Here is a 143351-nt window from a genome sequence, read left to right on the forward strand (position 1 = left end):
GGTAGTCAAATGATGGCTCTAGTGATCAATTCTAGAACTGTGGGCGCCATTGACTCAGATACTCTTGGACCTGCTTGAGAATTTATTGTAGCAAAACCATGGCAGCCTATTTAGAATATAATGATCACCCATGGGGTCAGATTGATGGAGCATCTTTCTGGTCTAACAACCTGTGATGGGCACAAGGGGACTATGGTTACTCCGCTAGAATCCAAACAGTGACAGCTACCATTTTGAAGTGCTTACTGTGCATCCGGAAGTGTGCGCATCACGCTACATCTCATTTAATCCACAGAACTCTGTAATTTCATCCCCGTTTTACAGATGAAGAAAGTGAACTTTGAGAAAAGTTACATACCTGACCGGCCATATACTTTTATAAACGTTGGAGATGGAATTCACCACATGGCCCAAAAGCCCAGGTTCCTTTTAATGTTGCTATATTTACCAATGCCTTGATAGAAAGATCTTTGAAACCTATTTCTATTTTTTCAGACCCTCTTAAAGTAAGTTTGAAAGCTGCACTCTCCACATTGACTTAGCACTAGTGGCTGCTCAAAACTTGCTGTATTCTTTTTTTAGGAGACCCTCCCTTCTAACTGCTGACAAGGAGGGTCACGGTCTATCCCCCCCGACAATAGTCTTAGCTCCCCCACTCCGTGACTTAGCTCTGGAATGCACACACCTGGTCCTCGGTTGCACCCCTCCCCTTCCCATTCCTCTTGCTCCATCCTAGGCCCCGGCTGTATGCTCCAGGGGGCGTCCCCTCCTCCAGGACCCAGCCCGCGAGCACACCCACAGCATCAGAGCAGGGACCACATCGCCCCCTACGTCATCCTGTCTTCCAGGTACCGTCTTGGTGCTGCGTCTCTCCCTTTCGCTCTATCCGATCTCAGAGATCTCCCGGCTCCGCTTTCTCCCGCCTCCCTAATCTACCACCAGTGCCGTTCCTAGGACCCTCCTGTACCTCTCCTCCTTTTATTTTAATGTATAAAATAAGCGGTCTGCCATTCCCGGAGCATTTTCTTAACCTGCTGAGATTTTTGCTTCCCAGCAATTATTGTCAGTTTGGCTCAAATAAACTCAGAAAAGTTCTCCACAGGTTCGGACTTTTAAAAAAAAATTTTTTTTTAAAATATATTTCTTTATTGATTTAAGAGAGGAAGGGAGAGGGAGGAAGAGATAGAAACACCAATGATGAGAATCATTGATTGGCTGCCTTCTGCACACCCCCCACTGGGGACCAAGCCCGCAGCCCGGACATGTGCCCTTGGCCGGAATGGAACCCGGGACCCTTTAGTCCGCAGGCCGACGCTCTATCCACTGCGCCAAACTGGCTAGGGCGCGGACGCTTTTTACTCCACAAAACCAACCCACACCTCCTGCTCCGAGCAGACAGGGAGAGGTAGGACGGTCAGATGCACCAGATAAAACTGCGGGGCATCCGTCTTCTGTGCATCTCGGTGTGCGTCTCACAGTGAAAATATACTGGCTGTTTCCCTTAGACGCCAACGTAGGGGGGCATCCTGCATTCACCCACCACCCTGGGCAGGTGACGGGCTAGGGCGGGGGCTCGGGGCCCTGCATCTGGAAGGAGAAGGCACTGCCCCGTGCAGGGTGTGCAGCCCGCAGCCAGGCGCCCCCGCGCCGGGGGAGAAAGAGGGCCACGGCCTCTGCGGGAACCCCGCCCAGAATGCGGGGGTCAGGGAAGTTCAAGGCAACCTGACACATCTGGGCCTTGGCTCCTGAAGACACCCTGAAACCACCGCGCAGGCAGCCAGCCAGAGGCAAGCCGCCCGGCACCAAGATGGCGCCCGCGGCGGCTGCCCGCTTCCAAGATGGCGCCGCGCCGCGCCTGCGCTCCCGGCCTGCCCGCCCGCGGCTTCCCTCCGGCGGGGAGCACAACTCCCGTAGCCGAGCGCCGGTTGCCCCTCGGCCTGGGTGGTGGTCCGGGCCGCCGCCCCGCGCCATGTGGCTCCTCGGCTGGTGGCAGGTTCTGCTGTGGGTGCTGGGGCCTCCCGCCTGCTGCCAGGAAGGTGAGTGCGGGCCGGGGCCAGGGCCGGGGCGGGGGCGGGAGGCTGCGGCCGCCGGGCGACGGTCTCACCTGCGCGAAGGCGCGCCTCTCCCGGCCTCTTGCCCGCTCTGCTCCCCGCGATGTCCCGCCCCCCGCCCCTCCGTGATCCCGGCTCGGGGTCCGCGGTGGGAGGGACGGCGGAGCGGGAGCCCGGGCGTGACCGGCCACGGCCAGCGCCCTCAGCGGAGGCTGTGGTAGGGAGTGGTCGTGTCCCGGCGTCTACCACGCCCTCGGTTACTGGGGTGGGCACTTCGTTGTCACCGCTAAGGATGACGACGAGCAGCCGGCATTCATGCTGCCCTGATAGGCGCCGGGGGTGTGCGAAGCCCTTCCCCCCCGCATCTCCCCCGACCCTGTGGGGTGGGTTTCGTTCGCACCTTCATTTTACAGACGGAGACGCTGAGCTCGAGCGGCCAGGCCCTCCGCTTGCGTGTGCACCCGGGGGAAATGGCAGGGCCCGTCTGACTCGCGCAGCCCTCGCTTCGTGGGGCGCCCAGTCTCGCCCAGGTGCCTGCATGAGGGCGGGTGACGGGAACACGGGGACCCCGGGGCACCCGCTGCCTGCAGGGCTGCTCGAGGCTCCCCGGGGGAGGCAGCCACTCCGAGGAGGGCTGGTCCGGGTGGAGGCCTTCCTCTCAGTGCCCCCCGCCCCCCGCCCCCCGCTCCTTTACGCGGCTTTGCCTGCTCGTTCCCATCAGGAGCAGGCAGGTCTCTCCTTTCCCTGGGCATCGAGGTCCAGGCAGGGCAGCCGCCAGTCCGATCGGGGAGGAGGCTGAGCAATAGAGAACCCCCGTAATGAAAGCGCCTACTGTGTGCCAGGTGCTGTGCTTAGGGCCCCGTGAGCATCATCTCACTTCACCTTTAAATGCGTGTGGAGTAGATGTTACCGTCACTGTGTTATAGGCGAGTAAGCCGAGACTCGGCTTCAATAAGACTTTTTCTTTTTTTTTTAAAAAAAATATATTTTATTGATTTTCTACAGAGAGGAAGGGAGAGAGATAGAGAGTTAGAAACATCGATGAGAGAGAAACATCGATCAGCTGCCTCCTGCACATCTTCCACCGGGGATATGCCCGCAACCCAGGTACATGCCCTTGACCGGAATCGAACCTGGGACCCTTGAGTCCGCAGGCTGACGCTCTATCCACTGAGCCAAACCGGTTTCGGCTCAATAAGACTTTTTCGAAAGGCGGTCGGAGCCGAGGAGCCAGGACTGAAGCCCGGGTCGGCCTGACGTCACCGTCACATGCCGGTGCCACCCTCCGATCCTGCACTTGCCCGCCGGCCTCCAGGGGGACAGCATGTGCCGGGTACCCCGCGGTCTCTCTCTGATCGCCCTCAGGCCTTCTCCATCCTGCCCTGCGCCTTGAGTACCTGCCCCGTATGGAGTGACAATGGTCTCTCCGCCTTCTGGTTCCTTTGGTTAGAATGAGGGGAGAGAGAGGTGGGTTATTGATTCTCGTAGCTCCCTTCTGCAGTGGCTGTCACAGGTTGGCCGTGTCCCTCCACTGGACACAGCTTTTTAAAAAAATATATTTTATTGATTTCTTTTTATAGAGAAGAAGGGAGAGGGATAGAGAGTTAGAAACATCAGTGAGAGAGATCGATCAGCTGCCTCCTGCACGCCCCCCACTGGGGATGTGCCCGCAACCAAGGTACATGCCTTTGACTGGAATCAAACCTGGGGACCCTTCAGTCCGCAGGCCGATGCTCTATCCACTGAGCCAAACCGGTTCGGCTAGGTTCTGTGACCGATTCGCCTCTGGCCTGTTTTGTTGTTGTTAATCCTCACCTGAGGATATTTTCCCATTGATTTTTAGAGGGAATGAAAGGGATGGGGAGAGACAGAGAGAAACATAGATGAGATGGGCCAGGGATCAAACCTGCCACCGAGTGCATGCCCTTGAGGGGAACTGAACCCTGGACCCTTCAGCCTGCAGGCTGAGGCTCTAGCTAGAGCCAGCGGTTCTCAACCTGTGGGTCGCGACCCCTGAAAATACATCCTGCATATCAGGTATTTACATTACGATTCATAAGTCACAAAATTACAGTTATGAAGTAGCAACGAAAATAATTTTATGGTTGGGGGTCACCACAACATGAGGAACTGTATTAAAGGGTGGCCGCATTAGGAAGGTTGAGAACCACTGCCTTAGAAGCTCCCAGACCCCGCCCAGCTCCGTAGCTAATTGGTCGTTCATAACCTGGTGGCATGCTGGTGGCTTGGCAGAGTTCATTACCCAGCTGGTGACTCCCCAGCTACACGGTGAGCTGGTGCGAGTGCAGCTAGGCTCATTTGTTTCCCCTAGTCCGTGCCTAGCACAGAGTCTGGCAGCTGTTGTTGAGGTAATGAAAGTTGGAGAGCAGAAGTCTTGTTACAGAGGTGCGTGCAGATTGCTAAATGGACATATAAGACTGCCCAGGACTCTTTCCGTATCTGAGTATTTTGCTCAAGCCCTACCTAGTGGCTCCAAAGTGGGAGGAGAGTTCTCCTTTTCTCCCTGCTGCTGCTCCTGCGCTTGTGGGTGCTCTGAGACCTGGTTCCACTGCTTGCTAGCTATGAGCCCTTGGGCATTATGCTGAACCACTCTGTGCCTCAGTTGGTCATCTGTTAAGTGGGGGTAATAACCCTTGTCCTTCCTATCTCACATAACTGTCATAATGTGTGCAAAGATGCTTTACCATAGTAGCATCTTCTGTAAATCCATTATTAAAGTTTTTTGCTTATAATTCACATGGCAAGCAGCCATTTTTGCTTGAAGCTATGTATTTATCTACTTATTTGTTTGGCATTCATTAATCTAGTACCTTCTTGAGACCTTCTTCATGACCTGGAAAATGGTGGGGCCCTCTGATAGTTTAATGGGAAGGATAGCTTTTTTTCTCTGTAGGGGAACATTTCATATTTGAGGAGAACCGTAATTCTTTGGGGTTCATTTTTTTGGAAGTCACATGTGACTGTGAACATGCTGGCATGTTTTAGTTGCAGAGGAAAGTGGTCACATGTGGTCGAGGGAGGAGCAGCCTGCCCCTGCTCTCCAGATGGGGACTGTGTACATGAGTGAAGAGGAGCCTTCACATGGCCCAGTGGTCCTGGACACGTCAGCAGAAGAAGCCGATGCAGTGCTGGGGCTGGACACCGAGAGCAACCACATGGTGATGCTGTCTGTGATTCCTGGGGAAGCCGAAGACAAACTGAGCTCAGAGCCCAGCAGTGGCACCTGTAGGGCTGGAAGGAAGGAAGACTCACCATGCCACCTCCCAGAGAGCCTCTTTTCTCTGGACAGCGCTGGAGCCAACATACCGGATAGAGAAGAGGAGGATTACACGGAGCCAGAAGCAGCGGAAGCTGACCCAGCCCCCACTGAGGACTCCAATCACACTGATAGCCAGAAATCCCCTAAGGTCAACTGTGAGGAGAGAAACGTCACTGGACTAGAAAATTTCACCCTGAAAATTTTAAATATGTCACAGGTAAGAAACAATGACTTAGTACTTTTCTCCTTTTTGGCACATCTATTTTTATTTTATTTTTTGCACATCAATTTTTTGATTCAAGACTTTATCAACTTTCAGATGGTAATCTTGATCATATTGTAAGTAGGATAGTGTGCAGTGGCAGCATCAGTGAGAATGGATATAACTAGTGTCTATTATGCTTTTGGGCAATATCAACTTAATCATCCTTGGAGTAGTCTCACCACCAATCACCATGATAAAAATCCCAGTAGACATCAGAATCATAACAGAAGCTGCTTAAAAAGTCTGAATTATAGCCTGGCCAGTGTGGCTCAGTGGTTGAGCATCAACCATGAGCCAGGAGGTCAGGGTTCGATTCCCAGCCAGGGCACATGCCTGGGTTGTCGGCTTGATCCCCAGGAGGTATCTAGCTGATCAGTGTTTCTCTCTCATCGATATTTTTATCTTTCTCTCCCTCTCCCCTCTCTCTCTTTCTCTCTCTCTCTCTCTCTCTCTCTCAAAAAAAAAAAACACCTGAATTATAAATAATACTCTGAATTGTTAAAATTGTAATTTAGCATTGTTTAGATTAGTGATGCCCCTGGGAAATGTGTTATATTGAGGAAAGTTTTTTCCTCCAAAGAGTATGAATCCAGTGTTTACTCTTGAGTGACTGCTGAAACAATTGTCCCAAACCCAGCCATGTTTTTCCAGCTAGTTAGATAAATAGTGATTCCAAAGAAAATACTTGAATAAAGCCTGATAACTTTTTATGGGATAGTTTCTGTAGGATGGCTTTATGTCAGATGGCAGCATGAATGCAGAGATTTCTGAGCTCTGAAAGCTGTGATTACTTCTTTTTTTTTTTTTTTAATCCTCACCTAAGGATATTTTTCCCATTGATTTTTAGAGTGAATGGAAGGGATGGGGAAGAGACAGAGCATCGATACGATAGTGATACATCAACTGGTTGCCTCTTGCATGCGCCCCAACCTGGGCCAGGGATCAAGCCTGCAACTAGAGTACATGCCCTTGACCAGAATCAAACCCACAACCCTTTCGTCTGCAGGCCAATGCTCTAACCAGTGAGCCAAACAGCTAGGGCTGTTATTGCCTCTTTTAAATGAGGGCACGTATGATATGTTGAACACACGTAGCCCCTCCCTGTGCAGGCTCAGTGCTGGCCTCACACCCGCCCCTCAGTGCCGGAGCTCTGTGGGACTTCTCGCATAGGTGTCACACACACGACCAGGGGAGAGCAGTTTTAAACAGAGTTAGGGTGGTGGCAGAGATGGTGCACTTTTGACTTGAACTAACCTTTGGCCAAATACATTGATACAACTGCTCAGTACAGACTGGGATCTGCTGGGATGATAGTTTGGGTCTGAGATCACAATGCCATTAGAGTGTGTGAGATGCCCAATCAAAGGTTGGGACAGTGGCCTATACCCTGTGAGTACCTAGTATTTAAATGGCTAAATTATGAAAATTGCTCTAGAGTAAGGTTGAGAAAGCTTAAAGGAAAGTGTATAACTTGTTATTTGATAGTACTTTTCTGCTGATTGATGAATGCTTATGATTCAAAATCCAAAAGGTTTTAAGGGGATATACTACAGTTTTCCTCCTCCCCCTCCCCCTACCTTCTTTTCCTGCTTCTTGGGTATCCTTCCAGAAAAATGTACATTTACTGCTGACTTTAACACTTGTTTCTTTTACCGTAGGACCTTATGGATTTTCTAAACCCCAATGGTAGTGACTGCACGCTAGTCCTGTTTTATACCCCTTGGTGCCGATTTTCTGCCAGCTTGGCCCCTCATTTTAATTCTCTGCCCCGGGCATTTCCAGCTCTTCATTTTTTGGCCCTGGATGCATCTCAGCATAGCAGGTATCTTCCCTTCGTTGGGTTTCCATGTTTCTGTCTCATCCCAATGAGACAATCCCTTTGGCAGTTGTTTGGAGGTGATAATTAAGTGAAATGCAGAGGAGGCAGGCATGAGCTTTTTAGAGGGATTGAAGGAAAGGCAAGGCAAGTGTGAGTGCGGAGTGAGGAATGTCGACTGGCTGAGGAAATTGATGGCCCACTGTATGGAGGTCCCTTTTGAGAAAGGACAGCTCGCTGTGTGGTGGCAGTGCAGGGGCCGGAGGACTTCCTAGGATCCTGGCCAGAACGAATTAGCAAAATTAAGTCACAAGTAAGATCTTCCTTTGTGACTTTCATCTGCAGTTTAGGTCCCCACCCTGACAGCCTAACTCTCGGCACCCCCATTTTGTGTCTACTTAGAGTTTCTTTTCCTTTTCTCCCTTTCCCGCTTACATTTATTTTTGCCTGAATATGCCTTAGTAGACATTCAATAAATTAATTCAGTAATTAGTTTAGTCTTTTAAAATGATATTTAACATTGTTTTATTTTATTTTTTAATATTGTTCAGTGGGTGTCTTTTTTAAATGTTCAATAAGTTACTTAGAACATTGTTCAGGTAGTATATATACCCCCTAAGTGCTATGACTATGCTTGGGTTATAAACTGCATGCTCCTCATCCTCTAAATCAGATGTTCCTTAGCAGGTCACAAGAAAGTGTTGTGTGTGAAAGAATTTGGAAAGGTTGGATGATGTAAAATTGAAGTTGAGTAAAACTTAATTTGTGCTCCATTGAGTTTTGGTGTAGGTAAGGTAACTGCCAGTGTTTCCCTGAAACTGTTTATGAAGAAAGAAATTGCCCAACAAATTAGTAATTCTCACAAGGGCTTCGGGGAAATATCGAAGTGGCCTAGCCTAAGAGAACAGATGGATGGGAAGGACCGTCCAGGTCAATGTCCAGCTTTGATCGGGCCCTCCACTGCCTCCAGGCTGGCAGGGCTGGCTCTAGCACCTGCTCAGTACTCTTTGGTTTTAGGTCTGGTACCATGATCCCTATCCCCCTGCAGGCTTTTGTCATCTGCTTTGTTCCTTCATTTCCATGCATCCTTCTCAGTGTCTGATATGGTGTCTTAATTATGAAGAATAAAGGATACTTGTTTTTAGTATATGGCAGTGTGGGACATGAGTTTGTCTCATATATTAATATTTAAGTTAAAGCATGTTTACAAAAGAAAAAATCCTGATTATCCAATATTACTAATGGGGGAAACTGAAGTTTAAAGAGGTTTAGTAGTCTGCAGGTTACACAGATTACTTGGTTCACTGACAGAACTGAGCCTTGAACCCAGAACGTTTTGATTCGGAGCTCCTACCATTGTTCTGTATTGTGTAAAGGTGAAACAAAACCACGCAGGTCATGTTACTTCCCAAGCACCCTGCCCTAGTTGTGAACTTCCTGGTGTGTTTGTTAGATCATAGATTCCTTTGTGCCAACTTTCCCAAAGTAATTGCTTACCATAAGTTGGATCCTTATGAGAGGTGGAGGTGGGCATTTTGGAGAGTGTGAAATGTCTTCTGTCAAGTAAATTGACACAGTGTGTTTTTGTCCGTGAGTTAGAATTTTTTGATCTGGCAGTTAGGAACTCACATAGTGGAGTGATTGTGTCACGTGTAGTTCCATATTGTAATAGCAAGCACCTCAGCACAACAGAAATGCCCCCAACTGTGACCCATAAGGAAGGTGGTCAGAAACAACTACAAGTCTGGAGTTTGAATATCAGAAACCTCCACACAAGACCGATCCTATCTCATTTATTGCTGTCCATTCTCACATGGTAACTGTGTGAGAAAGCCCACTATTAATTCAGGTTTCTGTCTTTTTCTTGTAGCCTTTCCACCAGGTTTGGCACTGTAGCTGTTCCTAACATCTTGTTATTTCAAGGAGCTAAACCAATGGCTAGATTTAATCATACAGACCGAACATTGGAAACACTCAAAATCTTCATTTTTAACCAGACAGGTATGTAAAAGTAATAAGCTGTAGAAGACATTTTATAGCTGGGGGTATGTGCCTTCTGTGGGTTCCGATCTGCTACCATCCTTAAGTGAAGGATTCAAGATTGCTTTGAGATGTAAAACTTCTAATAAACTTGTATGTGCCTGTTTAATATCTCTCAATCAGTAACAAGCATAACATGAATAGGTAATTTTAATATGATTAAATATGTCTTTCATTTTTTTAAAAGGATAGCCCTAGCCGGTTTGGCTCAGTGGATAGAGCGTTGGCCTGTGGACGGAAGAGTCCCGGGTTTGATTCCGGTCAAGGGCATATGCCCTGGTTGCAGGCTCGATCCCCAGTAGGGGGCGTGCAGGAAGCAGCTGATCATTGATTCTCTTTCATTGATATTTCTCTTTCTCCCTCTCCCTTCTTTTCTGAAATCAATAAAAATAGGACAGCTTTATTGAGATAGAATTCACATATCATACACCTGTAGATTCCTTTTTAAATTCATTTTTCATTTGAGTGTAATATTTACACAAAAATATGCATCAGTCAGTAGTAAACTGGGCGATGAATTTTCACAAAGTGAACACCTTGGGTACCAGTCCTCAGATCCAGAAAGAGAGCATCACCAGCCCCGCGTCCGCACCACCGCTCCTGCCCTCCCTGTGGATAACCACCATCTTGACTCTGAACACCACAGGCTGCTATTACCTGTTGTTGAATTTTATATTAATGGAGACAGAGTCTAGATTGTTTGTATCTGGCTTATTTCACTCACTTTTTACTAGTAAAAATATTTTTTTTATTGATTTCAGAGAGGAAGGGAGATTGAAATATCATTGATGAGAATCACTGATTAGCTGCCTCCTGTATGCCCCCAACTGGGGATCGAGCCTGCAACCCGGGCATGTGCCCTTGACCAGAATCCAACCCGGGACCCTTCAGTCTGCGCAGGCTGACGCTCCATCCACTGAGCCAAACCGGCTAGGGCTTCACTCACTTTTATATCTGTGGGATTCATCTGCACTGTTGTGTATGGTTATGTTTTTTGTTGCTGTGTAGTATTCCATTTATTAATCCATTTGCGGATGCTATTTTAATTCCTTAATATTTGCCAAACCAGATGGCCTTGTATATTGAAGAAATTTCCTTCGTTGGAAAAATCTATTCCTCAAAAGCTTTAACATCTCAATAATGAGCATCCATCTTCTTCTTGAAGTATATTCCCTGAAAATAAATACAAATTATAACATACCTCCCATATATATTAAGTTGTATGTAATTACTTATATCTCACACCAAATAACAAAGAGCCGAGTGACCTCATAGGAGAAGAAGGCCTGTTACCAGATGGTTAGCTATTTCAAGTCTTGTCATTCAGATTGATATGGAGAAAGGGAGCTATTTTATTCAGTGCTCCTAGAAAACCGAGGATACCAATGAAATCGGTAATCACCGATCCCAGTTGTTATTTGTGCTAACAATTCTTTTAGTAAATTTATTAGGAAGCATTTTGAATTTTGCATTACTTAACCTGTGAAAACCTTCTTTAGACTCCTGAGAGTAGCTTTACTAGTTACTTGTTGGACTTTGGTTTCAAAAGCCCTGATGAGCTCACAGAAATTCTAGTGTTTTAGCTTGGAACAGCGGCATGGATTCCTGTTCCTATGATGTGGTAGGGAGAAAGGCAAGTTACAAATTATACCGACAGATGAAACCCATCCCAGACATATTACCAGTGGTGTTTAAGGCTGCATGTCATTTGCATACCATGCAAAATACTTCAGAAAGATCTGTAGCGGGTATGTTTTCTATCTAATTTGAAATAATTATTTTCTCTTGCAGGTATAGAAGCCAAGAAAAATGTGGTGGTAACTCAAGCTGACCAAATAGGCCCTCTTCCCAGCACTTCGATAAAAAGCGTGGACTGGTTGCTTGTATTTTCCTTATTCTTTTTAATTAGTTTTATTATGTATGCTACTATTCGAACTGAGAGCATTCGGTGGCTAATTCCAGGACAAGAGCAGGAACATGTGGAGTAGAGATGGACTGAAGGAAGTCGGAAAGAGGAATTTCAATCCTTCATTTCAGAAATTAATGCTGCAATTTCATACATCTTCTCCACTGAAGAGTTGATTTACAACTTCAAAGAATCATGCATTTGTTGAACTGTTAAATGTGTAAAAAATTGATAAACTGGTGTTTTAACTAGTATTGCGATAAGCAAATATAAAAATACTCAGTAGGATTCACCATTCTTGTTTTTACTATTTGAACATAATTCAGTATTTTAAGGAAATAATCCAGTTTGAAATGTGAAGATGTATTTTGGTGGAATAATGAGTAGAATGACAGTGTGCTTACTATATGGAAGGCAGAAATAGGACTTTCAGATTAGAAAACTCTTGATTTCTTATATGTCTAAGAGGTTGGTTTTCTGTTCATTTGCAGTTTCTCTCTCAGACTTTAAGCAGGAAAGTATTGTTACAGAAAGAATAAACTAGAGTTGATAAGTATGACCTTATAAGTAGCAACTAATGGGAAAATACGAGTTAAATATCCTGTTGTTTGTGACCTCTAATTTCACTAAAAGAATTTTAAGTGGTTTAAGAAGTTTTTTCTGGGTAAGGCAGCTATTAGGAAAAAGTCAATGTTATTATCATAACTGAAGCTTTTTTAGTAACAGTTCTGTGCTAAAGCATAACTTAATTTTAGTCATAGTTATCTAACCAGCATGCATTAATTGAACCTTAAAATGTTAGCACTGTGCTAGGTTTAATGAGAGCCAAAAGAAATATAAAACACTATTCTTGCACATAAGTTCATTCTAGTCTAGTTTTAGGACACATATAGAAAACAGATAACATGTCATTTATACAAACTTTTTGAAAAGCTGTTTTTAAAAGGTCCCTTAAATTCAGATATGACAACTGATCACATGATGATACATTACTTTTATACTGATGGTTTGTATTTTATTTACTTAATAAAAAATATTTTTATTGATTTTAGAGAGGAAGGGAGAGGCAGAGAGAGAGATAGAAACATCAGTGATGAGAGGGAATCATCAATTGGCTGCCTCCTGTACACCCCACACTGGGGATCGAGCTAGCAACCCGGGCATGTGCCCTGACTGGGAATTGAACCCTGACCTCCTGGTTCATAGGTTGATGATCAACCACCTAGCTACACTGGCCTGGTGATTATTTGTGTTTTAGAGAGTTCATTTCATAAGGCACCCTAAATTTTATGGAAATAGAACCTTTTAGATGAATCTTCTCAGCATTATATAGGATATTTTAAAACTTGTATGTCATGTTGTGGACATCTATGGCTGGGTTAGTCACTGGCAGGAGGGAACTGTGGCTCAGAACAGTACCATTATTATTTCCACTTTACAAATGAGCAAACCCAGACACAGCGAGGTTTAACAACTCATCCAGGTTACACAAATAGTAAGTTGATGAAGCTGGGATTTGAATTTTCATATGTATGTTTCTACACTTAAAATATAGGGGATAAACCTCTAGGAATTCCATTTCTCGTAATAACCAACACTTGAATATTACTGTGTGTGTGCCAGGTACTGTTTTACATATAGTTTCATTTACCTGTACAATAGCCTTATGAGATTGGCACTACTATTTAGTATCCTCATTTTACAGAAGAGAAAATGAGGCCCCAAGTAACTTGGCTCTTGGTCATGTAGCTCCCAGCTACAGACTTAATTATATGTGGGATGCAGCTTCAGACTTAATCATATGTGGGATGGTACCCTGCCCCACCTCTATGCCATGGCCTAAGTGATCATGGTATGTATTCCCTCTAGTCTTCCTGTTATGTATTTAAACAGCTAGTCATAATATGGCTAAAATTTAGTACTTTGTGGGTTCTTTTTCCCCCTTAACAAATGGTAAGTATTTCACTGTTGCTAATAGTTTTCCTAACCATGGCTCTATAGTAGGCCTTTCAGTAGATTTGAAGGTGGTTTCCCAACCTGTTGCTGGATTTATGATTGTATATGGTCTCATTTCCTCAGATTCCCAGAGTGGAATTCTACTAAAGATACAGGAATTTTCATGTTTTTGATATGTAATGAGGCCCTGCTCTACCTAGTCTGGGGCTGTGAAAGACTCCCAGGATGACCAATAGATCCCTGGCTTTGCTTCTATCACTTAGTTGAGACAAACTACATGGGGTTCCCCTGGAGGAAAATGTGGAACAGGCTGTTCCTTGGAGGGGAGGTTCAAGAGTAGAGTTAAAAGGAATAGAGTATTAGCCAGGGAGCACTGGTATTAAGGGGAAGCACAGGAGGGAACAAAATCTATAATAATAAAAGCATAATATGCTAATTAGACTGGATGACTTTAGGGAAGCCGGTGCCGGCAGCTGGGGAAAGGAAGGCCTACTCTTGCACAAATTTCATGCATCGGGCCTCTAGTTTTTATATAAAAAGAGGCAGAGCAAGACCAGCTCCAATAGTGCCAGTCCCTCATGGCTAGCTGGTGCTTCCAGTAGCCAACTGCCTACCCTGTAAGTGCCCCAACAGGACCCCTCTCCCTTGGAGTCTGAAATACTGAAAGCCGGGGTACGTCTCAGGCTATTGACATCCATGCTTAAGCAGAATAAAGGAGTACACAGGAGTCTGAAATGGAAGGCTGTTCCTACACACGGTGGTAAGCCCGGCACAGACTGTGCAGGGTCTTTATTGGTAAGGAAGTGTTGCAGGCCCAAGCCCATCCTTATGCAGCCTAGCAGGGGTTGAAAGACAGGAGGCTGCCTTTCTCCACATGTCTGCTACAGGGGATCTGCCCAGTAAATCTTTACTAAGGGACGTAAATCCTATTATTTGGAGAGCTACATGTGAGAAAAGAGCACTTACAGCCCCTACAGGTGGACATCAGTTCTCCTGGGCCTTACTAGTAACCTGCTGCTGCTGCTGCTTTCATGACTAGAACTGAAATGCCGCAGTCACAGTGGTGTTAGCCACGGAAAATGGTGAAAATAAACTTACTGAAAATGATGAGGGGACTTTAAGGGGGTTCCAGGACCCAATTTCCAATGTAGCGGTGGTAGGGTTTCCCTCACCAACAATTCTTGGACACTAGCAGGATGTTCAAGAATTCAACTCCATTCTGACATTCAACCCAGATACAGTGTCAGGTTCCATAGGTTAAGGGTTCAGTCCCAGAGGCTGTCTCTACCCTTCACCCTACAGAAGCCAGCTGTAAGCAGGGGTTGTACTTCTAATGGATTGTCTATAAATCAGAGGTTCCCACAACCCACTCCTTGGGTTTGATTAATTTGCTGGAAGGGATTACAGAACTCAGGAAAAACCCATTTACTCACCAGACCAGTTCATTAAAAATTATATTAAAACATGCGAGAGATGAAGCCAAATGAAGAGATAACCTAGGGGTAGTCCTGAACAAAGGAGCTTCTGTCCTCATGGAGCCTGGAGCCCCCACAAGGGGGCTCACCTCCCCAGAGGCCAGGACTAAAAGTTCTAAACACAAGGTTGGCTCCATAGGCCAACAGCCCTCATCCTTTGGAGCTTTCCACACATGCACTCATTGACATTTTAACAAAAGACACCTTTATCATGCTCAGCACTTAGGGAAGACCAAATATAATTCACAACATCATAGGCTCTAACTTGTTCACACTTACCAGTTCATTTCTTTTTTTTTTTTTTAAATATATTTTATTGATTTTTTACAGAGAGAAAGAGAGAGAGATAGAGAGTGAGGAACATTGATGAGAGAGAAACATCGACCAGCCGCCTCCTGGTCGCAACCAGGTACATGCCCTTGACCGGAATCGAACCTGGGACCTTTCAGTCCGCAGGCCAACGCTCTATCCACTGAGCCAAACCGGTTTCGGCACATTTCCCTTTTTTTTAAAAAAAATATTTTATTGATTTTTTACAGAGAGGAAGGGAGTGGGACAGAGAGAAACATCAATGAGAGAAAAACATGGATCAGCTGCCTCCTGCACACCCCACACTGAGGATGCGCCCACAACCAAGGTACATGCCCTTGACCGGAATCGAACCTGGGACCCTTCAGTCCGCTGAGCCAAACCAGTCAGGGCTCCCCCTTTCTTTTGAGAGTACATTTATTAAAGCTAGGGACAGTGAAACAAGGAAAGGCCTAAGATAGAAGCAACAGGAGAGAGACTAGGTGGGGCTGCTTTGGCTCTAAAAAAGTTACGGTAAAGAAGTGAGCCAAGCTGGGGACTTGTGTCAGCTCACTGGAGAGTTCGAGAAAAGGGGCCATGGGGACAGATTCAGGGGGTTGGCCTGGGACAGCTGCTGCTGCCCATTGCTCCCCTGGTTGCAAGTCTTGTGGCTGCACGTCCCTTAGAGTTGAGGAGAAGCTTGCCAGTGGAGGAAGAAAAGGGGAAAGGTGTGGGCATGCGCCTGGAAGAGAGCACACCTCATTTTTCAATTCTTTAATGAGCAAGTTTGTACAGCATTTTTCATGATGTAAACACTCAAGGTAAATATTGGAAATACAACATTTAATTCCACCCCTAGTCTCTGTCCACCCGAGGCAGAGAAACTAGAATGTCTTAGATAAATGCCTTGAGACCAGTAGCATTTGATTAGGGCCTGCAGTGAGGTTCTCCCTGAGTTTTCATGAAGTGGGCAAAAGTGAAGAAGGTGGTTTGGGCCATAAGTTTCAGGCTATTTTGAGGCCAAAAAAGCTTTAGTTTTCCAAGTCCATAGGGGAAATAAAAACTAACACTAAAATAAGGCAGTCGGAGAAAGATAAATACCACATGATCTCACTCATTTATGGAACATAGTGAACAACATAAACTGATGAACAAAAATAGATCCAGAGACAGAGAAGCATGAACTGTCAAATCTCAGAGGGAAGGCGGGGGTTGGGGGTTGGGGGGAGTGGGTGGGGGTGGGTGGGTGGGGTGGTGGGTATGGGAAGAACAAAAGGACTTGTATGCATGCATATAAGCATTACCAATGGACACAGACCCTAGGGGGTGAGGATATATGCTGGGGGGGGGGGGGGGAGTGGCAGAGGAGAGGTCAATGGGGGAAAAATAATATTGTAATAGCTATGTATGCGCTAAGGGCGGTACTTGAAATCATCAGGGGGGACTATTCTGTAAAGTATATATGATTGTCTAACCACTATGTTGTACACCTGAAACTAATACAGAATAATATTGAATGTGAAAAAATAAAATAAAAACATCCCCATTTTGCAAAAGAAAAAAAAAAAAGAAAGTAATGACAGGCCCTTTGGCTCAGAGGATAGAGCGTCTGCCTGCAGACTGAAGGTCCCAGGTTCAATTCCAGTCAAAGGCACATGCCCAGGTTGCAGGCTCAATCCCCAGTGGGGGGGCCTGCAGGCGGTGCAGGAGGCAACTGATCAATGATTGTCTCTCATCATTGATGTTTCTATCTCTCTCTCCCTCTGTAAAAATCAATAAAAATGTATTAAATAAACTCCACAAACTAACGCTAGTAACTGCGAAGCTGAACTTAAATGGACTCACCCTTTAAAAAAATTTCTTGAGTATTTTGTTATATCCTCTGCATATGATTAATTTGCCTGAGCTAGTTAAAAAAGATACAAGTGACTATACTAAGAATCGCTGGACTACACATTTTAAGGGTGAATTTTACGTTATATGTGAATGACCTCTCAGAAAGACAAAAGGCAAAAAATAATGAGAATAAAATATTAATGAATACACACACATGTAAAAATGCCCCTCTTCAAAACGATACAGAAAATTTGTCTAAATCGTCAGCATGTGTTGAGGCGCCTACTGCGTGCCGCGCGGGCGTTGCTCTTTCGACAACACTGAGCAGGTTTCCCAGATCGTTAGGCAGACAGAGGGGCCCGTCCCGGCGGCTGCGGAAGCACCGGCAGATCCGGACCGCCGGGGCGCCGACCTGCCAGTCGCGGGCCCGAATCACCACGGCTCTCCCCCCACCCCCGCCCGCAGCTCCTCTGCTCCGGCCCAGACACCCTCCCGCCGGCGCACTGTTCGCCCAGGTGGAGCCCAGCTCCGTCAGAGCGGCTGCGAGTGTGCGGCGACCGTGCCGGCCGGGGAGCCGAACCCGAGGTGAAACCTGAGCGCCGAGGGCAGCCCAGCGCCCGCACAGAGGAGGCAGCCCGGAGGCGGGCCGCGGCGCTGCGGAAGGAGTGCCGAGCGCGCCGCGGGGCCTGCAGAGTGGGTCGCAGCTGTCGGGGGCCTTCCGGGGCGGGCCGCGCCGGGGCCTGCCCGGCGGGGCCGGTGTGCGGGGCGTCGGGGCGGGGGACGGCGGGCAGGCAGTGCGCCGGGCAGCTCTCGGCCGGCGGCCATGGCGGCGGCGGCTCTGGGGGCGCGGGGGGCGACGCGGCGCTGGGCGGCGCTGCGGGGTTGGAGCCCCGGCCTCGCGGCCATGGTGAGTGGGTGCGGAGGGCGCGCGGTGCGGGAGGGGGCGCGGCTCCGTGGCGCGGGCGGAGGGGCGGGAGGGACCGCGCAGGCCCGAGGTGGGCCCGGCTTCGGGGCACGGGCTTGGGTGGCCGCGCTGCGTGGCCGCGGCACCTCCGTTTCCCCTCGGCCTCGAAACCCCGTGCAGCCCGCGGAATGCCGGGAACCTCTGTCCTTCCAGAACCGTCAGGGCGGCCGGACGGTGTCTGGCGGTTAGGCCGCTGCGGTGACCGGCAGTGCTGCTCGGTCCTCGAGGCTGCGCGCTCCGAGGAGCAGGCACCGTCTCCCGCAGGGCGCGCTCGCTCCACACGGGGGGCCCGAATGTTGAATGAACGGGTTTGTTTTGGTGTTATTCTTTGTGAGGAATTATTAATAAATTATCTCTTTGGTGACACAACGATTCTTTCTTCTTATGAGTGGCGTCCGTCAGTTTTCCTGCTTTAGAAATGGCTATATTGGAGATAAATGAACTTGAGAGAAAGCTTTAACGTGCAGCACCACCTAGTGGGGAAAATGTTGCATTTAAACTCATTTCAAGTTGCTTATATTAGAGCCCATTTGGCCGTTTGCAATTTATTTATTTATTTTTAATTTTTATTTATTTTTATTTTTTAAAATATATTTTATTGATTTTTTACAGAGAGGAAGGGAGAGAGATAGAGAGTTAGAGACATCGATGAGAGAGAAACATCGATCAGCTGCCTCCTGCACATCTCCTACTGGGGATGTGCCCACAACCCAGGTACATGCCCTTGGCTGGAATTGAACCTGAGACCTTTCAGTCTGCAGGCCGACGCTCTATCCACTGAGCCAAACCGGTTTTGGCTGGCCGTTTGCAGTTAAAAAGAATTTTTTTTTTTTATTCAGAGAGAGAGAGAGAGAGAGAGAGAGAGAGAAACATCGACGTGGGAGCAGAACATCCATTGGCTGCCTTCCTCACGCCCTCCGCCGGGTCGGAGCCCCAGCCCCAGGCATGTGCCCTGACCAGGAATCACACTGGCAGCCCTTTCTCTCTTGTTGTGGGTAAGGGTAGCTGACCCGGCACTCCGCCACACCCAGCCAGCTGAGCCACACTGGCCAGAGCAGTTTGCAGTATTTTGATAGAAGAAATTAAAAATACCTCGGGGATGGAGGAAGCTAGGCACCTTGCTTCCTGACCTTAAGGTGAGCACACAGGCTGAGTGCTGACTGCCGCCGAGGCATGTCTCCAAGGCATAAGTGATCCAGGTCCTGGCGATGAAGTCAAAGTAGGGTGTTCTGGGAGGAATGGTTTGAGTGACTGCCATGTGCCAGGCTGGGTGCCTTCAGATTAAAAACCTCTTTAGTTGAAGCCTTTGAAAAATCTCATCAGGTTGGTATTGTAATGTCCCCATTGTAGGCTCCGCACAGGGACAGTGGCCACTGTCCCCTCAGCCCTAGCCCTGAAGCCACACCACTCAGTTTCTTCCTGTCCCTGGTGCTTCGGAGCCACTGTCCATCCGTCCGAGCGCAGAGTGAGTGCCTGCAAGAGATAGAGTCTGAGCATCGCCCTTTCAGAGGATGCCTGGCCTTCCACCTCGCCCAGATGGGTGCAATCCCCACAGATTTTCACAGCCATGTGTTGTGGGGTTCCTCTTTCTGGCAGAGGAGGCAGGGTGGGGAGGCCAGGGAGGGGCTGGGGCCCCTGGCTCCTCAGGGGGAACCGCTTGCTGTGAAATCCCTCCCAATTCTCACCTGCCACACTTGGCCACGGGGTCAGCCCCTTTCATGTCTCCGCCTCCTACTGGTTGCTAGTGGCTTTTTAATGTCCTTAGTTATAGGACTTATGTTCAGCGAGTCTTCACATAGTTCTCTAGGTTGGTTGTTCTGTAATTTGTAATTTTGATGTGGTCATGGGAAGAGGAGAGCACAGTGTTCACTACTCCGCCATCTTGACCCAAACCTCTCGAGCAGCGGTTCTCAACCTTCTGGCCCTTTAAATACAGTTCCTCATGTTGTGACCCAACCATAAAATTATTTTCGTGGCTACTTCATAACTGTCATGTTGCTACTGTTATGAATCGTAATGTAAATATCTGATATGCAGGATGGTCTTAGGCGACCCCTGTGAAAGGGTCATTCGACCGCCAAAGGGGTCGCGACCCACAGGTTGAGAACCGCTGCTCTAGAATAAGTTGTCTTAAATGAGTTTACTGGCTTTGCTCTCTTACATTAATGTCAGTAATAAAAGGTTTTAGGATTTTTGAAGTGGGAATGAGTTGCAGTTTCCTAGTGGAGAATCCAGCTCAGCCGCAATTGCCCTTTGATGAGAACTCTCACATTAGCTCACTCTTTCTGGATGATAGTCCCTCTCTCACTGAAGCCTACAGTAACCCTACAAATAGGTAAGGCAAGAGTTTTTGATTGGCATGTATGCCAGAATGAGAATGAAACTCTTCTGACTTCTAGTAGAGCCCTTCTCTCCTCTCTCTGGCCATGATGCTTCCATTACAGTTCTTTCAGTTAAAAAACAAATAGTATGGAGCCCAGCTGGCTTGGCTCAGTGGTTGAGTGTCGACCAAGAGGTCACAGTTCGATTCCCGGTCAGGGCATATGCCCGGGTTGTAGGTTTGATCCCCAGTGTGGGACATGTAGGAGGCAACCGATCAATGATTCTCTCTCATCATTGATGTTTCTATCTCTCTCTCCCTCTCCTTTTCTCTCTGAAATCAACAAAAGTATATTTAAAACACACACACCAAATAGTATGGAAAGTGTGGGCCTGTTAACCAACAGAACTCTTGGGCTGTGAATTTCATCACTAGGGTGAGTAGGAACAAGGTGGACGATGCACACAAGTGCTTTGGACTGGGCAATGCTCTGGCCAGACTGTGGAGGGAGTTTGTCTTACTGGTCCTCTGAGAAAACTCACTTCACTAGGGCAAAAGGCTTTTTACCTGTAGTCCAGAGGGTCTGTGGGTCTCAGAAGTTATCAAAATCCTATGTAAAACCGGGTGGAGTGGAGCTATGGGGGGAAAAAAGAGGAACAACTGTAATCTGAACAATAAAGATTTTTAAAAAAATCCTATGTAAATGTGCATTTGTCCTCCCCACCCCCCCACCCCGCCCCCAGGGGATTAGTTTTTATCATATCTGAAAGGGAATAGTGAACCAAGACAGTTAAGTCCCATGTCAATAACCAGTGAAGGCTACTAAGGTGGTGTGGGACCATCCCAAGAGCATGAGACCAGAGTTTATAGCTGAGTTCTAATTCTGGTCCTGCCAGTATACTTGCAGGATTTCCTTGGGTGAGTATGTTGAACTCAGTTTCCTAAGTTCTGGAATGCTGGCCATTATTAATGGTCATTAGTAAGATGGACGGTGGTAATGGTCAGTCTCAACTGTATCTGTAATAAACCAGAGAAGCTGAATTGTGACGTTTCAGACAGTGGTAAGGGGTAATGATATACCTATCATACCATGGAAGCAGCTTATGTTTTACAGAGCTAGCTTTAGTTTTGTCTATATTTGAGAACTTTGTATTTTGAGAACAAAGGAACCAAAGGTGGTTAGAAATTATTGTCCTTAAGACTTTTTTCTACATATAAAGAAAAGAGTTTTAAGTTTGAGTTTAACTAAACCTCTACATTACAGATATTAAATGTGCTTTTTTCATAGTCAGCAGATGCTCACTTGTTGACAACAGAGGAGAGGAACCAAGTTATACTCGACCTTAAAGCAGCAGGATGGTCAGAATTAAGAGAGAGAAATGCCATCTACAAAGAGTTCTCCTTCAAAAATTTTAATCAGGTAATTACTACATTTTCTTGCTAGTACCCTGGTTTGTTTTTGTCACCTTAGGCTGTTACTTCTTCTAATACTACTAGTTGTCTGATCCCAAGTGGATCCAGGATCCAAATCCTCTTCTTTAAGAATTCACTGATACCACCCAACTGATTGGATGATTCATATTTAACTCTAGGTTAAAGAGGGTGGTTAGTGTCATTTGGAAAATCAAATTCTGAAACCACTATTGCTTTGATTTGGTGTTAAATAGGAGGTTTAGTTTCCTTTCAAATTTTAAATAACATGATAAAAGAATGTGAGTTTTTTAAAATGTTTATCCAAAGGGGACATTAGTAACAGCAGTTGAGAAACACACACCAGCTTGATTCCTCCTAATTTTCTTGATTGTCCAGTTTTCTTTCTCCCTCTAGTTGTATTTCTGTCTGAATCATCTCCCAAGCTGCACCCTCTTCTCTGATTGGCTCCTTTCCCCCAAGCCCAGTAGGCAGCCCTTGAAGCGTTTCTTAAAAGCTGATCGCCAGGTAGACGCTCAGCCTTAACAGGTACCTGTCCCATCAGGGCGCCACCCTGTTTAGAGAGTCATCTCCCATGACTTACCTTCAGTTCTTACTCCATTGCATTTACTATATACAGTCATTACTTTTGACTGTTTCATGTTTGTTCAGTTAGTTTGGTAATCCTCTGGATAGATTTATTGTTTTTATTTATATTAGATGTCAGCATCTAGAAGGCAGAGACCACGTTTGCTTAAACAACTCTCTTTTGTACCTAACACAGTTCTGTGTACAAACAGGCATTGGATAAATGCACATATTGATTACAGTGTTTGCTCATTTCTGGAAGGGTGTGTGAGGACCAGATTTCTACTAAAGAAAGCTCCGACATGTTTTCTTAGTAAATGCCATTGGCTCCACCGAGCTGAATGCCCTGTTCTGCTTTCCATCCATCTGGCTGCCAGCCTTCTGCTGTAAGTCTCCAACTCCTGAGGAAACCTGGACCAAGCTGACTCCCTGTCACTGCTGCCCCATGTGCTCAAAAGCTCTTGTCAGGGGCTTAGCACTCTGTGGCTGGTGGCAGGGAATCCCATTGGTACAGTAAGCTTGTGCATAAGCTCTAGGTAGCATTTTCCAAGCTTATTAAAATTCTTACATGTGTACAGCCTGACTTCTTTAAGCCGGGGTTAATTTATTGGGCTTGAACATGTGGCTTGAAGTACTTGAGTAGTGTTGCCTCAGGCTCTGCCCATGAGTCAGTCGTCCAGCCCTACTCTAACCTTGTGCTGGGGTGACTTTTGGTAATGGGAGGGAAGGTAAGCTGCCCAGAGCATCCTTGATTAATTGTAACATTATTCATCAGGACATCTAATTAACTAGACTTTCTCCCTTCATCCAGCTTTTAGGAAAAAGAGGCAGATGACAAGAAAATCATCTGGTCAGGGAATGTATTCAGAGAACCAGCACAGATATTATATTCTAGAATCATTTTCCCAGCCAGGCTCCTATGATTTCTGCATGTATAGTGGCCTATCATGGCAACTGATGTCCTGACAACTATCAGTGCCCACCAGCCAAAGACTACCAGAACATACCATTGGTTGAACTGGCCGAGTTTATCTGCTTGTTGAAACGAGGGAGAACACACAACATAGGGAATTGTGGACCATCTCAGGAAGATGGTGATAGACATATTACAGGATTTGGGCTTGTGTTAGTGAGTTGGGAGAGTTTTTAAGGAATTAGGGCTTTGCTCTGGAGTGGATGCCGTCAGAAAATGGTAATTTTAAAATTCAATATTTATTTTTTAAATAGAAGAAATCCTTTTATAAAATTTTTAAATTTTAAATATAGTTGGTATGCAATATTATCTTAGTTATATTAGTTTTAGGTGTACATATAATTTAGCATTTTAATAAATTTTCCCTATAGGGAGAAGAGACTAAAGTGGAAATTGATAAAAAGCAATAGTCACTCATTAGCTGGGGGGAGGGAGTGTTTGGTATTTTGTTCATGGTTTCTCTGTATTCAGAAATCACTACAGAATGTCTTTTGTTGTGTCTGAGTTTCCTAGAGGCAACCTAGTCAGCACAGGAGTTGATCAGATAGAGGTAAAGGTTGGTAATGACATGTAGGGCAAGGCCCCCATCCAGACTCCTGCAGCTTTCTCAGGGGGGTGGTCTTCTGGGTCCTGGTGGACTCTGATAGAGGTGGGTGCATGCTCCAGAGTGGCATTGTCAGACATTGATGTTTATGTTCAATACCAAAGCCTAGGTGTGACTTCCAGGCCCGCTCCTAGCAACACCAAGGCCATGTTGACAGTCCCTGGCCAATTCCCAGATGTCAGGGCCCACTGTACTTCATGTGTTCCTGGCAGCTACAATACCCTTTCTGGCTTAAACTCTATAAACTGGAGGGAGCCACTGTCAGAACTAGTCCCCTGTCCCTTAAGAGATTTCAGCCCACATTTGGTGGTGTTACCATCCTATCTAATAAAAGAGAAACATGGTAATTAGCGTACATCCGCTACCCTTCCCATTGGCTAATCAGGGCGATATGCAAATTAACTGCCAGCCAAGATGGTGGCCGGCAGCCAGGCAGCTTGAAACAGCCCCACATGAGGCTTGCTTGCTTCAGTGACGGAGGAAACCAACGTTCCCTGCCTGCCTTGCCGGCCTCTGAGCTTGCAGTTTGAAACATTGTAACAAATATAGAAGCTAAACAAAACCCCAGAAACCTGCTTTCAGTGAGCAGGGATCTCAGAGCTGGAGTTGATACAGTGTTTCGATTATAGAACACAAACAAACCAGATACCTGCTTTCAGCAGCAGAGGCCTCAGAGCTGGAGTCAGAGCTAAAGCTGGCCCAAAAGAAAAAAAGAAAAAGAAAAAAAGGAGTAGTTGGGAGCTTCAGTCACCTGCCAGCCTGAAAACAGCCCGCAGCCCCTCACCCAGACTGGCCAGGCACCCCAGTGGGGACCCCCACCCTGAAGGGGGTGTGACCAGCTGCAAACAGCCATCATCCCCTCATCCAGGCTGGCCAGGCGCCCCAGTGGGGACTCCCACCCTGATCCAGGACACCCTTCAGGGCAAACCAGCCGGCCCCCACCCATGCACCAGGCCTCTATCCTATATAGTAAAGGGTAATATGCCTCCCAGCACCGGGATCAGCGGAGCCGCGAGACCTCCTGGCACCGGGATCAGCATGACGGGGCAGCGCCCAAACCCCCTGATCGCCCTGCGGCTCTGTGTGTGACAGAGGGTGAGGCCACAACCTCTCTATCCGCCCTGCTCTGTTCATGACAGGGGAAGGTGCCCCAACCCCCTGATCAGCCCTGCTCTGTGCCTGATGGGGGGAGCTCCCCAACTCCCTGATTGCCCTGCGGCTCTGTGTGTGACAGCGTGCGGCGCCCCAACCCCCCCCTCCCCCCCACGGGCCCTGCTCTGTGTGTGACGGGGTAGAGTCATAACCTCCCCATCGGCCCTGCCCTGAGTGTGAGAGTGGCGGCGCCCCAACCCCCTGTTCGGCCCTGATCTGTGTGTGACAGGGTGCGGCTCCCCAACTCCCCTATCGGCCCTACTCTGTGAGTGACAGGGGGGAACTCCCCAATCCCCTGATTGACCCTGCTCTGTGCGTGACAGGGTATGGAGCCCCTACTCCCCTGATGGGCCCTGCTCTGTGCGTGACAGGGGGCAGTGCCCCAACCCCCTGATTGGCCCTGCTTTGTGTGTGACAGGGGGTGGTGCTGCAACTTCCCCATCGACCCTGCCTTGAGTGTGACGGGGCGGTGCCCCAACCCCCCAATTGGCCCTGCCCTGAGTGTGACTGAGGGTGGCATCACAACCTCCCAATCCGCCCTGCTCTGTGCATGACAGGGGGCGGCGCCCCAACTCCCCAATCGGCCCTGCTCTGAGCCCGACCAGGGGCTGCACATAGGGATTGGGCCTGCCCTCTGCCGCCCGGGAGCAGGACTAAGCCAGCAGGTCGTTATCTCCTGAGGGGTCCCAGACTGTGAGAGGGCACAGGCCGGGCTGAGGGATCCCCCCTCCCCCCCCGAGTGCACAAATTTTTGTGCACCAGGCCTCTAGTCCTACATAATAAAAGGCTAATATGTAAATCACCTGAACAGTGGAACAACCGGTCGCTATGATGCTCACTGACCACCAGGGGGCAGATGCTCAACTCAGAAGCTGCCCCCTGGTGGTCAGTGTGCTCCCACAGGGGGAGTGCTGCTCAGTCAGAAGCCAGGCTCCCACACTGGGAGTGGGCCTAAGACATTAGTCGGACATCCCCCAAGGGCTCCTAGACTGCAAGAGGGCACAGGCCGGGCTGAGGACCTCCCCCAAATGCACGAATTTTGTGCACCAGGCCTCTAGTATATATATATATTTTTAATCCTCATCTGAGAATATGTTTAGAGAGAGGAAGGGAGAGAGAAACATCAATTGGTTGCCTCCCATACACGCTTTACCAGGGATCAAATCCAAAAACTAGATATGTGCCCTGACTGGGAATTGAACCTGTAACCTTTTGCTGTATGGGATGATGCTCCAACCAACTGAGCCACACACCCAGGTCAGCATATATGTTTTTAAATCTTTGCTGAACATACAGGTAAAAAATATGTTCTGTTTTGTTTGTTCAATAAGTTATGATCATTTTTCTTTACATAATATTTTCATTTACCTTCAGGAGTAAGATTTACACTTGCCTGGGTATTACAATTTTTAAGTGGTTTGCTTATGTAGTGTGTGTAAAATGGTATCACAAACCCTGACCAGGTAGCTCAGTTGGTTAGAGCGCTGTGCCGCTGTGCCAGGCTGTGGGCTCGATCCCAGGTTAGGGTATATACAAGAATCAACCAGTGAATGTATAAATAAGTGGAACAACAAATCAATGTTTCTTTCTCTTACTACCTCTCTCTCTAAAAAAAATAAAAATTGTATCATACGTTTGCTTTAGAATTCATTTTATTTTATTACTGTGGAAAATGAGCCATACATTTTAGAAACATTTTCAATCTGGATAGAAAACCTATTTCTCAAAGCTTTGGTTTATTTTAGGTTTTACTATAAAAAAGTAAATGGTCAGCAAAGTATATTTGGACTTTTTTCTCTTTGAGGTTTTATTGTAGGATATAATTGGTTCCAAATAGTCCACATGCATTTGATAGCTCAGGTGGGTGCATATACTTAGAGAATATAAATGTGAAAATTCCCCAGGGATTCTCATAGTGTAGGTGGGTGAAGTGGCCATAGGTTTCAGTGGCTGTTTGCCCACTGTCTCTCCTTGGTGGTGGTGCACCTGCAGTATGTCGTGGGGTGGAATGGTGTGGTGAGACTCTGAGCAGTCAGAGCATGGCAGTGCCAGGACTCGAGGCAGGAAGTTTCCTTACTTGGAGTGCTTGGACTCAGGGTGGGGTTGGCATTTGTAAAGGAGTTTTGCTTTTTTTCTTTTCATGTGGATATAAGAAGGGAGAGGTTTCTAAGTGACATAAAAACTTACAAGTTTGGTGCCTGTATTGAAAGAAAATGTTAGAAATGTGAGTGTGAGTGTTCCATAAAGATAAATGTTGTTATGCATTGTCATGTATGCATAAGCGGGAAGCTTAAAGCAGAGGAAATTTTAAGCTATTTAAGTGGGTGCCAAAGGGGAGGCTTAGGAACCCAGGAAACAGCTAGTGCAGATGCCAGCAGGTGGAGCCCTCTAGGGCACGAGTCCAGCCTGGCCAGGCAACAACTTTCCTTGGAAGGCTGTCCCCATTCCCTCACTCTTGGATACAGGGTCCACCATTGTTTAGCATGGAAATAAACTTAGTGTCAGGAATAGCAGCGGTGTTGGTGCACCTGGCCTGGCTTGGTACCTTTTGGGTGAATGAAGAATTCTGTGGATGGAGGATGTGAGGAGTTTCCATTTGGTAATGGAGAACACTTGTGATTCAGGAGAAAGGGACTGAGTTTTATGAGACAGAATTATGATTCCATGCTTCCCTGGAGGAGCTCCTGTACCTTGTCTGTACCTTTGTTGGTGGGCCTGCCTGCAGAGCATTTGGTTTTGCTAGATTGAATCATATGAACTGGCTCATCTTCAGCAAGTTTTGACCTAGAAAAATGGCTTATCAAAGTGTAGTATCTGTTGCAGAGCAAAGTCCAAGCTTTACTTATTCCATATCTTGTTCATCACATTTTGGTTATTGTAACTGCTGTGATAAAGATTTCTGGAGCTGGAGTGGGGAGGGGACTTCTGAATGACAACGCCATGGTGGTGATGGTGCTTCTAGCAGCAGTAGCATCATAGGTGAGTTTGGGGTTTGAAAAATGTTTTTCTTCCTGTGCCCAGAGCCTCTGCTGTAGAGCAGTTGAAAGTTACTATTACTGACTTTCTTTATGAAAGTGAGGAGTTTGATAATAGGCTTATGGTTAACATTTTGAAGCACTTAGTAAAGTTAAAGTTTGATGATATCAGATAGAGGATCTACCTAAAACGTAGTCACAAACCCAAACAGACAACCAAAATGAGGAAACAAAGAACTAGCGAATTCTCCAGAAGAAGAGATAAATGAAGTAGAGATAAGAAATTTATCTGAAACAGAGTTCAGAGTAATGATGTTAAAAATGCTCAACAGTATGAAAAATGATATAGTAACTATGAAAAAAGAACAGCCTGAGATAAAGAATGACAACACAAATAAAGAACACATTGGAAGGAACACAGCAGATTAGGGGAAGCTGACGATTGAATCAGTGAATTAGAAGATAGAGTTGAAAATATCACTCAATTAGAGAACCAAAAAAAACCCAACAAAAAACAGGAGGACAGCTTAAGGGAGCTGTGGGACAATGTGAAACATAACAATATTAGAATAGTAGGTGTGCCAGAGGAGGCAGAGAGGGAGAAAGGAATAGAGGTGTTTGAAGAAATAATGGTAGAAAACTTCCCTAACCTGATAAAGGAAAAACTCATACAAGTTCAGGAGGCACAGAGAACCCCAAACAAGAAGAACCCAAACAGACCCACGCCCAGACACATCATAATTAAAATGCCAAAAATTAAAGACAAAGAGAGAATCTTAAAGGCAGCAGGAGAAAATTAAACTGTTACCTACAAAGGAGTTCCCATAAGGCTGACACTTGATTTCTCATCAGAAGCTCTATAGGCATGAAGTACTCAAGGTAATGGAAATCTGAGACCAAGATTACTATATCCAGCAAGGCTATCATTTAGAATAGATGGTCAAATAAAGAGCTTCCCAGACAAAAAAAGGCTAAAGGAGTTCATTACCACCAAGCCAGCGTTACAAGAAATGCTAAAGGGATTGCTGTAAGGGATTGCTGAGAAGAAAGAGAGAAACCTAGCCATACAGAATTAAAATGGCTATAAATAAGTACCTCTCAATAATAGCCCTTAATGTAAATGGATTAAATGCTCCAATCAAAAGGTGTAGGGTAGCTGAATGGATAAAAAAAAACATGATCCAACTACAAGTATATGCCATCTACAAGAGACCCACCTCAAAACAAAAGACACACACAGGATGAAAGTGAAGGGATGGAAAAAAAATTTCCATGCAAATAGAAAAGAAAAAAAAAAGTTGGAGTAGCAATACTCACATCTGACAAAATAGACTTTAAAAGCATCATGCTAAGCTAAATAACCCAGTCAGAGAAAGATAAATATCCTATGATCTCACTCATTTGTGGAATATAATGAACAACATAAACTGATGAACAAAAATAGAGCCAGAGGGAAAAAGTATATACTAGAATATAATAGAAGTAATCCTGTTACTTGCAGATTTTTAATATTTCCTACAACTTTTGTGATATCATCCTATGTTAGTACAGTTTTGGTAATATTATGATACTTAAAATCCTTTCATTCTTGAAATATTAATGTTTATTTCTTGTAATATATGTAAGATCATTTGCTTGAATAATTGGTGTTTATTGCATGTAACATCATATATAAAATAGTTTTTCTTGAGATATTAAGGTTTATTGCATGTAACATTATTGTCTTTCTTGAAATAAAATTGCCTTTCTTGAAATAAAAAAGAAACTGAAAAAAAAAAAAAGTTTGATGATACCAGAAGAAAGACAGCGTCAATGAAAACTTCAGTTCTCTGCAGATGTGGTGGAGTTTCCACAGCTCTTTTTGGGAATGAATTACTTTGGATTTTATTGTTTATTGTTGTGCACCAAAGCTTGATGCACATCAGAGTTATGCAATAATATAAATGTCACATTTGAACACTCTTGAAAGCACGAACTCAGCCTGGTGAGGGTAGGGAAGCAGTACTAGAGAGGATGATCCCAAGGTTTAGGCATTGTATAGATTAGGAGTGTCGTTTTGCTTTTATTTAAATTTCTTTAAAATATATTTTTTTATTGATTTCAGAGAGAGAGAGAGGGAGAAGAAGAGAGAGAGAGAAACATTGATGAGAGAGAAACAGTGATCTGCTGCCTCCTGTACACCCCCCACCTGGGATCGAGCTTGCAACCCAGAATGTGCCGGTATGTGCCCTGATCAGGAATTGAACCGACTGCCTCCTGGTGCACAGGACTGATGCTCAACCAACTAAACCACATCAGCCAGGCTCATTTTGCTTTGAAAATATCGGCTGATGTCTGTGTATCTGGGAGCCAGGAAAAGTGAAAACTAGCATTGTTATCACATACAGTAGCTTGTGCTTAGCATGTGTCCACTGTAATCACAGCCACCTAGAAAGCTGAGAAAATGTCCTTGGTTGTCATGTTAATGGAGAGTAGAGACACTCACACTAGCAAACTTAAGATTTGAGAAGCTATTAAAAATACCTGGGTGGTGTATTCATGTTGGTGTTCACTTTGGAGTTATTCTGTTTTTTTTTTTTAAATATATTTTATTGATTTTTTACAGAGAGGAAGGGAGAGAGATAGAGAGTCAGAAACATCGATGAGAGAGAAACATCGATCAGCTGCCTCCTGCACATCTCCTACTGGGGATGTGCCCGCAACCCAGGTACATGCCCTTGACCGGAATCGAACCTGGGACCCCTCAGTCCACAAGCTGATGCTCTATCCACTGAGCCAAACCGGTTTCGGCTGGAGTTATTCTAGAGTCCCAGGGAGCCCTGGCCGGGCCCAGGCTGACCTTGCCAGGTGATAGCAGGGACCTCAATGTTGGTATTCACCCGGGTAGAGAAATTAGAGTCCAAAATGCTATCATTTGGAGTCTTGCTTCTGCTGTTTAGGTTATAGAACAGGTTTAGACCTGATGTGTATTTGTAAAAACACATGCAATAGATAGATGAGGGGAAATGTAAAACAGGTGTCAAAAATGCAAATATGACACCACACAGCAGTGTGAAAATGCTGTGGTCATTACACCGTCCTTTAATAAAAATGGATTTTTAACTGCATCATTTTTTTCTTAGTTGTGTAGTAAATCTTCTGTTTACAGAACTTAGCCCAAGTATTTTGTAAAAGTCCAACAGCCAAGAAATATAATTTCCTCAACAGTTTTTGTCTTACCCTTTTACAGATGGTGTAAAATCAGGTGTGTAAAAAAATAAAAAGCAGTTTGAGCTGACGTGAAAGGTATTTCAGATTTATGCTTTGCAGATGATATTGGTATGATTAATGCAGTCATTGCTTTTTTTATTGCTTTTCACAGATAATGTACATGATGCATGGAAAATGTTGTGGGTTTAAATCTTTGCCAGGTTTAGAGTATGAATATCAACAGATGTTATCATATAAGTACTATAATCATTATAAAATAAAAAATTTGTCATGAAATGCATTGACATAAATTTCATTTATGTAAATTGCCTTTATTAGTGTAAAACCTTAGTGTAGCTGTTAGGGTTTGTGAAGCACTTTAGATGAGATTAACTTGGTATAATGTGGTCACAAATGGGTTGCTTTAAATTTAACTGACAAGAAAATAACACTCAAAAGTTAGGAAATTACTGAGGCATTTGTTTTCAGCCTGAATTGCTGGTACCGCTTAAATAGGTTGAATATGAATTAATAACAGTGGACTGCTAGCTCAATAATTACAGAGAGTAATTTAAAGGAGACCTTAAATAATAACTTAAAAGTATTTTAGTCTTGCTTTTTTCTGTTCTGTTTCTGTTTTTCTTTGGTATGCCAGCCCATTGCTTCAGTACAGCCATTATCAATAGTGTTCAGGTTTGCACAGCAAGTTTTGTCAGTAGAGTTTTGGTGCATTATGGCTGTGACATAAAGCTTGTGTTCAGCTGTTTTAAAATATTGGATGCTGGGTCCTGATGGAGTGGTCTTAGCAGCTGGCCAGCTCTTCCTAGCAGCAAATACAATGCTGTCCTACACTTGTGTGGCGAGATCTTGACCAGTTGCCCTCCGTCCTCAGGAAGGATTCAGCCTACCAGTGTGGACAAGGGGGTGAGGGTCTTCTTCCCTGCTTCTGAGCTCTCTGTGTTCTGCTCTTTTTCTACATCCTTTTACACAAAACAAAGCAGTCCATCCTCTCCCCTGTTTTGCAGATAATTTACCATCACATTGCCCTTCTGATCCAGGCTGGAACGGGCCATTCTAACTAATTCACTGAATTTTACCGGAGGACACTGAACCAGACTGAGATCATGGACTTGCTTGTGGTCACACTGGTCATGGCACAGTTAGTAAGTGCCAGACTCGCATCCAGTTTTGCTGGGGAGGTGGCCCATCTGAATTGTACAGGATAGTTGATTTTTAAAATTGCCATGTTAATCAGGCACTAACGTGAAGTAGTAATAAGCTGAAGGAGGTGTACTTCCTTCAAGATGGCTGTCTGGAGAAAGGGGAGTTTTGAATTGGTCCTCAAAGATCTGATAAGTTGTTTTTTTTGAGGACAGGAACTAAGGGAGAAAGAGGGCACCCTGGATTTGTATATGCTGGTGAGTGAGGGCCCTCAGACTGGTTCAGTGACTAGGCTGAAGACTGGCAGTGCGGGTCCCTGTGCTCTCCCTGGGTTTAGTGTTGCCTCAGGTTTAGACTGTTTGAGGGCCAACTCTTGTTTTTCTGTTTTTCCTCCAACTTGCTTGTTTCTCTCAGCAGCGCCACCGTCCTCTTAAGCACCCAGACCTGAAATTGAACACTTACCTTGGTCCCTAGTCATCAAGAACTGATCAGTCTTCACTTAGTGTCCTTCTCCAAGACTGTGCTTCTGTCGGTGTGCACCTCCCCTCCCCAGAGTAGCTGTAGGAGCTTCCAGACAGCCTTTCACCTCCAGGTCTTGTCTGCCTCCAGAGGCCTGCAAGCTGCTTTATGGTGCCAAGTGGGTCTCTGCTCAGAAAATCCCAGTTCTTTTATTTTATCTTACAAAAATCCTCTTTTCAGAGGTTTTCAAAACTGCCCACAGTCTGGCCCTCATCCTACCTCTCATTACTTCTCTACAAGAGGTCTCTTTACTGTGTGAGAGATTAAACTGTACAATACCCAAAAGGTCACTCAGTCCTTCCCCTTACTGAAGAAGTGGGGAAACCAAGGCTCAGACAGGGCTAGCACAAAGCATTAGTCGCCATGTTGGAACTGCAGCCAAGGCCCCCAGCGCTTCAGTTCACTTCATCTTCCTATGCTCCATCCCCCATCTTTCCACGTTCCACCCACTTCTAGCAAGTTTTTCCTGACTCTTATGCACTTTGCACACTTACTGTGGGCTTGGCGCTCTGCTAGACACTGGGGGTGCAGTGGTGAGCAAAGCAGATATTGCCCCCATTTTCATGGTGTTCACAGCATAGTAGGGGAGGGAGAGCTTAAACAAAGAAAACAGTTCTATATAATAAAAGCCTAATATGCACATTGATCGAATGGCAGAACGATGGGTTGCTATGGTGTGCACTGACCACCGGGGGAAGGTGCTCAACGCAGGAGCTACCCCCAACCCACAGGCCCCAGGCCAGCCAAGGCGGGTGCCAGCGGGGGCCCCTCAATCGCCCCGCCAGTCACCCTGGAGAGGGAGGCAACCGGTGGGGGCGGGCCCAATGAGTGGGCAGTGCCAGGCTGACCAAGGTGGGTGCCAGCGGGGGGCCCCCCCGATTGCTCTGCTGGTCTCCCCACAGGTTGGCCCTGATCGCTGTCCAGGCCTAGGGATCCTACCTGCACACTAATTTTGTGGACTAGGCCTCTAGTGAATATATAATTGCAGTGTGGTAAGTGTCATGAAGGAAAATCCTAATAGCTAACATTTAAAGAACATTTATGACCCTAGCTGGTTTAGCTCAGTGGATAGAGCTAGTAGACTGAAGGGTTCCAGGTTCTATTCTGGTCAAGGGCACATGCTTGGGTTGCGGGCTCTATCCCCAGTGGGGGGCGTGCAGGAGGCAGCCAGTCAATGATTCTCTGTCATCTTCGATGTTTCTATCTCCCTCGCCCTTCCTCTCTGAAATCAATAAAAATATATTTTAAAAAAAAGAACATTATGGACCAGGCCTATTGTAAGGATTTTACATGTATTTATTAATTTAATCCTCACAAAATCCTGTCAAGTAGGTAATATTTCCCTCATTTTACAGATGAGGAAACTGAGTTTTAGATGTAGTGACTTGCCCATGGCCTCACTGCTAATGAGCAGTGGAGTTGGGATTTGACCCCAGGCAATCCCTCTCATTTGCCTGCATGTGTATGGCCTCTCCAACTAAGAACAGGAGGGGAATAATGGGAAGACCAAATTCAGTTTGAGGAGAGCAGTCAGGGAAGGCCTCTCTAAGGAAGCAGTAAGCTGATGCTTTTTGTTTCCCTCCGTTGAGGCATTTTATTTGCACGTATGTATTACATCCTAAGAAGAGAATCCCAGGATTTTATGTCCTGGTGTTTTTTTGCCTTGCTTCTTCCTGGTCCAGGATGCCAGCTGAGGTTGTCAGTAAAATGGGTGGGAGCAGGTTTTTCTGCATTTTTTTCTAGATCTTTGAGTTGCACATCAAATCTGGAGCTGATCACTCTATATTTGTTTAACCTGCCCATGAGGTTCACAACAATGTTCCCAGCTCTGTGATCATCAGTTATTTCAAATTTACCGATGTAACCAGGCTTCATCATCAGAATTAGAAACCGGATCTGGTGACATTGGAACATGGTCTCATAGGAACCTGGTGTGTGCCTGTCCTTTCAGCATTGTTGATGCTCTGAGAGCATCAGTCAGGACATTCATGCACCATCATGGCGGCACAGAAGGGTGGAGGAAAGAGGACAGGAGGGGCAAGCATGCAGTGATATGGGAAGTGGGCAGGCTGGTGCCAGACTTTCAAAGGATCAGTGCCTCCAAAAAAAGACTGCCTAGTGCAGTGATGGCGAACCTATGACACACGTGTCAGAGGTGACACGCGAACTCATTTATTTGGTTGATTTTTCTTTGTTAAATGACATTTAAATATATAAAATAAATATCAAAAATATAAATCTTTGTTTTACTATGGTTGCAAAGATAAAAAAATTTCTATATGTGACACGGCACTAGAGTTAAGTTAGGGTTTTCAAAATGCTGACACGCCGAGCTCAAAAGGTTCGCCATCACTGGCCTAGTGGAAGAAGGCAGAGGAAGGATGATGCATTTTCTTAAAAAGACCAATCAGAGGGCAGAGTGGAAGTGGAGGGGGCAAAAGTCAGATGTGGAGAATGAACAGTGAGGAGCTTGTTGTATTCATTCAGGTGAGATGTCATCACTAGGAGGTTGTAGACTGGGACAGTGACAGAAGGGAAGCAAAGAAATGTACTAGTATAGGTTGGAGCTATATTTTGGGGTTTCAACTAGTGGAACTATAGAAAATGCAATTATTAAGAGAAAATTCATTTCTCTAGGGAGGAGTGATGATGGGTTGTGAGGAAGAAGAGCAGGGGTTTGTTACCAATGACTCCCAGATTTAGGACCTGGGGGAACGGGTGGTCGGAAGTGACATTTACTGAACTGGGGAATTGTGGGAGAGGCACAGGATTGGTAGGCAAGGATCAAGATTTCTGGTTTGGACATTGCTAAGTGTGATTTGCTGTGAGGTATCTAAATGTGAACTTCAAGAAGGTAGTTTTATGTGTGAGTTAGGAACTCAGAGTAGAGATGTGGGTGTAGATAATTGGGGAGTCATAGATGTGTATGGAAAATAGCCAACATAATAGATGAGATCACTCAGGCATAAATTGTCCTCTGAGAAGAGAGGAGGACTCAGAATTCAGTTTATTTAGGGGTTGGATATAAAAGGAGTTACTGGCAGAAGACTGAGAAAAACTTGTTAGTGAAATGGGAAGAAAATCAGGCCAGTGTTGTATCACAGAAAATTCAAAAGAAGATGGTATTTTAGAAAGGGAGGAAACAATTCTGAGACTTCAACTAAGTTTAATACGAAAAGATGACCACTGGATTAAGCAGCATGGAGGCCATCAGTGAACAGAGCAAGGGTGGTTTGGGTGGTGGAGGTGCAGGCCAACCTGGAGGAGAAGTGGAGCTCATGTCCTTCTACAGATCCTTATAGCCACAGACATTAGTCTGTTGTCAGCCGGTGCATTATCTTACTTGTTTATGGTGTTCTTTCAGCCTTGTTTTGATAATGATCCTGTGAACATTAGAGCTGGAAGGGATGAGGCAGCCGAGGTCTAGGGGTGAAGTGGTTTGCTTAAGGTGACAACCAGTGGCAGAATTAGTATGTGACTAAGTGCAGCTTCGAGCATGCAATAGAGAAATGTGATTACTCACCTGTATTTCTCTAAGATATAAGCTTTTTGAGAGCAGAGATTTGGCTTGCGTTTGTGTATGTCTCCCAAGTACCCAGCGCAGTGTTACCTAGGTGCATTTTTAGTATATGAGGTCCCTTGATTGTGTTCTATTCGGTGATACTATTTGATGTCCTTAGCCCTGGGGAACATAGTGGTTTTCATCGTTTTGTCTCCTACTGGTTACTACCCAAACCCCTTTTTCAGCAGGGACTTTTCCTCTCATTTCCTTGCTCTTAGACACAGATGGTTCCTAATGGTGACCAACGTATTTGGCCGCTAAGTTGTGTGTGATGGGAGGATCTGTAGTGCAAGGGCAGTGCAATGGCACACTTCCCAGAAGAGCAGCACTGATTGTGCTTTTGTTCTGCAGGCAGTTTTGAAGTATCAGAGAAATGAGCCACTTGTGGCATCTCTAGTAAATTGTCTCCAATGATGAGAGCCTGAGATTGGCACTTACTCAGTATTTTGCCTTCACAGCTTCAGCTACCCACAAGCAGTTTTTTTTTTTTTTTTTTTAAAGAATCTTGGTGTCCTGAGGGCCCACAGCAGAGTCTTCCAAGACTTCACAAAATATCACACTGGGAGACTGCTACAGGCCTTGTCGATTAGGCACTTGTTTGTTTTAAGACAATTTTTTCCATCTCAGATCCTTTTTTCTCCTCCCTTTTCTGTGACAACTGGTCCAGAACTCTTTGATGATTTTGTTTTTAAATCATAACTCAGTTCATTCTAGGTAGCAAGTCTACATTTGGATACATTTTTAAAAATTACTTTTAGAAATTTTGATTTGAAAATGTTGCTTTAAGGTCATTCTGCGTACAAGTAACAAGTAACTTTTAAAAAATTCTTTATTGTTTAAAGTATTATATATGTCTCCTTTTTCCCTCACTAACCTCTCCCCAGCTGTTCCCACCCCCAGCACATGCTCTCACCCCGCTACTGTCTGTGTCCATGGGTTATGCTTATATGCATGCATACGAGTCCTTTGGTTGATCTCTTACTGTCCTCCCCCCACCCCTCCCGCCTTCCCTCTGAGGTTGGACAGTCTGTTTGATGCTTCTTTGTCTCTAGATCTATTTTTGTTCATCAGTTTATGTTCATTACAAATGAGTGAGATCATGTGATATTTATCTTTCTCCGAATGGCTTATTTCGCTTAGCATAATGCTCTCCAGGTCCATCCATGCTGTTGCAAATGATAAGAGTTCCTTTTTACAGCAGCATAGTATTCCATTGTGTAGATGTACCAGTTTTTTAATCCACTTATCTGCTGATGGACACTTAGGCTGTTTCCAGATCTTAGCTATTGTAAATTGTGCTGCTATGAACATAGGGGTGCACATATCCTTTCTGATTGGTGTTTCTGATTTCTTGGGGTATATTCCTAGAAGTGGGATTACTGGGTCAAATGGCAGTTCCATTTTTAAATTTTTGAGGAAACTTCATACTGTTTTCCACAGTGGCTGCACCATTCTGCATTCCCAACAGCAATGCACACGGGGGTTCTTTTTTCTCCGCATCCTCACCAGCACTTGTTGTTTGTTGATTTGTTGATGATAGCCATTCTGACAGGTGTGAGATGGTACCTAATTGTTGTTTTGATTTGCATCTCTCAAATGATTAGTGACTTTGAGCATGTTTTCATATGTCTCTTGGCCTTCTGTATGTCCTCTTTCGAAAAGTGTTTATTAGGTCTTTTGCCCATTTTTTGATTGGGTTGTTTATCTTCTTTTGGTTAAGTTTTATGAGTTCCCTATAAATTTTGGAGTTTAAAACCCTTATTGGATATAACATTGGCAAATGTGTTCTCCCATGCAGTGGGCTTTCTTGTTGTTTTGTTGATGTGGTTTTTTTTTTGTTTTTTTTTTTTTTTTGCTGTGCAGAAGCATTTTATTTTGATGTAGTCCCAATTTTTTTTTCTCTCCTTAGTTTCCATTGTCCTAGAAGCTGTATTGGTAAAGATATTGCTTCGACATATGTCTGATATTTTGCTGCCTATGGATTCTTCTAAGATTTTTATGGTTTCCCATCTTATGTTTAAGTACTTTACCCATTTTGAGGGTTTTTTGTGTGTGGTCTAAGTTGGTGATCTAGTTTCATTTTTTTTTTTTTTGGCATGTATCTGTCCAATTTTCTCAACACCATTTATTGAAGAGACTGTCTTGACTCCATTGTATGCTCTTGCCTCCTTTGTTAAATATTAATTGAGCATAATGGCTTGGGTCAATTTCTGGGTTCTCTGTTCTGTTCCATTGGTCTATATGTCTCTTCTGTGCCAGTACCAGGCAGTTTTGAGAACAGTGGCTTTGTAATATAGTTTGATATCTGGTATTGTGATCCCTCCAACTTTGTTCTGTACAAGTAACTCTTAATGTTGTAGCCAAATCAGTTTACTTCATGAGTGTTTGGAGAGTCACAAAATATTTTTTGAATTGATGAGTGAGTGTCTAGTAGGCATTAATAGCTTTTTGTTAGCTGACCTATGAAACAACAGAAGCCTTGCAAGGTTAGGGGTTAGTAACCCCATTTTGCTGATGGTGGAAACAGAGGGAGGTTCAGGAACCTTCTCAAACTTACAGAGGAAGCAGGCAGTGGCCATCCTTCCAAGGCCAGGCTTCCTATCCAAAGACCACAACTCCTCTTCTCTAACCCAAATCTGTATTTTAAAAGGCTGTGAATACTTAAGGATGTGGATTGCAGTTGTTTTTGCAATGTCCTGACCCTTTGAATGAATAACTCTGTGTTCAAAATTAAGTCTGTTTGTTTGTTATGTTTAGAAAAAAATGTTTATTTTGGAGGTCTTAAAGGGGGCTATGTGTTCCTTGCATATTTTGAAGGAAAGGGTAGCCAGCTACTGATAGGAATTTGACTTGTAAATTGCTACGTCTTTTCTTCCCCATGCCCTGCCTTGAAAGCATTAGCTTATACTACTTGGTTGATCAATTATTTGTCCTACATTGATTACAGATTGGAGTTCAGCCTCTATCTAGAATGGAAAGTCACTACCAGATAGGTCTGCCGAGACCAGCTGGAAACTTTACTCTGTGAGTCAGAACTCTACAGAGAGAAGATAAACTTGTCCTATATTGAGAGACCCCAGCTTTCTGAGCTACTGACCATACAGCTGGGGATACAGATGTGTGAAAGAGAGGGCCATTGTAATTCTGAGTGTCTTAAAGTATGATTTTGGTATGTGAGCTTGAAAATGAGTCTTCTCCATCCTTCTAGTTGTTTAAAACTGCAAGCTTTAAATAGAAGGGTTTTAACATTTATGGATTACTCATGCAGCACAGAGATCAGCCAGGCCTCTCAGTCTTACAGGAATGACATCACTGTGTTACATTTATATGGTATGTTTAGCTTGTTAATAAATACAACTTTTTTTTTCTGATTGCATTATATGTTTTATAATATGGAAAACAGAAAAGTCCAAAAAAGAAAAATATACCTGTAATCTTTCTGCTTACTTAAAAATAATGTGTGAATATGTATTTTGTGAATATACATATAATTATATATTTGGGGTCATATCATAGATGTCTTTTGCTCAGTTACTTTTTCACATAATGTATGGTGAACATTTTCCCGTCAGTAAAATATTTTACTTCATGGTTTTTAATGGTGGGATATAGAAGGTGTCCCCCCAAAAATGTATACACATTTTAACAGCTGATAGCTCAGTTTTGAAAAGGAAATGTATTTTAATAAACACTGCTTTTAAATTATTCAAAGTGTGTGTATACATTTTTTGGACACCCTATATTCCATTTGGACACCCTGTATTCTAGTTAATGGAAAGGTCATATTTAATTTAGCCAATACCCTTCCACAGTAACTAACCATCTTCATAGATGAAGCTTTATGAACCCACCTTTTTAAAAAATATGTGTATTGATTTCAGAGAGGAAGGGAGAGGGAGAGGGAGAGAGAGTTAGAAACATCAGTGATGAGAGAGAATCATTGATTGGCTGCCTCCTGCACGCCCCACACTGGGGATCGAGCCTGCAACCCGGGCATGTGCCTGACCAAGAATCCAACGTTGAAGTCCTGGTTCACAAATCAATGCTCAACCACTGAGCCACACCAGCTGTGCAAGTCCACCTTTTCTAAATGCTCCGGGTAAATGCTGTTGGTTATCACAGAGGGAGTCACACCAGCTTCTTCTTGCTAAAGACACTCAGGATCTTGATGCCCATTGAAATCAGGCATAGATTCAGTTACTTGTTTAAAAACAATGTAAATAGAAATTGCTGCCTAGATTGATTTGTTGAAGTTAAAAAAATCAAGCCCTTCAGTTATTTGAGGTCAGAAGGAAAATGGTACGTTATAAGGCTTTGTAGCTACTATTCTTACAGCTTATTACGGTAGTGTAGGGAATAGTTTCATAGAAATGTTTCTCTTTTAGAGATTTTTTTTTTTCAGATAAAGAAATCTGGTTTAATTTGGGAAGAGTTACTTCATAGGAAATTAAATCTTTGTAAATCCTTGATCACATTTCCACACTTGCCAGTTCTCTGGCAAATGATGGCTTACGAATGGTTCAGGAAGGGTTTCTTAAAGGGAAACACTTTTGTGTTTTATACATATTTTTATCTTTTTATTTTTGAATTGGATAGGTAAAAGAAAGTTGTATTTTCTTTTTGTATTTGTCTCTGTGTGATATTGCTTGTTCTAAAACTCTGAATGCTAATTACTTGTAGTGATTTTTAAAAATTTCACTCTGTGAGACTGTTGTCTTGGATGTGATGAATGACTCCAAAGAACTTTAAAAACAGAGCTAGTGAGTGGCCTGGTGCTGGAGAGTTGCTGCTGCTTGGAGACCAGTAATTGTTACATCTTGGTTTGGTATGCTTGATGGTGTCTAATCTTGTCGTGTGCTTGGGAACCATGAAAGAATTTTCTTTTCAAGTCTTAGTGCATCATTTTTTCCAACTTGATCAAAGGTCGGAAAACTAGTATTATATATATACCCAGGGTATTCGTAACTGTCTTACATTCTTAATCTTTTGGATAGTTGTTTGAAATATATCTATGCCTCTTAAATATTGAAAGCATAATATCCTTTAATCTACAACTGCAGAGTTAAAATAAATTTTATATGAAATATTTAGTTGTGGACCACATCTTCAGCTCTTTATTTGCCACAGTGGTCTTGTTTCGCCCCCCTCTTCCATTGTCTGATATTGAGGTCATTTTCAGTCCTCTGAGAAATTCTATTCCCAGCCAGATGCGGCTCATATATTAAAAGTAGCACCTGTGGCTAATATCACAGCAGCTTACCATAAATTTACATGGTAACTAGGATTATATCTGTCAAGACTGTTAAAAAACATCTAGATTTAATTTGATTTCCAGTATTGTAGAAGCTATCCAACATTTTGCTTCATAACTATATTTTAAAAGTTAAAAACCACTCCATTGTTAAGTTTTATGGCACTCCTAGTGCCCATTAAGTTGATTTGTTCAATGGAGGTCAGAGTAAAGCAACTTGGCTACATTAAGATCGGAAACCAACCCATTTGTGACAAATTTAGTCCTTTTGTGTGAATCTTCTCAACGTCTCTGCACTGATTGGATTCAGGTGTAGCTTATGTCAGTAGCATTTAACCTCAAAAGAATGAGCAATGTGATTGGGTTGTTGTAAATTATGGAGCATTTTGCCTTTGCTTGTTTAAGCCTAACTGTTGACTGTGCTGCCCATGCCTGACTGTTCCACTGCATCTGCATATAAAAGAGTAGTTGGTATTAAAGACGTCTTAGAAAATTGGGGTACGTGCCCTCGTCCCTTCTCTCCTTTATGTGACCCTTCCTAAACTGTTTTATTCTCCATTATCCTTGGAGTCATCTCCCACATGTTATGATTTGCACACCTGCAGTTATAAACTTATTTCAGGGTGTCGTTATATCATGTTGTTCACCAACTTTCCAGCATTTATGAATATAATAATGATTCATCGTAAATCAAGATAATTTATAAGTTACAAGGAATCTGCTCCTACAAATAAGAATTGAATGATGAATTTCTTTGGTGTCCTCCCATTTGAACATCGGTCCTTAAAAAGAAACTGGTAACATATTTGTGAAAAGTAACTTACAGTCCAGAACTGAATTAAAGTATAAGTTCAACCTTCAGGACATTTAGTATTTTAAGACATGTAAACAAATATAAGCCAACTAAAAAGTAAGCAACATCTTTTTCATAATCAGTCCTTGTAACTGCCTTAGCAATAATCTTACTCGTGAGAGAGAAAATCATGTGTTGGCACTGAGGGTAGGACAGCATGCAGTGTCTTAGCGTGGGGCCGTGACCCTGAGTGGGCATATCTGCTTTAAGGTGGAACTCAGTGTGGAGGCACTTTCCTCTGTTGACCATCTTTTTGGAGTTAAGTTCATAAGCTTCTTTGAGCCCGAGGCTCACCAAGGAAGTGGAACGGTAGCCAAGAATTACTATGTTGAAAGGGTTGTGGTGACGGAAAAAACGATTAGGAGTGAGGCCAAAATTAGTAGTTATATGTACTTAGTGTGTTACCAGGTGTAATTAATCACTTAACTGTATAAGAAAATACCTATTAATGACCAATTTGGAGCCTTGTGAAATATTTTTTTGGTGAATTATGACATCTCTTTTGCATTTGTGTACATAGGATAAATTCAGCTCCTGGGGAACATAGGTGTCCTACTGTGAATCTATTGCAGTTTCTACTCTATGGATGTGCCCAGCACCAGCCTCTCAGAACCTTTCTCTCTTTTTTTAAAAAAAATTATTTTTATTGTTGAAAGTATTATAGATGTCTCCCCCTCTCCCTTTTTTTTTGGTTAACCCTCACCCTAGGATATTTTTTCTATTGATTTTTAGAGAGAGTGAAAGGAAGGGGGAGAGACAGAGAGAGAGAAACATCAATTGGTTGCGTCCTGCACATGCCTCAACCAGGGCTGAGGACTGAGTCTGCAACTGAGGTACATGCCCTTGACTGGAATGGAACCCGCCAACCTTCAGTCTGCTGCCCGAAGCTCTAATCACTGAGCCAAACCGGCTAGGGCCAGATGTCCCCTTTCTGGTTGATCTCTTACCTCCCCTGCTCCCACACCCCCCCACACACCCTGCTTCCCTATGAGGATCCTCAGTCTGTTCCATGCTTCTATGTCTCTGGATCTATTTTGTTTGCCAGTTTATTTTGTTCATTAGATTCCACATATAAGTGAGAACATGTGATACTTGTCTTTCTCTGACTGACTTATTTCACTTAGTATAATACTCATCAAAGGGTAAGAGATCCTTTTTTATAGCTGCATAGTATTCCATAGTGTAAATGTACCACATTTTTTTTTTTAAACCATTCATCTACTGATTGGCACTTGGGCTATTTCTAGCCTTTCTTGATTGCTTCATCCTCTACCTCCTTTACTTCTTTTTTTTTTAAAAAATATATTTTATTGATTTTTTTACAGAGAGGAAGGGAAAGGGATAGAGGGCCAGAAACATCGATGAGAGAGAAACATCAATCAGCTGCCTCCTGCACACCCCCCACTGGGGATGTGCCTGCAACCAAGGTACATGCCCTTGATCGGAATCGAACCCGGGACCCTTTAGTCCACAGTTTGACACTATCCACTGAGCCAAACCGGTCAGGGCCCTCCTTTACGTCTTACCTGGTCTTCATGGATGACCTTTCTGCCCTCTCCCACTACATTATAAGCTCCTTGAGCAGCAGGGATTGTGTGCCAGGGCCTGGAGCCCAGGAAGAGCAGCAGATTGGTAAATGAATCCCATACTTTCAAAAACAGACAATTAGGAAGATTCTGAATCTTCCAAATACATTAAAGGTTTCAGATCCTTTATAGTATGGAAAACAGAAACATAAGAAATTGGTAATTTGTTTTGCTGACCAGATTCTTCTCAGTCTTTCATTCCATTTGTTAGCTCATGTGTGATTTTGTTTCTAAGGGTGTCAGTTGACATTCTGAAGGGAATAGGAATCATGAGTTTGCTGGTGATGAGGCTATCCTTGCCATGTAAGCATCTTCATGATCCCTGGATTTAGCCTCCACAGGGCCAAGGAGTTGCATCTGTCCAATGGCCAAAGACACAACCTTAGAAGGATGAGTTTGAGAACAGAAATAAGACTTTAGAAGACCTACTCATTTCCAGAGAAATATTATTTCTCCTCAACTCAGAAATGTGTTAACCCGAAAATAATCATTGACTTGAAGTACCTAGTACCAGCTTTTATTACTCATTAATACCATATTACCTTAACTGGTTTAGATATAGGGTAAATTGTTACTTTAAAGCCAAATGAACCAATTTTATAGCACTAAATATGTATAAAGTATTTTTATATTCATTTGCTTATAAGATAATATTTAGCTTGGTTCTTTCATAAGTAACATCTTGCTGAAAAATGGAAACTAATATTAACTGCATTTTTATTTAGATTTTGTATTAAGCCATGTAACATAGTATTATGTAATTGGTTTTTCAGATTATGGTATTTGAGTAAAGTATGTATTTCTTCTAATGAAATCCTCATTTGGCTATTATAGTTGCTATTGGATAAACATACATTAATTTTACATGAAAAACATTCATTATATCAATACATTTATTTTTTAAATACATGCAACTTTTCCTTCATTCAATTATTAAAACAAGTTCTGAAAAAGGAGACATATGTAATACTTTCAACAATAAAGAATTTAAATTAAAAAAACTTAAGTTTTATTTAAAAAATAAGAAACTTATAGTGAGACCATGTCATAACTCTAAGACTGCATTTATTCTGGACTGTAATTAAGAATGGGTTCTGTTGGTAAATGTTGGGAAGAGGCAGAGAAGAAAGTTACAATACATTGCCTATTTACAAATTAACCATTACCTGCCAAAAGCACATCAGACCCAACAACGGACATCCGCTAATCCAGTGGTTAGCCGTTCCGGGCTCTAATGCACACTGTTTTACACGTTAACGGTTTTGAAGTTCTAGCCAAAGCTGACCTTTCACATGTGCTCCTTTCACAGTAGGAATCTCCACTCACTGCTTCCTGTCAGAATGGATTATGGTGACACAGCCCAGGGCTCACTTTGGCTGCAATTAAGTTTTTGATCAGAATTATTTTGTTCACAAACAATCACATTTGTTAAAATGTTACATCTGCCCTGAAAGCCACTGGCAGCCTCTCAGTTTATCAGTGTGATGTGAGTTTAATTCTTCATTTGTTTTTCATAAAATGGTAAACCATCTTATATATGTTATTTAATATTTTTCTTTTGCTGGTTTCTGCCTTTCATTTCTTTGGGTTTGGAAGGAAACTATGTCTCAAAAGTAGTACGAATCTGAGTACGAATCTACTCGTGGACTTTGGGAATTTGAATGGAATGGTTTTCAGTACAGAAACAAAATTATCCAGTTGAGCCAAGACTCAAATATTTTCAAAAATTGTTAGTGGTGGTTCTGTTTCTCACACGAGGAAACGTTTTAGCTTTGTGAGTATGGGGGTTCGAAGTTTGGTTTTTGGTCTGCAGTTCCTGTAGTCTACATGCCTACGATGCTGCTGTTTTCAGTATTTATCGTAATGCACATCTCAGGATCCATTGCTATTGCCATTGACTTTGGGTACCAGAACTGAAACCAGCAGGGCTTTATTAGCCTTGCCTTTCATGGTTCTTTGACTAGCTTTTAAAAGTCATTTTCTCACTAAGAAATGGCAGCAGAAATATACTGAAATAGCTTTGTGGCTGACTAACCATTTTGTCTATAATATGGTGTGGGGATCAGTGGGACTTTGGAGTTTTGTAACTGATTTCCACTACCTGTCGAGTGCCATCACACTTTTGTGAACCCTCTGACTTTGGAGAAGAAGAGACTGTTGACATGGTCGTGTTGTGTGTTGGGGGATACTTTGGGAGCATAAGGTTAGAGTTTGACAAAATAGAAATGAACCTTTGGCTTAATTTTGTGTGAGAGTAGAGGCTGGGAGGCTGGTGCTGAGGTAGTGCTAGGGTGTAGGAGGGAAGGAGTACAGTGAGGAGGTTGTGAAGTTAGGAATGCTTGAATGCTGTCTGAAATTCAAGCATTAAGTATAGAAATTTTAATATCTATCTATCTATCTATCTATCTATCTGTCTATCTATCTATCTATCTATCTATCTATCTATATAGACTGCTATTAAATTTATGACCACCTTTTAAAAAATTACATTAAAACCCAAACCATTTCCCATTTATTTTGAAGTAATCAAAATCAGTTATTGCTAACTCACAGAATTACAAGTGACAAAAGAAAGATGCCACACCAAAAAAATCTCTTTGTTTAGCTATAATTTTTTAAGCTTTTTTAGTAAAGTAGGGCTTACCTGTACTTCTAAAATCCAAAGGCTTTCCTTAAATGAATAATATAAATACTGTCTATATTAATTTAACCTCCATTTTCTCTATTGTCAGATTTGTGAGCAGATTTAAAAATAATTAAATCCATTTCTGTAACTTTTTAGCCTTTAAAAATATTATATTTGGAATATACCTAACCATATTTACCACTTAAAGGAAATATATTTAAAGAAAATACTGAATAGTATTGAATTTTGAGAGAAAACACCAATCTGAAACCTTCTAAAGGTGGGTATGTATGCGTTTCTTGTAGCTGTCATTATTCAGTACTACCCTGCCTTGTTAGAAAGTGATACACACACAGAACGTGGCTGGACAGAATTTGTATCTTTATTACAAGTTTATGTTAATGTAGATGTTGATTTTCTTATATTCAGATTTTATTGTTTTTGTTGTTTTTTTGAGATTTTTGAAAATTTTAGAACTTTGTACTCGTAACCTGTTATGCTCATGTAATATGTATGGGACATCTCCTGGGTTATAGGAGCCTCCAGCATTGTTGAAGCAAGTTTTACTGAAATCTGAGGCAGTCAGAAGAAAGAGTGACTCAGAATGCCCCAGTCTGTGCAAAAAATCAGAGACCACTAAAATCCTGTGCAGCACCTACCATGTGTGGACACAATCTCCAGGCCTAAAACCGTCAATGTGTCTAAGGAAAGCAACAGATGAAACACATATGAAGGTTCAAAGGTGCTTTCCGAAAGGCTGAGACTGACATTTGTGACTTGGGGTCTGCTCTTAACAATATGTGAAACTGAAAGATAAATCGGACACTTAACTACCTTAAAGTTTTACTGAGCTTGTAAAAACACTTCTGAGGTCCTAAATAGGTCATTGATGCCAGACAGGGCTCTAGATTCTTCCCTAACTACCAGGAAAATCAAAACCCTCACTTTTTAAACAGTCTGATTGCTGGCTAAGGGAGACCCGTCTGGCTATGAGAATAATCTTCTTCTTTTTCAATCACCAGGGAATACAGCACTTATCTCTGTGCTGGCCATCAAGTCACACAGTGGGAGGAACCCTGCTGTCATTGAGGAAGCCCAGGCTGAAAGAAGAGTAACTGTGCAGGGTAGGAGTGCGAGGTCTGCACATCAAATACACTCTCCCTTCTCAGTCTTTCTGTATCACAGGACTATTTGACACTTTTCTGTTATATTCTTCATGGCCCCAGAGAGATTTAATGTCAAGGCAGAACAGCTCTTTTGTACAGAAAATTAAGACTAAAAATTATAAGCCAGGGTTTTTTCTGAGCCAGATAATTTGGGCCAGGTAACTGCTGCAACCCCTGCCAGTCCCAGCCCTGTTGGTCTCAGGAAGCATGGCTGTCTAGACCAGCAGTCGCCAACCTTTTGGACCTCACAGACCACTAGTGGTCTGCAGACCACCGGTTGGCGACTGCTGCTCCAAAGGTTTCCTTAAACCAGCAGTTGCCAACCTTTCGGACCTCTTGGACCACCAGTGGTCCGCAGACCACCAGTTGGCGACTGCTGGTCTAGACCATGCTTTCAAAGACACCCCCAATTTATTTCTGACCTCATGCCACTCCCTGTATTCACAGCTTGGCTTATTTTTTGTTTTTAGATTTGCAACTGGTCATAATTCTCAAGGTTGCAATGAAGAATGCATCTCAGACACCAGGGTAGGCATGGCCCCCAATTTGCACTGGGTACTTGAGGAAGAGATTAGGCAGGCTAAAGGGTAATGGGACTTTGGCCTCATTATGAAACTCTACCAATATCATAATTTGGAGAAATTAAAGTGAAGATCACTTCAAAGTACAGTTGTCCCTTGGTTTTGTAGGGGATTGCTTTCAGGATGCCTACTGGGTACTAAAATGGTGGCTGCTGAAGTTCCTTATATAAAACCAGAGGCCCGGTGCACGGATTCATGCACTCGTGGGGTCCCTCAGCGTAGCCTGCAGGGATTGGGCCAAAACCAGCAGTCCATTGCCGCCTGCCGCTCCTGCCTGCCGCTCCTGCTCATCCCAGCCCTGCTGCGCCTGCCACCACCACCACTTGGTAGGCTTGCTGCCGCTCTGCTGTGGTCTGCGGCCAACTGTGAGCCCTGTCTGGCACACATTGGTCAGCTGAGTGGCGCTCCCGCTGTGGGAGTGTACTGATCACCAGGGGGCAACTCCTGCATTGAGCACCTGCCCCCTGGTGGTCAGTGCGCATCATTGCAACTAGTCGACCGGTCGTTCAGTTGCTTAAGCTTTTATATATATAGATGGCCTATGAACAAGATGTGAGGTGAACAATACTCAAATGAGTGCTGGAGATAATGGAGGATATGTGAAATGTCAGGAGGCTATAGCAGAGTACGTCTATACATCATTCATGTGGGTTCAGGGTAGTGCTTGGTGAGTGCAAATTCAAATGTTGCCTTTTGAAACTTTCTGATTTACTTTATTTTATTTTTTAAATATATTTTTATTGATTTCAGAGAGGAAGGGAGAGGGAGAGATAGAAACATTAATGATGAGAGAGAATCATTGATTGGCTGCCTCCTACATGCCCCCCACTGGGATTGAGCCTGCAATCCAGGCATGTGCCCTCACTGGGAACCGAACCATGACCTCCTGGTTCATAGGTCGATGCTCAACCACTGAGCCACACCAGCTGGGCATGAAGTTGTTTTTACTTTTTAAATTATTAAATGTATTGGGGTGACAGTAATTAATAAGATTATATAGGTTTCAAGTGTATAATTCTATAATGCATCATCTGTATATTGCATTGTGTGTTCACTACCCAAAGTTAAATCCCCTTCCAGTCACCATTGACTCCTTTTACCCTCTTCTACTTTCTCCTACCCCTCTTTTTCTCTGGTAACCACCATACTGTTGTCTTGTGTCTATGAGGTGGTTTTTGTGTGTGTGTGTGTGTGTGTTTTGTTATTGTTAATCCTCACTTGAGAATATTTTTCCATTGATCTTTAGAGACACTAGAAGGGAGAGAAGATGGGGGAGGGAGGGAAGAAGTGGGGTGGAGAGAGAGTGAGAGAAAGAGAGATCAATGTGAGAGAGACATATCGATTGGTTGCCTCCTGCACGTGCCTTGAGTGGAGCCAGGGGTCAAACTAGCAACCCAGGTACATTCCCTTGACCCAGAATCGAACCCACAACTCTTTGGTGCTCAGGCCGATGCTCTTGCCACTGAGAAACACTGATAAGGACATGTCTATGAGTTTTAATTTGTCGATTTCTGTTTAATATTCCACATATGAGTGAAATCATATGGTTCTTATCTTTTTCCATCTGACTTATTTTGTTTAACATATCAAGATTCATCCATGTTGTCACAAATGGCAGAATTTTTTTTTAATGGCTGAGTAGGATTCCATTTTCTTTATGCAGTCATCTATCTATCAACACTTCTGTTGTTTCCATGTTTTGGCCACTGTGAATAATGCTGCAGGGAACATATATCTTTATGAATAAATGTTTTGAGATTTTTTGGGTAGATACCCAGAAGAGAGATTGCTTGGTTATATGGTATTTCTATTTTTAATTTTTGGAGGTAGCTCCATACTGTTTAGTACAGTGGCTGTACCGATTCATGTTCCCACCAGCAGTGAATGAGGTAGCTTATTCTGGCTCCTTGACGTGTTCTCATGGTCCTTCATTGGTCCTCTCCTGGTCAAATGGAGTAGGTGAGTGTGACAGTGGGGTGGCATGCCCACAGTCGCACGTGTGGCTGGGAGGAGTATTTGAGGGTAAGAACTTGGGTCTCAGAGAAGTCTACTCTGGGGATCTTTCCACAGGGCATGCTGCCTGCACGTGGGATAATTTTATGGCAGTGTCCCTGTTGTTTCAAGTTTGGTGGATGGAGTTTCTAACAGGCTAATTGTTATGGTTTTGTCACAGCAGATTGTTAATACCTGAACTAATTGGTTGCTTTAATAGGTACTGAGTTAAAGAGGATTTTATCATGTTGTCTAATGTTTTCACTGGACATTTAAAAAGTCTTATCATTTATTTCATACACCCCCAATTATACTGTTGTTTTCCTAATTTTGTCCCTGAAACTCGGCAATGTGTATTGGTAGAGAATTCAAAGAATGTTTGTTTAGAAGGCCTGATTTAAAAAGATATATTTGGATCCATGGGTTATGTATATACGCTTTTAAGTTCTTTGTTAATCTCTTCCTACCCCCCTCCCTCCTTCCCTCTAAGCTTTGTCAGTCTGTTCCATGCTTCTGAAGGAGGAGGGCGGTGCAGGATGGAAGGAATCAATGGGGAAAAGGGAGCATCTGTAATATTTTCAGCAATAAAGATAAAGAAAATATTTTATTAAAATGTCATGGGAAAATTTTTAAAAAGGTATGTTTGGTATACATGTCTCCTCTATATGATTAAACTATTTACATGAAATAATTTCTAAAAGAGAAAATTACCCATTCTGTGTGAGACTGTGCAGTTTCTAAAAATAAGTAAAGAAGACCAGGAGTCTCACGGAAAATGAGTAGGATGTTTCCATGTTATAAGAAAGGTTCAGGATACACAATAAATAAATATCATGACAATGGAAAAAAGGACACAGGGAAAAAATAAAAACAAAATATATAGTAGTTTTTTTCTAAACCTCTATAATGCTTTATATTTCTCTTGAAATCAAATTTTTGAAATTAAAATGACAGGAAACTTATTTTTGCTATAATTAACATTTAGGTAAATAAATAAAAAAAGTGTATTCTGACATCAGGGATTTGTCCTGAATCTACACATGGGGACTTGGGAGTTGGACATACTTGGATTCGAATTCCAGCCTCACTTTTTTTTTTTTTAAATATATTTTATTGATTTTTCACAGAGAGGAAGGGAGAGAGATAGAGAGTTAGAAACATCGATGAGAGAGAAACATCGATCAGCTGCCTCCTGCACATCTCCCACTGGGGATGTGCCCGCAACCCAGGTACATGCCCTTGACCGGAATCGAACCTGGGACCTTTCAGTCCGCAGGCCGACGCTCTATCCACTGAGCCAAACCGGTTTCGGCTCCAGCCTCACTTTTTATGAGGTGTGTGACTCTGGGCACGTGACTTACCCTGCCAGAGCATCAGTTCTCTCCTCTGTGAAACAGGCACGATCAACCTGCTCCTGGGGTGGTGCGAGTGCCTGCCCTGGACTTGTGATTTTACAAATGCCCATCATGTTTTCTCTTTCCTCCTTTGTCCACACAACTGAACAGTGAGAATCAGTGTATCTCAGGCCTTAGATACACTATGATCCATAGTCATCAAGAATCAATTATGTTTCTACTTGATCAGAAAAGAGTCTATTCAGGTGTCTCCATGTAAATGATAAAATCATTTATGGTTAATGCTGAAATAATCAGAGGTATTCGGTTCCTTGTGCTTACTAGATCCTACTGCAGCTATTATTAGCTAATATTGTCTTTCCTTGAACGTTACTGTGTGTGTGAGGGCACTGTGCTGTGCGATTGCTACACATCATCTCCTTGTACCAGATGGGAATCTCAGCCGGGCCAAGTCATGGAACTTGCTCAAGGTCTGCGTGTAGACCTTGGATTCCTAACTAGATAGTCTTTCCATCTCATTGCACTGCTTCTGGTACAGTAGGTGTGTTTTTAAAATGTTCTAGTTCTCTGTAAATCAAGTAAAAATTTAAATGTTAACCACAGTTTAGCCATTGCCCTGTTGATGGACATTTAGATTCTTTAAGATGTTCATTATTACATCAGTTCTATAATAAGCATCCTTGGGTCTCCTTGAGTATAGATGTGAGAGTTTCCTTAGAGTATAGATCCAAAGATGGGATTGTGGGATAACCCTCTGGTATACAGATTAATAAGAAATGAAGGTTCAGGATTATGAGAAGGTCAGAGATTCAGGACAGTCACATTTTGTAACCCAGTTATGACAAGGCTCATTCATTGTCATCAGAGAATCCTTACCAATGCATGAGGCCAGTGTAACGCAAGGTGACTAAGGCCTCGTGAATTCAGAGCAGCATGAGTTGATTTTTCAGTGATTCTAGACCAGGGGTGGGCAAACTTTTTGACTCTAGGGCCACAATGGTTTCTTAAACTGGACCGGAGGGCCGGAACAAAAGCATGGATGGAGTGTTTGTGTGAACTAATATAAATTCAAAGTAAACATCATTACATAAAAGGGTACGGTCTCTTTCTTTTTAGTTTTATTCATTTCAAATGGGCCGGATCCGGCCCGCGGGCCGTAGTTTGCCCACGGCTGTTCTAGACATTTGGGAAGATTCACATATAGTACAAAGATCATGGAAACAGTAGGGACTCAGTCCAGATTGTAGGTGCTTTAGGGCAAAAAAGACCCTTTTATACACTTTTTACCAAAATTCACTGTTTTAAAAAAATATATGTATTTATTGATTTCAGAGAGGAAAGGGGAGGGAGAGAAAGATAGAAACATCAATGATGAGAGAGAATCACTGATTGGCTGCCTCCTGCACACCCCCTACTGGGGATCAAGCCCAAAACCTGGTATGTGCCCTTGACCAGAATCGAACCGGGGACCCTTCAGTCCGCAGGCCAGTGCTTTAGCCACTGAGCCAAACTGGCTAGGACCCAAAATTCACTGTTGATAGCACTAACTTGGAACGTCACCAGTAATACTTCAGATTTGTAATCTAGTACCTTAAAATTTTAAAATTGTGTATAGTGTTATGTTAAAACCCAAGTTACTGAATGTCTGTTGTCTGAAAAAAATATTTCAAAATGTTATTTCCCCTTTAATTTCCCAAATGAAAAGGCTCCACGTTGTGACAGAAATGTAATACTTGCTATCTCCCTTCCTGAACTGATAGATACCTGGGAGACTGAAAATGGTGCTGGTCTAGTTGGCTTAGGTTTTGCACATTCTGAGGCTGGTAGACTTGAATTAGGATGTTGCAGTGGGACTTCAGTGGAGCTGGAGGTGGGATGCAAATGCCTCGTATCTGCTAGTCCTGTCTCTTTTCATTGTATTTGAGTAATCTCATTGCTTTCAATGGAGGAATCCTGTTTCACACTGGTCTTTATGGGCAAAGATAATTACATATATTTGTCTGGGTAAGCAGATCGATAAACTTGTAATAAAGTGTATCAGACCATTTCTTTGGCAGGACTGACCAGAAGAACTTGGTGAAGCAGAGCGGCTTCCAATGGAGCATGAAGAGCTTTGAAAATTCTCCATAATAGCAGAAACAGTATTTGAAACCACCCTTAAACAATTGTTTGTTTTTCTCTTGCCCAACCAAGTTTATAGAAATTTGGTCAGACAGGCATTTTGTTGTGATTTAAAATATTTTCAGTGAATTGTTATCTGCCGAATGCACATGTGTTTCTGCACTTTTTCTTTCACAATTGAAACTTTAAACCCTTCCCTTAAGTCTCCCTAAAAACCTCCTTGGCCAGTAAGGTTTGCATATATGAGGAGGGAGAAGGGATTTGGACCCTGGAGAAACCTCGCAGTTTGAAATGTGCCTATGCAGTGGTGTCCCAGAAATGACCATGGTTATTGCCATATGGACTCTTTGTCTTTCTCTTCTACCAGAATTCCTTTCCCCCAAAGACGTTGGTTAATTTGGGCGTCTCAGCTTGGTTAATCAGATCGTGAGTGCCTGTGACCACGGCAAGAGGCATGATTGAAGCATTTATAAAAATTTGGCTCATAGTAAGCCCCATAATTTGTTTTAAAGAATTACCATTTCAGTGACATTTTAAAATATCTCCAAAAGATTGTGGTTTATAACACCACACCTGGTCCAGATTGTGCTGGATGAATCCATATTTGCTTCATTGTAAATGATTTTGAGGGTGGAATTCTTGGATTGTTTTCTGTCTTGTAAGCCCTTGACATTGTACTGGTACCTGTGTGCACACAAACCTCCTGACATGGGAAAGGCCAGCTCAGCCTCCCACTGAAATGCAGGTTGGCTGCATTTATTCTGCATGTTCCTAGAATGAGGAAATGATATGACAATAAACAGAAATGCCCTTGCTGAAGAGAGAAGGGAAGCTGGTGTTTATCTGGTCAGGTGGTTTAGATTAGCCGTGATGCGGCTCTGTATTATGTTACTTTAAATCATTGTGTCCCAACAGGACATAAATTACGAAGATTGTTACAGTATGTTTCATCCTATGTAAGATCAACAAATTGGAATAATTTTTTTTATAGAAAAATCACAGTGCTTTTGGCAAGGCTATTGAAGCCTTTAATTTGACTTGAGTATTTCTCAGATATTATTGCCTAATAGATAAAGTATGATTTGCATAGGGTATGAAATAATAAACTTTTAAAAACAAAGGGGAAGAATTTCTCTTTAGTAACTGCATCAAATGGCCTCGCACTCCCACTCCATCAATACCTGTGTTCTTTCTTTCTCTCAGTGTTGTAGAGCCAGTTGTGTGTGTTCTCCTGATGGGATCGTGGAGGGGTTGTGCAGGTCATGGTGCGGAGATGGAGCTTTGCTGTGTGCTGCCTGCCCGTCAGCCCTCACCTGCACAGAGAAGGCGACTGCTCTGTGGGGGGAACTGAATGGGAGCCTTCTCTAAGGAGGAGAAAAACAAATGATCCCATTTATGGCCATTCAGGAAAACCATTTGTTTTTCTCTCAGGATTTTGTAAATTATTTTAAAAAAGACAAAACTCCAAACCCCCAATACCTTACCTGATCAACAGCTCAAGATAAGGTAATTTATATTGGACTATTACGAAAAGAATTGACTTAAGTAAGCATTTATTCTTTTAAATGTTTCCTCTATTCATTATGATTTTCTGAGTTATTGGCCTTATTTGTGAATTTTTAACACAGAGACTTATTCATTTGTATACAGGATGCAACTAAGTTCATTTGGCCACACAGAGTAAATTTTCTAGATTAAAACAAGGGCATAAAATTACTTTGTGTAAGATTTAGGCAAATTGGAACCCCGAGTGTTCCACAGTAGCACGTTTTCTGTACAGAGCACCCTGCATGTTTTTATGAGACCTTCTCATACTCACAATGAAGTTAAGAGCCTCCAATTTCCAGAGACTAGGAGTGATGAGAGAGGTTTAGGATTTGCTCAAGGTCATAGAATGAGACAGAGATGGGAGTAGAACTTTCCTGGTGGGTGATGATACCACCCACTAATCTTTGTGAGTCTTTTGATACCAAGCAGGGGAAGTGCTAAGCTTATTTTATTCTAAAAGCCTTAAGCCCTGAGACTTTTCTCTTTTTTTTCTTTCATAATAATGTTTAAAACACAAAAACAAAAAAGTACCTTGTTTCAATCTGTAAGGGTGGTAATAGCTCTTTCCTTAAGCCTCATCATAGCAGGTTGGGGACAAATTCTGAATATATTATGGTTTGCTTCAGCTCAGTGTCTGAAGACTGACAGGTTTCAGGGGCCTTTCCAAGTTCACAACCTGGATGTGCACTTTGAAACAAGTAAATACAGATGCCTATGAGATGGTCTCTTTCCTCACCAGGCTTCTTCTGAATCGGCACCATTTTCTGAGAAGTGGGTCTGGCAGGCTGTTTTCTCCTAGAGACGCATTGCAACTATCACTGGAGGTCCTCTGATCGGGCTCGAATATTAGAGTGATGTATTTTTCTTACAGGAAATATCAGCAGTATTGCCAAAACTGTACTTAAAAACTCTTAAAAGTAGAACTGATTCCATTTTAAAAATAAGTAAGAGAAAGGATAAGTATGAATTTGTTGATATTGTGCAGACCTTTTTATACCATCATATATTTTGTGCAGAAGGATGAGACTGTTTTAAAAAATGTACACTGCTTGTAGAAGGTGTATTTACTCTAGCATCGAGCCAAATTAGGTATGGCTTTTTTCTTTAAAATATTTTTGAGTGCCCCCCAGCTCCCCTGAGCCCTCGTTTCTGCCCCGAGCCTTCATTCTCTCCTTCTACCCTTTTGGTTATTGTTGCTGGGGTTTGACTTTCAGTTTAATTTAATGTGTCCTAATTTGAATAGAAGCCTTTTTGCCTTTTCTTTCTTTCTCTTTTTAAAATTAGGTGCATATAGATATTTTTATTATGATAATAAGGCAAGACAGTTTCATATCAGATATAAACTGGAATTATATAGTGTAAGTAGTAGTTGCATCTCTTAAAAGGAGCCAGTTGATTATAAGAAGAAAAGGTAAGGAGTAGATGGCCATTTTGCATACCAGTTTTTAAAAATGTATTTGTCCATATACTCCATATGTCTTAATGGTTTGGATACATGAAGTTGAAACATAAAGATATTTTTTTTCTATATAAGTTGAAATTTTATAATGATAAAACCAAGCAGTATAAATTCTAATTCATAAAAGGTTGTTAAAACAAAACAAAGGACTTTGCAATACCTCTTACCTCATCAGACTCCTGAAAGGCAACAACTATGGATTATCAAACGATCGGGAATGAAAACCTCCAGCAGTGGTTTTCTGAAGCAACTGATAGGCATGAATGAATAGTCCTAATGAACAGTGAGGCCTCGGGAGTTATTTAGATGTTAGGGAACTCTGGGTAAATGATTTCTCTTGACATGATTTTGAAACCAGTGTTTCAGTCTGCTTTAGGGGAAAGGATGGATAGAAAACTGGAAAATGTGCTGATCAAGAGAGCAAAACTGGATTGTGAGAAATTCTAGAAGGAGCTAATCAGACTGAGCTGTTGGTCTGCTCATAGTAGCTGATGATGATGATATGGGGAACTGAAATTTAAACTTATGGGCAGAGGAATTTGGAAATGGGTAGTGTCTTCCCAGGGAAAAGGTATTCTCATCTTGGCCAGAATGCCTTTTTGGCACCCATCAGCTGTGTGAAATCTGTCTCGAGAACTTTCACTGAAATGGAACAGAAACAAAGAGCTCTTAGGTAAAGTTGTGTGTAGAGGTGTTTATGTTGGTTAAGCTGCTGCCTGGAGAAGAGTAGACCTCTCTCAAAGGGTAGTCTTCCCAGCCTAGGAATTCAGGAGGAATTTACTAATGTAATTAGAAATCCTAAATCTGTAAAGGAAAACTGATTTGCACCTTGCCTTTTCACTTAACAGCATATCTTGAAGGTGCTCTGTGTAATTAGCTAAAAGAGCTGCCTTATTTTCCCAAATGGCTTTTTAGGGTAATTTCTAGAAATGTTGACTTAAGAACTTTTTAAAAAAGGCTCTAAAATGTTACAGGTCTGTGAGTATAGCTTTTGAAGGTCATGTTTAGAGGTGAGCGTGCTCTCATAGGTGGTGTACTTAGCAGTAGCTGAAGCACTAATTCAGCTGAGGGCACAGTAGAGCATGCTGCTCTCTCAGGAGCCTGTGGACATTGTCTCAAGTGCCTGGGGAAGCCAGTTTTAATTCAGAGTTGGATATTCTTGGCCTGAGTTATTGGAAATGTTGAATTCTGTAATGGATTGAATAGAAGGCAGGTAGACCAGTGGCTCAGGGTCAGTGGGGTCGTGTCTGCCCCGCACATACTGGACTGCCTAAGTAAAGGTCATCAAGTGAGGCCTTTAGTCTGGCTTCTCAGGGAGACATGTCACCTGCTTGGCTAAGATGCTCACTTGACAGATTGCCAGTTCCACCAGAAATCTTCTATGTGGACACCCACTTAGAGAAATAGTTTTAAATATGTTTCTGGGTTTCTCAGCCCTGCAAAGGTGAATTTTTTTGGCCTTTCAATTGTTCTTGTACTAGGTTTGCAAAGGAATTTTCCTCTCCAGGTTATAGACACTGTGTGTGTGTGTGTGTGTGTGTGTGTGTGTGTGTTAAAGTGTTAGTGATGATTATAAATCACTAGCATTGACTAAGTGCCTACTAGAAGGACAGGCATCCTGTAAAATATGTTACATGAATTAGCCCCTTTTTACATCCGAGGAAACTGAGGCTCATTTAAAAGGTTAATTCCTCTGTGAGATCACATAGCTAGTGAATAGCAGAGCTAGGATATGAGCCTACATCTTTGACTCTGAAGTCTTTGCAATTGACTGTAGTGTTCAAAATAAGGGTAATAGTTTAGAGGAAAAAAGCATGGATCAAAAGCATCTTTGGTTAGGCCTGTTCTTCACAATTCTCATGTTGCTAGTTGAGAATATTCTGTTGCCCACAAATTAAGATCTGATGTTCTATTTGCAGTGGCTAGAACAGTTAACAATGTTTTCCATGAAAAAGTCATGCTGATACACGTAATCATATTCTGGGGCAAAGAAGGCCTTTCCTTGGTGGACCAAGCACTGTTTATGTGATTGATCAGTCACCAACACCCAGGGAAGGTCCTGTCCTATGACATGTGCGTGCTTGGCAATGATCTTGCCATGCATTTTGCTTAATAATTTTCATTATTTTTAATTAAAGTTGAAGAAGTGCAGACTCTAGCTGAAATTAAGGTAGGTTGTGTTGCCGGAATCTGGTAATTACTTTAATTGATCACAAGATAGTTTCCTTGATCACCAATTAGACTAAATTGCCGATCATGTTTCAAGACGTGAAGAAATGCCCAAACTGATTTATGTAATAGTGTTTTCATTTCTAATCAGACATAAATATCATTTCCTTCCATGGCAATTGTGTTTTATAAAAGAAGGGTTATGGGCCTACAAACATAAAGGTGATTCGTAAACAATAGAGTTCTAATTCATTGAATTAGTAAAGGAAGTATTTAGAAGCTTAATGGAGATTGTACTGGGGAAATTACTTTGGAGTCGCTGGTGCTCATTTTCTTAGTGGGAGATATGTTCTTTTTTAGTGCATAATTAAAATAGTCTACAATCAAAATATAAAAGGCAGCTGATTTAAAGAACATTTCAAAGAGAACTGCTCTGAGTAATGAAAGATTTGTATTGTAAATATGTGCTAGAAGTTAAGTCTTAGAACTTTAATAAATTATACATGTTATTTGACTGAAGCTGCATTTTAAACTCAGGGTGCTGTTAAACATTTCACAGATTGATACAGGATTTTTGTTTTGGTTTTGTGCATCTGATAGTCTTTCATATTTTCATGGAATAAAATGAAACAAAAGGAACTTTAAGAAAAATTAAAGTTCCCAAAGAATACTTGATTTGGGGTTCATGGAAAAATCTTTTAATTGCTGATGGTTTGGAGATTTCCAAATGACAAACTTCATTGGCCCAATTTACTGTGATTGTAATGCTTACATTCCTTAAAATGGCAGAGTGACTTAAAAAGTCATACTTCATCATGCATTCATTGACTTGTTCATAAAATGTTTGTAATTTGCAATAGAGGAAAGACTGAAACTATTATCAGCCATTATATGTTATTTGTTGGCCATATGTTTGTTTGAAATGGCCGTGGCTCAACAGAACATGGCTCATAGACAAACTATGCTGTAAATTGGCACTAAAAACCCACCTAAACAGGTAGGCATATGTTAAGAAGTTAACATGAGCCAAAATATTTTAATATGAACCAGGTTACATATAGGATCCCAGCTGCTTTAACAGTGAGATCTTCATTTGCATGACTTCTTCATTTTATCCCCAAACTAATTTTTAAACATAGATCATGTATATATGTGGTACAAAATTCAAAAGGTACCAAAGAGTATAGAAGTCTCTTCCTGTTCCTGATTCTCAATCACCCAGTTCCCTCCTCCATGCCCCCCATTATTTACATTATAACTAGCTCTAGAGATGTTAATGCATATATTTTATTCTTTCATTTTTATAAAATTCATAAACTATTTTTACACCTTTTTTTCATTTAGTAACTTATCTAGGAGGTATCCATGCTAGAGGATAAATAGTTTCTTGATTCTTTGTAATGACTGCGTAGTACTCCAGTGTATAAATGTACCATAATATGTTTAATCAGGCCCCTGTTGAGGGACATTTGGCTCTCTCAAGACCACGGCTGTAACCATCTGTGCTGCAGGGACCATTCTTTAATTTATGTTTGCGTATGTCTGCAGACAAATTCCTAGAAGTTGACTTGTTTGGTCGAAAGGCATGGACATTTTTTACCTAAGGGCATGGGTATTTAAAATTTTGATATTGTCATATTCTCTTCTGTAGTGATTATTATCAGTTTATATTCACCAGCAATGCATGAGAGTGCCTCTTCTCTTCTATCTTCACCAACAGAATATTATCGAAATCTTTGATCTTTACCAAACAGGTTTAACTTAGTTCCCCCCTCAGCTTTATTGAGATATAATGGACATAAAGCGTAGTTTAAATTTATGCTTCCTTTATCATGTATGAAATTGAGCAGTTTTTATGTTTAAAAGCAATTCTTTTCTGTTATGTCTATTATGTCCTTTGTCCATTTAAAAAAATCATGTGGTTGGTCTTTTTCTTATTAATTTGTAGGAGCGCTTTATATGTTAAGGCAATAAGTACCGCAGATACAATTTGTTGTGTGTCTTTTAATTTGTTTGTTGTTTGGTTTTTATTCCCATACAGGAAAAAAATTTTAATGTAAGATTTGTCTATGTTTTAGTAGTGGTTTAAAGTTTTCTTTAAACCACTTTGGAACTTATACATTTCTTATTAAGTTTACTCCTAGATAAATTTTGGTTCCATTGTAAATGGGTTGTTTTCTTCCAATATTTTTTCTAATTAGTTAATTATATAAAACTTCTGTTGACTTATTTTGACTTCTTTGTTTTATTCTTTTTTTTTAAAATATATTTTATTGATTTTTTACAGAGAGGAAGGGAGAGAGATAGAGAGTTAGAAACATCGATGAGAGAGAAACATCGATCAGCTGCCTCCTGCACATCTCCCACTGGGGACATGCCTGCAACCCAGATACATGCCCTTGACCGGAATCGAACCTGGGACCCTTCAGTCCGCAGGCCGACGCTCTATCCACTGAGCCAAACCGGTTTCGGCTTCTTTGTTTTATTCTTGACTTTAATGTGAATTCTAGTGTTTTCTTATTAAGAATGATATTAAGAATATATTCTAATCATTTAAAGAGGGGTTCATATATTCTTATTTCATTAAGAATTTTAATATAGGGCTTGGCTGGGTTGGTTAGAGTGTTGTCCTGATATACCAAGGTTGTGGGTTCAATTTCTGATCAGGTCACATACAAGAAGAAACCAATGATGTATAAATAACTGGAACAACAAAGTGATGTTTCTCCCCCCACCCCCCCCACCCCCACTTCTCTCTCTCTAAAACAAAAATTTTTTTTAAAGAATTTTAATATATAATAAATATTGAATTTATTAAGTATCTTTTCAGAAGTCATATGAATTTTTGATTAATATGATAAATTATGTCAATATATTACCTAATATTGAACCATCCTTGCATTCTCAGAATAAATCCTATTTGTTCATGGTATTTTGTTCTTTCAGTGTTTTGCTAGGTTTTGTTTATTAAGATTTTTTTTTTTTTAAATATATTTTATTGATTTCTTACAGAGAGGAAGGGAGAGAGATAGAGAGTTAGAAACATTGACCAGCTGCCTCCTGCACATCTCCCACTGGGGATGTGCCCGCAACCCAGGTACATGCCCTTGACCGGAATCGAACCCGGGACCCTTGAGTCCGCAGGCCGACGCTCTATCCACTGAGCCAAACCGGTTTCGGCTTGTTTATTAAGATTTTAATAAATATGAGATCAATCTACATTTTCATTATTATATGCTATCTCTGTGGGAACTTGGAGACAGTGTTATGATAGTGTATAAAAATAACTTGGAGCCGAAACCGGTTTGGCTCAGTGGATAGAGCGTCGGCTTGCGGACTGAAAGGTCCCAGGTTCGATTCCGGTCGAGGGCATGTACCTGGGTTGCGGGCACATCCCCGGTAGGAGATGTGCAGGAGGCAGCTGATCGATGTTTCTCTCTCATCGATGTTTCTAACTCTCTATCTCTCTCCCTTCCTCTCTGTAAAAAATCAATAAAATATATTAAAAAAAATAACTTGGAAATGTTCTTTTTCTATGCTCTGGAACAGTTTAGTATTAGAATTTAAGGTTTTTTAGAATTCCTCTGTGAAATGATTGGGAACTAACTTTTTGGTGTTACTCTTAGACACATTTCTCTTTTATAGTTGTTTAATTGTTTAGATATTGTTCTCTTCTGGGGTCAGTTTTGATAATTTTTATTTCTCAGAGAACTATTTTACCTATGTTATAAAATTTGACTTAACTTTGTATTTGCCTAAAAACTTTTTGTATGTTTTAAAATCTCTTTTATCCGTAGTTACTTCCCTGTTGTCATTTCCTCTTTTGTTTACCTGTGCTCTCATTGTCTTTGTTTTTATTTTGTTTTAGATGGAGTAACCTATTTTCTATTGTATAATTTTTTCAGATACAGCATTTTGATTTATTAGTTTTATTGTTTTTCTCATTTCTAATTCATTTATATCTACTTTTCTTTTTATTTATATTCTTTCCTGTTCTCCTTAAATTTATTTTGTTGTTATTTTTTTACCTTCTTGATTGGGTGCTTAGTATATTTATTTATATATTTTAAAAAGTATGTTTTTATTGATTTTAGAGAGAGAGGAAGGGAGAGGGAGAGATAGAAACATCAGTGATGAGTGAGAATCATCAATCAGCCATCTCCTGCCCACCACCCACTGGGAACTGAGGCCTAGCCAGAAACCCAGGCATGTCCTCTGACCAGGAATTGAACCAATGACCTCTTGATTCATGGGTAGACATTCAACCACTGACTTATACTGGTGGGGCAATATATTTATTTTTATTCAATTGTGTTCATTAAGGTATTTAAGTATTTAAAATATTTACTCTGATTATTGCTTTAGATGTATCCCTATATGTAGTACTTATTACATTCATTTTTATTTTAGTTTTAATGTCTTCTTTGACTTAAGATTTTTGGTTTTTTTGACTCAAGATTTTTAAAAGAAGGATTTAAAAAAATTTTCATGTAATACTTTTGTAACTTTTGGGTTGTAGTTTGTTTGTTTGTTCATCCTCACCTGAGGATATATTTTTCATTAATTTTAGAGAGAGAGGAAGGGTGAGGGAGGGAGGGAGAGAGAGAGAGAGAGAGAGAGAGAGAGAGGAGAGAGAAAGAAGCATCGATCAGTTGCCTACTGTACATGCCCTGAGGAAGGGGGGGAGAGAGAGAGAGAAAAAGAGAGAGAGAGAGGGCGAGAAAAGAAAGAGAAAGAGACATCGATCAGTTGCCTCCTTTACATGCCCTGACTGGGGATTAAACCTGCAACCTGGGTATGTGTCCTGACTATGAATTGAACCTATGATCTTTTGGTTCAGGGGATGATGCTCTAACCCAGTGGTCGGCAAACCGTGGCTTGCGAGCCACATGTGGCTCTTTGGCCCCTTGAGTGTGGCTCTTCTACAAAATACCACGTGCAGGCGCGCATGTACAGTGCGATTGAAACTTCGTGGCCCATGTGCAGAAGTCGGTTTTCGGCCTGGGAGAGTCTATTTTGAAGAAGTGGCATTAGAGGAAGTGGGGGGTGTCGGTCGGTCAGTCCATGGGATACGCAGTGCGGGGAGGTACATTGTTTTGAGGTACGTTCACTGAGGTCGACCCCTTCCAACTCTCCCATCCACACTCGTCTATCTGAAACAAGTATACAAGACAAGTGTGGATGGGAGAGTTGGAAGGGGTTGACCTCAGGGAACGTACCTCAATCAGATTGAGGAAGTTTTTAGCAAAGGCCAGCTTAGGAGTACCCTAATTAAATTAATAACAATGTACCTACCTATATAGTTAAGTTTAAAAAATTTGGCTCTCAAAAGAAATTTCAATCGTTGTACTGTTGATATTTGGCTCTGTTGTCTAATGAGTTTGCCGACCACTGCTCTAACCAACTGAGTCACACTGGCCAGGACTGTTAATATTTTTATTATTGAACTAGAAGCCCATTGTACGAAGATTCGCGCAATAGGCCTTCCTTCCCCTGGCTGCTGGCACCGGTTTTCCTCCAGCACCAGGGACCCAGGCCTTTGGTCTGGCTGCAGTGAGGCTTGGCTTCTCCACTGTGGCCTCAGCAAGGTTTGGCTTCTCCGCTGTGGCCGCAACGAGGCTTGGCTTCTCGGCTGTGGCTGCAGTGGAGAAGCCAAGCCTCTTCAGTCTTCAGTCTTCAGTCTTCCCTCTGGCCGGAGCCTTCAGTCTTCGCTCCATGCCTGCGTATGCAAATTAACTGCCATCTTTGTTGGGTTAATTTGCATAGTTGCTCTGATTGGCTGGTGGGCGTAGAGGAGTGACACCAGTTTGCATGTTTCCCTTTTATTAGTGTAGCTGTTGACAGTACTATTTCTACTTTTTGGAATTTATTGCGATTTTTTTTGTGTGGGCTAATATATGTTCACGTTCTATAGATGGATATTATCCATCATATGGATATTTGATGGATATTTTAAAAGCTATATTCTTTCTTTCTGTCAGGTGGGGATATAACAAGAAGTTGGCTGTATGCAATCTGGAAGAGGGTTCTCACCAGCACCTACCCATGATCATATACCCTTTTCTTAGACTTTCAGTTTTCAGTACTCTGAATCCTTCAAGGAATTTGCTAATTACTCAATGAAGTGGAAAAGGAAAGGATGATGATGGTGCACAATGCTAGTGACTTGCTGATCAAACCGCTGGCAAATTTTTGGAAGGAGCAATTAGGCTTCACCAAATTAGATATAGGCCTGTTTTGTGAGCTCCAATAAGTATGTACCATGTAACTAAGATAATCTACCAGAACTAAATGTAGTCACTCGACCAAATATCTAACCCTTTTAGGACTAAGAACACACCATTCAGTGGTTATTTTATCTGGAATGTCATAACAAACAGTTTGAATCCAGGATATGAAAGTAGCAAGTTATGAGAAGAAAGAGCAGACTAGTAGAAGTGCTCCCATTGTCTGGTATCATCAATCAAGTTGACATGGGCATTTTTTGAGTGATTGGAATTCAAGCAAAGTCAGTTCTCTGGCTATTCTGGATTCCATTTTGTTCATCTGAAGTCTCATTAACAAAAATACTTAATTGGAAAAGTATATAGCCCTGGCTGGTTGGCTCGGTTGGAACATCGTCCTGTACTCTGAAAGGTTGTGGGTTTGATACCCGGTTGGGGCACATGCTGGAGGCAACTGATCAATGTTTGTCTCTCACATTGATGTTTCGCTCCCCCTTTCTCTCTTTCTAAAATCAATAAGCATGTCCTCAGGTGAGGATTAAAAATAAGAGCGAGAGAGAGTATATAATGGAGAGAAAAATCTTTAAAATCAGTATGAAAATAATTACTTGTTAAGTATGAAAGTATAGTATGAAAATAATTACTTGTTAAGTAACATGAAAATTATTACATAATCCTATCTAATAATAGAGAAACATGGTAATTAACCGTAACTTTGCTACCCTTCCCATTGGCTAATCAACGAGATATGCAAATTAACTGCCAACCAAGATGGCGGCCAGCAGCCAGGCAGCTGAAGCAAACAGGAGGTTTGCTTGCTCCAGTGATGGAGGTAGCCAAGGTTCCCCGCCTGCCGCTGCCAGCCTCTGAGCTGCACTCTAAGAAACAATGTTGCAATTATAGAAGCTAAAAAACCCCCAGAAACATGCTTTCAGCCAGCTGGGCCTCAGAGCTGGAGTTGCAACAGTGTTTCAATTATAGAAGGTAAATAAATCCCAGATATCTGCTTTCAGCAGCCGAGGTCTCAGAGCTGGAGCCGAGCCTCAGAGCTAAAGCTGGCTCTCAGTTCCAGTGACAGCCATAGAAGGTAAATAAATCCCAGAATAAAAAAAAAGAAAAAAAGGAGAGGTTGGGAGCTTTCAGTCACCCGCCAGCCTGAAAACAGCCCTCAGTTCCTCACCCAGACTGGCCAGGCACCCCAGTGGGGTCCCCCACCCTGAAGGGGGTGTGACAAGCTGCAAACAGCCATCATCCCCTCACCCAGGCTGGCCAGGCACCCAAGCGGACCCCCACCCTGATCTGGGACACCCTTCAGGGCAAACCAGCCGGCCCCCACCCGTGCACCAGGCCTCCATCCTATATAGTAAAAGGGTAATATGCAAACTGACCCTAACAGCAGAAGGACTGGGAATGACTAGTCACCATGACACACACTGACCACCAGGGGGCAGACGCTCAATGCAGGAGCTGCCCTCTGGTGGTCAGGGCGCTCTCACATGGGAGGAGCTCTGCTCAGCCACAAGCCAGGCTGATGGCTGCCAGTACAGCGGTGGTGGTGGGAGCCTCTTCTGCCTCCTCAGTGGCGCTAAGGATGTCCGACTGCAGTTTAGGCCTGCTTCCCGCTGGCAAGTGGACATCCCCTGAGGGCTGCTAGGCTGCCAGAGGGATGTCTGATTGCCATCTTAGGCCCAATCCCCTGGGGAGCGGGCCTAAGCCAGCAGGTGGTCATCCCCTGAGGGGTCCCAGACTGCGAGAGGGCACAGGCCAGGCTGAGGGCTCCCCCGAGTGCACAAATTTTTGTGCACCGGGCCTCTAGTTCTATATAATAAAAGCATAATATGCAAATTGACCCTAATGATGGAACGACCAGGAACGACCAGTCGCTATGATGTGCACTGACCACCAGGGGGAAGACACTCAATGCAGGAGCTGCCCCCTGGTGGTTAGTGTGCTTTCACAGGGGGAGCTTTGCTCAGCCACAAGCCAGGCTGACAGATGCAAGCGCAGTGGCAGTAGCGGGAGCCTCTCCTGCCTCCTCAGCAGCGCTAAGGATGTCCAACTACAGCTTAGGCCTGCTCCCCGGGGACTGGGCCTAAGCTGGCAGGCGGACATCCCCCGAGGGCTCCCAGGCTGCCAGAGGGATGTCTGACTGCCAGCTTAGGCCTGATCCCCTGGGGAGTGGGCCTAAGCTGGCAGGTGGACATCTCCCCAAGGGCTCCTGGGCTGCCAGAGGGATGTCTCACTGCCAGCTTAGTCCTGGTCCCCTGGGGAGCAGGTGGACATCCCCTGAGGGGTACCAGGCTGTGAGAGGGCACAGGCTGGGCTGAGAGACCCTCCCCCCAGCACCCGAGTGCATGCATTTTGTGCACTGGGCCTCTAGTACTGAATAAAGTTTCCTAAAATCTTGATAAGCTTTGCTCATCTGACTTCTATTTTGAAGTTACTGTGTGGAAGGATGATGGACAGATGATGTAAAAATAAAAAGCTATAAAGTTTTAGAGTTTAAAATATATCAATTAGTTCTATCTTTTAAACTATGTGTTTTTAAGTAGTCCATATCCATACTTTTGTTTGCTTAATCTGCCATGGATTAAGAGATGTGAATTAAAGTATCTAACTACACATGTTTCTATTTATCCTATATTTCTGTAATTTCTGCCTCATTGATTTTTTAAAGAAAAAGAACTGCTGTACTTTATTTTTATTTGTTATTATTATTATTTTATTGATCTCAGAGAGAGGAAGCATCTATCAGTTGCCTTTCACATGTGCCTGGACCAAGGATAGAACCTGTAACCTGGGTATGTGCCCTGCCTAGGAATTGAATCCTTCACCTTTTGCTGTACAGGAGGATGCTCCAAACAACTGAACCATATTGACCAGGGCCTGCCTCTTGATTTTTGATGCTATTTGTAGTATAGATATTCACAATTGTTCAGTCTTCATTGTAGATATACTTTATAACTATAAATTACCCTTATGATTTCTTAAAACATTTTTTTACACTTTTTCCCGTGTCCTTTTATTTTTAGTGGTTGAGGTTTGCTTTGAGATGCATTGTAAAGTTTTCTTTTAATTGGTTGGGTTTAGGTTTTTTAGTTTATTGATTAGAAAGATGTTTGGTCTTATAAAACCAATAAACTTTTTCCTCCCATAATTTAAATCTTAATATGAATTGTGTTTTCTTTGCTTCATTTTAACTATGTTTTTCTTTACTTAATTGTGAATGTTTTTATTTTTGTTTTGGTTCTTGGATACTATTATACCTATAATTTTACATGGCAAATTTAATCCTCTATTTCTTTAGATGGCATTTAGATAACATTTCTTTATATAGTGGTCTCCCACTAAGCAATATCAGAATTATACTTCTAGTTTCCCTTCACCAGATCATTTTAGTTCATATTATTTTTAGTACTTATATTTCATACCTTTAAATATACATACGTCTGTAACAATTGATCTCAGCTTTCAAGATTTTTAAAACTTTCATCTACCTTATTTCTTTCCCTTTTTCCTTCAACGCTTTTAATAGTTTATTAACTTGCATTTCATTCTGTGTCTATAACCCCCACAATTGTTTTAAATATATTTCTAGAGCTGAGTGAATTTAGTGCCCACTGCCAATACCTTTGGTATGGTTTCTCTATTCATCTCTTAGTTACTTATATTTCACCCTTTTTAAATAAAAGTTTCCTCAAGAAGGATGAATGGGAATTATTCCCTGAATTACTGCATTAAAAATTTTTTTAAAAATATATTTTATTAATTTTTTTACAGAGAGGAAGGGAGAGGGATAGAGAGAGTTAGAAACATCGATGAGCGAGAAACATCGATCAGCTGCCTCCTGCACACCCCCCACTGGGGATGTGCCCGCAGCCAAGGTACATGCCCTTGTCCGGAATCGAACCTGGGACGCTTCAGTTCGCAGGCCAACGCTCTATCCACTGAGCCAAACCGGTTACAGCTGCATTAAAAATTTTATGTCTCTTGCATTAATTTTGAACACTTCAATTTAGCTAGGTATAAATATTTTTTTGCACTTTCGTTTCCTAAAATTTTGATAAGCATTGCTCATCTGACTTCTATTTTGAAGTTACTGTGTGGAAGGTTGAAGTCAATCAGATTCTTTTTATCCTTAGAGGTTAATTGATCTTTTTTTTTTTTTTTTTCTTCAAAGGATTTTTTTCTTCTTCTTCTTTAATGGTTGTATATACTGGTTGAATTCTTACCATCTATAGATTAAAATCTCTTATTTCTGGAAAATTTTCTTGACTTACATTTCTAATTTTTCTGGGAATTTTGGTTCTCTTATAATAATTGTCTATATATTAAATCTACTTTGTTTTCTAGATTTTTGAATTCTTATAAACTGTTATTGATTTCTACTTTATTTTGCCCATTTTTTCAGTTCTGTTCTGTAAATTCTTACTGGATAATTAGTGATGTCTGTTCTGCCTTGGGCTGTTTTCAGCTTCTTTTTTTAAAAATAATTTTTTATTTTTTGATTACAGTTGATATACAATATTATATTAGTTTCAGGTGTATAACATAGTGATTAGAACTTTACGGAATGGTTTTAGAGAGCCTGTACTTTTAGCGAGTTCAGGGCCTTTAGATTCCAACTGGCATCCTGGTAATAAGTAGCAAGGACTGTAAAAAATCTTAGCAAGAAGGGACAGATGCTGTTCACCATCTGCTAAGCTTGCTGTTGAGTCATATTCTTTCTTTATTATGTTTCAGATAATCAGAATTCTCCTATGAGGTTTTGCTTTTCTCCTCTCCTACCCACACATTCTTTTACAGAAATTCTTTATTTTGGATGTGTATTGTTCAGGATGTTTTTAATTAGTGGATTTAAAATAAATATTTTGGGGATTATTTGGTTTCGTTATATGGAAGAAGGGTTATGGAATAGCCTCCTTGTTCCAAGAGTAGTTTGTGTTCTTTCCCTAAGCAAGAATTAGGAGTAAATCTTGTGTAAATGGTTTATTAGGAGTAAATCTTATGTAAATGGTTTTGTGATATTTTATTAAATGCAAATATTAGATGATGGTTGAGGGAATTATATAAAGCTTAGGAAAATACAAAGTTAGAGGGTCTTTGGATGAGCCTCCCTTTTTACATTGTATATGGGTGTTCTGTTTTAAGTCATATCTGTGATGAAATAGATTTTGCTAGTATGCTTACTTGTAGTCCAAGATTTGAGGAGCACTTCTGACCATGTTAAAATCATCAATTTGATCTATTTGGCTCTTGGGAAAAGGTAAGGGATTCTAAGTATCACTTTGGACCTTTTAGGATAACATGGTTCAAAGAAACTGTGGCCACAGGGGTTTAAGGAGTTGCGCAGTGACTGACTGTCCATCTCACTTGTTGTCATTAAGCTGTTTTCCCCAGTAAATGTTTTTTTTTAAATTTTTCTATTTATTTATTTTATTTTTTTTTAAATTAAATCTTTATTGTTCAGATTATTACAGTTGTTCCTCTTTTTTCCCCCCATAGCTCCCCTCCACCCGATTTCCACCAAACCCTCTGCCCTTACCCCCACCACTCACTGTTCTCATACGTAGGTGTACAATTTTTGTCCAGTCTCTTCCCACACCCCCCATTCCCTTCCCCCCCCGAGAATAGTCAGTCCACTCCCTTTCTGTGCCCCTGATTTTATTATATTCACCAGTGTATTCTGTTCATCAGATTATTTATTCACTTGATTTTTAGATTCACTTGTTGATAGATGTGTGTTTGTTATTCATAATTTGTATCTTTACCTTTTTCTTCTTCTTCCTCTTCTTTTTTTAAAATTTTTTTATTTTTTCTTTAATTAAATCTTTATTGTTCAGATTATTACATTTGTTCCTCTTTTTCCCCCCCACAACTCCCCTCCACCCAGTTCCCAGCCCACCCTCCGCCCTTACTCCCCACCCACTGTCCTCATTCATAGGTGCATGATTTTTGTCCAGTCTCTTCCCGCATCCCCCACACCCCTTTCCCCCCCAAGAATAGTCAGTCCATTCCCTTTCTATGTCCCTGACTCTATTATAATCTCCAGTTCATTCTGTTCATCAGATTATGTATTCCCTTGATTTTTAGATTCACTTGTTGATAGATGTGTATTTGTTGTTCATAATTTGTATCTTTACCTTTTTCTTCTTCCTCTTCTTAAAGGATACCTTTCAGCATTTCATATAATACAGGTTTGGTGGTGATGAACTCCTTTAGCTTTTCCTTATCTGTGAAGCTCTTTATCTGACCTTCAATTCTGAATGTTAGCTTTGCTGGATAAAGTAATCTTGGTTGTAGGTTCTTGGCATTCATCACTTTGAATATTTCTTGCCACTCCCTTCTGGCCTGCAAAGTTTCTGTTGAGAAATCAGCTGACAGTCGTATGGGTACTCCCTTGTAGGTAACTGATTGTTTTTCTCTTGCTGCTTTTAAGATTCTCTCTTTGTCTTTTGCCCTTGGCATTTTAATTATGATGTGTCTTGATGTGGTCCTCTTTGGATTCCTTTTGTTTGGGGTTTTCTGCACTTCCTGGACTTGTAAGTCTATTTCTTTCACCAGGTAGGGGAAGTTTTCTGTCATTATTTCTTCAAATAGGTTTTCAGTATCTTGCTCTCTCTTGTCTTCTGGCACCCCCATAATTCAGATGTTGGTACACTTGAAGTTGTCCCAGAGGCTCCTTACACTATCTTCATATTTTTGGATTCTTTTTTCTTTTCGTTTTTCCGGTTGGGTGATTTTTGCTTCTTTGTATTTCAGATCTTTGACTTGATTCTTGCGATCCTCTAGTCTGTTGTTGGAACTCTGCATAATATCCTTTATTTTAGTCAGTGTATGCTTAGTTTCTAGTTGGTCCTTTTTCATAACCTTGAGGGTCTCACTAGATTTCTTGAGGGTCTCACTAAATTTATTGGCGGTTTCTAGAAAATTCTTGAAAAAGCTTAAAAGTGTGGTTTTGAACTCTATATCCAATAGTTTGCTTTTATCCATTTCTGTCATTTGTGACTTGTTTCTTTGTCTCCGCATTTTTTTTGCTTCCCTGTGTTGATAGAGTGGCTTTCTGTGTTAGGTGTCCTATAGGGCCCAGTGGCTCAGCCTCCCCAATTACCTGAGGTGGACACTCTTGGTGCACCCCTTTGTGGGCTTTGTGCAGAGTCTTGTTGTAGTTAAGTCTTGATTGTTGTTGGTATCACTGGGAGGAATTGACCTTCAGGCCAGTTGGCTGTGAGAATCAGCTGTGTTTGCAGTGGGAGAACTTGTGTGCTGGAGACACCCTTCTGGGGCAAGACTTGCTTAGTGGGGCTTTGGTGCTCACTGAGTCTGCCCCCTGAGTGTGTCCCTTATGGATCTGAGGAGTTGTAATCTGGATGGTTCCACTCTGACCACTGGGTACACTGGCTCTTGGATCTCTAAGGAGGTGCTAATTTAGCCTCTGCCTGAGGCTACCCAGCAGGAGCTATGGAGAGATTCCTCTTCTTTGTTTGGAGTTTGGAGGTGCCCAGATGAGGCCCAGCTGTGAAGCAGTGCAAGCTGCTGTGGGGCCTTGGGCCTTCTTTTGGAAGTTCTGGGTCTCTCTGACCCAGCTGCAGTTTGTTAGGTAATTTTCAGGTTACAAAGGGCCAGGCCTTTCATATGCAAAAGCCTCTGTGCACAGCTTGGGTGGGGTGGGGTCTCGGGATCAACAGAGCAGAGCAAGCAGTTATGGCTGCTCCCTAGTCCTACCCTAAGAGGCCCTGGGTCTCAGTGTCCCTGGTAATCGCTGTAAGCACCTCTGAGAGAAAGCCGCCCTCGAGTTCTGCCGGACGCCAGGCAGTCCAGTTTCTCCCCGTATGAGTCAGGGTCCCCAGAGACTCACCTGGAACTGGAGTTCAGAGCAGTTGGGGGCTTGAGACTCCCTCCCGACTGAAAAAGACAACTGCGTCCTCAGCTGCCAGCCCTTTCCACGTCTGCCGCGTCCTCAACTGCCAGCCCTTTCCACGTGTGCCGCGTCCTCAGCCACCAGCTCTTTCCACGTGCACTGCGTCCTCAGCCGCCAGCCCTTTCCACGTGTGCCGTGTCCTCAGTTGCCAGCCCTTTCGGCGTGTGCCTCCGTACCTCTGCACTTTACTTCTGCACCTCCTCTGAGTCTCAGTATGCTTTTCTCTTTCCTTCTAGTTGTAGAATTTCCACTCAGCCAGCCTTCCTGTGGTTCTGGATGATGTCCGTTTTGTCTTTTAGTTGTATTTTTGAAGTGGTTGTGCGAGGCAGCAATTTCTGGTGTTTACCTATGCTGCCATCTTGGTTTCTCTCCCAGTAAATGTTCATCATAGTGTTACCCTACAGTATATTATCTATTGTCAGGTATATGTGTATCAATCTCTAGTCCTGGCACATGGAAAAAGGAAAAGGCTATTCTTCTGGGAGACAGCAACTGGAATCTTGGATTCTCAGGGCTTGGGAAGGCTTGTATTCATCATTATGTTTTGTTAAGTTCGGCCAGAAGCAGCAGTGGTAGCAGTATGTGCCATTATTGACCTTTTACTCTGTGCCTAGTGCTGTGCCAAGTGCATTGATATTCCCTGTCTTATTTTTTGTTAGAATGATAACATGAACTTTTTAAAAAATTTAATTGTTTTATTGATTAAGTTATTGCATATGTGTCCTTATCCCCACATTACCCCCCCATCCCCCCCACTCAGATAACATGAGCTTTTTATTATCATCCCCTTTTTACTGATGAGAAAACTAAGGCTTAGAGGTAAATTGCGTGGCAGTTAAGTAGTAGAGTTGGGATTTGAATCCAGAACTCACTAGCTCAAAAGCACATATCCTTAATGACTATATTACTGTCTCTCAGAGGTGGTTAATCTTGTCAGTATTCTAAAGCTAAACAAGAATAAGGCATTATAGACAAACAGTAAAAATTCTCATGCATCATTTAATACAAGTTAACTCTGTGTTTGAATAATTAAAACTGACTTTCACATTTGACTTGTCCCTTCCCCTCACATAGTCTAGAAAATCAGATTCTTCTTTATCTGTGGACAATACACTCCAGAGCCCCTATGGATGCCTAAAACTGTATAGTACTGAACCATATATATATATTATGTTTTTCCTATACATACCTCTGATAAAGTTTAATTTATAAATTAGGCACAGTAAGAGATTAACAGCAATAACTAATAATAAAATAGAACAAGTATAACAATCCTATATAATAAGAGCCTAATATGCAAATTGACTGAATGGCAGAACGACTGGCAGAACAACCGGTCGCTGTGATGTGCACTGACCACCAGGGGGCAGATGCTCAATGTAGGAGCTCCCCCCAGCCCACAGGCGCCAGGCTAGCCAAGGTGGGTGCCAGTGGGGTTCCGCGATCGCCTCACTGGTCACCTCGCAGAGGGAGGTGACCGGCAGCAGTGGTGGGGGGCGGGGCCGGCAAGCAGGCAGTGCCAGGCTGGCCAAGGCGGGTGCCAGCGGGCGCCCGCCAGATCACCCTGCTGTCGCCTCACAGATTGGCCTTTAGGGACCCTACCCGTGCATGAATTTCGTGTACCAGGCCTCTAGTATATTATAGTAAAAGTTATGTGACTGTGGTCTCTTTCTCTTTGATGACTGATCTGATAACCGAGACAGCTACTAAGTGACTAATGGGCGGGTAGTGTATACAGTGTGGATATGCTGGACAAAGGGATGATTCATGTCCTGGGCAGGATGAGGGGGGCAGTGCAAGGTTTCATCACACTCCTGGAACAGTGCACAATTTAAAACTTATGAATTGTTTATTTCTGTAATTTTCCATTTAATATTTTCAGACTGTGGTTGGCCACTGTAATTGAAACTATGGAAAGCGAAACTCTGCATGGGGTGGGGAGAATTGTTGGAATAAGAAGGGGTAGAGGGGAATAGTACTTTCCCTCTGATAATGCCATACTTGGTTAAGTGGATTTTGCTTGAATTTCCTTCCTTTAGGCCTTAAATGTCAAAATGGAAATTTATCCTGAATAAAGTGACTTCTGAGATAGGAACTATTATGAATGAAATTATTTAAAATGGCATCTTCCATATTTCTCACTTTTAACTTGGAAATGCGCTCTTTTGTCTTTTGGTAATCCAAAAACAGTGCAACTAACATCAGATTGGTTTTTCTGGATGGGGTAATGAAGTTAAATATTTATTTCTGTGGCTGTAATGGGGACTGCTCTGTGAATTCCACTGTACCTTAGTCATTAATGTGACCTTACCTGAGTCTTACCAAGTATTTTTGCCTTCTGGGCACAATAGAGACAGACTCTCCTATTGTTTGCAATTCACCTCATAAAAATTTGAAAGCAGGAAAAAAAGTCCGCCCCCCCCCCCCCCCCCCGCCCCCGGCTCAGGACAAGTTTGCATTCTGCTTTTTTTAAAAAGAAAGTATATTTTTTCATTGATTTTAGAGAGGAGGGAAGAGAGAAAGAGGGATAGAAACATCAATGATGAGAGAGAATCATTGATTGGCTGCCTCCACACACGCTCCACACTGGGGATCAAGTCCACAACCCAGGCATGTGCTCTTACTGGGAATTGAACCATGACCTTCTGGTTCATAGGTCGTTGCTCAACCACTGAGCCATGCTGGTCTGGGCTGCCTTCTGCTTTTTAAAATTAAGTTTGCACTTTCCCTGTGGTATGAAGACAGAGCCCTCCACCTGTGGCTGGGTCTACAGCCCTCTGCCAAAAGCCGGGGCACTTTCTGCTTGAATTGCCAATGCTGGGCAGCGGCAAGAAGACCTCCAGCAGGCAAGCCAAACTTTTGTTTCATTCTGGATGTCAATAAAAAGAGTTTCACCCCCTCCTGACCTGCCTGAGAGACAGAATAGGGAAGTTGTTCATTTCTGTCAGTGCTTTGGGTTTAAGACACACTCAAAAGACATTCTTCCATAGTCCTGAGGTTGATACCTTGTTAACAGCCCAGTCACTAAAAACAGAAGAGCAGTGCTGCCAGAAAAGTGGCTCCTAAGAGTTGGGGTCCAGGGCACTGGTTAAAGGGAAATTATTCCCGGGCTATTTTGGAGAGTCTAGTCCTGAGGACAATTAAACAGTCCAGACAGGTCACTGGGTGAGACCAATTTCCTGCTTTGTTTATTTGAGCCTGATTGTTTTCACCATCGAGCAGCAGGTCATGGTCCTGCTACACTGTTACCCAGCTCTGCTGAGAGCAGTCCCTTTCATATTTGGTTTCTCTAGGCTTCCCTCAGGACCCTAGACATGTCTTTATCTGGTTGGATTGCTCTGGGGTCTCTCTCAGGTCCAGGGCAGAGGGCAGTGCCAGTAATCATTTTCGACTTCATCTTATGCAGGCCTTTGGCTTTATGTCTCGAGTTGCTCTACAAGCAGAGAAGATGAATCATCACCCGGAATGGTTCAATGCCTATAACAAGGTAATGAAATTGTCTTATTTTGGGATCACCTGAATTATGGAGTTTAGGAAACCTCTTTCTTCCTTGTCTTCCTGTACAGCTAAATGTCATTGTGTTTAGGAAAGTATTCTTTTTTTTTTTCTCAGAACCCCTGTGTATTATTGCAATTTAGTAACAAATTTTCAGATCTGCTCAAGAGAACCGTGACTAAGCCCTTTATTTTCATGTTTGTCTTCTGTTGAAACTAATATGAAAGTTGGGCCATATTAGGCTCCTGAATTAAACTTGAATATCAGCCATGCAGATAAAATGTTAAACCCTATTAAGGTAAATTATTGAAAAAATCGGAAGTAAATATCTCGAGGTAAATTTGCTCAAAAGCTGTTCTTTAAATAATAACTATTTATTAAATGCTGTTTCTGCAGTGGGAACTGATCTTCTTAAGACAAACAGCAGACTGAAAAGATTTCATCAATTAATTTTAAAGGGGCATAGTGAGAAGAATACCCCTCAAAAAGTGTCCTTGCCTATGGTCATACCATTTAGAATTTATCTAGTTTTTTTCTGGGGTTCTTTTTTCTCTTTGAAAGTCCTCTTTGAATAAAGAGAAAATTTCATATTTTTGTGATTTATTGGAATAATTCAGAGCATGTAGGTACCAGGATAAGCTTTTCTTTCACAGTTGCCTCTCCTTGCCCATAACTTTGCTTTTGCCTTTTAATTGATTTGCAAAGAAGCAAGAGTCTATTCTTTCATCCCACACCACCTCACTTTCCTAATTTGGAAATGGGCTTTTTTAATGTTGCAAAGATATTACCCTTGATAGCTTGGTTTTTCTCAACATCCTGAAAATAGTGGGTATAATTAAAGTAATGGGAGTTCAAATGAAATCTCAGTCTCTCTCTCTCTCTCTCTCTCTCTCTTTTTTTTTTTCAAGAGACAAAATTTGAGATTCTGGCAGCTGAATTGCCCGTCATATGAGAGAACCTTTTCATCCCTGGGCAGCTGCTGGGGACAGCCTGAAGCTGACTGTGCCCCTGGAGTTTACTGTGTTTTGGAAATGTCCTGTTTATTCATGTTTTCTAAATAATTTACTCTGACCAGTTCTTAAATATGAATGTTGCATAATAGATTGATTTCTGAACCATGAAAGCAGAATACCACAAATCGCAGGTCAGGGTTTTAAAAACTACTTCTTTCTTTCTTAGGTCCAGATAACTCTCACCTCGCATGACTGTGGTCAACTGACCAAAAGAGACGTGAAACTGGCCAAGTTTATTGAAAAAGCAGCTGCTGCTTTGTGATTTCTTTCAAAATGCTTGTAAAATCTTATACACATCTTAGGTGTAATGTACTTTGAGGGTGATTTACATGAACAAATTAAGCTGAAAATTTAGTTCACCTTTCTACCACATTTTGTAAAATCATTGCTTAAATACAAAATGATTTAAATTTGAGCCTGAGGTATTTTTCATTATATCTAAGTCACATATATAAGGCACACCAACCGAGGTAATTGTATTAATAATACAGTATTGAAAAAGAGAAGTAGCATTTTTAAAGACCAGAAATTGGGATGGAGGAGCATTCATACATTTTATAACCTGGAAATTCAAGTGATTATGTTGACTTTACAAATGCATTGTGTTAGAGAATAGTTGTAAGGTAGAAAAAGAATGATACACTCTGTAGGTGAAGGGTTGTAATCATCTGTAACAATTCTTAAGAAGTTAAAATTGATTCTTTAGCTGCTATTATTAATTAGATTTACAAAGTCACAAAAATTGGGTGAGCTGTCTTGTATTTTATTCTTACTTTTCAGGCAGGCAGTTGAAGGAAGAGGACAAGTGTTTTGTCCATAGCTTCCAGAACCTCTGACCTCTGAACTGAAGGTTCATAGCCTTTGAGCTAGAAATTACTTGGGTATTATCCAGTAATGAACTCTATTTACTCCTTGTTTTACTGACAGGAGTAAAATGGAGTATAAAGTAATCTATTATTTAAAAACTGCAATAAGCATTCTTTGAAGGAACTCAGAAATGTACTTATTAATGAGCTTAGAATGTAGACTAAAAGAATGTATACATATATATTCATCCAAGGAACACGTGTTAATCTCTCGAAGCATTATTGTGGGAGGATTTAATAGGAATCATCTTTGAAACCCACCTCACTTTAGAGGCCAGAAAATTCATTCTGCATTACAACAAGCAAACCTTCCCCTCCCCAACCTTCCCCAGCCTCCAATTTGAGAAACTCAATAGGAACATGACAAGGAGGCTGAGCTCTCTGAAGCTAATTCCTGGCTGGTTCTGTTGGCCCGGGAGAGGCAGGCACAGTTTGCCCTGTGGATATGGAGTGTGCAAGGAGGGGAGAAAAAGAAGGCCACCCAGACTCTGTGCTGCCGGGTTCCCAGAGCCTGGGTGCTAGAACTTATGCTTCTTAAAGTTCTTTTAGAGGAAAAGGCAAAGCTGTGTGTTTTTATAAACTCTTATTTATAGATTTTGAGGAACTTTTATGTTTTATTACCAAATATTTTAGTTCAGTACTTCAATTTTTTTACATGAGTTTTTAAACATGAAAAAATATTTTAAGAGTGAATAATACTGCCTAATATATGGTGATGGGAGAAGATTTGACTTTGGGTCAGATCTTTGGGTGGTGGGCACGCAATGCAATATACAGAACTTGTAACATAGAAACCCACACCTGAAACCTATATGACTGTATTAACTAATGTTACCCCAATAAATTTAATTTTTAAAAAGTGAATAGTAAATTGAACCCTTATGTACTGATCATGTAGATTTAGCAATTACCAATATTTTGCCCCAGATACTTCATATAATCCCTCATTTCCTTCTTCTTTGCTAAAGTATTTCCCTGATAGCATTTCATTTTGCCCCCACATCCTTCAGTGAATATCTCTAGAAAATAGGGTAATTTTCTTGTATTAACCAGAATGCCATTATCACACCTAACAATAAACCATGATTTCTTGGTATTACCTAATACCCAGGCAAAATCAATTGCCCTGAAGGTAAAAAATGTGGTTGGACAGTAATTTTGTTCTAATCAGGATCCACATGAAGTCCACCCACCACATCTGGTTGTGTTTTCTTAATCTTTCAGTCTAGAGCAGTGGTTCTCAACCTTCCTAATGCCGCAACCCTTTAATATAGTCCTTCATGTTGTGGTGACCCCCAACCATAAAATTATTTTCGTTGCTACTTCATAACTGTAATTTTGCTACTGTTATGAATCGTAATGTGAATATCTGATATGCAGGATGTATTTTCATTGTTACAAATTGAACATAATTAAAGCATAGTGATGAATCACAAAAACAATATGTAATTATATATGTATTTTCCGATGGTCTTAGGCGACCCCCGTGAAAGGGTCGTTCAACCCCCAAAGGGATCGCGACCCACAGGTTGAGAACCGCTGATCTAGAGCAAGCAAATTCCCCTCTGTTTTCCCCTCCCCCCTTCCCCATGTCATTGACTATTGCAAAAACGGGGTCAGGGATCCTGTAGAATATTCCACCTTCTGGATTTGTTTGTTCTCTTGTGCTATAATTTAACTTGTTTCACTGTACCCTGAATGGAAACCTTTTCCTATTTTGAATGTAAGTCTGAGAGGCTAAACTCAGTGGCTGTTAACATACACCTATATAGCACACTAGAGAAAGCAGGATATGGCTCATAATTGCAATGGTGAAGACCTGAGAATGCAGCTACTAATTAGCATCTACATGGAGGATTGACATAAGGTTCATGTTAAGGTTCATGTTGGTCACATCTGCTTGAACTCACAAACTTATACTATAGAGAATCAAAGGTCCTACACTAACTCTATGGAAATACTCATTGTAGTAAATTGTAACAGAATGAATCCCCAGACTTGCTTCAAGTAACTGACATTTCAACTTGAAAGGACATTGCCAAGGTTGGAGGCCCCCAAGTTTCCTTCTGTTCCAAATCTTGGTGTGATGGCACTGGTGTCTCTGATGTGGTAAGTTTTGGTTTTCTTCCATTTTCTTTCTAAATGATCACTAGAGTAGAGAAGAGTTAAATAGATATGACCTATGACCCCTTCAATGTAACAAACCAGGGCCAGCCCGAAATGAAAGTTCTTTTCATAATGGTTACTTTCTGACATTAAAAAGATTTAGGAAATATTTGGATACATAGACTAGACATGGTTTTTATGTCTTTGTTCTAGACAAAAAGCAGCAGCATGTATATTTTTTTAACACAAACCTGAACTTTATTATTAAAATACTAGAGGCCTGGTGCATGAAATTCATGCACGGGGGGGAGGGGGAGGGGGGGGCGTTTCAGCCCAGACTGTGCCCTCTCGCATTCCAGGACCCCTCGCCCCTTACTGCTCACCTGCTTGCTGCTCCTTACTGCTCAGCTTGATTAGCGCTGCCGTGGAGGTGGGAGAGGCTCCTGCCACCACTGCTGCACTCACCAGCCGTGAGCCTGGGTTCTGGCTGAGTGGTGCTCTCTGCGGGAGTGCACTGACCACCGGGGGCAGCTCCTGTGTTGAGTGTTTGCCCCCTGGTGGTCAGGGCACATCATGGTGACCAGTTGTTTCACTGTTCATTCCGCCTTTTGGTCGATTTGCTTATTAGGGTTATATTATATAGGATTGGGGCTACTAGTGTTGGTATGAAGCAGTCTTTATACTGTCTAATTTAGCATTCAAAAATATACTGGTTGAACTCTGTAACTTCCAATTTTGTAAAATTTCCTATAGAGCAGCAAGAGCTGAAATAGAGCTTGACTTTAATATGTGAGATTTGTGTTTCAGTGGCAGATACTGGGACGAGTAAAGGAATGACTCTTGGCCAAAAGACTTGAGTCACCAAGCTGCCATGCCTGCTAACTGCTGACTTTCCCTGCTGTGTGAAGCTGAGGTGGTGCTGCCCACGTCGGGCAGAGTGTGAGTTGCCGCTGAAGGGCAGAAGAGGCCCCCCTTTGGCTTCTCATCCCAGGATGCCCACGTGTCCATGAGAAGGTCTGGGTGATTTCAGTGAACCCAGATAAGCTTGTCACCTCTGACTCCATTCACCAGCTGGAGTTCCATTCCCAGGTGACATGTCTTCATCAGTGACTTCAGAGCCACATTTAGCTGTGGATGCCGAGGAAATCCCTCAGCAGAGATTTTCTGATGGAAGCAGTGCACTAAGGACAACCGGGCCCTTCTCTGGTACTCTCAGAGGGCCATCATTCCTCACCCCTCCAGGCATCGTGAGGAATTCTTTACATTCTTATTCTCTTCTCCATGGCTCTGGTGCTGAAAAAAGGAAGGCATAAAAGTGTACAGCTGGGGTTCCTGGAGGTGGAATTCCACTATGCTCAGCTACTTGAGTGAGCCTAGGATCCCTGGTGCCATTCATTTGTATATTGATATAGCACACACTCACTGAGGGCTATCTACATGCCCCCAATGGGATTTGGCACATTGTATTGGGGCAGGTGGAGACAGACCTGATTCAGTCTCTGAGCAACTGCTCTAGGAATCCACTGTGGGGATGTTAGGCTAGAGCCCAGAAGGCATTAGGGGGCATATGACCAAAGGAGGCAGTAAGAGGTATAGAAGGAGCTGATTCCTGAGGGAGAGAGTATAAACTGTAAAGATGAGACTAAAGTTTGAATCTTGGGACATTAATCAAAGTGAGTCTTAAAACTTGATTGTTGATGATTTTTTGTTGTTTTGTTCATCTTCACCTAAGGATATTTTTTCACTGATCTTTTAAAGTGTAAAAGAGAGGGAAAGGCAGAGAGAAACATTGATGTGAGAGAAACACATTGATTGGTTGCCTCCCGCACATGCTCCAACCAGGGTCCGGACAAGGTACATGACCATGACTGGAATTGAACCCGGGACCCTTTGGCCTGCAGGCTGATGCTCTGTTCACTGAGCCAAACTGACTAGGGCTGACTGTTGATGATTTTAAGTGGAAAAATTGAGTAAATATGATGGGTTGCCTACAAGAGTACTTTTCTACAAGGAATGGTCATATATACTTGTTTTAGAACACCCGGGACAGCGGAGGTGGTGGGTGGTCACCTCCTTTTCTTGTGGCCCAAGAACTTAGGTTTCCAGGAATTTGACTAATTGAGCCACTGAAGATTTAATACAACAGGGCTACCCAGATCCCTTTGTCTTGATTTGCTTTAAAAACCAAAGATGATAGGAGAAGACAAGCAAGGGAAATATATTAATCCCAAGAATTGAACAGAGCAAAAAATTCTGTTGCTCTTGTACCTAAAACATCTCCCCATGGGCTCATCCCTTACACTCTAGTCTAGATGGTTCATATGTGTACATTCCATGCCCCCACTTAGCGTCTGTTTCTTATGTTCTAGCTCCAAACCTATCAAAACCTTTCCTTGCCCTTCCAGGTGTTTCCAGTGCTGTGCACTTGCTCTTAGAACCCCTTGCTTTCCACTCTTCTATAGCCCGTACTTATTGGAACATAGTACTAAGGACCTTAGTCTGTCAGATCAGAGTACTTGGTGAAGAAGAAGAGGTTTTCATCTGGCCTATCTCCGGCTCCCAGTTTTAGCCTGGAACTTCACAGTTGCAGTGTGCTCACAACTGTTTTTGCTGAACTGAGGTGCACAGTCTCCTTGGGAAGAGAGGATCTGTGCATAGATCGGCTGGGGAGCTTGCCCCTGCAGGGGCCTGTGGACTAGTCATGTATTAGAATGCCCAAGAATGACCTCATAAAGCAAAGATTCTCCTCGTGGATCCTTCTCTGAGGTCTTTGGAAAATAGATGCTGAGGAAATCCCTAAGCAGAGATTTTCTGTTAGACGACAAAAGCGAAGAATAAAAATTGAACATTGGGAAAATGTCTCAACGTCATACCCGCCCAAGGATCATTCCCAGTACCCTGTTGGATAATGCATCGATGTTCTGGGAAAGAATCAGGACATTTCAGTAAATATTCTCTATTTCTATTGCTTATTAAGAAATGTGCAGTAGCAGTGGTAGCAGGGTGCCAGTGCTCTCAGCCTTTCCCCACAGGCACTCATCCATTTCTTAGATTGAGATGCACGTCCTCGATAACCTGGTTTCTCTGGTGAGGTTTTATGAAGGCTCAGCCAAACATTTTACTTCTTTGGCTTTAGTATCACGACTGGCTGGTTGAGTCAAATATTCAGTCATGCTCTTATTTGGCCTGTAGACTAAATGAGTAGTTTGACTTCATTTTGTCTTTTTTTTGTTAACTACTGTGTTAGATAATTTGAATGCCTTTTTTTTTTGGATAATTGACCCTATCTCAAATCAGATAAATTGAATATCTTGTTTTTATACAATATAAAAGTATATACATTCTGTATTTTTTTTTACTGTGTGAGAATGTGTTCATTTGTTATATTTAATGAAAAAAAAGTTACACTCTTAGAGAAAAATTGCAAAGCACAGGTAAATATAAACAAACAGGAATAAGAATCACCTCCAACCTCACCACTATCAACATTTTGGGATATTTCCTGCCAAGTTTTCTTCTACTCATTTTTGTACAGTTGTGATAATTTTGAGTAGAGAATTTTATATCTTATTTTGTTTTTGTGTTAAATTTTTTTTATTGATTTGAGAGAGAGAGAGAGAGAGAGAGAGAGAGAGAGATGGAATCGACTTGTTGTTTTACTTATTTATGCATTCATTGGTTGAGTCTTGTATGTGCCCTGACTGGGGATCAAACCTGCAACCTTGGTGTATTGGGACAACACTCTAACCAATTGAGCTACCCAGCAAGGGCTGTTTTTGTGTTTTGCTACCCAATGGATCATAAACATATTTCTAAACCATGAAAAATGGATAGACATATTTTAGTATCTGTATAATATTTCCTGAGATGGATGTGCTATAATTTACTTAACCAGTTCTTTTTGTTAGACTTTTAAATCATGTCTAAGTTCTCACTACTGTGAATAATGCTGGGATAAACACACTTGGCCCACGTCACTGTTTGTATTCTTTTGTCAGATTGTATTCTTTTGGGGTAGATTCCTTGGGTCAGAGGATAGGAACAGTTCTAAGGCTTTTCAGAAAAGTATGAATTTACATTTCCCCTGGCAGTTTATGAGAATGCTCCAACACACTATACTCTTGCCAGCATTAAATATTATCATGTTTAAGACTTTGCTAATTTTATAAACAAAAAGAATGGTTTTATTTATTTTCCATCTCCCTGATTAGCAGTGCTGCTGAACATTTTGGGGAAAGTTCATTGGCATTTGTATTTTCATTGATTTGTAAGCACCGGTCTGGGTGATTATTTGATTATTACCTGTTTTCCTTACTAGACTGACAGTATTTAGTTTTGCTCATTTTATACCTCCAGTGCCCACTGTAATGTCTGGCATGTAGTAGGAACTCAATAAAAATTTGTCAGATGAGTAAATAATGATGATGCTTTGTTTGTTTGAGAAGGAGTGGTTACTATTCTGTTTCAGAGGTCCAGAGAGAAAGAACTGAGAAACTGAATGAGGATAATGATCATCATACATATTTCAATGGACATTCAGTCAGTATTTCATTGCAATTTTAAAGTATATATAAACTTATATTCACAGAAGGGGGAAAGTAAACTCTAATCCAGTGATGGCGAACCTTTTGAGCTCGGCGTGTCAGCATGTTGAAAAACCCTAACTTAACTCTGGTGCTGTGTCACATATAGAAATTTTTTGATATTGCAACCATAGTAAAACAAAGACTTATATTTTTGATATTTATTTTATATATTTAAATGCCATTTAACAAAGAAAAATCAACCAAAATAATGAGTTCGCGTGTCACCTCTGACATGCGTATCATAGGTTCGCCATCACTGCTCTAGTCCCTGCAAAAAACTATTTATTCTTTGGGGATCTTGCTGTGTTGTGAGATAATCATACCTCTTATTCAACTTTTTGACAGGAGGAAAGATACTCAATGTCAGGCATTTGTGAAGAGAGTCATAACGAGTAATCTGTTTAAGATAATTATGATTAGCACCATCTCAATGAATGCCTTTTTGGTGGTCTTATGGACTGATTATAAAATAAGATACAGGTTTTTCAGAGTTTTTGAGGTAAGCAGACCAAATGATCCTTTTTTTCCTTTCTGTTTCACCTGTTTTAATTCTGAAAATGTTATACAGTTTTTAAGATATTTTGTTCAAGAAAATTTTCTGCAGAAAAATTCTAAGGGCTTTTAAAATATGCTCTAAAATCTAGGAAGATGGTGACAGTGGTGCCATGGTTTTTTAATTTCCCTGAATCCCCTCTTAGAAAAGATAGAGCAACCAAATAGCAAAAGCAAAAACCTATGGGCAGCATTTGCATCAAAACTAGTTAACAAGGTATCCTTACAAAGAGCCACAATTGTATATTATTAGCCTTGGTGGCAGAGGAAGCAGTAAGAAGCAACTTGTCACATACAGGGAATCTTCAATGAGATTAGTAACTGAATTCTCAGAAACTCTGGAGGTCAGAAGGCAATGAAATGACATATTTAAAATACTGCAGGAAAAATATTGTCAATTAAGAATTTTATATCCATATATAAAATTAACACCCAGAATCTATGGCTTTTCTATACACCAATAATGAACTCACAGAAAGAGAAATTAAAAAAGCAATCCAATTTACCATTACAACAAAAAAATTAAGATACCTAGGAATAAACTTAACCAAGGAGATAAAGGACCTGTATCAGAAAATTTCAGAATGCTGAAAAAAGAGGTAGAGGAAGACATGAACAAATGGAAGAATATACTATGTTCATGGATTGGTAGAATCAACATCATTAAAATGTCCATACTACCCAAAGCAATCTATAAATTCAATGCAATCCCCATTAAAATACCAATGCCATACTTCAAAGACATAGAACAAATTCTCCAAAAATTCATCTGGAATAAAAAAAGACCCCGAATAGCTGCAGCAATCTTGAGAAAGAAGAACAGTGTTGGAGGGAGCACAATACCAGATATCAAGCTATACTACAAAGCCATTGTTCTCAAAATTGTCTGGTACTGGCACAAGAACAGACATATAGACCAGTGGAACAGGACAGAGAACCCAGAAATTGATGCAAGCCATTATGTGCAATTAATATTTGACAAAGGAGGCAAGACCATACAATGGAGTCAAGACAGTCTCTTCAATAAATGGTGTTGGGAAAACTGGACAGATACTTGCAAAAAAATGAAACTAGACCACCAACTTACAGCATACACGAAAATAAACTCAAAATGGATAAAGGACTTAAACATAAGATGGGAAACCATAAAAATCTTAGAAGAAGTCATAGGCAGCAAAATAGCAGACATTTGTCGTAGCAATATATTTAACGATACAGCTCTTAAGACAATGGAAACTAAGGAGAAAATAAACAAATGGGACTTTATCAAAATAAAAAGCTTCTGCACAGCAAAAGAAACGATCAACAAAACAAGACAGCCCACTGCATGGGAGAACATATTTGCCAATATTATCTCCGATAAGGGTTTAATCTCCAACATTTACAGGGAACTTATACAACTTAACAAAAGGAAGATAACCCAATCAAAAAATGTGCAAATGACCTAAATAGACACTTTTCGAAAGAGGACATACAGAAAGCCAAGAGACATATGAGAACATGCTCAAAGTCACTAATCATCCGAGAGATGCAAATCAAAACAACAATGAGGTAACCTTACACCTGTCAGAGTGGCTATCATCAACAAATCAACAAACAACAAGTGCTGGAGAGGATGTGGAGAAAAAGGAACCCTCCTTCACTGCTGGTGGGAATGCAGACTGGTGCAGCCACTGTTGAAAACAGTATGGTGTTTCCTCAAAAAATTAAAAATGGAACTGCCATTTGACCCAGTAATCCCACTTCTAGGAATATATCCCAAGAAAACAGAAACACCAATCAGAAAGGATATATGCACTCCTATGTTATAACAGCACAGGTTACAATAGCTAAGATTTGGAAACAGCCTAAGTGCCCATCAGCAGATGAGTGGATTAGAAAACTGTGGTACATCTACACAATGGAATACTACGCTGCTATGAAAAAGAAGGAATTCTTACATTTGCAACAGCATGGATGGAACTGGAGAGCATTATGCTAAGTGAAATAAGCCAGTCAGTGAAAGAAAAAAACCACATGATCTCACATATTTATGGATAATAAAGAACATTATAAACTGATGAACAAAAATAGATAGGCAGAGAAGCATCGAACAGACTGTCAAACAACAGCAGGAAGGCTGGGGAGGGTTGGGGAGCAGGGGGAGGTAAGAGATCAATCAAAGGACTTGTATGCATGCATATAAGCCTAACCAGTGGACACAAGACACTGGGAGGGGGGTGAGGGCATGTGACAGGGGGTAGGGGAGGCTGGGGGAAGGTCAATTGGGAATAAAAGGAGACATATGTACTACTATTTGTAATACTTTAAACAATAAAAAAAGGAAAAAAATAAATATGCGGAAAAAAAGAATTTTATATCCAGCAAAACTGTCCTTCAAAAATGAAGAAAAAATCAGAACATTCCTATTTAAACAAAAGCTGAAGGAGTTTGTTGCTAGTAGACCTGTTCTACAAGGAATGGTAAAGGTAGCTCTCTAGGTTGAAATGTAACTAGATAGTAACTTAAGCTATATGAAGGAATAAAGAACACTGATAAGAGTAATTATATAGGTAAATATAAAAGCCAGTATTATTGTATTTTGGGTTTGTAACTTTTTCCCTACATGGTTTAAAATATAAATGCATAAAACAATAGTTATAGATTAATGGGCACACAATTATAAAGATGTATTTTGTGAAAACAAAAACAAAGGTGGGGATGGAGCTGTCTAGGAACAGAATCTATACATATAAAAGCCCAGCGACCATTAAGGCGGAACGACCGGAATGACCAGAATGACTGGTTGCTATGATGCACATTGACCACCAGGGGGCAGACACTCAATGCAGGAGCTGCCCCCTGGTGGTCAGTGCACTCCCACAGCGGGAGTGCTGCTCAGCCAGAAGCCAGGCTCACAGCTGGTGAGCACAGCGGTGTTGTAAGGAGGGAGCAGGCAGGAGTAAAGGAGTGAGCAGATGGGTGGTTAGGAGCGAGCGGTTCTGGATTGTGAGAGGGATGTCCCACTGCCCGATTGGGCCTAAATTGGCAGTCAGACATCCCTGAGGGGTTCCGGATTGTGAGAGGAACACAGACCAGGCTGAGGAACCTCCCCAACGGCCCCCGTGCACAAATTTCATGCATCGGTTCTTTAGTTGTTATATATTATTGAAGCTAAGATTGTATTAATTTCAAATAGATTGGTTATAAATTTAAGAGGTTAATTGTAGTTCTGAGGGTAATCACCAATATATATATATATATACAGAAAAACAAATGAGAAAGGAATGAAATAATACCAAAAAAAAAAAAAATCAAACACAAAAGAAAGCCATATGGAGGAACTGAGGCACTGAAGATGTGACATATATAAAACAAGTAGCAAAATGGCAGAAATATTTTCTTCCTTATTAGTAATTACCTTAAATGTAAATTAATTAAACTCTGAAATTAAAACAGAATGTATCACCAAAAGTCCACATATATGCTGTCTCAATAATATTCACTTGAGATCCAAAGATATAAATAGGTTGAAAGTGAAAGAATGAAAAATATCTCATGCAAAAGGAAACCAAAAGAGAGCTGAGTTGGCCATAATAACATTAGGCAAAATAGACATTAAGGCAAAAACTCTTAAAAGAGGCAAAGAAGGACATTTTGTATTGAAACAGGTCAGTTCATCAAGAAGATATGTTTTTCTCAAGTACATATTGGGAATTATTCTGTCTAGACCATGTATGTGGTAGGCCAGTATGGTATAGGCATAGGATAGACCAAGACCTATGGATAGAATTGTGATTCTAGACATAAATCAACTATCTATGGCCAATTGATTTTTTACAAGATGCCGGACCATTCACTTGGAGGAAAAGTAGTCTTTTCATCAAATAGTGCTGGGACAACTTGATATCCACATACAAAAGAGTAAAGTTGAAGGCCTGTTTCACACCCTGTATAAAAATTATCTCAAAATGGATCAACATCCTAAATATAAAAGCTAGAACTCTTTAAAAAACAACATAGGGGTAAATCTTTATGACCTTGAATTTGGCAATGGACTCTTACACACCAAGAGAATAGGTAACAACAAAAAAAAGATAATTTAGACTTCATCAAAATTGAAAACATTTGTGAATCTAAGAACACTATCAAGAATGAAAAGATAACTCAGAATGAGAGAAAATACTTGCAAATCATATATCTCATAAGGGATTAATATCCACAATATATAATGAACTTTTACAATTCAACAATCTAAACAACCCAATTCAAAAAAATGGGCACAGGAGAAACCAAGATGGCAGCATAGGTAAACACCTGAAATTGCTGCCTCACACAACCACTTCAAAAATACAACTAAAAGACAAAACAGACATCATCCAGAACCACAGGAAGGCTGGCTGATTGGAAATTCTACAACTAGAAGAAAAGAGCAAAGCACACTGAGACTCAGAGGAGGTGTGGAAGTAAAGTGCAGAGGTACAGAGGCGCATGCGGAAAGGGCTGGCAACTGAGGACACAGTTGTTTTTTTCAATGGGGAGGGAGTCACAAGCTCCCAACTGCTCTGAATGCCAGTTTCGGGTGAGTCTCTGGGGACCCAGACTCATACAGGGAGAAACTGGACTGTCTGGCATCGGGCAGAACTTGAGGGCGGCTTTCTCTCAGAGGTGCTTGCAGCAATTACCGGGACACTGAGACCTGGGGCCTCTTAGGGCTGGGCTGAGGATCAGCCATAGTTGTTTGCTCTGCCCTGTTGATTCCCTGAGACCCCACCCCACCCAAGCTGTGGGCAGAGGCTTTTGCATATGAATGGCCTGGCCCTTTGCAAATCTAAAATTACTTAACAACTAAATCTAAAATTACCTAAGAAACTGCAGCTGGGTCAGAGATACCCAGGACTTCCAAAAGAAGGTCCAAGGCCCCACAGCAGCTTGCATTGCTTCACTGCTGGGCCTCATCTGGGCACCTCCAAACCCCAAAGAAGAGGAATCTGTAGATCTCTCCGTAGTTCCTGATGGTCAGCCTCAGGCAGAGGCTAAATTAGCACCTCCTTAGAGATCCAAGAGCCAGTGTACTCAGTGGTCAAAGTGGGACCATCCAGATTACAACTCCTCAGATCCATAAGGAACACACTCAGGGGGCAGACTCAGTGAGCACCAAAGCCCCACTAAGCAAGTCCTGCCCCATAAGGGTGTCTCCAGCACAGAAGTTCTCCCACTGTAGACACAGCTGATTCTCACAGCCAATTGGCCTGGAGGTCAACTCCTCCCAGTGATACCTACAACAAGCAAGGCTTAACTACAACAAGACTGTGCACAAAGCCCACAAAGGGGTGCACCAAGAATGTCCACCTCAGGTAATTGGGGAGGCTGAGCCACTGGGCCCTATAAGACACCTAGCATAGAAATCCACTCTATCAACACAGGGAAGTATAAAAAATGTGGAGACAAAGAAATAGGTCACATATGACAGAAATGGAGGAAAGCAAACTACTGGATATAGAGTTCAAAACCACACTTTTAAGGTTTTTCAAGAATTTCCTAAAAACCACCGATAAATTTAGTGAGACCCTCGATAAATCTAGTGAGACCCTCGAGGTTATAAAAAAGGACCAACTAGAAATTAAGCATACACTGACTGAAATAAAGAATATTATACAGAGATCCAACAGCAGACTAGAGGATTGCAAGAATCAAGTCAAATATTTGAAATACGAAGAAGCAAAAAACACCCAACCGGAAAAAACAAAAAGAAAAAGAATCCAAAAATATGAAGATAGTGTAAGGAGCCTCTGGGACAACTTCAAGCGTACCAACATCCAAATTATGGAGGTGCCAGAAGAAGAGAGAGAGCAAGATACTGAAAACCTATTTGAAGAAATAATGACAGTGCTGAAACCGGTTTGGCTCAGTGGATAGAGCGTCGGCCTGCAGACTGAAAGGTCCCAGGTTCGATTCCGGTGAAGGGCATGTACCTGGGTTGCGGGCATATCCCCGGTGGGGGATGTGCAGGAGGTGGCTGATCGATGTTTCTCTCTCATCGATGTTTCTGACTATCTCTCTCCCTTCCTCTCTGTAAAAAATCAATAAAAATATATTAAAAAAAAAAAAGAAATAATGACAGAAAACTTCCCCTACCTGGTGAAAGAAATAAACTTACAAGTCCAGGAAGCGCAGACAACCCCAAACAAAAGGAATCCAAAGAGGACCACACCAAGACACATCATAATTAAAATGCCAAGTGCAAAAGACAGAGAATCTTAAAAGCAGCAAGAGAAAAACAGTTAGTTACCTCCAAGGGAGTACCCATAAGATTGTCAGCTAATTTCTCAATAGAAACTATGCAGGCCAGAAGGGAGTGGCAAGAAATATTCAAAGTGATGAATGCCAAGAACCTACAACCAAGATTACTTTATCCAGCAAAGCTATCATTCAGAATTGAAGGTCAGATAAAGAGCTTCACAAATAAGAAAAAACTAAAGGAGTTCATCACCACCAAACCTGTATTATATGAAATGCTGAAAGGTATTCTTTAAGAAGAGGAAGAAGAAAAAGGTAAGATAAAAATTATGAACAACAAATACACACCTATCAACAAGTGAATCTAAAAATCAAGTGAATAAATATTCTGATGAACAGAATAAACTGGTGAATATAATAGAATCAGGGGCATAGAAAGGGAGTGGACTGACAATACTCGGGGGGGAAAGGGGTATGGGGGAGTGCGGGAAGAGACTGGACAAAAATTGTACATCTATGGATGAGGACAGTGGGGGAAGGGGAAGGACAGAAGGTGGGTTGGGAAATGGGTGGAGGGGAGCTATGGGGGGAAAAAGAGGAACAACTGTAATAATCTGAACAATAAAGATTTAATTTAAAAAAATGGGCACAGCGGCCTGGCCTGCGTGATTCAGTAGTTAGAGCATTGGCCCAAGTGATTCTGCATCAAGGGCACATATGGGTTGCAGGTATGATCTCTGGATCTGGTTGGGGCATGTGGCAGGAGGCACATGCTCTGACCAGGCTGGGGATTGAACCTGCAACCCAGGTACATGCCCTTGACTGGGAATCAAACATGAGGCCCTTCAGTGTGCGGCCTGGTGCTCTAACCACTGAGAATACTGACTAGGGCTCAGTGGTGAAACTTCAGCAGTATTCCCTTTAAAGGTGTATTCAGTAATTATTGATAAGATTTGTATTAAACTCTTAGCCAATGTATATTATAAGAAAAAATAAAAAGCATTAAGGATTAGAAAGTTTTTAAAAAAATTGTCATTATTTACAGGTGATATGATTTCTCATAGAAATCCTAAAAGAATCTGAAAAATTACTAATGAAGTTAATAAGTAAATGAGTCTAGCAAGTTTGCTGGATATATGATTACTAAACAAAATTAAACTCATTTAATATATCAGCAAAAAAATAGCACTCCTAATAACAAAATATAAAAAGTATTTAGAGGCAAATCTAATAAAAGATTTGTGTGATCTTTAAGGAGAAAAAAAGTAAAAACATATAAAGGTTGTTAAAGACGACACAAAGAAATGGAAAGATATGTCAGATCATGAATAAGGCTCAGTTTCTTAAAGATGTAATTTCCCCCAATTAATCTATAAAATCAATGTAATTCCAGTAAGAAGTCTGGCAGGATTTTTTATGGTATGTCAAAAGTTGATGGTAGAATTTAGATAAATGAACGAAAGATGAAGAAAAACAAGGTGATTTTGAAAGGTAAAAGGGAGGCTTGGTAGATTAGTTTTTTTTTAAGATAAAGCTTTAGTAATTAATGCAAGAGAAAGATGCAGGGATAGACAAATAGACCAATAGAATAGAATAGGAGAGAGTACACCAAAACAGACCCTGGCTTTTATGGAGACCAAGTACCTTCAGATGGCACTGCAGATGAGCAGTGCAAGGGTAGACTTCATTAAGTGGTATTAGGACAATTGATTGTGTATATGGAGGAAAAATACAATTGAATCCCTACCTCACAGCACACATGGCTGGATTAAAGACCTAACTTGAAAAGTGCAACTTTAAATGTGCCCATAAGGACATATAGAATACACACACACAAACACACACACACACACACACACACACACACACACACGACCTGAGGACAAAAGGTGTTTTTGGGTTTTTTTGCATGCATACAAATTTTTTTATTGATTAAGTTATTACATATGCATCCTTATCCCCACATTACCCCCCATCACCCCCACTCATGCCCTCACCCTCCCTGTTGTCTGTGTCCATTGGTTAGGCCTATATGCTTGTATATAAGTCCTTTGGTTGATCTCTTTCCCTTACCCCCACCCTCCCCTACCTTTCTTTTGAGGTTTGACAGTCTGATCAATGCTTCTCTGTCTCTGGATCTGTTTTTGTTCATCCGTTTATGTTGTTCATTATATTCTATAAATGAGTGAGATCATGTGATATTTATCTTTCTCAGACTGGATTATTTCACTTAGCATAATGCTCTCCAGTTCCATCCATGCTGTTGCAAATGGTTAGAACTCCTTTTTTTAAAAAAATCTTTTTTTAACTGTATTTTTTTTAATTTTTTAATTAAATCTTTATTGTTCAGATTATTACATTTGTTCCTCTTTTTCCCCCCTATAACTACCCTCCTTCCAGTTCCCACCCCACCCTCCGCCCTCACTCCCCACCCACTGTCCTCATCCATAGGTGCACGATTTTTGTCCAGTCTCTTCCCGCATCTCCCACACCCCTTTCCCCACCAAGAATAGTCAGTCCATTCCCTTTCTATGTCCCTGATTCTATTATAATCAACAGTTTATTCTGTTCATCAGATTATTTATTCACTTGATTCTTAGATTCACTTGTTGATAGATGCATATTTGTTGTTCATAATTTGTATCTTTACCTTTTTCTTCTTCTTTCTCTTCTTAAAGGATACCTTTCAGCATTTCATATAATACAGGTTTGGTGGTGATGAACTCCTTTAGCTTTTCCTTATCTGTGAAGCTCTTTATCTGACCTTCAATTCTGAATGATAGCTTTGCTGGATAAAGTAATCTTGGTTGTAGGTTCTTGGTATTCATCACTTTGAATATTTCTTGCCACTCCCTTCTGGCCTGCAAAGTTTCTGTTGAGAAATCAGCTGACAGTCGTATGGGTACTCCCTTGTAGGTAACTGAGTTTCTTTCTCTTGCTGCTTTTAAGATTCTCTCTTTGTCTTTTGCTCTTGGCATTTTAATTATGATGTGTCTTGATGTGGTCCTCTTTGGATTCCTTTTGTTTGGGGTTGTCTGCGCTTCCTGGACTTGTAAGTTTATCTCTTTCACCAGGTAGGGGAAGTTTTCTGTCATTATTTCTTCAAATAGGTTTTCAATATCTTGCTCTCTCTCATCTTCTGGCACCCCTATAATTCTGATGTTGGTATGCTTGAAGCTTTCCCAGAGGCTCCTTACACTATCTTCGTATTTTCGGATTCTTTTTTCATTTTGCTTTTCCGGTTGGGTGTTTTTTGCTTCTTTGCATTTCAAATCTTTGACTTGATTCTTGTGCTCCTCTGGTCTGCTGTTGGGTGTCTGTATAATATTCTTTATTTCAGTCAGTGTATGGTTAATTTCTAGTTGGTTCTTTATCATAACATCAAGGGTCTCATTAGATTTCTTGTAGATCTCATTAAGTTTATCGGCGGCTTCTAGACAGTTCTTGAGAGACCTTAAAAGTGTGGTTCAGAACTCTATATCCTCCCTTGACAATTTTGTCCTGTTTCTTTGTCTCCGCATTTTTTGTGCTTTCTTGGTGCACCCCCTAGTGGTCTTTGTGCGCAGCCTTGTTGTAATTAAGCCTTGATTGTTGTAGTTAATACCTGGGGGATTTGACCTCCAGGCCAACTGGCTGTGAGAATCAGCTGTGTCTGCAGTGGGAAAACTTCTGTCCTCTGGGGAGGTGCTAATTTAGCCTTTGCCTGAGGCTATCCGGCAAATGGCTCTGTGCAGGGCTTGGGGGGGGGCGGGTCTCACGGGATCAACAGGGCAGGTGGAGGGAGCAGTTATGGCTGCTCTCAGTCCCGTCCCCAGAGGCTCTGCCTCTCAGAGTCCCAGCAACCACTGCAAACCTCGGAGAGAAAGCTGCCCTCGCGTTCCAACCGATGCCAGACAGTCCTGCTTCTCCCGTTTGAGTCTGGGTCCCTAGAGACTCACCCAGAACTGGAGCTCCGAGCCTGAGCCTCCCTCCCGATTGAAAATGACAACCACGCCCTCAGCCACCAGCCCGCTCCGTGCACCTCCGCACCTTTGTATTTTCCACACTGCGCCTCCTCTGAGTCTCAGTATGCGGTTCTCTTTCCTTCTAGTAGAAGAATTTCCCCTCAGCCAGCCTTCCTGTGGTTCTGGATGATGTCTGTTCCATCTTTTAGTTATATTTTTAAAGTAGTTGTGTGAGGCAGCAATCAACGGTGTTTACCTATGCTGCCATCTTGGTTCTTCCCCAAAAGGTGTTTTTTTTAAAAAAATAAATGTTTTTATTTATTTCAGAGAGAGGAAGGGAGAGGGAGTGAGAGAGAGAAACATCAATGGTAAGAGAGAATCATTGATTGGCTGCCTCCTGCATGCCCCCTACTAGGGATTGAGCCCACAACCCAGGTATATGTCCTGACCAGGAATCAAACCGTGACTCCTGGTTCATAGGTCAATGCTCAACCACTGAGCCACACCAGCTGGGTGAGGAAAGGTAGTCTTAAAATACAAAATACATAAGCCATGAAGAAAAAGGTTGGTTAATTGGAGTCATTAAAATTTTAAACTATTCATCAAAAGATTATTAAAGAGGTGAAAAGATAAATCAGTGTAGATGATATTTGCAACACCTATAACAGGTAAAGGATTAGGACTAAAAATACATGAAATATTGATTATCTTCCAAATCAATAAGAAAAAGGCAAAAAAATCCAGCAAAAAATTTGGCCAAGGTTAGAAACAGGCAATTTACAATTTAAACATAAAAAATGTCCAATTTCATTAATAATTAGAGAAATGGCAATTAAAATGAAAAATAAGCCTTGGTCAATGTTGCTCAGTAGATAGAGTGTTAGCTCAGGTACAAAGGGTCTCAGGTTTGATTCCCAGTCAAGGGCATGTACCTGGGTTGCAGGTTCCATTCCCAGCCTAGTCTGAACAAGTGCAGGAGACAACTAATCAATGTGTCTCTCTAAAAATGAATGGAAAAAATATCCTTCAGTGATGATTAACAAAAACAAACAAAAAACAAACAAAAAAATAAGATACATCAAAAAAATAATTTTCATCAGACTGAAAAAAATTAAGAAGTTCGTCAGTAGGAAGTGTTGGTAAAGACATCAAATAAGTTCTTGCAGCTCGGCCACCGACATGCCATCCAGACTGAGGAAGACCCGAAAACTTCAGGGCCACGTGAGCCACAGCCCATGCTGCATTGGCAAGCACAGGAAGCACCCGGGGGGTCGTGGTAATGCTGGTGGCTTGCATCATCACAGGATCAACTTCAACAAATATCACCCATGTTACTTTGGGAAAGTTGGTATGAGGCATTACCAATTAAAGAGGCTTCTGCCCAACGGTCAACCTTGATAAACTGTGGACCCTGGTCAGTGAGCAGACACGGGGAAATGCTGCCAAAAGCAAGACTGGAGCTGCTCCTATCATTGATGTGGTACAATCAGGCTACTACAAAGTTCTGGGGGAGGGAAGGCTCCCAAAGAAGCCTGTCATCGTGAAGGCCAAGTTCTCCAGCAGAAGAGCTGAGGAGAAGATTAAGGGTATTGGAGGGGCCTGTGTCCTGGTAGCTTGAAGCTACATGGAGGGAAGTTCATTAAAATGTCCACAAGTATATATAAAAAAAAAAAAGACGTCAAATGATAGGAACATTACTAATATTAAAGAAAATTGATATAATAGCTTCAGAAAACAGTTGGGCAATATTTAGTGAAGTTGAAGATGCTCATATCCTACAACCCAGTAATTCCACTTCTAGGTATAAAACAGGGAGAAACTTTACATATGTGTACAATAAAATGTACAAGAATTGCTCAAACTTTTTGAACTATTGTTCTGTTTGCAATAGTGAAAAATTATAAACTAAATATCACTCAGTGGGAACTGGAAAAATAAGTGGTAGTATTTTCATTAGTGGAATTCTTAAATTGTAGTGAATCAATAAACTAGGTTTATCCGTGTCAACATGGATGAACCTCATAATTTTAAATGAAAAATAAAACACGTTTCTGAAGAATACGTTAGTGAAGCAGGGGGTCCCTCGGGGGTGAGGACGACGGAGCCCCAACGCACTAGGGCGTCTGCATGCACGACTCCAGGGACCAGGTTCATTGACGCAGATCCGTTTAATTGAGGAACTACAGGGGTATATATAGCATGAGGGGACCAATCAGAGGGAGACACGTTGCTATAGGCGACCAATCAGAGGGAGACACGTTGCTATAGGTGACCAATCAGAGGGAGACACATTGCTATAGGCGACCAATGGCTGAAAGGCTGGGGTACTATGCATGTGGCTCTAGGAGTTAGTTCAGGCAGGCATTGCTACTTCCTGGTGTGCTGAGGAAGCATGTCATGGTGGAGTGTGCTCACACCATTGCAACAGCCACAGCGCTGAGACATACTTCCTGAGCTCTACTACACGTTAGTGTATATGCTAATCATGTAATGCATAAAATACAAGACGATGTAATATATTTTTAGGGATAAAATAAAGTTTTTTTTTTAAAATATATTTTATTGATTTTTTACAGAGAGGAAGGGAGAGAGACAGAGAGTTAGAAACATTGATGAGAGAGAAACATCGATCAGCTGCCTCCTGCACATCTCCTACTGGGGATGTGCCCGCAACCCAGGTACATGCCCTTGACCGGAATCAAACCTGGGACCCTTCAGTCCGCAGGCCGACGCTCTATCCACTGAGCCAAACCGGTTCGGCAAAATAAAGTTTTAACATGCACAAGCAGGACACACTCCAGATTTTCCATAGGATTACCTTTGTGGGAAGGGTAGGGGATCTGAGCAATGAAAGGTAAGGCTTTATTTCTTAAGCTGGGTGGTAGTATATGGTTGTTCATTATATTATTCCTTATACCTTTTTGTGTATCTTAAATATTATGTAGTATTTTTTTATTTTTTCTTTGTTTTATATATATATATATATATATATATATATATTTTAAATTTGAAATAAATTTTTTTTAATTGCTTAAAGTATTACAAAGGGTATTACATATGTGTCTTTTTTTTTTTGTAGTATTTTTTTAAAAAGTAAATGATTGCTATGTGGAGACCACAAAAATAAGCATGCAGGACAAGTAAAAACACCAGCTGCCTTAATGCTATCCAAATGGGTGGTTGTGGCTACAGTTAACAGCATCTGACATACTAGTATGTGTAAAAGGTGGTATATCTCAGAAATATTTCTATTTCCTTCCAGACACTCTCTCTAGCCCCTTTCAACCCAATCCAACCCAGACTCATCTCAGTTAAAGGCACCCCAGTGTCTCTGTCTGAAACACTGGTCTTCCTTGCCTCCTCTCTTCCCTATGTATCCTTGAGTCCATCAGCAAGTCCCCTCATCACCACCTACAGAAGACATACAGAATCTATCATCTTCACAACACTCCACACTGTCCCCCATCAAATCCAACCAAACCTCCTTTTTTGCCTATATGACTGCTAGAAGAAATTCTAATATCCATCACCTTTTCCCTAACTTGCCTCCCAGTCGCCATGTTTGCCAGCTCCCGCACAGTCTCTTTTCAACTGTGATCTCTTAAAAATGTAAATCAGATCATATCACTCTCTTGCTCAAAATCCTCCAAGGCTGAGATAAAAATTCAGAGCCCTCACCAGCCTACAAGGCCCTCCCTCCATGGCCTGCATCTCCTGCCCTGTTCGCCCTTTCCATTCTAGCCATGCTCACTTTGCTCTTCCTGTAACAACCCTTTCCTCACCTTAGGGCTCTCGTGCTCACCATTTGGAAGCATTCTTCCAGTTCTTATTACGGCTCCATTCCTGGCTTCAGTGGGGCCTCCACTCACCACCTTTTCTAAATTGTTGCCACAACTTTCCCTCCCCCACTGGACCAGTCCTTCTATCCCAGTGGTCGGCAAACTCATTAGTCAACAGAGCCAAATATCAACAGTACAACAATTGAAATTTCTTTTGAGAGCCAAATTTTTTAAACTTAAACTATATAGATAGGTACATTGTTATTAACTTAATTAGGGTACTCCTAAGGCTTAGGAAGAGCCACACTCAAGGGGCCAAGAGCTGCATGTGGCTTGCGAGCTGCAGTTTGCCGACCACTGCTCTATCCCCTTTGACTATTTCATTTTCCTTCCTATCTGCTGTAATATTATATACTAGAGGCCCGATGCATGAAATTCGTGTGGGGGGGGGGCGGGGGGGGTAAGGTTTCCTCAGCCCAGCCTGCACCCTCTCCAATCTGGGACCCCTCGGGGGATGTCTGACTGCCGTTTTGGCCTGATCCCCAGGATAGGGCCTAAACCAGCAGTCGGACATCCCTCTCACAATCCTGGACTACTGGCTCTTAATTGCTCACCTGCCTGCCTGCCTGGTTTCTCCCAACTGCCCTCCTGCTGGCTTAGTTGCCCCTCACTGCCCCCCCCTGCTAGCCTAATCGCCCCCAACTGTCCCCCTCTGCTGGCCTGGTTGCCCCTAACTGCCCCCATCTGCTGGCCTGGTTGCCCCTCATGGCCCCCCCCCCCCAGCCTGGTCACCCCACGCAGCCTGCTTGTTCAGTCATTTGGTCGTCCCTCACGAACTTCCCTGCCAACCTGGTTGTAGGCAGCCATCTTGTAAGGGCGTGAGGGTCAATTTGCATATTACCTCTTTATTATATAGGATGGATTTGTTTAAGCATTTATTTCTGTCTTTACTACTAGACTGTAAGCTTCCTGGGGGCTAGACATTTTCTGTCTTATTCGTTGTTGCATTTTCTAGTGCCTGAATGGTGCTTGCTTGGCACATGATAGATGCTCTATCAAAGCTTCTTCAATGAATGAATGAATGCATTGATGATAGGTAAAAACTTAGATGACTTCAAAAAGTACCTTTTGGTCCCTGGCCAGATGGCTTGGTTGGTTGGAGCGTTGTCCCATACGCCAAAAGATTGCAGGTTTGATTCCTGGTCAGGGCACATACCTAGGTTGTGGGTTCTATCCCCAGTCGGGGAGCATACAGGAGGCAGCCAGTTGATGTTTCTCTCTCACATTGATGCTTCTCTTTTTCTCTCTCTTCCTCTCTCTCTCAAATCAGTTAAAAAAATAAAAATGTGGCTTTTAGTAAATATAGCACAGCAAAAGAAACTATCAACAAAACGAAAAGAGAGCCCACTGAATGGGAGAACATATTGGCAGTGATACATCTGATAAAGGATTAATATCCAAAATATATAAGGAACTCATACAACTTAACAAAATGAAGACAAACAATCCAACTAAAAAATGGGCAAAGGACCTAAACAGACACTTCTCCAAAAAGGACATACAGATGGCCAAGAGACATATGAAAAAATGCTCAAAGTCCCTAATCATCCAAGAGATGCAAATCAAAACGACAATGAGGTACCATCTCACACCTGTTAGAATGGCTACCATTAACAAACTAACAAATGACAAGTGCTGGTGAGGATGTGGAGAAAAGGGAACACTAGTACACTGCTGGTGGTGGGAATGCAGACTGGTGCAGCCATTATGGAAAATAGTATGGAATTTCCTTAAAAAATTAAATGTGGATCTGCCATTTGATCCAGTGACCCCTCTTCTAGGAATATATCCTAAGAAACCCGAAGTACCAATCAGAAAGAATGTATGCATCCCTATGTTCATAGCAGTACATTTTACAATAGATAAGATCTGGAAACAGCCCTAGTGCCCATCAGTAGATAAGTGGATAGAAAAGCTGTGGTACATTTATACCATGGAATACTATGCAGCAGTAAAAAAGAAGACTCTCTTAGCCTTTGAGACAGCATGGAGGAACCTGGAGAGTATCATGCTAAGTGAAATAAGTCAGTCAGAGAAAGATAAGTATCACATGATGGCACTCATATGTGGAATCTAAGTAACAAAATAAATTGATGAACTGAGTGGATCCAGAGACTCAAAGCATGGAACAGAGTGTGGAATCTTAAAGGGAATTCGGGGGAGGGTGGGAGGTAATCAACCAAAAACCTTGTATGCATATATGCATAACCCATGGACACAGATAATAGGGTGCTGAAGGCCAGGGTAGAGGGGAGGGGGCGGGGGCAGGCTGAAGGAGGTTAGTGGGGGAAAAGGGGGGACGTATGTAATACTTTTAACAATAAAGAATTATTTTAAAAAAATAATAAAAGTTGAGATACGCAAAAGATAGAAAGAAAGGTAGATGTGCCTTTTAATTTCTTTTTTTAAAAAATATATTTTGTTGATTTTTTACAGAGAGGAAGGGAGAGAGATAGTTAGAAACATCGATGAGAGAGAAACATCAATCAGCTGCCTCCTGCACATCTCCTACTGGGGATGTGCCCGCAACCCAGGTACATGCCCTTGACCGGAATTGAACCTGGGACCTTTCAGTCCGCAGGCTGAGGCTCTATCCACTGAGCCAAACCGGTTTCGGCGATAGATGTGCCTTTTAGTAAATATAAAGCCACTGGAATTGTAGATGCATAAGAATTTGAATAAGATTATTTCATAAAGTATGAACATGGAAAGAAGGCAGAATAGTCTTTAGAAACATTAGTTAACTGGTGTGTAACTTTGTGATTAAGTGGAATAAATATGAGTAGATGTGCCTTTCACCTATATACGGAAGTTTGGATATTCACCTTGGCCGGAAGACTCTTGAGACCTTTTCGTTGGGAAACCTTGCATTCAGGTACTTATCATGTTGCGTTGCCTCATCCTGGGGCCTATCCAGTCATTCAGCCTGTTGGTCAGTCAGCCCTTCCCAAGTATCCTGGGTCAAACCTAGCACCAGGCTTCAGACTGGGGGCGGGGGGTGGGGGGGCAGGGAAGACACAGAAGGAGAAGGGAATCAGGCACATTGTGTGTGTACTGTGTGTCGGGGACTCTGCCTGGATCCCTCTCTCTCAAGTGGGTGACCTAAGAGCCCCTACCCCCAGCCGGCACACACCTGGTTGGGTGGTCCAAGCAAGGAGAGGGCCAGACTATAGGTCTGACCCCCCCAAACCTTGCCGCCTCTGCAGATCTCAGAGATCTTATTTGTGGCCATATACAGCGCCGAGTTCTACATGAATCTCTACGCCGACCCCATTGGCTTCTGGAAGGACGGCTACAAGCTGCTAGACTTGATGTTGATCATCGTCATCTCATTCCCCTACTTTCTCCACAAGATCAAGGGCAAGCACTACCCTCACCTCAAGATCGCTAATGGCATGCAGTCTCTGCGCATCCTCAAGCTCATCACCTATAGCCGGGGCATCCGGGTGAGTAACCCAGGAGTGTGTGTTTCCGGGAGGGCAGGTGACAGGGTCTGTCTGCCCACCAGCCCCTGGTGAAATAATAATTGTGCTTCTAGCATCCAGTCATTGAGTTCTACTATATAGCAGGTTGATCATTGCTGAGATGATCTCAGTTCATCTTAAAACATTTGTAGGAAAGGTTATTATTAGCCCCATTTTATCGATAAAGAAATGGAGGCCCCAGGTCGCTCAGCAGGTAATGCCAGAGACTGGAAAGGTGTGTCTGGCTCCAGAGGCCACCTGGACTCGCCCTCTCTCCCGTGCTGCAAGGTAGACCCTCTTCTCACGGCACAGACTCTTCAAACTACATGCCCAGGAGCTCCAGCTTTCCGGTAGCCTGCTTTCCCCAAACAGCTACAAATCTGCTGCTTCTGTTGACGGGAACAGTCTCATTACTTGGTCCAGGCGGCTCTGGCAGTGCTGTTCCTGCGGAGAAGGGGTGACCAGCCTTTCCTTGGCTCAGAAGGTTTCAGGACAAACCTCAGAGCTGACCCAAGCATTCCCGCAGCATTCCACCTGTGCAGGATGTTTGCCCTGGCTCGGCACCCAGTGTCCACGCTTCTCCAGGAAGGGGCCGGTTTGGACCAACTTGACCAGTTAGGGTGTGTTAGCCCGTTTGGCTGAGAAATCGCTTCCAGTCTAGCCTGTGTGTCTGTCCAGGGCCTAGGCCTGCCACTCAGGGACCCCAGTCCTAAGTGGAGAAGAGGGGAATGTTAAAGGGCTCCCCCTGCCACAGGGCCCCAGTCATTCATTCCCTGCCCTCACATAGTCACACACGTGTATGTGTCCCCGCCCCCCCCCCCCCCAAACAATGTAGTCCAGCCCTCCTCCTCGTGGTGAAGCTTTTGGGAAGAGGTGTCTATACACCCAGACCCCGCTTCCTTATCTGGCATAAATGCCCTGGCTTCTTCCCTCTACTTGAAGTAACTAGTCTCTCTGAGGTTACCAACAACCTCCTTGTCGCCAGGTCCACTGGCCATTTCCCTTGGCATCCTTGTCCCTGCCTTCTCGGTTTTCCTCCTGCTGCTTGGGTATGACTTTTCGGGTACATATTTTCTTCGCTTGGCTCCTAAGTGTTGTTTCCTAAGGACTATGTCCTGAGTTCTCCTCTTTGTATATTCTTTTTGGGTGATCTTTTCCACTTTTCAGGAGTCTTTACCTGCCCACATCTCTCTCTTTGACCTTCAGACCCAACTGCCTCCTGAGCATCTTACATGCTCCTCAAACTCAATGTGTCTAAAGTAGAAGTCATCACTCTTCCCCATCCCCACTCTCAGATCACAAACCTTAGCGCCTCCTCCTCTACTTTATCTTCTGGTGAAAGGCACTCCTTCAACCCTATTCAACTTCCAAGTAATAAATTTGAATGTTAGCCTTGTTTCCTCTCACCCAAAGTCCTGTTGTATGGTCTCCTAAATAGTTATTGACTGTTTCCATCCCCATAGTCATCATATTTTCTCCATCACCATCCATCCACCTTCACCTGGATTCCTGCAATGACTTCCCACACTACTGAGTGTTTTGGAACAGAAATGTGCCAGCAGCTGGGGTAATCTCTAAAGTGCACATCATGTCAGGACACCCTTCCTTTGGAAACCTGAGCCTGGCTCCCCTGGCTTGTAGGCTAGAGACAGACCCAGTAATGTGACCTAGAAGTGGGGATGGGAGTATCGAAGGTGCTGGGCATTGGAGTCGAAGTGTAGGTTCAAGAGTAAGGTGGGTGGTCAGGAGAGAAAACTGGGGGCTAAGTGCCAGGTGAGGGGCACCAAGGGAGGAAGGTCTAAAGTGGTGCAAGGGTCGCTGGAGATGAGGAAGTCAAGCGAGGAGACCTGGGGGATGGTGGGTATCCACAGAGATTCTGAAAGCCCCCAGGATGGCAGCAGGATGGGGTGGAGCCTAGGGGAGAGATTTTGAGACACGAGGTGGAGAGGGAAGCTGGAAGGTTTGCCCTGCTCAGAAGCAGGGGCTTTGTCCACGGAGGCGGAGGCTCCGAGGATAGGGCAGAGGGGGGCCTCCTGCACCAGGTCATGGGGGATAGGCAGACTCCTTTGAGAGGGCCACTGAGGAGTGATGTCCTCAGGCAAGAGCGGGTTCTCTGGGGAGGCCTTGGAGTGAAGGTGGTAGCATAAGGCAAAGGTCTTGAGAGTTGGGCCCATGTTCTGCCACTTTATTGGAGTGTGACCCTGGCCAAGCCCTTTTCTTCTCTGAGCCCCGACCCCTCATCTTGGCGTGGGAAGAATGATAACACCTGCCTATCTTGAAATGACGTCTGTGACAGCGTCTATGTAGGTGAACATGTATTGAGCACCTACTACATGCAAGACCCTGGGTCATCACTCAAGAATGACTGATGAGGAGCTATGCACGGTGCTTCCCAGCAGGGGACAATGTAGTGGGAGGTGAGACCAAGTTCACAAGACAGGGACTTGCCTGGGAAATGGGGCCCAGAAAGAATGGGAAGCCACCTTCTTCTCAGCCCTCTTTATTCCCACTACCCAAGTGGCTCCCTCTTCTTCCTGGGCCTGAGAGAGCATTCAGGGCTGGCCCTCAGGGAGAAGCAGGACACCTTGGGATGACCATGAAACCAGGCAGGGGTTCAAGTGGCTGATGGGGAGACTACCCAGACCTGAGACAGCACACGATCTGCCCATAGATGACAGAGAGTGGAGGCCAGGCATTGGTTCAGCCCTCAATCTTGGCAGAGCTCCTCTCCCTCCTCCACTCCTGTCCCCTCCCTCCCTTTATCCCTCCATCTCTCCATCCAACCATTGGTGGAGTATCTACCACATGCAGACAGGGCACTGGATGCTGGGCACAGCTGTGGTCTGGGCAGACTGGACCACTGCCCCTGAGCTCCACCCCCGCCTGCAGCCTTGCCTAGTCCTGTGCCTCTGCCTTGCAGACGCTCATCACCGCCATTGGGCAGACGTTCTACACTGTGGCCTCCGTGCTCATCCTGTTCTTCATCCTGATGTACATCTTCGCTATCCTGGGCTTCTGCCTGTTTGGAGCTCCAGATAAGGGTGACCAGGAAAACTGGGGGAACCTGGCTGTGGCCTTCTTTACCCTCTTCAGCTTGGCGACGGTACGGTGTTTGGGAACAGTGGTGGGGGAAGGAGCCTTGAGAAGAGACTGTCAGCTGGTGTGAGTGTGTGGACATTCTGGGCTTCCCGTGGGGCCTTCCCCATGTTTGGACACTTTTCTGGGCTGGGGAAGCTGAGGCAGAAGCTGGTGCCCTGGCCAGGGGTCCCTCTCTGTCTCTAATCTTGTGACTCCCTAGAGCATTCCCATTTGTCTCACAGGATTGTAAAAATTTCAGAGTTCTCAAAAGATGATTCATTTGGATTAAGTTTAATTTAGAAGTGAAACCCATGTCACATAGCCTTTTTGGAACAGACTGTCACAAATCCACCCAAGTCTAGAAGTCTGGACTCTGTTGAGCTCTGGAAAGACTGGAGTCTATCCGAAGAAGGCCTTGGCAGAGAGACCATGTCTTTTGGGAAGGATGGGAAGCTTTTTGGAGCAGACCCCCAGGGCACCTTGGCCAGAAGTGCCCCCACCCAGTGGTGTCCTGTACCACCAGGCCACCTGTCTGCACTGGACTCAGTGGATTGGGGGTGTGTGCTAAGGGCTGATATGCAGGAAGTGACAACCTCCATCTAGTGGGGTGAGGGATCCCCTAAGGTAGGTTAGCAGGAGGCTTACACCACTGGGCCCTGACACTTGTCATGCCTTCCCCTGCCCGAGCAGGTTGATGGCTGGACAGACCTGCAGCAGCAGCTGGACAGCAGGGATTTTTTTCTGAGCCGAGCATTCACCATCATCTTCATCTTGCTTGGCTCCTTCGTCTTCCTCAGCATGTTCGTGGGTGTGATGATCATCCACACCGAGGTGAGGCTGCATGCATAGGATTGGGGGCCGGCTTTGGGGTGACTGGTGGGGCTGTGGGCCAAGTCCCCAGGGAGGACCTGAACTCTCTCTCTCCTAAAGTGGAGGGGAGGTGGCCAGGTGGGCAGGAGCGTGGGAAGTCACTGCAGCTGCATTGGCAGCTTGAGTTGGGGGCTGGCCCTGTATGGAGGGTTCCTCCTGCTAAGGGGTCTGAGCAGCAGTGCAAGGCTAGGGAAGAAGAAAAATGGGGGTGGGGGTTGGTGGTGGTATGCCGTGGGAGCCCTCACTTTCTCTCGTCACCCCCCTCTCCAGAACTCCATCAAAAAGTTTGAGCGGGAGCTGATGCTGGAGAGGCACATGACGCTCATGAAAGAGAGGCAGGTGATCGTAAAGCGGCAGCAGGAGGAAGTCAGCAGGCTGATGCAGACACAGGTCGGTAATCTCCACAGGCAGGTGGACAACACATGCATGGACAGTCAGGGCTGAAGCAATGGCCCCAAAACGGGAGTGGAAGGTGGCCTCAGGCATCTGCGGCCTTAGGTGAGGCAGGTAATACCCCCTGTATTTTCCAGAATCAAGCTTTATTTCCTGTACGTTAGTATTTCTCTGGACCTGTGAATGTGCAGTGCTGTGGTTACAATAGCCTCCCCCTCCTTCCCCGGCAGAGCTGCTCTGCTGGGCCTTGGACTGGAGTGCTCTTGTTACCGAGGCCTCACTGGGCGCCAGGCAGGCACGGCCCTGGCCTTTGCATGGGCGAGGCCATGGAGGCCCTGACAGGTGTTCCTAACCTGGTTTTCTAAACTGAACAAGAATGAGCACAACAGGCTGGAGATTTTGTCAGGCATGATACAGCTGTAAAGGGCTGGGCGTCTTCTCTTTTCAGCCCAAGTGCTCTGAGCTCCCTGCATGGAGCCCTGGTGCTCTGCCAGGTCCTGAGCCGGACTCTGCCCCTCTCTCCCCACGTGGTCAGCACCTCCCTCCTCAGCCTCTGTTCTGAGGCAGAGACATCTGCCTTTCTTGACTGTGTTGAAGGTTAGTTCAGGGCAGGTGAGGCCATGCTGAACCCCACTCAGGCTCTCTCACTGGTCCCTTTCTGTGTCCCCTGTTCTCAGTGATGGTAGCTCAGGAGGCTCCCTCGGTCAGGGAGTCCAAGTTCAGACAGGGCCGGGGTCAGCCCTCCGCCTGGGCCCCTTGTGGAGGGTCCCCAGGTTTCTGTACATCTTGAGAGTCACCTCCTCCTTGTCATTGATCTCTCTATGCCTCCCTTTCTAGGCAAATGTTGACTACAAAAGTTTTGGTGAGCTGGTGGAGAACTTCAAGAACACCCTGCAGCACACTGACCCCATGGTCTTGGATGATTTTGGCACTAGCCTGCCCTTCATCGACATCTATTTTTCCACTCTGGACAACCAGGACACTACGACTTACAAGTCAGTCCCAGCACCACTGACCTAGCCTTAGGGTGCCAGGACTTTCCTGGTCTCACTTCCTTGAGGGCAGGGCCATGCCAGGTGCCCTGGGAAAGCAAGGGGGCAATGGCTGGGCAGAGCCAGGCCCTTCGTGGGGTACAGTGTTCCATGTATGCACAGGGGCTGAGCTGAGGTGTGGATAGGCCCCTGGCTGGGGGACTCTGCCCCCTGCCCCTCCCCAGCCTGCCCTGGCCTGCATTTAAATGCTGGCTCCTTGGACTCTCCAGGCCCCTCCTCACTAACCCTTTCTCAGGGGCAGAGGAAAGAGCTGAGGTTCCTGGCCTGGTTCTGCTAGGGCCTTCCTCTGTGACTCTGGGCAAGTCTCTGCCACTTTCCCACCTGCCTCATGAGGGGCTGCTGGGCCAATTCTATGGAAATGAGAGCTTGGCCTGGCCCAGCACTGTGCTTCGTGCAAGTTAGCTGGGGTTTTACTGGCCATTACTGCCAGGAAGGGGAACTGGGAATGGGCATTAAGGAGCCACCTTGGGCTCTTGAACAAGGAATGACAGGATTAGCTTGGCTTCTTGACAGACATCTCTTGGAGGGCTTTGTGGACAGGAGGAACTAGAAGGAGGGCATCAGGGAACATCTACCTTGGCAGAGTGGACCAGGCAGGGTCTGGTCTTCTCTACAGTCACCACACAGAGCCCAGGAGTTTGTTGTCCCCAGCCTGACTCATGCAGTGAAATAACCCCATTCAGGCCACAGGTGGAATGGCAGACCTGGGTTCCGGTCCCTGACAGGGCTCTAACGTCCTCACTCTTTCCTGGCCCCACACCTGCTAGGAGTGGTGAGTGCCAGGTGCAGGCGTGCGATGGGGGAGCCCGGTGGCAAGAGCCCGCCCCTGCGCTCAGGCCCTCTTCTGCCCCCTTGCAGGCTCCAAGAGCTGTACTACGAGATGGTGCACGTGCTGAACCTGATGCTTGATGACTTGCCCCAGAAGAAGCAGTTCCAATCCTCAGCAAAGGTTGACGAGAAGTAGTGTGACTGGGCACCCGGCGCTGAGGGCCTCCCAGGCTGTGGCAGCCCCCATTAAACACGGGCTTTCTGAACCCGCCTCTTCACGGTTGCTGTGATCATGGCGTTTCCCCACCTTTGGGGGTTGGGTCTGGACAGGTGCCCATGACGCCTGATCCTCTGACACCATCTACCTCATGACGCAGCCAGGCCTCTGGAGTGGGAGAAGGAGGCTCAAGACTCATCCTGGCCAGTGGCCACTTCCAGGGCCACACTGGGTCTCTTTTCCTTGACCCCAGCAGCAAGGCCCCACTGTGTTTCTGGGAAAGCCACCTGAGGACTCCAGGCCTAGCAGCCCCGAGTGCCTGGCCCCTTTGAGCTGATGTGGTCTCTTCCCTCGGAACCTCTCTGGGCTCACCTACGGGCCGTCCCCATACCTGGCAGAGCTGTAGCTCTCTGTGGGCCCTTTGCTCTGGGGACCCCGCTTTGGAGTCGTCTCTGCTTTCTCCTAGGCTTGCAGTGGTCGTGCACCAGGCGTGCAGCTGTGACTGGCAGGACTCTGTTGTGCGGCCATGGAGCTCAGGGTGGGCGGGTCTGGCTGGCCAGCAACAGGCACTTTGGGCTGCTTCCCCTCTTATGGTTGGTTAGGACCCCCCACGGAAAACGTGCAATTTTTTGCAACATTCCTAGCCACATGACTGCCAGAGCTGCTCAGGGCCTGATACCAACTGCTGTGGTCATGATGGAGCCATCTGAAGGCCCAGGTAGGGCAGGGTGGCTGGTACCCCCAGTTCCCAAATGGGCCAGGCCAGAGGTCTGGCTGTTGCCCTCTGCTCCACTGCTGGGAGTCTTCTTGAGGCCTGTCACCTTGGCAGTGACATCTCAGACAGAGGGAGGGGTTGGTTCTGGGTAGACCTGGTGGGGGAGACCAGCACCCATAGTAGAGTCCAGAAAGATCCCAGACCCACACTGGGGAGTCAGGTCAGCAGAAAACACATCAGGTAGAGTTGAGAGTGACTGGACAAAAGGGTCCCATGGGCTCTAGGCCAGGGTGGCAGCACCCCTGAGGCCACATGACAAGGGCAGGTGGAAACCTATATTCATGGTTTCATTTGTACATTGACTGCTTACTGAGCTGTGTTGGGTACTGGGGGTTCTGTGAAGAGGAGCCCACAATCTAGTCCTGGTCCCCTGGTGCCTACGGCTGTGTAGGGGAGACAGAAGTCCAGTCAGACTGGAAGAAAGTTTCCCTGAGGAAGTAACAATATTTGTTTGCAGAGAGCACGCATCTTCCAAGAGACTCAAGTCATTTCCATTTGCAAATATTCACACTCTCAGGACCAAATTGAGAATTGTGTGAACAATGCCAAGGATAGCTCTGGAGAGTGCAGCCTGTGGCCATGCTCTGGGGAGCCCTCTGCGGCAGGGATTGTGCTGCTCCCTGGGGTGGAGAGAACTTTGTGCCAATGCCTGGGGAGGTGGGCCTGAAGTTAGCAGGGTGTCTGTGCCCTAGGAGGGCAGGGAGAAGCCAGGGCCTGTGCGTTCAATGCCTGACCAGGAGGGCTGGTAGCTTCTAAGGGTGGTCTGGTGGGTAGGCACAGGGCAGGCGGGCTCCTTTTAGGGGGAAGGAGGGAAAGCAGACATTGCCAAGTGCTCACACTGGCTGTGCCAACCTCGTTCAGGGGGATATGAAAACACATCCACCTGCTCTCACTGGGCCCCCTGGGCAACGCCCCAGGCATCTTGAAGCTTCCTTCAGGGAGGCAAGTTAGAAAGCATTGAGGTTTTGGAGTCAGGAGACCTGGATTCCTTCATCTGGCGACCCTAGGCAATATGTCTGGCCTTTGGAAACCTCAGCTGTTTCTTCTGAGAAATGGGCTGATAAACTGACCAGATATAAGGATCAAATAAAAAGACGTAGTCAACTTATGGTTTGTGCTTTCTGGCTGTCACCTCTGCCTCTGCTTAGTGGCCAAATGCAGAGTGGGCTATGCCAGTCAGGGGCTGAGTCGCGGTGGCAAGAGAGTAAGAAGTAAGAGCAGGGAGCAGCGGTCAGGCCCCTGTGGAGGGTGGGGGTGATTGGGTCCCCAGATGGAGCTGGTGCAGAATGGGCACACGCAAGGCGGGCCTGGCGGGAAGGTCTGGGCCCCAGGCCCAGCAGGGAAGTCATGAGCATGGGCCACTGGGCTGTGGCGAGCTGCTTTTAAGGGCAAAGGCAGAAGGCTGTCACAGAGCAGAGAACTGTGAGTGGTGACATGCGGAGGGCTGGCCCAACACTGCTGGCAGGGCAGGCCGACGGATATTTGGCGCAGAGTCCCAAAGCAGCATTTCTGTTTGGCTCTATTTGCCTGTAGAGCAAACACTGGCAGATTGGAATTCCCACTTGGGCTCTCACCAACGCAAACAGGCTTGGCCCAGGCTTTCCGTTGATTTGCTCGGGGCAGAGTGGCTCTGCTTGTCCAGGCCTGGTGGTGGGAAGCAGGCCCCTCCTCCCCACCCCCGGTCCCGGGATCCCACAGAGCTGTCCCCAAGTGGTCCGCTCATCTCCAACCTGCCAGCCTGGCGTTTCGGGGCCTGCAGTGGGTTGCAGGGGGGACCTGGGCCCGAGTCTTCTGGTCACACCCAGGCCCTCCCCCAGTGAGAAGGATCTGGAGGTGTTTGGAAAGTGACCAGATTTTTAAAAAAATTGCTGTTGATTCCACCAGCAGGAAGCAAGGCCTGTGTTATGGAGACCCAGGCAGTGTCTGAGAATATGCTCTCCTGTGCATTCCAGCAGCCCCTCGAAGTCCAATCCTGCGATGCTAGGAACTGAACCCCTCTGTGTGCTTCAGGCGTGGGTGAGACAGGACTCCTCGTAAAACACACTGCCCTTCACCAGGCCAGGCTTTGCGCTCAGGGTATCCCCACCTGTTTTGGTGTCTGTCCCTAGCCCCCAATTGCCTGGGCCTGCTCCATCGTCCCACAGGCTCAAGAAAGCAGAGTTCCTAACGGGGCTCCTCAGAAAGGAGAGGTGATGGTCGCCGATTCCAGTCGCAGGGGTGGGGACCGGGGAGAAAGGAGCGAGATGTGACAGAGGTTTAGTAACACACGAGAGCCCACTCTTCCCACACTCTCCACCAGGTCGGCCACAGGCCTTACCTTTCCCAGGTTCTAGTTTCATTGTGCTTTCAGCTTGGTGTGATGCAGCCCCTGGCGAATGGGAGAGCCAGGACTGCAGAGCTGGAAAGGAAGGCAGCTCCTGGTTCTCCTCCTCGGTGGAGAATGAGAGAAATGGGAGAAACAGAGAAATCTACCGGATACCAGCAAGGCTGGATGGACCTATGCAGTGAGGAGCTGGGGCCAGGGGGGGGAAGAAGCAGTAGGGTGCGTGCGTGCGTACGTGGGTGCGTGGGTGCACGTGTGTGTGTGTGTGTGTGTGTGTGTGTGTGTGTGGTGGGTGGAAGCCATTCTAGGCAGAAGGAACCTCAGGCACACGGGAAAGAGGGGAAGGGAGTGCTGGGAAGTTGGTGTGGCTGCAGCCTGCAGTGTGGGGTGGGGTGGGGCGGGGAACTGGGGACCGAGATTGGAGCCAGATCCTGCGGACCTTGAGTGCTCAGCTTGGCAGTTGGAAGCAGGGCAGCAACCTGGCGGATTTGATTCCCTCTGCCTCTGAGAGTGGCCTTATCCCCTCACCTGGCATTTAAGGCTCCCCTAATTTGCCTTCTTCCTCTCCCTATGCCTCCCAGGGCCCCCCTTTGCCTGGCTCAGTCTTACCTCCCCTCTGGCACACACATTCTAATCCTATCTTTCAACACCCTGCCCCAGGCCCCCTCTAATAGGAAGCCTTCCCAGATTGCTCCAGTTAGCCTTGATTTCTCCTTTCCCATTCTCACCCTTGACTTCAGACATGACTTTCAATCGTACCTCAATTCCTCCACCCATAGATATTTCTTCTCCCAGCGCCAGTCGGGGAGGGCTAACCCTAACACATGGACGGCAGTGATGGACTCCCCGAGATACGCCAGCTGTCGAGTCATGATGGGAAGGGAGAAAGTAGGCAGAGAGACCCAGGAGTTATTTTAAGCCTATTAGGTCACAGACAACATTGTCAAACACTATACACATGTCTTCACATTTTTCCATTTTGCAGATGAGGAAATGGAGGCTTAGAGAGGTTCTGTGGCAGGAAGTGGGAGCACTGTGCGTTGAACCCAGGCTGTAACTCCACAGTCCATTCTCTTAACCTTTGGTCTGCCTGTCTCGGGCTGTCACTCCCCTAGAGGTTGGCTGGGCTGAGCTCGAGCCAGGACCTACTTGCTGCCCCAGGCCCAGGAAATGGACTTCAAGGTGGAGGGTGATGCCGTCCCACTCAAGTGGTAGCTCCTGACCCCGGGGAGGACCTGGGGGCAGAGCAGCATCCCCAAATGCCATTGTCCTCCAGGAAATAAAGCAAGATATTTCCCGGTGGGGCCAGCTGGCTGGGGCACTGGAGGATGTGGAAGGGCGGGGGCCGGGCACTTGACCAAGCAAGAGCTTCCCCACGCAGAGCTTCTCCAGCCATAGGAGGTCAGTGCGATGATCAAGGACAGGTCTGTGTGAAGCTACAGCCCACCCGGGAACCTACGTACTGGTCACACCCGGGGTCTCTTCGAAGCCTGACAGCAAACTGGGGGGCAGCAGGTAGACCCAGTGCCCATCCGACGGAGGAAACTTGGGCTCTGGGAGGCCGGGCTGTGTCCCAGGGAGGAGCCCAGCCCAGGGGCTAGATCAGAGGGGCCGTGGCCGCTGCCCCAAGAGGCTGCGCAGGTCTCTGCGCGTGGGAGATTCGAGAAGCTTTGGAGGAGTGGGTACCAAGCTCAGGAGAAGCCAGGTGCTCACCACAAATGGTGGGTGTCAGTACTCAGCACCAGCCTCGGTGTCTCAATAGGGTTCCAGCTTGGGGGGTAGAATAGGGGTTCTTGGTGTGTGTGTGTGTCTATTGTGTAAATGCTTCCTTGGTTAGATGGGGTTTACACACAGGGTGTGTACACACAGGTGTGTGCCTGGAAGGCTGCAGTCGGGTGGGAATGAGCATCACCCCAGTGTGCCCGGGAAAGCGCCCAGAGAGGCCACAGCTTGGCAAGCGGCAGAGTGGCCGGTGCTTTATGGCCGCGATGTCTGGGAGGGTTTGCTAAGCACCTTCCACGGTCACTGGGACCCTAAGCTCTTGGTTCAATTAAATGGGTTAATATGCTTTGTCTGATTCTGGTGAATAATAATAACGTAATGTGATAATGGCAGTAATGGTGCTATTAGCTGTGGTTGCGCGCGTGCCGCACTGTCCCAGGCACGGAGGGGCGTGCAGCGCACATTTTCGCACACGAAGGCCTCATTTCCCACTCATAAAACCCACTCTTCAAAGCCTTTCCAGCCCAACTCCCTCTATCCATTTTCAGGACAAATTACCGACACTTAAAAAAATTGGTCCATTTTGCATGGAAGCCAAGTCCAAATTACTGTTACTTTCCCCTTTGTGTTTTGAAATTTTCAGAAGGGTAGGGGTGGGCCGCTGAGGGGGACACGGGAGAGAGGGTGGAGGAAGAAGGGGGAAGAGGAGAAAAGTGTACGAACAAAGAAGAAAAGAACACGCCCTCCTGTTTCAGTAAAAATGCATTTCTGGAATGATGTTTTCGTTTACTCAGGCAGAAGAATTAGAAATGGTGTGCTTATTAAGCACTAAGTAAGGCTAAGTAAGCATGACTATTTTTAGTAGTGTAGTAAAACCTTGGTGATTTGGACCTCTTTAATAACTATTCCATGATCGTGCTGGCTGGCAGGCACACACACTGTGTGTGTGTGTGTGTGTGTGTGTGTGTGTGTGTGTGTGTGTGTGTAAGGTGGGGCGGGCAGAGCAAAGAGGTTGCTGAGTTGCAGGATGGGGAGTGCAGTGAGGGAAGAGGAGAGAAATGGGCTCCCAGCTTATGACAACTGTTTTTAAACTCTGAGCCTTCTTTGCTTAGCAATAAAAGGTCATTACAAATTACTCTTTGAATATTCCTCTTGGCATCCATTAATTTGACATCTGTTTAAAGGAGAATGTATTTGAAAACAGAAATTTCATCTCTCTACAAATCTGTAAGCATTTACTTTACACCTGTCACATTCCCCTCTCCCCAAACGAGGCTGAATCCCGAGAGCTGACATATCATCCCAGGAACGTGACTCATGACCGACACCTCTGGGGTGAGGAAGGGACTTTGGGCAGCAGCCCCCTGCCTGTCCTACAGATCACAGGTCTTTGTATTTTTTAAATAATATTGTTTCATTTCATCATTATAAAAGTAATATGTGCTCAGTGCAAAAAAACTTGGAAAAGACAAATGAAATAAAACCGATTTCCACCACGAAGATAGCTGGTGTTCACACTTAGTGCACATCCAAAAATTTCTCTGTGCATAGATGAGAACAAAACTGTCACTGCGCTTGCATACCGTCCTGCAGCCTGCCTTGTTTTTTAGGCAGAGATGGTGGGGGGGGGAGGGGGGAGGCATTGGCAAACCTATTATTTAATTTTATGCTAAACTTAGAGAAACGACATCCACCCCAGTTGCACTCTCTTGCCCACACTGCTCAGCAGGGCCAGTGTCCTTGATGAGGTCCCGCTGCACCCTGAACAGAGGGGTGGGGAATGAGGTGAGGGCCACGTGCAGGTCAGCGGTCACCGGTCCTCCCAAGGCTGCCAGTGAGTCCTTCAAGGAAAGGTTTCCCCACAGCACAGACCAGCTCTGATGGACGCAGCCTTGGGCATTCTGGCACCAGCCTCTGAGTGCCTCTCTGCATAAGGTAAGGGCATAAACACACAGACTTTAAAAAAGGAAAAATACATGCGAGGTGAAATTTGCCATTTTAACCTTTTTGAAGTGCCCTGAAAAGTGTACAATTCAGCGACATTAAGTAGATTGTTGTGCAACCATCACCGCCATCCAGCTCCAGAACTTCGTTTCACCCCCAAATGAAGCTCTAGACCAGCGGTTCTCAACTTGTGGGTTGCGACCCCTGAAAATACATCCTGCATATCAGATATTTACATTACGATTCATAACAGTAGCAAAATTACAGTTATGAAGAAGCAACGAAAATAATTTTATGGTTGGGGGTCACCGCAACATGAGGAACTGTATTAAAGGGTCGTGGCATTAGGAAGGTTGAGAAGTCTAGACACATTAAACAACAGTCCCACCCCCGACTCCCACAGCCCTGTGTCTGTCTGTCTGAATTTTCCCACTCTAGGTCCCTTATATACGTGAATCGCAATGGTTGGTCTTTTGTGACAGGCTTATTTCACTTATTATGATGTTTTCAAGGCTCATCCATGCTGTAGCATGTACTAGAATTTCCTCCCATTTTAAGGCTAAATAGTATTCCATTGTATCTACACATTTTGTTTATTCATCTGTTGGACACTGGGGTTGCTCCTACCTTTTGGCTATTATGAATCATGCTGCTATGAACATGGGTGTACAAGTATCTGTTTGAGCCCCTGCTTTTGTTTCCTTTGGGTCTATATCCAGAAGTGGATTTCTGGGTCACGTAGTAATTCTGTTTAATTTTTTAGGAATTGCCATACTGTTTCCCACAGCAGCTACACCATTTTACTTCCTACCAGCAATGCACAAAGGTCCCAGTTTTTCCACGTCCTTGCCAACACCAGTTATTTTCTGGGACTTTTTTGTGTTGTGTTTTATTTGTTTGTTTTGGTAACAGTCATCCTAATGATATGTAATGTATCTCACTGTGGTTTTGCTTTGCATTTTCCTAATGATTAGTGATGTTGAACATCTTTTCATGTTTTTATTGGCTATTTGTGTATCTTCTTTGGAGAAGTGTGTATTCAAGTCATTTCCCCATTTTTGAATTGGGTTATTTGTTTTTTTCTTGTTCAGATACTAGTGAACTTTAAAAAAAAATCCCTACCTAAGGATATGTTTTTTGATTTTATAGAGAGGAAGGGGGAAGGGGAAAGAGAGAGAAATCGCCTGCCTCGGTACACACCCTGACCAGGGACTGAACCTGCAATCTAGGTATGTGCCTTGACTGGGAATCAAACCCCAAACCCTTTGGGTGCACAGAGTATGCTCCAAGCAACTGAGTCACCAGGCCAGGGCCAGATACACTTTCAAAGGCAGTGCCAAGAGCTGGCTGTGCTGAGAGGGAGGAGTGAGTGAGTGGAGGAAGGAAGAAAGCAAGTGAGAGGAGAGAAAGGAATGGAAAGAGAGAGAGCCAAGATAGATTTTGTGGAGTGAGGGGGTAAGGAGAGACAGCCCCTTAATACTTTATTCAGCAAATATTTATTTATGTATTAAATATATTTTTATTGATTTCAGAGAGGAAGGGAGAGGGAGAGAGAGACAAACATCAATGATGAGAAAGAATCAGTGATCCGCTACCTCCTGCACATCCCATACTGGGGGATCAAGCCTGCAACCCGGGCATGTGCCCTGGCCAGGAATCGAACCATGAGCTCCTGGGTTATAGGTTGATGCTCAACCACTGAGCAACACCAACCGGGCCAGCAAATACTTATTGAGCACCAACTGTGTGCAGACACTTCTCCAAGTGTTGCTGTCTGCAACTGACTCTACATCCTGGCTCTTTGTGACTGCTGCAACCCTGCCCCACTGCCAGTGCCCTGCCATAGGCTCTGCGGGCAAATGGGCTTGATCCGAGTCCCTAAAGATGCCTTTGGGCAGGTTGCTTGACGTTCCTGAGCCTTAGCTTCCTCATCTATAAAATGAGGCTCATAAGAGAAATTAAACAGGTACAGTGCACAACAGGGGATGGTGCAGAGTGAGACGTGCGGCCACTTGACTGGGACAGCCCGAGCAGCTTCCTCCTTCCTGCGGCCATCTGCCCTGGGCCCACCCCACTCCAAGTGCAGCTTCCTGAGCCCTGACCTGCTCCTCTGCGGCGTCCCATTCACAGGATCGCAGCCCCTCCAACCTGGCTAGCCTCTGGCGACTGTGCTGGGTGCCCTGCAGCCACTTGATAGTGGGCAACACCTGCTCTGGACAATACCAGCCAACTGGGAGACCGGCCCAGGGCCCTGCAAAGTCAACACAGGTTTGTGAAACATGGGTTCCCCTGGTGAGAGGGGCAAGAGGCAGGCTGGCAAGGGCAGGAGGAAGCCTTGGGGGCTTCCAAAGGGAGGCAGACGGGAAGTACCCATCTAGGAAATGAGAAGCTTGTCACAGCGAATGAGATGGGGGCCCTTCATGCTCCCCTCCCATTCTGTTCCCCACCCCTCAGGACTTCCTCAGTCCCTGTTGTCACCCATGCCCCCTGCTGCTCTCTCACAGCCAGTGGAGTGAGCTCCGTGAAGGTAAGTCTCAAGGCCTGGTGCCTTTTTGTTCTCTCCCAGAGCCCAGCTGTGCCCAACCTCTTGACATGAATTATAATTGTTCATCCCCCCTCCCCCAGTCCCACCACCCAGTATTAATATGATTCTCTTCAGGAGGGTGGGTAGTACAGTGGATGGGAGCATGGTCAGGCTCTGACTCCCACATTTTTTATTTATTTTATTTTTCCAGGTGGCAGGATTTTATGGCTTTATTAACACAATCCGTGTACTCATTTTCTTCACTGCGCAGCCTGGCATTGGGGTTGGTGACTGATGGCCAGCGGGGCTGCTCTCCACAGTGGCTTTGCGGGTCTTTGAGGAGACGCTGTGAGCAGTCTCAGCAGTGAGATTTGTTCCACATCCGCAGCACTTCAGGCTCCTGGATGCTGTGGGGTAGGAACTTCTGAAAGCCACGGGGCAGCGTGCGCTGTGTGTTCTTGTTGCTCCCATAACCAACGCTGGGCATCAAGATCTGGTCCTTGAATCTTCTGTGCACTGTGGTCCATGCCTCTGGGTTTCCACCAGCTAGGGTTAATTGACATGTCGGTATGACTGGTGCCGGATGAACTTCTTGGTCCTCTTTTTGATGATCTTGGGCTTCACAAGGGCCTGAGGGCAGCCATCCTAATGGCTGTTCAGTGTGCCTCACGGTGGTTTTGCTTTGATGATCTTGGGTTTCACAAGGGCACTGAGTAAGGGATGGCTGCCACCTCCTAGGCAGCACGGAGGAAGAGAGACTCTCCAAATTAGCTGTGCTCTCTGGGCCTCCCTTTTTCCCAGAGTAAGAGTAATAATCCCCTCCCTCCTGTGAGGAGGAAAGGCTGTAATTCTTAGAAAGTGCTTGTATGAGGCTTGGGGCTCCCTTGGTAAAGGCCTGATGTTAGCTATTGATGAAATGATTAACACAAAAAGAAGTGTTCCAGCATCTTCCTCCCGCGGTGCAGGGAGCCCTTACAGAGTACTGACTGCTGACCTGCCTGTCCCCAGACCCAGCGCACAGCAGGGACTGGGCCCCATTCCTCTGGGTCTCCCAGGCTGGGTTACTGAGTCCAAGTCTAGGATGGTTCCAGGAGTGGGATGGAAGGAAGGTGGGGTAGGGAAGTCAGCAGGACTGTCAATTATGACTCACATTCATGACTCCCAGAAAAGTTGGACCCCAAATAATATTTAATAACAACAATACCGCCATCAATAATAACCACTTATTGAGCACTTACAATAGCAGCACCCCAATTAACACTATGTGCATTATCTCTTTAATCCTTTAAACAACTGTGTGAAGTGACTGTTGTTATTCCCTTTTATGGAAGAGGAAACACAGGCTCAGAGACCTTAATTAAGTCTCTTGCCCAAGGCAGCTCAGAGGTGGATCCAGAACTCAAACCCTTGCTCTTAAGAGGTTCCTGGGGATAGCAGAGCCAAGTGACTGGCCCAGGAAATGGGGAGGTCAAGGGCCATGAAACCACCCCGATTCTCATTTCCCAGACTGGCCCTTTAGATGACTGAGGCCCTGCTGCCTATCTCAGGGGGGGCTGAAGGGCATCGCAGAGCCCCCTCCAGGGCCTGGACTCCCTGGGCAATGCCCCCTCCACGGCAGATCTTCTAGCTGTGACTTCCACTTGGATGCTGGGGCCATAAATCTAGGGGAGGTAACTCAGTACCTCTCCTTCAACGGCCAAGCTCTTGGAGGTTGCACACAGTGGCTAATCCCATTTTCCTCTGGTGTCCCACAGTGCCTGCAGATAGTGCTGGGTACCAGCCACTTGCCCTAATTCCTGTCCCCCCTCAACCTGCAGCAGCACTTTGGGAGTCACTTTGTCAGGAACAGGTAAAAACAAATCTGCTCTTCTATTTCCAGGAGTTAGTCTCGTGTTGCCCGCTGAAATTGTGATCTCTTCAAGGTCATAACTCCCCCCGCCCCGCGCCGCCCCAGCCCCTGTTGCCCATGTGCTTGGCATGGGGCAGCCCAGTGCAGAGAATGGGCATTGCCCAGGTTTGAATCCACTTCATTACTTCTGGCTGTGTTAACTTGGGCCAGTGACCTGACTTGTTTAAGCCTTGGGGCCTCATCAGGGAAAGGGGATAATGAAAACCCTTCTTTATAGAATTGTTGTGCAGGTATAGGGGCTCATCGATGAGGAGTGTACACTTAGCACAGGACCCTGGGCCCCAAATGGGCTCAATAAATGATAGCATTTGCTACTGAAGACGGAACTTCCTCCCTAGAACAGCCTTCCATGATCGCCCTGTTTAAAGCAGGACTCATTTTTTCTTATAGCATTTCTTCTTCAAAAGCACTCAGGCCAGTTTGTAATTATACACGTTTGTTTACTTGTCCCTGAGAGCAGGGACTGTGTCTGCTTTCCACTGCTCAACCGTTAGCACCAGGGCAGAAACACAGTAAATGTTGGCTGAATGAATGACACCCCCTCCCTGGTCTTCTTCAGCCAGAGCAGGAGCAGGACTTTCGCCTTTTCTCAGAGGATCTGGTTTTCAGAGCGCTATATATACCTCAACCCCTCCTCCAGAGATGATCTTGCAGCTGGTGCAGCTAGAAAGGGCTGGATACTATCTGCTGTACCAGCCACATAACAGCTAGGTCAGGATAGCTGGTGGAGCCTAAGGCTGCGTCTTATACTCACCATGTTGGCCATGGTCCTTGACGAATGGTGGGGTTATTGTGGCTGCTTCTACCCTTCCAGCCATCAGCAGTTGTTTGCCTTGTGGCCCCACAGACACTCTGAGTCTCCACCAGAGCCCCTCTTTGGCCCCTCTCTTACCTGGAGCCGGGCCTGACTTCCAGAAGAAGGTTTCCTGCTTCCCACTTCCCTCCAGTCACACCTCCTTCTACGTCTCCTTTGCCTTCTGCCTTCAACTGTAACCAGGGTCCCTTGGCCTTGGCAGATGTGTGAGGCTGGGGAAGGCACTCTGAGTCCAGATGTGATTGTGTTTATGTTTCCAGCCAGTAAGGGGTCAGAGCTCTGGACTGGAGTCGTTGGGGGAGGGGTGGTCTGGCTCCACCCCCTGCCCCAGCCTTCCCTCCCCCCATCTCCCTCCTTCAGTCTGTGTATCTGGCCCTGTCCCTTTTAGAACCCCACACTCCAAATCCTACAGCATCAGGCTGGGCTATCTTCTAGGAAGGACCCTTTCTCACACCTCATCTGAAGGTGAGAAGACCAGTGCAAAGATGCCTGGCTTTGGAATCTAAAGACTATTGTCTCTGTGTGACCTTGGCCCAATTACATCATGTGGTGGAGCCTCCATTCCCTCATCTGTATAATAGGGACAATACAGTGTTGACCTGGTTTGAGAATGTGTGCACAGGGCTCTCCAGTTATTAGCTCATGACTAAGCCCATGGATGTGCCCCATTCCCAGCTAGGGCTTGCCTGGGTCCAGCTCCACGGCAGCGCCAATCCCTGTCTCAAGCAGAATTACCAGCCCTTCCTTCCTCCCGGCTGCAGCTACAAACATTTTGTGTCACCATTAGAAGAAACTCACTTAAGGAAAGCAGAACTTCACAGGCAGTTTACAGGCTGGTCTTCAGCAGTTTCCAAAAGTGGGGAAAGGTGGAGGCAGCCGGGAGCCTCCAACAAGTTGGGATGGAAGGGAAGTGAGAAGTGAGCTCTGTGTGATGGACGCCTTCCCCGGCAAGCCACATGCCCCTGGGTGGGATTGGGGGGCGGGGAGAAAAGAGGGGGGAGCCCTGGCTAGACCCTGGTAGATCCAGCACCCTCCTGGAATGGCTAGGGCAGGGCTCCAAGGTGGGGATACCGGGCCCACAGGAGAAAAGGCAGCCCTAGTCCTAAAGAGGCGCTCAGCGGTCCCATCCCAACGCCCTGGGCAGACAAGGATCGCGCAAACCCTGAGAGCCTGCAGTCTGGCGCCGGGTGTTGAGGGGGGCTGGGAGGAGGCCCGGGTTAGGGCGGCCCACGCATGCAACGTCTAGGCTGAGCAGCCCAGACGGTGAGCGCCCGAAGCAGAGATTGGGAGCCGAGAATGCCCGGCAGCGCCCTCACGGGAGCCGGCAGAAAGCTCGGGAATGGTGGTGGGGAAGTGGGGGAATGGGCCCTGGCGGGGTCTGCCTCTGCTCTTCCCTCCTACCCGCAGGGCCCTTGGTGGCGAAGTTCCCTTTCTACCCACCTCCCTCCTCAGCCGAATGAAGCAGTCAGGGCTCCGCAGTGGTTAGCACGCTCGTACTATGGTTTTAATAGACGTACATGGACAAGTCGATATAGACAGATTTATAATTCTATACAGTCAGTCCGACATACACAGGGACGCTGTAAACAGGGGCGCGGGCCGGAGAGCGGGTGTGCAAAGTGGGCGCGGCGAGAGGCCGTGGCCATGCCCGGAGCTCCCCGGCTCGGCTCCACTCTTCTTGCACCGCAGCTCTGCGCCGGGACCAGGGGGCCACCTCCTAGCCCGGAGCGGAGCAGAGGACCTGGGCCTGCGGGGCAGCTGGGGTGTTCAGAGACGAGCCCACCCCATCCTCTCGCCGCATCTGCGGCTCCGTAGCCTTTAAATAGTTTTCCCGGGCGCCAGGCCGGCGAGGGCTCCTGGGGGCGCGCCGGGGCCGCGTGCGGCTCCTCAGCGAGTCCCTGGTCCCGGGCTAGACACCGTCATCCCCGGCCCAACGCCCGCTCCAACTCGGATCCGGATCGAGCTAAGGTTCGCTCGGCCGGGCCCAGCTCGGAGGGGGCCTCTTGGTTCGTACGGGCCGAGGCCAGGCTCCCGCGCGTCCAGTTCACTGGCGCGGCAGCGCAGTCCGGGTCAGCGCGGCGGGAACACGGGCAACGAGGGCGTCCTCTCGGTGCCGCCGGGCCTGGCCGCCCGCCGAGGCCCGAGAAAGCGCACACACGCCACCCGCGCCATCCCGAGGGAAATTGCAACTCATCCGTTTTTTCGCGGCACTTCGCTCCGACGTCTTTTTGTTTTGTCTGGTTTTGGAGGGCAGAGTGGGGTCCGGAAAAGCAAACACAAAACCAACCCGGAGGGGGGCGGGGGAGGAGGGGCCGCGCGGGCACACGGCGGGCGCACAGAGCGAGGCCCCGCGTGCGTCCTCCGCCCCCAGCACCGCGCGGCCCTCGTGGCCGGCCGGCCGGGCGGTCAGCTGTTGTACTGGCAGGCGTTGAGGCCGGAGGCCGGGCCCTGCAGGCCACCGTAGCCGAACGACGAGTGCTGCTTGGACTTGAGCCGCAGGCTGGCTAGGCTCGAGTTGCACGTGTCCCGGTAGACGCTGTAGGGCGAGGCGGGTGTGCCGTAGGGGCAGGCGCCCGGGGACATGGCCGAGTTAAGCGAGGAGCCGGTGAGGTTGTTGATGTTGTTGAGACCCGAGTTGGGCATGCCGGGCACGGCGCCCGGGCCCATGCTCGACGGCATGGTCATGGAGGAGATGGAGCTGGGTGCCGAGAACATGGACTGCGACGACAGCGGGCTCATGGAGTTGAAGAAGGTGAAGCTCTTGGTGGAGAGCGGCGCTGGCGCCAGGCTCTTGGCAGCCCAGTTGTTGTAGGAGTAGCCGGCAGCATACACGTCCTCGTAGGGCTGCACCAAGCCGCTGAACTGCGGCACGTAGCCGCCCTTGCACAGGTCCAGCTGCTGGTTACGCTCGCGCTTCCGCCACTTGGCTCGCCGATTCTTGAACCAGACCTGGGGGAAGGGGGCAGGACAGGGTCAGGGCGGCCGAGGGCGGGACCACCCCCTCCTTCCTAGCCCTCGCTTCGCCTCTTTCTCTCCGAATATCGCTTTTCTTCGATATTTTCTGCCTTTTCTCCATAATGGTTGCTTTCCTGTCCCCAGGAAAAACTAGTCTTTTCCTTTTTCTCATCTTTATCCTCTTTCCCAAATTAAATCCGTTTTCTCCTTCTAATATACGGATCTTCTGTTTTAACAAATATTCCTTTTTTTCTTCCTTTCTCAACCAGGCTATCTTCTGCTTTCTTCCCCAAACGGGTCCCTATCTGTCTCCTAGATAGCCTGTCGTTTTTCTTCTCCCTTGAATACAAAAAGTATTTTCCCCCCTGAAACTTAGAATATTCCTCCTCCCCCCATTCTTCACTCTGTTTTTCATTCCTCAGTTTGTTTCCATATTTTTGGGCAATATTTGATATTCTCATTTCTGTCCCAAATGTTTATTTTCGTTTGGTCCACACTATCTGAATCACTTTCTTCTCTTTCAAATAGTCCATTTTCTTTGTTGTCCCCCATTTTGATTCCTCCAAATATTTATTTTTTCCTTCTTTCCAAATATCTGACCTTCACTGTTTCTCTTAATAGTTGATTATTTTCTCAAATACTTGATTCTCTTGCTTCTCCCTTAAATATTTAATTTCTTCTCTGCCGCCTAAGTTTGCCAGATACGTTTCTCTGCAAATGTTTAATTTCCTTTCACTTCATACTAGTTTCTCTAACCTCCTCTCCACTTTCTCTCACAGAATTTAGTAAGAACCTCCTCTTCTTCCCACACTCCTGGTCCTTGCAGATCCTCACCTATCTTCCCTCTGCCCTCCCCAGCCGTCCTGCAGCCCTGAGCTGAGTTTCCCCAGCTACTTGCTAGCCCTGTCTCTCAGCCTTCTCCAGGCTCCGGCACTGACATGGCCTGATTCCACCCCACAGCCCACCATAAACCCTGGGCAGGATTAGTGAGCTCAGGATTACTGAGTGCTGTCTTCACTCCCGTCCCACGGGCTGGCGTCCTGGCGAGGGAGGAGTGGAAGCTGGGGTTCTAGCAGGAGTCCAGGTGGGACTTTGGTCTGGCTAGGGACGTGCTCCCAATATGATTATATATTTGTGCACCAAAGAAGAAATGATTCTCTTGCTGCACTGGCAGGAAAGCCTTGCTTTACTGGGAACAAAACGGTGAGAAGTAGGGTGCAGTCTGGTCTTGGTCAGAAATCTTATATCTCCAAAGGGACTCGACCTGATGGTCACTCATCCACCAGAGCTGCCTCCCCCCCTCCCCCACCCAACCCCCCTGACCCCAGCCCTACAGGAAAGGGAATTTGGGAAAGGGCCCAGCTACTGACTGGTTGAATAGCTGGGAGGAGTCAGGTGGAGAATTCCAGAGATTTTGGAGAAGCCGGTAAGAATGGGACCACTATCCCAGGCATTTTTGAGACCTGGAGCTTAGGCACCCTTCGGGCCTCTCGCAGGCTTCCAGGAAGGGGTGACCCGCCTTTCCCTTTCATTTTCCGGGGGAGGCGCGGGCCACTCTGAGGTCCCCAGCGGCGGGGAACCCTCTGCGCTGTCTCGGGTGGTCCCATCTGAGTGGGCCCTGGGCCCTCTGGGGCGGGGAACGCTTCCTGGGGCCACAGGTCTTTGGACTGGGCTGCAGTAGAGCCCGAGGGTCAGGTAGGATGCGGGTCAGAGGGATTGAAGGACCGACCGCCGAGGGTGCTAGCGGCCAAAGGGCTTGGCGGCCACTGGGCAGACTGGGCTTAGGGTGGAATCTGCTACGGTGGAGAGAGGGAGCAGGTCCGAGTGGTGGGAAAGTGAAAGTCTGGGCGCGAGTCTAAGCTTCCGAGGGCTGCGGCAGAGGCCGCGCCGCCGGCCGCCGGCGTGCGCCCCGACTCACCCTGACGCGCGGCTCCGTGAGGTTGGTCCACACGGCGATCTCCTCCCGCATGCTCATGTCGGGGTAGCGGTTCCTCTGGAACGTGGCCTCCAGCTCCTGCAGCTGCTGGCTGGTGAAGTGCGTGCGCTGGCGCCGCTGCTTCTTCTTCTTGGCGGGGTCCTCCGCGCCTCCGCAGCCCGCGCCGCCAGCACCGCTGTCCTCAGGCCCCTTGGGCTCCCCGCCGCGCTCCTTCTCTGAAGCAGGCAGGACGGGACGCCCGTCACCTTGGGCTGATGCCCTTTTGTACCCGTCCCGGCTCCACCCAAAACCCGCCATCGGCGCTGGCGGCCCTCCCTCCCGCCAGGGACCCTGATCTCGCCCCCATTTGGGGGGAGCCCGTCCTGCCTGGTCGTCGGTAGGCACCTCTGGTCTGGGTGCCTGGAGGAGAGGAGCCGAGCTGCGGGCCTAGGCTCCTGGCAGGGCAGGGCCTGCTCTCCCCGCTTGCTTTAGGCTTGAGCCCAGCTGCTAATGTCAGCGGCAACTGCCTTTTAAGAGTCAGTCTAAATTGAAGGGAGGTCTCTGCTTTTCTGAGCTAGGATCTAATTTTTCTAGCCTGAAGCTAGCTGGTCAGTGGAGCATGAACTAGGTGGTAGGGCCTGCAGCCCTCCACTTTCTTCTCCCCAGGGCTGCCTGGGAGCCCCGCGGGGCAGGCAGACCAGTCCTGTTCTCGGCCTCAGCTCCAGGCCTCACGTCCGTCCGGAGGCCCGGCCGCAGCCTGGGCAGCCCGGACTGACAGACCGTCTAAGTGGCCTGGAGCTCTAGCCTCTCTCCCTTGTAGCTACAAAACACACGCGGTCATAGAAACACTGAAACATAAAAAAAGAACTTAGAAGCAATACAGAAGCCTAAAAAAGTTCACAGCTCTAAGCCTGCAAGCATAGAAAGGGTCAGAAACTCTTAAAAATAGTCAGGTAGGAACACAGCAGATGTAAAGCAAGAAGCCACAAACACACCCCTAACTGAACGCAGTGCTGTGCGCACACGAACTCCAGGAGGCACAGGCACTTACTCCTCTGGGGTTTACAAATCAATGTGCTGTTGTAGATAGCTTTTTAACCCCCCGCTCAGTAATGTCCTTCTGAGGTAATTTTTAAATCCCAGGGAAATACAACACTATAGTCAGATAACTGAAATTCCCCAAGCAACACTCCTGCAAATGGATTTTGAAAAGCTACCCGAGAAACGCGCCATTTTGGATCGACTTTTAAAAATCTCCCGAAGAATAATGTTGCATGTAGGTATTCTAAATTCCAGAGAAATAGACCTACTGTAGTACTTCTTTCTGTATCGAAAAATACAGTTAAAATTTAATTTTATGCTCACAGATTTGGTTTTAAAAAAGCAACCTATAACGACATATTTCTCTGGGTTTTAAAAATAAAAACCAAGCAAAGGCCATGCTTAAAACTTTTGAAAACAAAAGTACAGTCCAGCGTTGACTTTTTTTTTTTTTTAACCAAGCAAACAGAACCTCTCAGAAAGTCACTTAGGGATGCGAAACAGAAATAAATAGAGATTAAAAACACGTAGAGAAACACTCGGCGGTGGATTAAAAAATGAACGCAGAAGAGGACCCCCCTGGCCGGGGAGTGGGGAGCACGCCAACGCCGCCGTGTTCGGATGGCGAGTGTGGGAGCTGATCGCGGACCCGGGAGGTCGGGCCAGGACGGGGTCGGCCGCGCCACGGCTCGGCTCGCACGGCCGCCTGGGCCCGGGAAGAAAGGCTGGAGTTGGGAGCGTCCGGCAGCGCGGAGGGGGACGTGGCCCGAGCAGAGTCGAGCCTGGCCCGGCGGCCAAGCGGCTCCGGCTCCCGTGGCGCGCGCGGGGCCGGGATCCCAAGCTGAGGGGGGTCCTGCCTGGAGTCGGGCCGCATCCCTTGGACCGCTCTCCCTCGCTGTCCTCCGTCTGTTTTCCTTTCCTTGAGGTTGTCTCCACCTCGACCCCAGTTTGCTTTTCTGACTTTTATTGCCCCCCCCCCCCTTCTCTTTGGTATCGCCTCAGTCTGTCACCCACTGTCGGCGTGTCTGTCCCCGTCTCTGTCTCTCTGGATACTTTTCTCTCACTCACCACCTTCTCGATCTGCTCCTTTCATTTGGTTGAGCGGCCCCATGGCACCCGGTTGCGAAAACCTAACTTTCCCCCGTTCTATTCGCTCCTCATCAAGAGGGGCTGTCCGCCCCTCCGGTGGTAGGTTCGTGCATCTGCCGGCCTCAGGGCGCGTGGGGACCTCGTGGAGATGCCCCCGGAGAGCACTAAATGTCCGCTCCCTAAAGCGTGTAAATTTCCGCGTTCACGGTCCAATGGAGAAGGGGGAAAAGGCGCGGAGGCCAGGCCCTGCTCCCGGCTCTGTGCGCGGGGCAGGCTCCGCGTGCGCCCCGCGGGGAGCCGAGCTTACCTGGCAGCTCCGTGTCGGACGACTCGCTGGCGGAGTTCTCGAGCGGCTCCCGCGGGTCCGCGGCGCGGGCTAAGTGGAAGGCGGGCCCCATGTCGTGCGGCGGTGGCTGCGGCGGCCGGAGCCCCTCCGGCAGCCGCTCCAGGCTCATGCCCCCCTTGAAGGCGTCCATGGAGGCGGGGACCGTGGCGGGCGCTCCGGGGGCCGGGGCAGGGCGCGCCCGGCCGCCCTGGCTGCGACCTGCGGGGACAAGAGCGCAGTGCCTAAGCGGCCGCCCCCCGGGGCTGCCCGCGCCCGCAAGGTTGCCGCGCCTGCCCCATGGACCGCCTGGGGCTGCGGGGCCAGGCGGGCGGCAGCAGCAGCGGTTTCTCGCGACCGGGCGCCCGGCTTCGCGCTCCGCTCCCGCCGCTCGGGCCTCAGCCGCCCGCCCGGCCCCGGCTAGGGCTCCCGATCCCGGGCCGGTTTCTAAGGCTCCGGACGGCGCCGGCAGAATCTGTCTTAAAGCGACAGTGCGCACCGCCAGGTTCCAGCAGTCCCTGCGCCAGGGGTGGTGGGTGGGGTGGGCCCGGGTGGGAGGGGGCTGGGGAGGAGGGAGCGAGCGAGCGAGGGAGCCAGGGAGCGCGGGCGGAATCCAGCCCCGAGCCGCCCGCGCTGCCGGCGCGCCCTCTCTGCCGCCCTCCCTCCCGGCCTCGCCCGCGCCCTCCTCCTCCCAGGCACCTTCCCGCCGCCTCCCGCCCCTCCCCCCACCCCCCGCGGCCTCACCGGGCCTCTCCCTCCTTCCCGGTGACACACCGAGTTCTCCCTGGGCCGCACAAAAGAAACGCGTCTGGCCTGCAAGTCCGGCGCGGCTTGTGCCCACTTCGATCCCCAAGTGACTTGTTTCGCTCAGAATCAACTGCTGTCTGGGCCCAGAGGTCCCCAGCCCCTGGGCGAGAACAGCTCGGGATGAGTGAATGCTCACCGAGCAGGAGCGCACCGAGCGGGCGCCTCCGAGCCAGCCAGGGCAGGGGCAGAGCCCAGGGCCGGTCCGTCAGCTCCCAGCAGCGTCCTCGTCGAGGGGCCGCCCGCCCCTCCTTCCTCGGCCTCTTCTCCCGGGACCTGCGCCCGACTGAGTGACAGCAGCCTGTGCTCTAATGGGCCCCCGGATGCTGCCTCCTAATTAGCTTGGACCCTCTCCCCCAAGGCTGCTGCTTAGGCCCCCGCCTCTGCACCGCAGTCAATTTTCCGGGATTGGGATAGAACTGATGGCTCCTAATCAGACGAAACTTTTCTGTTGGCTCCAGTCCGCTGGCGAGTGCAGCAGGAGACCCCAAGAGCCCCGCCGGGCCCCACGACCTCTTCTATAGGGCTCTCTCCCCCTGTTTTGCACCTTTAACCATCTGACCAAATCCACTTGGCGGGGAGGGCCTTGGCAGCCACAGGGTGGGCCTGTGCCCCCTTCAGGGCAGGTTTGTAGCCGCCTGGGGCCTCCCCTTGGGATTCCCAGAGCTGCAGGCACCGGCCTGGCAGGCCAGGTGACGGCAGTTTCCCAACGCTGGGCCTGCAGCCCAGGAAGCCTGCAGTGGAGCTTCTCTCCTGGGCACAGGCAACGACATTCCCCTCCCCACCCCTAGGAACGACCCCCTCCTTGAGTCCTCCTATCTCAGTGAAGTTTGTTGAAGGATTTTGCTCAATAATTGTTAACTGGTCTGGAGACCTCAGAGTCTTGAGTAAATAGGTGACAGCTGGGGGTTAGGGTGGGGCCCTGACCTGTTTTTCTGGACGAAGCTGGACCCCAGACTGCCCTCTGCTCCTTACCTGCCAAGGAGCAGTGCTGGGCTGGACAGTGGCCTGGGGGAGAAACACTGCCCTACTTTCTAGGCCCAATGCTTCCCCCAGGGCCTAGTGCATCCTCGCCTCCTCCTCTGCTTGGGACTGAACGTGGAGGCTGTCTGTGTCTGGGATGCTCTGCAGGCACTGCCTTGAGCCCTCACTCTGGCTCCCCATCAGAGGTGCCCCAGGCTGAGCTCCTTGGGGAGGATTGCAGGGGCAGGTGTAGTGTGGAACCAGGCCTGCCTCTCACTCCCTCAGCCTCACCCCAAGGCCCGCAGCTCTGGGCCCGGGGGAGAAGGCACAGTTCTTTAGGGCCTGTCCCACTCTCACTGGGTGCTCCTCAACATAGGGGGCAGGGCCTGAGGCTGAAGCCAGATGCATCCAGGAGTGGGGTTGGGGAGTCTCAGATATCCCCGCCCTTTTCTTCCAAAGGGATGTTTCTCTAAGTTGAGACTCCCAGGATGAAAACAGTCTTGGTGTGTGTGTGTGTGTGTGTGTGTGTGTGTGTGTGTGTGTGTCGGGGGCGGGGGGGGGGGGAAGGGGGGCGGCCTAGGAAGGAGACATGGTGAGGTATGGTTGCTCAGCATTTGCCATCAGCCCCATCTTTTATCACAGTTCTTGGCTGAATCTCCGTTCAAGGAGGTATCCAGATGCTGTAGCCTGCCAGGAGTGCCCCTTCACCTACCACCTTGTACTTGCTTTTACCCTGACAGGACAACGTGCCACCCTGTGTGCCTGGGTACAGACAGGGCATGGGAGCATGCATGCACACATACGTACTGCATGCCAACACAGGTGTGCTGTGTACACACAGACACACATACTACATACTCACTGCATCCACACACAGGAGTGCTGAGTACAGTCACATATGTGTACACACAGCCAGGCCTCTGATTCCCAGAACGCTGCTGATGTTTGGCACAAAATCTGACTGGTAGGGGAAAGGAGGTGTGTTCTAAGCATGCCCAGTGTCAGGCCAAGGTGTGAAGCACAGTGCCTATCTGGGTGGGAACATGGAATGGATGGTCTGCCAATAGTTATCCAGGGCTGAGGGTCACAGCCCTCCCACTGCCCAGAGGATCTGAAGAGTCAGGCCTTCCATGGATAGGAACTGTGCTGTCACTCTGCAGCTTTAGCTATCGACTCTGATGGATTTAATGTAGCTGTTGTTCACCTGTAGTTATGGTGCCCCTCTGGACCCAAGCCTCTGGCAGAGCTCTGGGCAGTCACAATACTCCCTATATTTGGAAATATTAATGCCTGCTTTGTGGATGGAAAGGCCCTCAGACTATTGTGGGTGATGTTCATATCTTCAGGGCTCTGAGCCCCAGAGAGGGGCTGAGACTATTGGGGGCTGCCCTGGAGAATCTATTCCGCTGGACCCAGGCAGCGCTGAATAAGGAGGGGCCCCTGGCCGGATCCTGGGTGTTGACTGGAGAAGGGACCTGGGTGCTCGCTCGCTCTCTTTTTCTCCAGCCACACCCTCTGCTGGCCACTATCCCAGGCAGGGCAGGGGCTTCTTGCACTCCCACAGTATCTCACAGGCGGACACAGGACAGCAGGCAGCTCTCTTTCAGGAGGAAGTGTAGTGGCCCAGTGTCCCCGGCTTTGCTGTGGACCTTGGACAAGGTCTGACCTGCACTGTACCTGACGTGGGACACAGCAACGCCTGCTGCTGCTTCAGCCTTCAGCCCACTTGACAATGGGACATGAGAAAAGGAAGGGGGCTTAGTGGAGTAGGAACCATGTGCCCTGTTCTTCCTCCCTCCAGGCCACACAGAGCTAGCAATGATTTTGAGACTTTCAGGGGCTTAGAGTCCTGGCTGGGCTGAGCAGAGAGCAGCCTGGGCTGCTGTGGGGGTTGAAGTAGTCTCTCTAAGGACGCTGCCTGAGGCTGGGCTCACCTGAAACTGACTGTGCACCCCACAATGGTTTAGTAATTTTACTTGGGAAGGGTGGTTGGAGGGTCCTCATGGAGGGCATCCTTCCACCTACTTATGGGGGTACCCTGCCCTAATCTTCAAATAAGAATCAAGAGATTTTAGGAAAAGGGAAGGAATGTGCCATGGCTTGCCCCTAGGGCCATCCATGACTCTCTGGGACATTCCAGCCCTAAGCCTCTTAGGCCGTGGAGAAGTTCAAACTAGAAAACCCAGTTTGGGGAGTGCAGCCCGGACCACCTACTGCCTTCCGCCTGGTCTAAGACCCCCTCCCCAATAAAAGCTTTTATTTCTTTGAATGCAAGTAATTACTGGGTGAGGGGAAAAGAGGTACTCAGGTAGGCAATGGGAACAATCTCACTGGATTCTTTAGGCTTCAGAGGACCGACCACAGCCTGAAGCGTCTTGTCAGTCGGGCTCCCCAGCCTGCCCTGGTGGGGAGAGCTGGGTGTATTCAGGCAGGATGGCTAGGTGGGGTGGCTGATGGGACCATGGAACTCAGAACTCTCTGGCAGCAGCTGGTAAGAGCCCATGGATCCCCCTGCTCACCCCAGTTCCCTGCTCACTATCTGATTCCTAAGAACGGCTGAGCCAAGCGGAAGAGAAGGCTAGGAAAGTGGCAGTGGCTGGTCACACAACTGGGGTCGGCTTTTGCAGTATCACAGACTCCTCTCCCCAGCAGCCAATTTGCTGAGAGGAGGGCACTCTGAGCCTGGCTCGAAGGTCAGCAAATGCTGCCTTTATGTCCTAGAGTCCAGGCAGCCTGGTCACCATGTCCCAGTCCACTTCTTTTCCCTTTCCCAGTAGCGATCAGGATCCCAACGCAGTCCGAAGCAAGGGCAGGAGACCAGCAAGTCCCCGCTGGCTGTGCCCACGCTGCTGCCGGAAGCTTTGGCCATTACTGGGAGACCCTATCCTCCACCAAGTGGACAGCAGCCTGGGGTTGCTTTCCTCTGGCCCTGGTGGCTGGCAGGCCACTGGGGTGCCAAGAGAACACCAGCCCAAGTTTCTTAGGAAAGTGAATTTAAATCTTTTTGAATTAAGGGAATCTCTAAATAGGAAACCCTCGGAGCCAGGATTTCGGCCCGGGCTTGCGATTTCTGCGAAGCCGACCTCGGTGCTCTGGCTTTCCCGTCGCTGAATCCGCTCAGATTCAGGAGGCCGGTCGGTTCCAGAGCTCCAGACCCGGGTCCAGAGAAGCGCGGTGCGGTCGGGAGCCCCGCGCCAACAACGATGTCTTTATTGGGGTTTGCGATGAGCGTTTGGGGTTTCTCTTAGGGGAAGGAAGAGCCCGGCCCGCGCCAGGGAGGCGGCCGCGGGGCAGGGTGCGCCCAGCGCTGCGCGGGACGTAGGGTCCTCGGCGCTGCGCCGGGGCTGCGGGCCGGGCCACGGCTGTGGCTTTTCTGTGGCGTTGCTGTGCCAACGAACAAGCGTACGAACGAAGCGGTTTCGTTTAGGAAAAATACCCTCTTGACGCGAAGCTAAGGCCGAAGTCCCCTGGAGTGCCGAGGGCCCGCGCGCCGGCTAGTGCCGCGCCCCCATCGCCGGGAGCAGCGGGAGCGGCGGGCGGCCCCTCGCCGCCCTTTCTCACCGAGGTCCCGGAGGCCGCGCACCACGAGGGGCGCGTTCAGGCTCTGCCCGTCGCAGGGCTGGGGCCCGTGCCTTCGAATCTGCTGCCTCCTCGGGGTGCCCGGGGCCGAGGCGGGGGCAGGCCCACCAGCTGGGCGAGGCAGCACGGGCGCTGGCCGCTGTGACCGCCGCCGGGCGCAGAAAGGGGCTCCTCGCGCTGCCTCGATGGCGCCCGGCCTTCCGCTCAACGCGCTCAGTCCCTCGCCACTGGCAGCACCCCACGAACACCCTGAGCAAACAGCGCGGAAACCGGCCACCCTCCCCTGCGCCCCAACACCGCGGGGACCCGTGCCCCTCGCCCAGCGACTCTTACCCGACCCGGGCTGCGCTATGCGGCCCGTCGGCTACGCGCTCGCTCGCCGCCACACCGGCTGGGGCTTAGGTTTCGACTGTGGCCGAGGCCGGGCTGCAGCTGCGTCTCCAGCTCCGCGCAGTTTCGCCCCCGCTTGTTCGCTACATCCCAGCGCGCACGGTCCGGGCTGCGGCGGCCGGGCCCGCTCCTCCCGCCACCGCCGCCCGTCGCCTGCGGGGAAGGCGGGGACAGGGCTGGGGAGGCGGGAAGAGGGGAGGGGAAGCGGGGCGCTAGCCCGGACTAACGGGGAGGGGGCAGCGCGCAGTCCCGCAGGCTAGGGGTCCAGGCCTCCCTCGGGGCGCAGGCGGGGGTCCACGGGGCTGGCGGCCAGGGCCTGGGGCCGGGGAGAGTGCCCGGTGCTTCGCGCTCAGAGGAGGGGTCCGGCCGCGTGCGGACGAAGCTGAGGCTTTGGGCTCTAGTTTCCGACCTGGCGCCCCAGGGTCCCAGTCGGAGTCTGGTCAGAATTTCCTTGAGTCCCGCCAGGTGACGGTCAAGCCCCCGTGCTGCGATTAGACCTTTCCCCCCTTTCTGCTCAGCCTGCGGGAGGGAGCTGGACTTGCATGTTGGCAGACAGTCCGTGGAGCAGAGCTTGGCAGCCAGGGAGGTTTGAGGACAGACCCTAGTGTGTGTGTGTGTGTGTGTGTGTGTGTGTGTGTGTGTGTGACTGGGGAGGGGCAACCACCCGACCTTTCCTGCTTGTAGGACCCGTTCCCCCCCCAATCCTCCTCTCAGGGGTGGGCTGATGAGGAAAGGGGAGACCATTCCCCCCAGGATATGCCTCTATAACCCCTTGTCCAGAGCCCCACCTGCACACCCTCCTGCGGTCGCCCTTCTGGCCTGGGCACCAGGGAAGGACATGATCAACCTGGCTCCACTGGCCTGTCCCTGACTGGTGGCCATTGGAAGATGGGCAGGTCTGAGGGGGACTGGGTTCCACCTGCAGCCGACTGTTCTCTAGTGTTGCCCATGGCAGATAAGCCCGGCAGGAAGCCTTTGTGGGGAAATCAAGTGGTGGGCAGAACAGGCTCTTGCTTCTCAAAGAGCCCAGTGTGAGCCTGCTGCTCCTGGTGCGATGGGATGGGACTCCAGTCTGCTGGGTCAGTCCATTAGAGTCCACCCTCAGTGTCAGGAACTGGCACTGTCTGTACGGACAGCCAGACAGCCGGACAGCCGCAGGGCTCTGGGGCTGCGGCTTTGGCTCAAGGTGCCAGGAGATGGCAGTGCGATGGCCAGGCATCAATGTTTCATGAGGTGCCTCACTGGCGGCGCCTCCCTGCCTGTTTCTCCTGACAGCTGCTGCAGAGCTAGACGGGCCGGCTCACTCGCACCCCCAGGGCCACCTGGCCAAAAACACAGAGAACCCCCTCCAAACCGGGAACTTCCTCCAAACACCCAAATTCGGAAGTTGGCCTAATCCAAGCCTGTAGAGGCTGCAGCACTCAGGCCCTGAGGGGTAGCCTCTGCACCCTGTCCTGATATTGGGGGATTCCACAACTTCCCCTCTGCTCTCAACAGCGGAACACCTTCTGGCGGGTGTATGTGGCTCCGTGCACACAGGATCAACAGGGTTAAGAACCAAGTCCTTGAGGCCTGCAATTTCAGACCTGGCAAAAAGGCAGGCTTGGACCCTGTGCTTCAGGAATTCTATCCTCTGCTCCTCCCGCTGCCACAAGTTCTGTTTTATGTGTGAAACTGGTTTGTTGGTTGGTCTGGCCCTGAGCGCTGCTAAGCTGAGAAGCTTCTGACCTTGTCTCAGGCAGCCTTCTATCCACACCCCAGGTACCCAGGCCTCTTCCTGCATAAAAGCAACTGCTGGGCCCTTACTATATATGCAGGGGTGGCTTTCACTCTGGCGTCTGCATTAGGAAATTGCACCTTCCTATCCCTGAACACCAGCAATTTCCCCGGTTTTGTTCCCAAGGGTAACTGGTCAAGTGCATGTCTTTCTTGACATGTGCTTATTCCCAGGCAGAGCCGTTGGTGCCACAAAGCTGCCTCTGAGACCTGATAGACAGAGTTAGAATCTTGTCTGTGTCTTTTACTAGCTGTGTGGCCTTGGGTAAATCACATCAGCTCTCCCAGCCTTAGCTTCCCTGCCTGTGAAATGGGAGAATAATAGGAGTTTGCAAGCACTGAGAAATCTATGAGATGATGGAGGTGAGGGGTGTGGCCCTGGGTGGGGGTGGGCCGCTGGGCTGAATGTTCATGGTGATACCTGCCAGGCTGCTTTGTTCTTTAAAACAATTTGTTCTCATTTTTTGTTTCCTGCTTTCTCCAGGGGGTTGCAATGGTTTAGTCAAGTAGGAGCAGGCCCCTCCTTTGATTCAGTGATCTGCCCCTCATCGTCTGCTTAGCTACGAGGAAGTTTCAGACCAGGGGAGCTGGGCAGGCCAGTGGGGTGGGACCAGGGGAGCTGGGCAGGCCAGAGGGGTGGGACCAGGGCCCAAAGGCCTGGAAGTTCTTGGTGAACTGAGGTGGGTCAAACAACCTTTTTATGATCTTGTTTTTGCTTCTTTCAAAAAGAATTTTTACAATTTCCCTTTAGATTTTGACATCTTGGGGTGCATACATTTCCACTTTGAAGGCAGTGAGTGAGGTCAGGCATCAGAGAGAGGAAGATTGGAGATGAGTCTGCCAGGAACAGAAGTCACACAGTTCTGGAATATCACTGTAGCTTCCAGGTCACTAATCAAAAAAGGTCAGCAAAATTGGCTGATACATTTGCTTTATCATTCCTTCCAAACTGACATCCTTCCTCTAATTAGAAGCAGTTTTCCCTAGTACAGAACTCTGAGATGAATTTGTAACATGGGTTCACACAAAACATAATGAATGGACAGATGTCCTCAGCTATAGTTACGCAGAAAGGCATAACTATATGCCTTATCAATTCTTCAAGCAGCATTTTTTTTTTTTTAAATCTCAATATCCAGTAAAAGTAGGGAGGGAGATTGTCCTTTCCCTTTATAGCTCTTATTGCAATAGTATTGAGATCAATATTTGTGTAATGATTGATTAAAACCTGTTACCCCATCACTTGTAAGCTTGATAGCAGGGCCTCCAGCCTCTCTTGCCAACCATAGGACCCTCTCTAGGGTGGGCAAAGGGATTTGGTTATGTTGATTGGCTGGGTGCCTCCCTGCTGACCCTCACTTTGTGGGGAAGAGTGACTCAGGGCTATGGTTGGCCAGGCTAGAGTCACGGGCTTCCCCCAAAAGGGCGAAAGGGAGGGCTTCACCATTCTTAGGAATACTCACTGCACTTCCTCAGGAATACTGGCTGCTGACCCGGAACACGGTCTCTGAGCTGCGGTGACAGGGAATGGGTTGGTTTGCAAAGAAGTCCCTGCCCTGTGGAGGTTCTCAGAACAGCAGGCCCTGAAGGTGTTGGCAGAAAGTGATGGGGAAGCATCGGTTCTGTTGGGAGAGTCTGAAGTCCTTGAGGATTGTTCCTGCGCTCACCTGTGGGGAGAAGTGGAGGCTACTAGAAGGTCTGAGCGGTGGTACAGAGTCTGTTGACTCACAGACAGGGATGGATTCACAGAGCAAGGGAGGGCATCTGTTTGTACTCCCTTTTTCACCTGTGGGGAGGGAGTTAGAGGCTCTAAAGTTAGAGAGGAACCCCCAGGATCAGGGAAGGTATTAATTTATTTCATAATTTTTATATTGTACTCTGAGCTTCCCAGCAGCCAAAGCAAAAATAGAAACCAGTCGAGTATCTCAAGTATTTTTTTCATTGAAATAGTGGGAAGAGCCCTGGTCTGGGACCTTGTTGGACTGGCCTCCGTCAGGTCAGCAAAAGGACAGAACATATTCTGTGTATGTGGTGGCAGATACACAACGATGGTTGGCTCCTGCTCATTCAGATTGAGCCAGGGAGCCAGACACACCAACCCGTACACATATGTGGAGCACAGCGTTGAAGAGGAAATCTGAAACCTGGTGTTGAAGGGCCTTGAGTGACATACAGGCCTGGAACAACCCCCGCCTCCCCCCCAACCCACCGGGATAGCACTGGGACAGGTGGGAAAGGCAGAGAATGGGGGAAGAGGAAGGTGGCGAACTAAGTGGGAACCAGATACTACAGGGCTTCATGACCCTGGTTAGGAGGGTGGGACATTGTCCTGAAGGCAGAGAGGAGCAGGTGAAGCATTTAAACAGTGAGGGATCTGCTCATATGTATATTTTAGAAAGACCCCTCTGCCTGGATAGTGGAGGATGGATTTGAGGAGGTGAGAGAGTAGCAGATTATTGTGATGTCATTCACTCAGCCACGGCATCCATCCTTTTCTTTGTCTGTGAGTGCATCCATCCACCACGAGCACAGGAGGCCACAGTTTGGTATGGGAAATACGAAAGTGAGAAGTGACAGCGCCTGCCTCTCTAGCGATGCCCCTCAGAGGGCCTCAGTTTACCCTTCGGTGAGCCTGGTGTGTCTGTCCGTCCTCTCAGGTTCTTCGGCGGGTGCCTGAGCAGCCTTCCAGATGTCTGCTCGCTGTGCGGGGGGACAGGGTGCTCAGAGCCTGAAGGAGCACAGCCCCTACCGCAGACAGACAGTTTGGGGAGCCAGTGCAGTGAACAGCCCCGTCGGAAGCTTTTAAAATAATTACCCCTGCCTGCTCTGGCTGACTGGCTGACAGCAGCCTATTAGCCCTGAGTTGGAAATTCTGAATTGTTTCATGACAATTGAGAACAAAATTGGAGGCCAGGAGGGAGCTGCCCATGAAATATTGATGTTTCCTTGGTGTCGTGTGTGGCGGTTCCCCCTCAGCAGGGAACCCTGGGTGCGCAGGGCTGGTGGCCGCCCGGGGACTGTGGGCTCTCCCGGGGCCCTCGGGCTGGCTGTCCTGTAGGACAGCGTGTTCCTGTGCAGAGTCGTGAGGATGGTTTGTGGACCTGCACCTCTCGTGCCTCAGTCCAAGCTGTGCTCTCCCGCATTCCCGCCCCACTAGCAGGACTGACGGGACAGAACGGGGGACTTGAGATGTGTATTCGCGTTTGGCTCAGATTCTTTTTGGCACTTAAGGCTCCTCTGGAGTCACACTGGGTGGGAACCCCAGTTCTGCCCCCTGTCCTTGTGAACCTCCTGCTCTCAGCTGCTCAATGGGGGGTGCCGAGAGTTCCTCCCTCCCTCTACCTGGGTGCCCATATGTGCCGGGCCTGGCCTCAGCCATGGGAGCAGCCCGTGGTAGGTCCTGGGCCAGCTCAGGGCCAGCTATGCATCCCCAGGGCTTCGAGGTCCCTTCTGCTCTGCAGAGCACTTAGTGTTTCCCCTTCTCTGCAAATCCTAAATAAATGTCAGCGCTGGGAAAGCGTGCTGGCCTGGGATCACCTCTGCTGGGTGAGGTGCCCGGGGGTCTTGGGACCCCACATTGCCCATCCAGTCTCTGCCCATTGAGATGAGGATCTGCCATGGCTGAGGAAGTTGGTGGGTAATGGCTGGCTGGCTGGCTGCCTTCAGAACCTGCCCTGGACAGCAGGAAAGGGACCCTGCTATGTGAGTCCTTAACTTGCTAGCCATAGTGAGTGGCTTACTTTTCTTATCCCGGGAGTTGGTATTTACCCATTTTACAGATGAGGAAAATGGAGGCGGTACTTTATTCCTTCTTTTAACAGGCAGTTATTAAGCAGTCACTCTATGTGCTGGCACTGGGTGGGGTGCCAGGGACTCGGAAGATGGACAGTTTCAGGGCAATCCTTCATGAGGGATTGGATCTAAAGGTGATGCATATTTTAAAAGTGGGGCAGGTTAGGAGAGGTGGGAGACAGAAGAGGGGCAGCAAACTTAACCTGGGGGTCAGGGCAGACTTCCTGGAGGAAGTGACCTTCCCCCTGAGCTGTGGGGATAGCAGGAGTTTGCCCTGCAGCGGGGGTGGGGGCAGAATCATGACAAAGTGAAGTTCAGTCTGGATGCTCTTATTCCTGAGGATGGAGCACCCCCTCCCACCGTGTCCCCGACGCCAGGAGGAGCACCCTAAAGAGGTACGGAAGGGCCTCTGCAGCTCCAAGGCTGGCTTCCTTGCCCCTGGGCCTCTCTGGGCTTCATATTCTTCACTTGAGATACAAGAAATTGGATTACTTCTAGCAGCAGGGCATGTTTCTCAAATGGAACTTTACCAGGACCCCTGACTAGTTAAATGCAGGCCTCCTGTGGTTGAGGGTGCAGATGTGAGCTCATCTGCCCTTCCCCCACATCCCTTCTTGCCCTGTAGGTACCCCGAGGAGCCCCAGGGCTCCCTGGGCCACAGTTTGAAGCTGCAGGGTAAGGAGCTTCTCCATAGGCGGTCCAGCCCCAGTCCCCAAGGGATGGTCAAAGTGTCCCCTTCCATCCTGATGGAAGGACCCCTATGGCTTGCTGCTGCTTGATCTTTTTACATTTCTCGGCACCATTTGTGATTCAAGTTCACAAGCATGTAATGCACACCTACTGGATGCATGTGAGGGGCTGAGGTTTTCTGAGCACCAGCTGCATGTTGGGTCTGTGCCGGGCTCTTTGTATCAGGCCATTTCCTCATACAACCAGCTGTCAGCCCATTTTACAGATGAAGGAGAGGCGCGCTGGGAGGCCTCAGGGACTTGCCTAAGACCAGGAATAATAGTCACAACACCAGCTCCTACGGGTTAAGCCCCGGGCTGTGCCAGGCCTTGGCTAGTATCGTCCTGTGCATTAGCTCCTTTAGTTCTCAGTGCAAACCTGAAACGTGGTCGCTATTTCCATCCCCAAGGATCAAAGAAGTACAGGTCCAGAGAGATGGAGTCGGCCCGGGCCCCTGGACCTGTGTCTGCCAGGGCCTCTCCCTCTGTCCTGGTCCTGCCCTGTGCTGAGTGGTCTGAGGCAGCTACAGGTGGATGAGCTGCCTCCACTGTTCCCACTGTGCATGGAGGGAAACTGAGGCTTAGAGACTCACTCCCTGAGAACATCTCCACCCTCTGGGGCCTCCATCTGGCACGGGCCTCCAGCTGTCTGCTCCCTGGCATTGACTATGAAGTCAGAGTCTGGCAGACTACCCGCCCATCTGGCAGCTTTGATCAGGGCACACTGACCTCGGCTGGCTGGGCACTGGGTGGCACCATCCTGAGGAGTTCAGGACACATGGAGGCCAGATCAGGGGGGCGCTGGTGAGCCAGTGGTGGTTGCTCCTGCCTCCCTTCCCTCTCCTCACACTCAGCCCCACACCACAAATCCCGAGTCCTTACAGGTTCCCCTGCCTCCCTTACCCACGGGTGACTGCTGACTGACAGTGCCTGCAGGGGGTTCTGGCCCTGGAGAGTCTGTGAGACTGAGGGCGGTGGCATTTCAGGCAGGGTAGAGGGAGGCTGGACTTTTGGTGGATGGAGAGACTCCCACCCTGGTGCACCTGCAGGTGGGGCCGCGGGGCTGCAGAGAAGGGGGCTCCCACTGAGCCTTGGGGGCAAAGCTTGTCTATGCACAGAGCCCAGATCGCTGCTGAGTAGACAAACACAAAGTGAGGGGACGAGTCTTGACAAATGTTTGCCAAGTCCCTGGCTGACTTGGAAGTCAGGAGCCAGCTTGTTTGGCAGAACAAAGGGGAGGCAGCCTCCAGAGGGCCGTGATCGCAAGGAAGCAGGAGCGGCCGACGGCTCCACGGGGCCTTGTCCTCGGCTTGTCCTCTGTTGAAGGGGCCCTCATCCTCTCCACATGAGGACTGGCTGGCCGAGGGCCTGGACCTTGAGCCTCATCTCCCCGGAGCCCCTGGGTGCTGGGTCATCTGAAGGGCCTGGGAGGCGGGAGGGTCCGTGTGGCCAAGGTCCCTCTTCCTGTAGGAACAAGGAAGTGTGGCTCTAGTCAGCAGTGGCAAAGCTTCCGGAGAGGCAGGGCTGCTGGCACTAGACCCTGGGACCTGTGGCACCTGGTATACCCAGGCTGAGCCCCCGCCACCCAAGGGTGCAAGGTGACCTCCCTGTCTCTGCCTACAGTCCAGACAGACATGGCCACCCGCTTCCACTCGGCAAGTGGACAGAGTAGCAGAGGTAGAGGATGGCAGGGTGAGACACTTCCCCTCCTTGGGCCTCAGTTTCCTCAGCCTTCAAGGAGGGGAAGAGGGACAGGGGAAGTGCGCACACATATGGGGGGAACTGCTTCATGGGAAGGGGTCGGGTGGGGGCCACCCAGAAGGCTGGTGGCTCACTCTGTTTGGGGGATAGAGAAATGCAGGGCTCTGGCTTACGTGGAGCTGGGTTCTGGGCCCATGTGCCTGGGCTCCCCTTCTGTTTTGCTCCCCATTCTCTGGTCAGCCTGGGGTGGGCTGGGTGGTGGGAGAGTGGGACGAGGGAAGCAAGGTTCCCTCACCCACCTCTTTGTGCAGGTGTGGACGGGTTGGCCAGTGCTCCTGATGTCGTCTCTTGACTTCAGTGTCCATTTTCTATCCCGATTTAATTTTTTGTTTTAGTTTTATTGTATGTAATTTAAAAAAAAGGCCATCTCAAATATCGGGTTGATAGAACAGTGACAGAATTATACGCACACTTTACACTCGGTCCGTTTCCTGGAAATGGCACTGTGGTCACGTAAGATGTAACCCTTGGGAGAAACTGGGGGAGGGTGCCCAGGCCTGTCTGTGCTATCTCAGCAACTTCCTGTCAATCTATGTTATTTCAAAATAAAATGTTAAAATAAAGAAGTCATTTGAGGTTCT

General features: G+C 45.9%; 4 protein-coding genes and 1 pseudogene across 5 annotated transcripts; 4 read left to right on the plus strand and 1 right to left on the minus strand.

Annotated features, from left to right (window-relative positions):
* Nucleotides 1-1513: 1513 nt before the first annotated feature.
* TXNDC15 (thioredoxin domain containing 15) lies at nt 1514-12405 on the plus strand. Its single transcript, XM_081091530.1, has 5 exons — nt 1514-2036; nt 5058-5548; nt 7255-7418; nt 9283-9413; nt 11244-12405. Exons 1-5 carry the CDS (start codon nt 1808-1810, stop codon nt 11438-11440), a joined length of 1212 nt encoding a protein of 403 aa, XP_080947656.1. The 5' UTR covers nt 1514-1807; the 3' UTR covers nt 11441-12405.
* A 5299-nt stretch (nt 12406-17704) lies between these two features.
* PCBD2 (pterin-4 alpha-carbinolamine dehydratase 2) lies at nt 17705-79418 on the plus strand. The gene is made up of 4 exons (XM_081092290.1): nt 17705-17820; nt 21486-21617; nt 76589-76669; nt 77857-79418. The coding sequence occupies exons 1-4, from the start codon at nt 17737-17739 to the stop codon at nt 77950-77952; spliced, it is 393 nt and encodes a 130-aa protein (XP_080948416.1). The 5' UTR covers nt 17705-17736; the 3' UTR covers nt 77953-79418.
* A 1224-nt stretch (nt 79419-80642) lies between these two features.
* CATSPER3 (cation channel sperm associated 3) lies at nt 80643-109623 on the plus strand (the record flags this gene model as incomplete). Its single annotated transcript, XM_081092782.1, has 8 exons — nt 80643-80665; nt 85594-85747; nt 103009-103248; nt 106187-106369; nt 107035-107175; nt 107485-107604; nt 108445-108602; nt 109518-109623. The coding sequence occupies 8 exons, from the start codon at nt 80643-80645 to the stop codon at nt 109621-109623; spliced, it is 1125 nt and encodes a 374-aa protein (XP_080948908.1).
* Nucleotides 97143-97581, plus strand: LOC308519977 (large ribosomal subunit protein uL15-like; annotated as a pseudogene). The gene has a single exon. The product of its transcript is annotated as a large ribosomal subunit protein uL15-like (transcript).
* A 14438-nt stretch (nt 109624-124061) lies between the features above and the next one.
* Nucleotides 124062-129131, minus strand: PITX1 (paired like homeodomain 1; the record flags this gene model as incomplete). Its single annotated transcript, XM_081093015.1, has 3 exons — nt 124062-124604; nt 126529-126761; nt 128963-129131. The coding sequence occupies 3 exons, from the start codon at nt 129129-129131 to the stop codon at nt 124062-124064; spliced, it is 945 nt and encodes a 314-aa protein (XP_080949141.1).
* Between the last annotated feature and the right edge of the window lie 14220 nt (nt 129132-143351).

Source organism: Myotis nattereri (genome assembly GCF_964212035.1).
Source record: "Myotis nattereri genome assembly, chromosome: 5".
Classification (NCBI taxonomy): Eukaryota; Metazoa; Chordata; class Mammalia; order Chiroptera; family Vespertilionidae; genus Myotis; species Myotis nattereri.

Coding starts and splice junctions, on each gene's coding strand:
- TXNDC15 (XM_081091530.1), top strand. CDS start 1,808: ATGGCGCCCGCGGCGGCTGCCCGCTTCCAAGATGGCGCCGCGCCGCGC. Junction 5,549..7,254: donor AAATTTTAAATATGTCACAG/GTAAGAAACAAT, acceptor CTTTTACCGTAG/GACCTTATGGATTTTCTAAA. Junction 9,414..11,243: donor CTTCATTTTTAACCAGACAG/GTATGTAAAAGT, acceptor TTTCTCTTGCAG/GTATAGAAGCCAAGAAAAAT.
- PCBD2 (XM_081092290.1), top strand. CDS start 17,737: ATGGCGGCGGCGGCTCTGGGGGCGCGGGGGGCGACGCGGCGCTGGGCG. Junction 21,618..76,588: donor CCTTCAAAAATTTTAATCAG/GTAATTACTACA, acceptor CATCTTATGCAG/GCCTTTGGCTTTATGTCTCG. Junction 76,670..77,856: donor GGTTCAATGCCTATAACAAG/GTAATGAAATTG, acceptor TTTCTTTCTTAG/GTCCAGATAACTCTCACCTC.